This window comes from Amblyraja radiata, chromosome 17, assembly GCF_010909765.2.
Source record: "Amblyraja radiata isolate CabotCenter1 chromosome 17, sAmbRad1.1.pri, whole genome shotgun sequence".
NCBI classification, from domain to species: Eukaryota; Metazoa; Chordata; class Chondrichthyes; order Rajiformes; family Rajidae; genus Amblyraja; species Amblyraja radiata.
In genome coordinates, this window is record NC_045972.1 from 50,028,426 (window position 1) to 50,172,604 (window position 144,179).

General features: G+C 45.7%; 4 protein-coding genes across 5 annotated transcripts; 2 read left to right on the forward strand and 2 right to left on the reverse strand.

Moving 5' to 3' along the window:
* Nucleotides 1–38,697: 38,697 nt before the first annotated feature.
* Nucleotides 38,698–76,103, reverse strand: uri1 (URI1 prefoldin like chaperone). Its single transcript, XM_033036457.1, has 11 exons — nt 75,722–76,103; nt 65,281–65,315; nt 62,137–62,215; nt 60,396–60,531; nt 51,479–51,567; nt 47,833–47,908; nt 46,679–46,886; nt 43,238–43,511; nt 40,914–41,056; nt 40,179–40,425; nt 38,698–39,390 (listed from the first exon to the last, which is right to left on the reverse strand). Exons 1-11 carry the CDS (start codon nt 75,824–75,826, stop codon nt 39,196–39,198), a joined length of 1,587 nt encoding a protein of 528 aa, XP_032892348.1. The 5' UTR covers nt 75,827–76,103; the 3' UTR covers nt 38,698–39,195.
* Nucleotides 76,104–85,695: 9,592 nt separating this feature from the next.
* Nucleotides 85,696–94,380, reverse strand: ccne1 (cyclin E1). The gene is made up of 12 exons (XM_033036458.1): nt 94,336–94,380; nt 93,585–93,629; nt 93,413–93,497; nt 93,267–93,326; nt 91,665–91,822; nt 91,426–91,561; nt 89,635–89,781; nt 89,457–89,552; nt 88,624–88,758; nt 87,628–87,739; nt 87,349–87,506; nt 85,696–86,189 (listed from the first exon to the last, which is right to left on the reverse strand). Exons 2-12 carry the CDS (start codon nt 93,596–93,598, stop codon nt 86,073–86,075), a joined length of 1,218 nt encoding a protein of 405 aa, XP_032892349.1. The 5' UTR covers nt 93,599–93,629; nt 94,336–94,380; the 3' UTR covers nt 85,696–86,072.
* Nucleotides 94,381–94,649: 269 nt separating this feature from the next.
* Nucleotides 94,650–109,876, forward strand: LOC116982904 (uncharacterized protein F13E9.13, mitochondrial-like). Its single transcript, XM_033036459.1, has 6 exons — nt 94,650–94,823; nt 95,495–95,577; nt 101,046–101,226; nt 102,754–102,904; nt 107,431–107,558; nt 109,419–109,876. Exons 1-6 carry the CDS (start codon nt 94,751–94,753, stop codon nt 109,607–109,609), a joined length of 807 nt encoding a protein of 268 aa, XP_032892350.1. The 5' UTR covers nt 94,650–94,750; the 3' UTR covers nt 109,610–109,876.
* A 3,141-nt stretch (nt 109,877–113,017) lies between these two features.
* On the forward strand, nt 113,018–120,497 carry LOC116982905 (protein C19orf12 homolog). 2 transcript variants are annotated; one of them, XM_033036461.1, is made up of 3 exons: nt 113,018–113,196; nt 117,196–117,364; nt 119,215–120,497. In XM_033036461.1, exons 2-3 carry the CDS (start codon nt 117,205–117,207, stop codon nt 119,478–119,480), a joined length of 426 nt encoding a protein of 141 aa, XP_032892352.1. In that variant the 5' UTR covers nt 113,018–113,196; nt 117,196–117,204; the 3' UTR covers nt 119,481–120,497. The 2 variants fall into 2 exon arrangements, with proteins under 2 accessions (XP_032892352.1, XP_032892351.1); XM_033036460.1 differs by lacking the exon at nt 113,018–113,196 and adding an exon at nt 113,372–113,509.
* Nucleotides 120,498–144,179: the final 23,682 nt, after the last annotated feature.

Below are 144,179 nucleotides of genomic sequence, written 5' to 3' on the forward strand. Positions count from 1 at the left end.
CAAAACCCATTTTGGAGAGCACGTCCCTCATGTACGTGTGCGATATCCTGTCGAAGGCCTTCTCCTGGTCCAAGCTGACTAGGCAGGCATCCACCCGTCTGTCCTGCACGTAGGCGATGGTATCTCTCAGCAGCGCTAGGCTGTCTGAGATTTTCCTGCCAGGTACAGCACAGGTTTGGTCCGGGTGGATCACCCGTCCCAGAGCAGACTTGAACCGATGGTGATGGCCTTAGACAGGATCTTGTAATCTACATTCAACAATGTTATGGGTCTCCAATTCTTTATATCCTTCATCTCCCCCTTCTGCTTGTAGATTAGGGTGATGCTGCCCTTCCTCATGGAGTCTGACATGCTGCCGGCTAGAAGCATGTCGTTGTACACTTCCAGCAGGTCCGGGCCCACCCAGTCCCACAGAGCCGAATACAACTCGGCCAGTAAGCCATCGCTTCCGGGAGTTTTACTCGAGTCAAAGGAGCGGATGGAGCCAGTCAGCTCCTCTAGGGTCAGTGGTTGGTCCAGACTCTCCCTGCTTGCTGTCCTCCAAGACCTCCGTGATAGAGGACAGGAAGTTCTGGGAGGCGGTGCTGTCTGTGGCCTTTTGGTCATACAATTCCGTGTAAAAGGATTTGCAGACCCTCATCATGTCTGTCTGCGAGGATGCTACCGAGCCGTCCTCCTCCCTAAGGCTGTTGATCACAGAGCTCCCCCTGTGAACCTTATGGAAGAAGAAACGTGAGCACGTCTCATCCTGCTCCACATGGCGGACCCTGGATCGGAAGATGATCTTGGAGGATTCAGAGGTAAAGAGCCGAGCTTGCCGGTCCTTCACCTCTCTAAGTTCCTCCCTCACATCCACCCCCCTCGACTGCAGAAGGAGCAGTTGTTGCAATTCTGTCTGGAGTTGGCACAATTCCCTCTGACTCTGTCTTGCTCTCTGAACCCCTTTGGCTATGAAGAACCTCTTAATGTTCTCCTTGGTTGCTTCCCACCAGAGTGTCGGGGAGTCAAAGAGGGGCCTCACCGTTCTCCAACGTGCGTAGTCCCTCTTTAGCTCCTCAACGTTCTCTGGGGTCAACAGCTTCACATTTAACTTCCACGTCCCTCTGCCTGCCTTCCGGTCCTCCTGTAGGTGACAGGAAGCCTGAAGGAGGCAGTGGTCAGAGAAGAACACCGGCGTGAGGTCGGTGTGTCTCACCGTGACGGCCTTCGTGGTGAAGACGAAGTCTATCCGGGATCGGGCTCAAACCGTCCGATCTCGACCAGGTGAACCGCGGCTGGGACCCGCCTGCAGGGTCGCTGAAGGCGTCGTGCAGCTTTGCGTCTTTTACCGTTTCCATCAGGAACTTGGACGTGCTGTCCAGTCTGTTGTCGGCACTGCCGGATCGTCCAGCCGCATCAATGATGCAGTTGAAGTCACCGGCCAGAACGAGCTGCCGGGACGTGGCCAACAGCACTGGGAGCTGCTGGAGAACGGCCTGCCGCTCGCTCCGCACGGGTGGGGCATACACATTAATCAGCCGGAGCGGAGAACCACGGTACATTACATCCACCACGAGGAGACACCCCGCAACCACCTCCCTGACCTCAGTGATAGCGAAGTTCCCTCCCCGCAGCAAGATCCACAGGCCGGAAGCACGACAGTCATTGCCCCCCGACCACACCGACAGTCCGTGGGGCCACCATCGCGACCATCTCCGATAGCAGCGGAGGTGTGGCAACCCGCACTCCTGGAGAAAAGTCACATCTGCCTTGACCTTGGCCAGGTACTGTAAGGCATTAACACATCGCGCAGTGCTCTTCACACTGCGCACGTTTAAAGATGCCAGTTTGAGCTCCATTGTCTTTAGAGTCACTGGCCATTTTCCTGTTCCCTCATGCCCACCGCTTCGGTGAATTGCCTCACCTTTCCTGGGCTCAGGTACCCGGCATCCTCAATGGGGTGGGTTTCCTGTGGCGTAACCCAAGGTGTCGTTGTGGGGGGGGCTGCTCGTTCCACCCCCTTCTGGGCGTGCCGCTTCCCCCGTCTCTCGTGGCTGGGGTACGGTGACAGATTCACTGCTCCCGGTTGCCCGGAGCTGGGGCCCAACGGCTGCTGCGATGAACCCGGCATCCAAGGGCTGGAGCCCCTCGACCGCTGCTGTACTGCTCCTGATGTCCTGGGGCTGGAGCCCCTCGACCGCTGCTCTGCTCCCGATGTCCTGGGGCCGGAGCCCCTCGATCGCTGCTCTGCTCTCGGTCTCCTGGTGCTGGTGGACAATCGGTGTGGACCTTCCCCTTTCCTCTCCGGTTTTCCTCCTGTGCCTCCGTCGATGGGATATCCCGTTCGCCTCATCCTCCGACGAGGAGAGGTTGCTGCCTTTGTCAGGGAGAGAGAACTTTTTTTGGGGGTTTATTTTGGGCTTGCCAACCCCTTACGGCCTCTGCTCCTTGTGCTGAACCCTCTGGTGTTTTCCATACGTCACCATCGTCCAATTCTGCTCTCCCCCCTACTCCATCGACTCTCCCTCCTGGGCTTGATGCTGGAGGTCTCCTGGCACTTGGGGGCTCGAGGTGGTTGAGGTGGTTGGGCTGTCCTCATCCCTGTTCCCTCTTTCTGCTGGGGACTTGGCAGTGGTAGTAGGTGTCTCACCTACCCTAGGGGTGCTGGAAGCCGCCCCTCTTGTCGCCTGTGCATAAGTGCAGGCTCTTTTTGGGCAGGCCCTGTAAAGGTGGCCTCCCTCCCCACACAGGTTGCAGTTCTTGCTGGCCTGACAGTCCTTTGTCTCATGGCCCTATGTCTTGCAGTTTTTACAGACCACTGCAGTGCATTGGGCCACCACATGCCCAGGCTTGTTACATCTCCTGCACAGTCTGGGCTGCCCCGCGTAACTCAAGTATCCATGGTTTCCTCCAATCGCGAACACCGAGGGAGGGTGGAGGAATGCTCCGTCCTTGTCCACCCTCAGCTTTACCTTGACTTGCCACTTGCTCGTCCAAATCCCATGCTGGTCCTTCACGTCCACGCAGTTCCCTGCTTCTTCGACGTAGCGAGCAAGGAAGGTGAGGACATCCACTAGGGACACATGTGGATTGCACCGTGCAGCACAACAGAATATGTAAACATAGTACTCAACGGGAGAAGAAAAAGTTCAGTGTGAATATATCCACACACACACATACTCAAATAACAGATATAGTGCAATAATAATTAGTTGTAGCTCAGAGATAGATAGATAGATATAATTTATTGCCACACAACCAGGGTTGGTGGAAATTTGGGTTGTCAGCAGCAGTACAATAATAAAGAACACACAATAAAACTGTAACACAAACATCCACCACAGCATTCATCACTGTGGTGGAAGGCACAAAAATTTGGCCAGTCCTCCTCCATTTCCCCCCCGTGTACAGGACCAGAGTCCAGTCAGTCCAGGATCGGCTCTTCCTCACCGGAGACCGCGGCTTTAGATTGTTGTAGGCCGCAAGAGCTTATTTGCTGTTGTGTTTAATAGTCTGATGGCTGTAGGGAAGAAGCTGTTCCTGAACCTGGATGTTACAGTTTTCAGGTTCCTGTACTTTCTTCCCAGTGGCAATGGTGAGATGAGTGTGTGGCCAGGATGGTGTGGGTCTTTAATGATGTTGGCAGCCTTTTTGAGGCAGCGACTTCGAAAGATGCCTTTGTTGTGGGGAGGTCAGAACTGGTGATGGACTGGGCAGTGGTCACAACTTTTTGCTGTCTTTTCTGCTCCTGGACGTTCAATTTGCTGAACCAAGCCAGTGGGCATTCATAATCCATGCGCCCACATTATGATGTCAGTGTCCAGCGCTTTGGTAAACAGCCACAGGGTCCAATTTCACCGCTAGCTTAGTTTAGTTTAGAGATACAGCGCGGAAACAGGCCCATTGGCCCACCAAGTCCGCTACGACCAGCGATCACCCCGCACACTAGCACTATGCTACGCACACTAGGGGGAAATTATGATTTTTTACCAAAGCCCAATTAACCTACAAACTTGTACGTTTTTGGAGTGTGGGAGGAAACCGGAGTACCCAGAGAAAATCCACACAGGTCACAGGCAGAACATACCAACTCCATAGAGACAGCACCTGCAGTCAGGATCAAACCCGGGTCTCTGCAAGGCTGCGCCACCGCAACATGTATATTGACGTTAAACCAAGGCAGACCTTACAGAGGCAGTGGTGGGGCCCTTGGGGGTGTGGTAGAACCCAGCAGGGGCCTAGTCCCCCAAACTGGCTAGATAGATAGATAGATAGATAGATAGATAGATAGATAGATAGATAGATAGATAGATAGATAGATAGATAGATAGATAGATAGATAGATAGATAGATAGATAGATAGAGAGATAGAGAGATAGAGAGATGAAGGCAGTATTTGACACACTTGCCTTCATAAGGTCATAAGGAATAGTAGTAGAATTAGGCCATTCAGCCCATCAAGTCTACTCCGCCATTCAATCATGGCCTATCCATCTCTCCCTCCTAACCCCATTCTCCTGCCTTTTCCCCATAACCCCTGACACCCGCATTAATCAAGAATCTATCGATCTCTGCCTTAAAAATATCCACTGACTTGACCTCCACAGCCTTTGTGATAAAGAATTCCACAGATTCACCTCCCTCTGACTCAAGACATTCCTCCTCATCTCCTTCCTAAAGGAACGTCCTTTAATTCTGATTCATTGGTCAGAGCATGAGTACAGGAGTTGGGATGTCACATAACAGCTGTACAAGTCATTAATGAGACCACACAGAGTGGTGTGTGCAGTTCTGGTCATCCATTTACAGGAAGGATGTCCAGACAAAGGACAGAATGCTGGTTTACATAAAGGACATAAAGTGCTGGAGTAAAGGGCCTGTCCCACTTAGGCGACTATTTAGGCGACTGCAGGAGACTATGCAGTCGCTACATGTCCGCGGGTGGTTGCCGGGGAGTCGCCTTCATGGTCGTGAGGAGTTCCCGCATTCTGGGAACTAGTCGCGGCCTCATTATGGCCGCCGTGAATGTTTCAACATGTTGAAGAATTAGCGGCGACTAGAATGAAGTCGCCATGGAGAGTAGCGAGAATTCTCGTGCCGTGAGCGGGTCGCCAGGAGGTCGAAGGTTCTCGTAGGATGTAGTCGGTGCTGATCAGTGAAGTTCATTGGCTCGTTGGGAAAAAAACGTAAGCAGTAGTTTTCAGAACCAAGGATAACCGACCGGTAATGTTAAATGTCCGCCGAGCTTCACAGCCGTGTATCTCTGGCGTCTTAAAACTTGTCTCCACTCCTTCTCCCCCCTTCTCCCCCCTTCTCCCTCCTTCTCCCCCCTCTTTTAAAGGACTTACCATACAACGTGCTTTAGCCGTCTTAATTACAGCGCCAACCTTCCTGTTCATCGCGGTGTCACCTTGGCTTTGCACTGTGTCAATTTCACTCAGACAGCGCTCCCCTTGACCGTCGCCTGAAAAATCGCCTAAGTGGGACAAGACCATTACTCAGCAGACCTGGCAGCATCTCTGGAGTTTAGAGTTCACAGCGCGGAAACAGGCCCTTTGGTCCACCGAGTCCGCGCCGACCAGCGATCCACGCACACTTACATACACGAGGGACAATTTAAAATGATACCAAGCCAATTAACCTACAAAGCTGTACATCTTGGGAGTGTGGGAGGAAACCGGAGATCCTGGAGAAAACCCACACGGTCACGGGGAGAACATACAAACTCTGTACAGACAGCGCCCGTGGTCAGGTTTGAACCCAGGTCTCTGGCGCTGTGATGCAGCAACTCTACCGCTGCGCCACCGTGCCGCTCACATAGACACAGACATGTGATGTTTTACTGTTGGGGCTCTTTGACCCAAAATGTCACCAGTCCATTACTTCCAGAGATGCTGCCTGACCCATTGAGATACCCCAGCACGATGGTGTAGCGGTAGAGTTGCTGCCTCACAGCGCCAGAGACCTGGGTTCGATCCTGACTACATCTGCTGTCTGTACAGTGTTTGTACGTTCTCCCCGCATGGGTTTTCTCCGGGTGCTCCGGTTTCCTCCCACTCTCCAAAGACGTACAGGTTTGTAGGTTACTTGGCTTTTAATAAATGTCAATTATCCCGTGTGTGTGGGATAGAACTAGTGTACGAGGATCGCTGGTCAGGGTGGACTCGGTGGGCCGAAGGGCCTGTTTCCGCGCCGTTTTTCTAACTTAAACAAAACACTTCTTGTTTTACTCAAAGTGGTAATCTCCAATCAGTACCCCGTTCCTGCTTTCTCCCCATGTCCCTTGATTCTGTTAGCCCGAAGAACTAAATCTAATTCTCTCTTGAAAACATCCAGTGAATTGGCCTCCACTGCCTTCTATGGCGGAGAATTCCACAGATTCACAACTCTCTGGGTGAAAAGGTTTTTCCTCATCTCAGTCCTAAATGGCCGACCCCTTATTCTTAAACTGTGACCCCCCAACGTGGGGAACATGTTTCCTGCACATAGCCTGTCCAATCCCTTAATTATTTTATATGTTTCTATAAGATATCCTCTCATCCTTCTAAATTCCAGTGAATACAAGTCCAGTCGACCCATTCTTTCATCATATGTCAGTCCCACCATCCCGGGAATTAACCTGGTGAACCTACGCTGCACTCCTTCAACAACAATAACATCCTTCCTCAAATTAGGAGACCAAAATTGCACACAATACTCCAGGTGTGGTCTCACGAGGACCCTGTACAACTGATCTAACTTGTTTCATCGCCAACCTTTTTTTGCCCTTCGTTAATATCCTTCCTGATTTTATTCTTACAAACTGTGGAAGTTAGTGTCAGGTGTTATGGGGAGAAGGCAGGAGAAGGGGGTTAGGAGGGAGAGATAGATCAGCCATGATTGAATGGCGGATGGGCCTAAAGGGCTAATTCTGCACCTATCACTTATGACCTTAATTGCACTTTAAGGTTTGTTGTCACGGGACTGAGGTCAGTGACAGCATCATAAGGTTGTGCAGTACGGAAACAGGCCCTTCGGCCCAACTTGCCCATGCTGACCAAGGTGCCCAATCTATACTAGTCCCACCTGCCTACATTTGGCCCATATCCCTCTAAACCTTTCCTTTCCATGTACCTGTCCAAGTGTATTTTTACATGTTGTTATAGTGCCTGCCTCAACTACCTCCTCTGACAGCTCATTCCATACACCCACCACCTTACATATTTCCCCTCTCACCTTAAACTTATGTTCTCTGGTTCTTGATTCCCCTACTCTGGGTAAAATACTCTTTGCATCTGCACTATCTATTCCCCTCATGGTCCTAAACAAGTCGATAAGGTCACCCCTCGGCCTCCTGCATTCCAAGGAATACATTCCTCGCCTGTCCAACCTCTCACTATAGCTCAGGCCTACAGATTCTGACAACATCCTCGTAAATTTTTGTTGCACCCTTTCAAGCTAGATTCTGGAAATGGATCAGACTATAACATAAACTAAATGCATATCAGTTCAGTTCAGTTAAGTTTAGTTTATTGTCACGTGTTCCAAGTGAAAAGCTTCTGTTGGGTGCTAACCAGTCAGCGGAAAGACAATACATGATTACAATCGAGGCCATTTAGTGCAAGGTAAAACCAGTAAAGTCCGATCAAAGATAGTCCGAGGATCACCAATGAGGTAGATAGTAGTTCAGTAATTGGCAGTCACGGTGGTGCAGCAGTAGAGTTGCTGCCTTACAGCGAATGCAGCACCAGGGACCCGGGTTCGATCCCGACTACGGGTGCTGTCTGTACGGAGTTTGTACGTTCTCCCCGTGACCTGCGTGGGTTTTCTCCGAGATCTTCAGTTTCCTCCCACACTCCAAAGACGTGCGGGTTTGTAGGTTAATTGGCTCGGTAAATGTAAAAATTGTCCAACTTCCAGTCTAGTCCCTGGTGGAGGTGATGACCACATGGTACAAGGTACAAGGATTGCTCTATTGACACTAATATCAATGTTCTTACTTCACACTTTTGAACCAAAAAGTCAAGGAATAAGTATTTTAGCAATATTTTCACATTGTTGAAATGGAGCCTAGAGCGTGACTGAGTGCATTATGATAGTCAGCTGTGGGCAGTGAGTTCAATCACCAGCAACCATGGTTTTGCTTGTACATTTTCGACTCATTTCCTCATTTGTAATTTTGTGTTTTCAAAGTGTTATAAGTGGCCTTGACGTAGTTCTGGTCTGAAGGATTACACACAAATGTTCCAGAGATTTTTGAAAATCAACGATAAAATTGAACCTTCTTGCAAGAAGGCTGCTCTCACAGTCACTGGTCTAAATTATTGCTGAAATCTGCACACTTGATTTTGCTTTAATGTTTATGAAGTCCGTAACCACGTGAGTTCAATACTATTAAGCAGAATAATGACCCGTTCAAGATGGACACATTCTGACCAGCACCAATTTAAAGATAAACTATTTGATGCAGGTTGATTATGGATGGGGCAAAGATGCTGCATTTTTTTTAAAACACACTCAAGTAATTCCAGATTAGTTACAGACATGTATACGTGGTGGACAATGATACATATATACGTGCCTGGTGGACAATGATACATGTATATGTGCCTGGTGGACAATGATACATATATACGTGCCTGGTGGACAATAATACATGTATACGTGGTGGACAATGATACATGTATACGTGCCTGGTGGACAATGATGCATGTATACGTGGTGGACAATGATACATGTATATGTGCCTGGTGGACAATGATGCATGTATACGTGGTGGACAATGATACATGTATACCTGCCTGGTGGACAATGATACATGTATACGTGCCCCGTGGACAATGATACATGTATATGTGCCTGGTGGACAATGATACATGTATACGTGCCTGGTGGACAATAATACATGTATACGTGGTGGACAATGATACATGTATACGTGCCTGGTGGACAATAATACATGTATACGTGGTGGACAATAATACATGTATATGTGCCCCGTGGACAATAATACATGTATACCTGGTGGACAATAATACATGTATACGTGGTGGACAATGATACATGTATACGTGCCTGGTGGACAATAATACATGTATATGTGCCTGGTGAACAATAATACATGTATACGTGCCTGGTGGACAATAATACATGTATACGTGGTGGGCAATAATACATGTATACGTGGTGGGCAATAATACATGTATACGTGCCTGGTGGACAATAATACATGTATACGTGCCTGGTGAACAATGATACATGTATATGTGCCTGGTGGACAATAATACATGTATATGTGCCTGGTGGACAATAATACATGTATATGTGCCTGGTGGACAATAATACATGTATACGTGGTGGACAATAATACATGTATACGTGCCTGGTGAACAATGATACATGTATATGTGCCTGGTGGACAATAATACATGTATATGTGCCTGGTGGACAATAATACATGTATACGTGCCTGGTGAACAATGATACATTTAAGACAATACAAACCACATCTGATTCACTATGTTTTCAAATCCTACTTTGGAGTGTGGGAGGAAACCGGAGCACCCAGAGAAAACCCACGCGGTCACAGGGAGAACATACAAACTCCGTACAGACAACACCCGTATCGGGATGGAACCCGGGTCTCTGGCGCTGTGAGGCAGCAACTCTATCGCTGCGCCACCGTGCCACCCATGATACTTTTAACATTCTGTGGGGCGCAAGGCAGCCAAAAACTCTGAAGTTGATTTTTAGATATAAAATGAAACTCTTCCAATTAATTTAAATGGGAATTAAAACAAGGATGATTTTAATGTTCTGTTTTCTATCCCTATCAGAAATGTGAATATCTTCTTCACTGTAGGGAAACTAGCTCTTTCTTTGATGGTGAGGCAGAATGCAGAGACCTTTTAATTTGTGTACGGTTCCTAATGGCTTGTGTTTGATGGTGAAAGTAATGGATGACAACAGGGGATAGATTCCATTTCCAGCATGACTTGCCTTCCCAACATAAACACAATCTCCAAACAAAAAACAGCACATGAAAGGCAGATCATTACAAGATTATTTTGACAATTGGTAACCTGGCTTTTCATTAGCTCACACATAAATTTGCAATATTCACACTTCATTGCTTTTAATGGCAGGATGTTATGTCTAGTTTCATTTTAATCTTTTATAATGGTAATTTTAAATATACTGCAAATACATGAAATATTGTTAATGTATTGCATTTATTAAATATTTTGGTCGAGATTGTTAACCCAAATTTACATTGTAAAAGTGAGCGTGATTGCATAAATGGGAAATTTAAAATTGCTCTCAGCTGTTGTCTTTGATGCATTGAGAAAGATTCCTCAGCCTGACATCAGAAAATAAATCTATGATATTGAAACAAGAAGCTAAAAATAACAAAATTAAAACTGCATTATATCTCGTGACATTCAAAGTCATTCTTTGCCTTTTTACATTTGTCTTTAAATATTCTCATTTTAAATTAAATTAATCCATTAACAATATCCATTCTCATCATCCATAAACACAAAAGCTATCTACACCAACATATGTTTCACAATTGAAGTTCTGCCAATGTAAAATGAAATTGTTTCAGATGAGGGAGGGTTATGGAGGGTTTGGAGAAGGTGCAGAAGAGGTTTGACCAGGATCCTGCAGGGATTTAGAGGTGTACTAGCTACAGGGACAGGGTGGACAGACATGGATTGTTTTCCTTGGAGCGTCGGTGATTGAGGGGAAACTTGAAGGTTCATAATGAGAGGTTTAGATGGGGTAGACAGTCAGAACCTTTCTCCCTGGCTAGTAACTCGATAGAACAGAGGGCATAACTTTAGGGTGAGAGGGACAAAGTTTAATGGAGATGTGCGGGGCAAGTTATTTTAACACAGTGGGTGCCTGGAATGTGTTGCCAGGGGTGGTGGTGGAGGCAGATACGATTGTGATCTTTAAGCTGCTTTTGGGTAAGCACGTGGATAGGCAGGGATGGCAGGAATATGGATCACGTGCATCATAAGCTTGGTTTAATGTGGCATCATAGAAACATAGACAATAGGTGCAGGAGTAGGCCATTCGGCCCTTCGAGCCAGCACCGCCATTCAATATGATCATGTCTGATCAGCCCCAATCAGTAACCCATTCCTGCTTTCTCCCCATATCCCTTGATTCCGTTAGCCCTAATGGGCCTGTCCCACTTACTCGACGTTTTTGGCGACTATCGCACCCGTCATAGGTCGTTGCAGGTCGGCGAAAATGTTCAACATGTTGTAAATCCAGCGGCGACCAGAAAGACGCTACGATTCTTTGGGTGACTGAGGAGACGACTCACAACCATACAGGCGACATGTCGCGGGGTGAAGCCTGTATGGTCGTGAGTAGTCTCCTCAGTCGCCCAAAGAGTCGTACCTTGTTCTGGTCACCGCTGGATTTTCAACATGTTGAACATTTTTGCCGACCTGCAACGACCTATGACGGATGCCGGCAGTCGCCGAAAAAGTTGCGTAAGTGGGACAGGCCCATTAGGGCTAAATCTAACTTTCTCATGTTCAGCACAAACATTGTGTTACACCGGTCAATGTTCTATCCTGTGCTGTCCTGTTCAATGTTCTATGAAAATAATGAACCTTATAATTGGTAAATGAGGCTGGTAACAAATCAGATTCAGATACAGATTCAGATTCAACTTTAATTGTCATTGTCAGTGTACATTACAGAGACAACAAAATGCAGTTAGCATCTCCCTGGAAGAGCGACATAGAATGATTTCAATAAATCTGTTTACATGTATACAGTCATGGTGTTTCTCCTGTGGGAGGAGTGTCGGGGGGGGGGGGTGGATTGGCAGTCACCGAGGTACGTTGTTGAGTAGTGTGACAGCCGCAGGGAAGAAACTGTTCCTGGACCTGCTGGTCCGGCAACGGAGAGACCTGTAGCGCCTCCCGGATGGTAGGAGGGTAAACAGTCCATGGTTGGGGTGAGAGCAGTCCTTGGCGATGCTGAGCGCCCTCCGCAGACAACGCTTGCTTTGGACAGACTCAATGGAGGGGAGCGAGGAACCGGTGATGCGTTGGGCAATTTTCACCACCCTCTGCAGTGCTTTCCGGTCGGAGACAGAGCAGTTGCCATACCATACTGTGATACAGTTGGTAAGGATGCTCTCGATGGTGCAGCGGTAGAAGTTCACCAGAATCTGAGGAGACAGATGGACCTTCTTCAGTCTCCTCAGGAACAAGAGACGCTGGTGAGCCTTCTTGACCAGAGTTGAGATGTGATTACCTGATTGAATCCAAGGTCCATCAGCAGTTTCTGTCTTTGACAGCGTGTCAGGAATATGATTGTAAGATTCAAAATCACAAACCTAGAAATGGGATTTTAAAAAGAAGAGCAAGTTGATGGGGCTTATGTTTTTAAAACTTCACTGCATTTCATTTTATTACCAGCATGTTCTTTCTTCAGATAAATGTTGCCGAATGAATAATGTGAAGACTCAACAGCAATGATTCTTCCCAGGGTGGGGATGTGGAGACTGTGTACGGACAAACTACCCTTTAGAAGATATTTTATTTTCCCTGTAATTTCTTTTTCCAAGTGAACAATAGACAATCCTTCTGAACCTTCTGAATGTTGTAGTGGGCAGGGCAGTACTCTGCACATCGCCAATTAATCTACAAACTTGCACGTCTTTGGAGTGTGGGAGGAAACCGGAGCACCCGGAGAAAACCCACGCAGATCACGGGGAGAACATACAAACTCCATACAGACAGCACCCGTAGTCGGGATCGAACCCGGGTCTCTGGCGCTGCATTTTGATGTAAGGCAGCAACTCTACCGCTGTGCCACCGTGACTGCCTGGAGGTGCAGGAGTAGGCCATTCGGCCCTTCGAGCCAGCACCGCCATTCAATGTGATCATGGCTGATCATCCCCAATCAGTACCCCGTTCCTGCCTTCTCCCCATATCCCCTGACTCCGCTATCTTTAAGAGCCCTATCTAGCTCTCTCTTTTAGAAAACTCTTTTGACTGCAGTTTCTCGGATGACCTTGAACTTTTGAAACAGCATGAAACCACATTCACTTATCTTCTCCAGAGTGGAGAAAACTACTTACAATATCAAAGGTATGAAGTGAAAAGAAATACTGAAATACAGAGCAGTGCATTAGTCATGCATAGCCTATTTCAACCTATCAGAGAACACAATACTGCTATTATACAGCGGCCCTATCTTCTCAGTGACTACGTTTAAAACGGGCTTTAGTCTATTTTTTTACATTACAATTTCAGAAAGATAATTCCTAATTTTAATGTATTTCTACTATCTCCTGTGTTAGACTAAAAAGGGTTTTTTTTCTTTGATTTCATTCAAACAAAGTGTTTAACATCTTTCATTGGCTCTCAATTGCACAAGACAGAATGAGTTTCCTCACAGTTATAATGGGTCATGTTCTATAATTTACGCAGCATTTGTGATGATCAAGCTGCATCTGGAAATCGGAACCACCAGCAGAATCTGTCTCATCTTGTTATAGAAACATATAAAATTCTATTAGGGGATTGGGCAGGGTAGATGCAGGAAAAATGTTCCCCATGTTGGGGGAGTCCAGAACCAGGGATCACAGTTTAAGAATAAGGGGTCGGCGATTTAGGACTGAGATGAGGAAAAACCTTTTCACCCAGAGAGTTGTGAATCTGTGGAATTCTCTGCCACAGAAGGCATTGGAGGCCAATTCTCTGGATGTTTTCAAGAGAGAGTTGGATATACCTCTTAGGGCTAACGGAATCAGGGGATATGGGGAAAAAGCAGGAACGGGGGACTGATCTAAGATGATCAGCCATGATCATATTGAATGGTGGTGTCGGCTGGAAGGGCCGAATGGCCTACTCCTGCACCTATGTTTCTACATAAAGGCATTTGATCACACCTCAAGTCTAGATATGCCATTAGCACTTGCTCACTGCTGCCACCTGGCGGCAAAATGCATCACCTGCAGCATTCCTCAGTAGTTCTTATTATCGAGTCCACATCACAAGATTAGAAATTGCTCAGCCAGGGCCGCACACACTTCTCGGCATCTGCGTACAATGGTGCTTCTTGTGCTTCTTGTGAGTGGAAAGATAGGTGGAAACAGGGCTGTGACGTGACCCCCTTCAGTAGCTAATTATAATAGAAGTTTCAGTTTATTATGTGGAACAGGTCAAGTCAACTTTATTTGTCACATACACATACAAGATGTACAGTGAAATGAAAGTGGCAATGCCTGCGGGATTGTGCAAAACAACAAAACAGAACCAGTATTTACATTTAAAAAAAGACACAACAGTAATCACTCCCTGGTGAGATCAGAGTTTACAGTCCTGACGGCCTGTGAGAAGAAACTCCGTCTCATCCTCTCTGTTTTCACAGCATGACAACGGAGGCGCTTGCCTGACCGTAGCAGCTGGAACAGTCCATTGCTGGGATGGTAGGGGTCCTTCATGAGCGTGTACCGAGGTACAATGAAAAGCTTTTGTTGCGTGCTAACCAGTCAGCGGAAAGACAATACATGATTACAATCGAGCCGTTTACAGTGTACAGATACAGGATGAAAGGAATAATGTCAATAACGTTTAGCGCAAGATAAAGCCAGTAAAGTCTGATCACAGATAATCCGAGGGTCACCAATGAGGTCATTCAAGACTGTTCTCTAGTCATTGGTGTTCCCCTTCAAGTTGAAGTGTTCCCTTTCAGTAGGCCACAATGAGAAGTAAATGACAAAATACCACCTCATGGAGCTAATTTAAAGAATGCTATTGATTAAATATTCCTATAATGCAAAATATGTAATCAATGATCAAGCTTGTTTCTTCCCACATATATATTAACGTTTTTTAACCGCGGGACCCAATACTGTTGTATAATACATATACATACATCGTCAAGTAAACCAAACTACTGACATTAAATGTCTTGTTAAAAAATAAGCTGCCATTTGATTTATTCATGTTCAGGATGAATGGAATGAGCTGCCAGAGGAAGGTATAGAAGCCAATGCAATTACGATTTTTAAAAGACATTTGAGCAAATATGTGGGTTGGAAAAGTTTAGAGACCAAGGAAGGGTCTAGTAGAACCCGTGTGTATGGGTGATCGATGGTCAACGTAGACACACAGACTATTGTCACGTGTACCAAGGTACAGTGAAAAGTTTTTGTTGCGTGCTAACCAGTCAGCGGAAAGACAATACGTGATTACAATCGAGCCGGATACAGTGTACAGATTCATGATAAGGGGAAAAACTTTTAACGCAAGGTAAAGCCAGCAAAGTCTGATCAGGGATAGTCCGAGGGTCACCAATCAGAATCAGAACAGAATCAGATTTTATTTGCCAAGTATGTTTTGCAACATGTGAGGAATTTCACTGGCCAGGTCAGTCATATAATTAAAAGCAACAGATTCAAAAACACATTTTAACATGAACATCCACCACAGTGACCACTACACATTCCTCACTGTGATGGAAGGCAAAATCAAGTTCAAATCTCTTCCTTTGTTCTTCCTCGGTCGGGGGCCTCGAGCCTCCGTTGACGGAACGGTCTTAACTCCCGTAGCCGGCGCCGTTTGGTCCCTCTGCGTCGAGGCGTTCAGCTCCCGCATCGGGGGAGTTGTCAGGTCCCCGCGCCGGGCGATCGAACCTCGCGTCGGGGCTGGTCGAACCTTCTGCGGCGTTGGAGCTCCCGACTCAGCCTCTCCCGAGACGGCAAGCCCTTGTGGCAAGTCCACGGTGGTCGCGGTGGGAGCGATCCCAGGCAAAGGATCCGCTCCGATGTTAAGTCCGCGCCCCGCGGTGGGGCTCACGACAGCCCGAGGCGGCTCCCAGCTCCAGCAATGGTGGGCAGCAGAGCCCAGAGAATGTGATCCGAAACTTGATCACATCTCCGGGAAGGTAAGAACCTGAAGAAAAAAGTTTCCCCCGATCCCCCCACATTAAACAAACCAAAGAACATAAAAACAAACTTTAATCAGACGCTAAAAATAACAAAATGTTGAAAAAAAGTACAGACTGCCGGCAGGGCTGCCATCTCCCCGGCGCCCCTGGTGGTCAAATAGTAGTGGTGGTCAATGAGGTAGTTAGTAGTTCCACACTGCACTCCGGTTGTGTTAGGATATTTCAGTTGCTTGATAACAGCCGGGAAGAAACTGTCCCTGAAAATTTGCCGATGACACCACGGTGGTAGGACTGATCAGGGACAACAATGAATCAGCCTATAGGGAGGAGGTCCAGAACCTGGCAGCCTGGTGTACCAATAATAACCTCGTCCTCAACTCAAATAAGACGAAGGAAATCATCGTTGACTTCAGGAAGACCAGAGGTGGCAGACATACCCCCATCCACATAAACGGGACTGAGGTGGAGCGCGTCACCAACTACAAATTCCTCGGGGTACACATCTCGGAGATCCTGGTCCCTCAATACCACCAAACTGATCAAAAAGGCGCAGCAGTGCCTTTACTTCCTGAGGAGGCTGAAGAAAGCTCACCTGTCCCCCCAGATCCTGTCCAACTTCTACCGCTGTACCATCGAAAGCATCCTGACCACCTGCTTCACGGTATGGTACAGCAGCTGCACCACAGCTGACAGGAAGGCACTGCAACGGGTGGTGAAAACTGCTCAGCACATCATCGGTGCCCCGCTCCCTGCCATGGATGCCCTCCACCGAAAACGGTGTCTGAGAAGGGCCGGGAAAATCATCAAGGACCCCTCTCACCCTAACCATGGACTATTTGCCCTCCTCCCATCAGGGAGATGGTACAGGAGCCTCAGGTCTCGCACAAGCAGGCTGAGGAACAGCTTTTTCAATAACACCATTACACTGCTGAACTCACAGTCCCGTCGCTAGCTATCTTTTATACTCTCCCATTTGTATACATTTATTTGCCTATGTACCAGTTTAATTCATCCACAGTGCACACATTGTTTAACCAGTATTTTTATTTCCACTATCTTGCACTATGACCAGACGCTAAACTGCATTTCGTAGTAACTGTACTTGTATTTGTGCAATAAAAATAAAGTTGAATTGAATTGAATTGAATTGAAACTGGAGGAAGTCTTCCCTCTGTTCCATGTGGCGCTCTGAGGCAGTGTTGAGGATGATGGCTACTGCTGAGAGACCTGTTATCATCACAGGCAGCAGCAATGAAGTGGCAACTGTGTTCTCTGTAGTCCACAACCAACAATACCGACACAGCTCCCAGTTCAAAGCAGCAATCAGGACAAAGACCTCACTGACAATATTTAAAAAGAGAACTTCTCCCAAATCTAAAATTAGTGGAGAATGCCCCTGTTAGTTTTGAGTGCCAAGTGCAACATTTGCTTTAACATAGAACAGTACAGTACAGGAGAAGGCCCTTCAGCCCACAATGTCCATGCTAAACATGAGGCCAAGATAAACTAATCTCCTCTGCCTGTACATGATGAATACCCCTCCTTTCCCTACATCTCCTTATGCCAATCTAAAAGCCTCTGAACTGCCCCAAATTGGAGCATTTTGCACCAAATATCAATACATTCCAACTTCCCAAACTTTGCAAGGTGGATCAATAACTGATTTTGTACGTTGTTGTACTTGGACTATGAACAAACTCCAATCATCATCTCCCAACCATAATGGTAAGATACAGCTCTTTCCTACCTTCTCCGTGAAGAGAGCTCCACGATTAAATGATCGTGGCTACATTTCAATTCATGATTTAGTATTCCTGCTGTCAACTGCCCGCAAAAGCCTATTGGCTCATCTCTGTTTCTGATCATTTAATATCGTTAAGATTCTCCGACCAAACACAGCACTCAAATCCTCAACTGTGAGAATAAGGAACTCAGGACGGGCGAAAGTGCAAGGACTCTGTGGTCCAATTACTCTCCTACAAATGATAACGGGCTATTATGAGTCAAGGAGCAGACCAGATCAGAACATTTTAATTGTTCAAATTGCATGATTCTCTTTAGATCAGTATGTAATTGGGGAAATGGCAAATTAAATTTAACATTGAGATATGTTTGCCTAGGTAAAATACACCGCGCTTCAAAAGTAATTAGTGTGTGGAAAGTAATTCTTTTTGTGTAAAATACCTTGAGATATTTAATTGAAAAGGTAAAGAGCGTATGAACATAAGAGGTTGGAGCAGGATTAATTGGAGCGTCCTCAGCTGTAGAATAGTATCATGACTGACCTTCCTTCTCTGTCACAGATGCTGCCTGTCCCGCTGAGTTACTCCAGCACTCTGTGAAACATCACCTATCCATGTTCTCCACAGATGCTGCCTGACCCGCTGAGTTACTCCAGCACTCTGTGAAACGTCATCTATCCATGTTCTCCACAGATGCTGCCTGACCCGCTGAGTTACTCCAGCACTCTGTGAAACGTCACCTATCCATGTTCTCCACAGATGCTGCCTGACCCGCTGAGTTACTCCAGCACTCTGTGAAACGTCACCTATCCATGTTCTCCACAGATGCTGCCTGACCCGCTGAGTTACTCCAGCACTCTGTGAAACGTCATCTATCCATGTTCTCCACAGATGCTGCCTGACCCGCTGAGTTACTCCAGCACTCTGTGAAACGTCACCTATCCATGTTCTCCACAGACGCTGCCTGACCCGCTGAGTTTATTTTACCTTAAAGTTGCAGCGTGGAAACAGGCCCTTCGGCCCACTGAGTGCATGTCGACCATCAATCACCCGTGCACACTGGCTCCATGTTATCCCACTTTCTCATCCACCATCGGGGATCAAGACAGAAGCCTCCTGGTGGCGATCCCTGGAAGCGACGACGCGATGCACTCTGTGACGGGTCGGGTGACAATTCTGTCAACATGTTGGACGATGACAGAAGCCAACAGCGAGCTGCATCGTCTGGCACCATCCACTCCCTGCACAATAGGAGCAATTTTGCAGAGCCTAATTAACCTACAAACCCGCACGTCTTTGGGATGTGGGAGGAAACCAGAGCACCCGGAGGAAACCTATGCGGTTACGTGCAAACTTCATAAAGACAGCACCCCAACGAGGTCAGGATCAAACCCAGACTGGAGAAGGCTGAAGAAGGGTCCCGACCCGAAACTTTACCGAACCTTTCTCTCCAGAGAATGCGGCTGAGTTACTCCAGCATTTTGTGTCTATCTTTGGTATAAACCAGCATCTGCATTCTTTGTTTCCACAATGTACATGAAGGCTATCAAGCCATGCACACTGCACAGACAAACAGCACATTTAGTGCAAAGATATAACATTGCAACTAGATAGATTTCACAGCAAAGAAACATATTCTCCAGCCCAGCCAATGTATGCGTCAATGATCCGTTTAATAGTAAGATTAAACGAGAACTTACCAGTTCGAAGTTTGATCTGTATTTTATGAGGAGTTACGATGAGGGATTACGTGAAGAATCCGTCCAGCATGCATGCGCGACATACTTCAAAGCAGTGGTGTGGAATCACAGAAATAGTAATTGAAATAAACATAGTAAAGAAAAGGAGAACTAAAATACCAGTTTGATCTCTATAATTGAGGGTGGGAGCGGAGGGCACGTAATCCCTCATCGTAACTCCTCATAAAATACAGAACTGGCAAGTTCTCGTTTAATCTTACTATTTTACTTCGGAGTCACGTGAGTGACTACGTGAAGATTTTAAAGCTCTGTGATTTCAAACCGTGTAACAGTTCATACTTCACTCGCTGCCGAAGACATTCGAGGGAGGAAATATGTTATCATAATCAACCATGAATCTGTTTGTAAAACAATAATGGTATTTATTAAACAATAACAAAAATAAAAATGCTCCCCCGGGCTTAAATTATATATTTGCAGATTCTAAAACTCTTTCTGCAAACAATACAGGTTCTGCCAGCGGCTTATTATAGAACGTTTGGAACGTTTTCTCCATAGACCACCCCGCTGTAGCCAGGATGTGGTCCATTGGCACGTCCATCCTCTTAGCCGCCGATGTGGATGCTGCCCTGGTGGAGTGAGATGTATATAGGTCAGTATTTACTCCAGCAGTTCCCAGTACCTGCTTGAGCCATCTTGAGATAGTTTGGCTCGTCACCCGACCATGAGGTTTCTTGTGGCTGACCCATAAGGCTTTTTCTCTCCCTCGGGGATCTCTTGTTGTGTTGATGTAATTTAATAAGTGGGTCATGACACATAACCGTGGTTCAGGTGGGTATGCCCGGAAATCCATAACTAGGCCTGATGTTCCTGGCCTGCTCTGTTTGACCAGCTCCTGAATGGTGAATGAAACACGGTCTGGTGTTATAACCATGTTGTCCAGTCGCAGTAAATGGAGGGACTGGACTCTTTGTGCTGAGACAAGTGCCATCAGCATGACCGTCTTCATGGTTAGCTGTTACAGGGTGAGAGACCTGGCTGGTGACCATCCCCTTAGTGGATGTGGTGTATCTGGACTTCCAGAAGGCTTTCGACAAGGTCCCACATAAGAGATTAGTTTACAAACTTATAGCACACGACATTGGGGGTTCAGTATTGATGTGGATAGAGAACTGGCTGGCAAACAGGAAGCAAAGAGTAGGAGTAAACGGGTCCTTTTCACAATGGCAGGCAGTGACTAGTGGGGTACCGCAAGGCTCAGTGCTGGGACCCCAGCTATTTACAATATATATTAATGATCTGGATGAGGGAATTGAAGGCAATATCTCCAAGTTTGCGGATGACACTAAGCTGGGGGGCAGTGTTAGCTGTGAGGAGGATGCTAGGAGACTGCAAGGTGACTTGGATAGGCTGGGTGAGTGGGCAAAAGTTTGGCAGATGCAGTATAATGTGGATAAATGTGAGGTTATCCATTTTGGTGGCAAAAACAGGAAAGCAGACTATTATCTAAATGGTGGCCGACTAGGAAAAGGGGAGATGCAGCGAGACCTGGGTGTCATGGTACACCAGTCATTGAAAGTGAGCATGCAGGTGCAGCAGGCAGTGAAGAATGCGAATGGTATGTTAGCTTTCATAGCAAAAGGATTTGAGTATAGGAGCAGGGAGGTTCTACTGCAGTTGTACAGGGTCTTGGTGAGACCACACCTGGAGTATTGCGTACAGTTTTGGTCTCCAAATCTGAGGAAGGACATTATTGCCATAGAGGGAGTGCAGAGAAGGTTCACCAGACTGATTCCTGGGATGTCAGGACTGTCTTATGAAGAAAGACTGGATAGACTTGGTTTATACTCTCTAGAATTTAGGAGATTGAGAGGGGATCTTATAGAAACTTACAAAATTCTTAAGGGGTTGGACAGGCTAGATGCAGGAAGATTGCTCCCGATGTTGGGGAAGTCCAGGACAAGGGGTCACAGCTTAAGGATAAGGGGGAAATCCTTTAAAACCGAGATGAGAAGAACTTTTTTCACACAGAGAGTGGTGAAACTCTGGAACTCCCTTACGTCAGGACCACACTGACATCCCAGATTTGGGTGTACCTAGGTCTAGGGGGATTGGAGTTGAATATACCTCTCATGAGTTTGATCACCAGCGGGTGAGACCCTATGGCCTGTTGTCCTGGTGCCTGTATTAGGTAGGCTGACAGTACTTCTGGCAGTATTGATGGCGGTGTAGCTTAGTCCTTCATTGTGGTGAAGGCCTGCCAGGAACTCCAGTACATTGGTTATGGTTGTAGATGAGTATGTATTTCCTGTATTCGAGCAGTATCTTTCCCACTTCCTGATGCTCGATAGGTATTGTTTTCTTGTGAACATACGGTGGGACGCTGTCATCGTGTTGATGGTCCTGTCAGAGAGTCCTAGGCCCAGTAGTGGTCTTTTCATAATCTGCAACCCAGTAGTTTAATTTTATCATGGCATGGGTGGCTTATGCCTGATACCAGGTGAGTCAATAGGTCTGGGCTACTGGGAAAGGTCATTGGGGTTTCGATGACCATGTCGAGGACCACTGGGAACCATTGCTGTGTAGGCCAGTCGGGTACTATCAAAATACCTGAAGCAGAGTCCATCTGTATTTTGCGTAGTACCCGACTGATGCGGCAGAAGGGGGGAAAAGCATAAAATAAATTTTTTCCCCAGTCCAGCGCGAAGGCATCTATCGCTGCTGCCTCAGGGTCTGGTTCCCAAGCGACATACATTGGAACCTGGTGATTTAGTCTGGATGCAAACAGATCGATATCTGGCGTGCCATATTGCTTTGTAATTTTAGCAAATGCTTTGGGATTTAACATCCATTCGGTGTTATCATTAAATTTGCGTGACCTGGTGTCTGCCACTGTATTTAGCTTACCTGGCAGGTAAGTTGCTGATAGCCAAATATGTCTATCAACACACCATTGCCAGATTGTATTGACCAAATTGTCACATGATATCGATTTTATTCCGCCCATGTGGTTAATATAGGCCACCACCGTGGTATTATCAATCTGTAAACGAACATGCAAGTGGTGCATATTCGTAGAATATGCTTTTAAACCATAAAACGCACCCAACATTTCCAAATAATTTATGCCCAGTGTCTGTAGTAAAGATGATTCTAGGTTAGTCCATCTACCACCTGTGCTGGATATGGTGTTAGTTGCTCCCCAGCCTTGAACACTGGCATCTGTTTGTATAGTTAACGTTGGGTTATTGATGATGATAGGGCTGGAACTATGCCAAATGTTCTCTATCCACCATTGTAGCTCTGATATTGCTTCAATGGGGAAATTCATGGTTCGGTCAAATTGACCTGTATGTCGTTTTAACGCCTGCACTTTTGCCCTTTGTAGGTTTTGATAGTACAGAGGTCCAAATTGTGTAGCTGGAAATGCTGCTACTATTTTGCCAATTACTCTTGCCACTTGTCAGATGGTTGGTCGATCGTTGACCATTAAATTGTTACACATCTGTGCCAATTCTGCTGCTTTATCTTTTGGCAATGTTACAGACATGTGGACTGAGTTAATTGTGAATCCCAGATAGTCCATAGTTGTGGATGAAGTCAACTTAGATTTATCTGGATGTAAGACAAATCCCAGGGTTTCAAACAATTGTTTGGCAGCTGACATAGCTGATTTATTCAGTTCCATGGTTTTGCCTACTATTAGAATATCATCAAGATACGCCATGACAATATGTCTCTGTTTTCTTAATGTTGCCAAGGCTGGTTTTAATATCTTGGTAAATAGTCTTGGGGCTGATGTTAACTCATTAGGCAATGCTTTAAACTGCCATTGTTGCCCCATCCAGGTAAATTTCAGGTATCTGCGATGATCCTTTTGAATGGGTACTGAATAGTAGGCATCTTTTAAATCGATGCTTGCCATAAAGTATCCTTTGGAAATCAGTTGTTTGGCAGTTACAAATGTTTCCATTTTGAAATGTATATACTTAACAAAGGTATTTAGTGAGGTTAAGTCAATGATGATGCGACATCCACCATCTTTTTTGTTTTTGGTAAATATATTTGAGACAAATTCCAAACGTTCATGTTTGGATTTCACAATGATACCTTTTGTGAGTAACCTCACCAGTTCTGCTTGACCCTCTAGTTTTTCTTTAACTGAGAGGGTAAAGACCTTTTGGGGTGCATGCTGAACTGGTGGCATGTTTTCTTGGATGAATTCTATTTTATATCCACAAATACAGTTAAGTATATAACTATCATTAGTGATAGACCTCCATGCTTCCATGAACAGGTGTAATCTCCCCCTGTTAGTACAGTTCCCCCACTTTTCATATGCTGATAGGAACCAGACCCACCTACCTCCATAGTTATGGGTGTGTGCCTTTCCTCGGTTTCTTCATCCAACATTGTGTTGTTGGATGTACTGCTGGTTGGGGGTGGCGCATTTTCCATGGGGTCCGCTCTGGGCCCTGGCCTAAAAAAGGCTTTCGGCGATGGTATGCGGACCTCGAGCTTTCACCAGTCCCATGGATTTGATGTCGACTGGTGGACGCGGTGGGGTACTGCCGTCTGGGTTGTGTGGGTCTGCTCGTTCCGGGGCCTGCCCTCATGAGGCCGAATGCTTTGGACTCTTCCTCGAGGTCTTTTACTTGTTTCGACAAGTCTTTGCCAAACAGCAGGATCTGTGGCTCTGAGGCCGGTATTTTGCACAGTCCTGCAAATTTGGGGTTGAGGGCAGGTCTTATTATCTCCTTACGGAGGTTGTTTATCTCGTATTGGGTGTTGCACAGCAGAGCTAGTGTGTCTTGCTGGTTTGTGGTCATTTCCACCCCATCCACGGAACGAGCATAAGATGTAATAGCTGACGTCAAGAGCTTGAGGATACGCTGCAATTTCAGCTCCTGGTTACGGATGCTCTGCCCAACGTACCCCCAGATTTGGCTGTTGACGGCCGGTACGTTGAGCGAAATGCAGTTCTCTGGAGGCGAATCTAGTGCCTCATTGACTACCTGTTCTTGTAGGGGTTTAAAGGACAGGTAGTCAATGCTGGCCGCCAGTTTTGGCTGCAACGGCCGCCCTGCACGTGGTGTAGCCACGTAGCAATTCACCACACCCAGCAGCTCTTCCTGGTCCTGTACCCCGGGCGTACCCCCGACATCTTCGGCCAGTGACCCCTGTTCCTGACCAGCCCAGTCCTGGTCGCCAACGCTGCCCTCGGCTGAGGGAGAAGCGATGGCCAGTGCATTGTAAGGCACTGTAGCGGGAGTGCCTGAGCTCCCTTTGCGAGACTGCTCCAGCTTCCGAATCAAGTCTCGCTGGAGCATTTGCTCCATGAGCCTTTACATGCGGCTCAGGCGGCTGCCTCTGCTGCTCTCGGGTGGAGAGTCTTCCTGGTCAGAGTCATCAGTGATTACCGGCTGGTTGGTTTTCTGTTTTGATTTGCCTCCAGTCCGCTGCTGTTGGTCAGGCTGAGCTAGCGGTACTGGGCTCGGCTCGGTATCACTGATTGTGGACCGCAGCGTGTGCGGTCCAGGTGCCGCCTCTCGCCCCCCACTGATGGAACGCTTCTGTTCTGTTGGAGTCGAACGGGGGGCGGTCTTTTTCCCTTGTCATGCCTTGCTCATTTTCTCCATTTTTTTCTCAGTCTGGAGAACACAAAGCAAAACAAAGTTTTCTAATAACGGCCTCAGAGTAATACTTACCTGACGGTCTGTCTTTTAAAGCTTGTAGCGGGAGGGCCTGTGCTCCCGTTCGTCGCTGTTGCACTGCGTGAACGCTCATGTCGCGCATGCGTGCTGGACGGGTTCTTCACGTAGTCACTCACGTGACTCCGAAGTAAAATCTCCCTCAAAATATAATTCCATCAGCATAACTTTCAATAAACTTGTTACACACGCCACTATTTGCCGCAGCTGCACTCTGTGTAGCAATTTTTGCATTCTCACAAAAACTGGGCGAATAATTTTCCTCTGAATTCCCTACTTCATTTCTTGCTAATTATCTTAAATTAGTGGCCTTTAGTTTTACGTACAATGTTTACATATTCACATATTCTGTTGTGCTGCAGCAAGTAAGGATTTCATTGTCCTATCCGGGACATACGACAATAAAACACTCTTGACTCGACTCTTTTAATCTCCCCCTCGACCAGAAACCCATTCTCTGTTGTCTTAAGTTACGAAAAGTTTTGATTTACAAAGACCTCTTTGATCATCCCGACGAGAGGACCTGTACATCGGGCCGCCCGTAGCGGCGACTACGGAGGGTTTACGGCCCCGACCACAGGTGAACAAAGGAGGACTGACTGAACTTTGTTGCCTTCCACCAAGGTGAAGAATGCTGTGGTGGATGCGTATGTTAAATCGTATTGTGTATTGTGTGTTCTTTTTCAGTGTATCGCTGCTGGCAAATTCACTTCACTGCACCTTCGGGTGCATGTGACGAATAAAATTGAGTTTGACTTTCTTTTAGTCTTTTCTTCACGAGTCTGAAAAGCACTTTGATCTTTTACCATCATGCCTTTATCTTCCGTCTTAATGATATTTTGTGGTCTAAAATGGACATTCCTAGAATTCTTGTGTATTAGTTTACTTTCCCAAGCAAAGAATCATTCAAGTACAGGTTTTGATCACAATTATAATTTAATCTATAGTTATCCCCATGGTATATCTAACATCTTTATATCAACACAACCAACTCAAAGAAGGCATTTGTCAAGAATAATGCTTCATCCTTCTTTAATACAGCTTCATGAGGAAATCTTGCCAGTGAATTTTTATTTTACACTGTTTTAAGTTTATCTTTCCTTAAAAAGGGGAAAAAATTGTACACCAAATGTGACGGTCCCAGGCTTACAGCCAGCGAGGAGACGAAGCACTAACTCCAGCTCAACTCTGCTCCAACTCTTGAGGAACCCGTTCCCCGACGGTCCGGGGACCGTCAGCTGCGCCTCTCGCCTTATCCAGTGGCTGTCGGTCAACCCTCTCGGAGAGAGAGTGTCCTCCAGCTCTGCTTGAAGAGGTTCTGCGGAATTCCAGAGGGTGGGTTTGTGAAGTGAGATAGAAATAAGATCAAATTAATGTTCATAAAAGAAAAATCGAACAAAGTGCTGGCTGGCTAAATTGTGTATAAATTGTTAAGTATTCTACCTGAATTAATCTAGAATTCTGTCAATTCAATAGCGGACAAGCGACGCTATTCGCTTCATTCGCTTGTTCTTTATCACGAATGACCTTTGACAAATCCCATGATTCCTTGTGTTTTTCGGAATACCGAACTCGCTTATTCTCTGCCACAGAAGGCGGTGGAGGCAGGGCTGTCTTAACAGCATTACAGGCCTCCAGGCAAAGCAATGCACTGGGGCCTCTACCTACACAACCACTCACAGGAATAAAAATGTAAATGGTCGATAAAATAAAACATATATTTATTGGTACTTCCAACAAAATCAGTGTTTAAACATTAAAAAACATGCTGTACAGCAAATATTTATCAACACAATGGTTTGAACAACGGGTAATCGCCATCATGTTCGTCCATTACACTTGTTTTTGGTTTTAGTATGTCTAAAAGTGTGTTTAAGTGTGTTTTGGTGTGGGGGGGGAATTGGGGGAAAGTGTTTCTTAGTCACTTACCTCGGTGGAATGCGACTTTTCTCCTAGTTGCATTTCGCCCTCCCTCGTGGCCTAACAGCTTGGATTGGTGCGGCCTTTCCCGGAGTCGGGTCCAGAGCTTCAGCAGCGGACGCAGCGCGGACTTTCCATCGCGGAGCCGGGCGATCCCTTGCCGAGGGCCGCTAGAAGAAGTGCTCCGACCGCCGGCCTGCGGCCTAAAACATACTGAAGTCGCGGTCTGCGGAGATATGATTCTAGATTCTACAGAGTTTATTGTCATGTGTCCCAGATAGGACAATGAAATTCTTGCTTTGCTTCAGCACAACAGAATATAGTAGGCATGAATAGAGAACAGATCAGTGTGTCCATATACCATTATATAAATATATACACACATGAATAAATAAACAGATAACGTGCAAATAAACAGATAAGGGTCTATTAATGTTCAGAGTTTTGTTTGAGTTGAGTTTAATAGCCTGATGACTGTGGGGAAGAATCCATTCCTGAACCTGGACGTTGCAGTCTTCAGGCTCCTGTACCTTCTACCTGAAGGTAGCGGGGAGATGAGTGTGTGGCCAGGATGGTGTGGGGCCCCTGGCAACTGCCGAGCGTGCCCATGCGTTAAAATGGCCCTGACTGGAGGCCAATTCACTGGATGCTTTCAAGAGTTAGATTTGATCACTTAGGGCAAAAGGAATCAATGGATATGGGGAAAAAGCAGGAACGGGGTACTGATTTTAGATGATCAGCCATGATCATATTGAATGGCGGTGCTAGCTCGAAGGGCCAAATGGCCTACTCCTGCACCTATTTTCTATGTTTAAGCTTTACAGAATTCCCGCAAAATCTCCTTGCATTTTTACCCGACCCTTTCAATAAAGATTAATGTACCATGTGCCCAGGCAGGTGCGGTGAGCATTTACTCAAGGTAGGCAGTCAGTCGGTTTTTAAAAAAAAATTAACCCCGCATGCGCAGATTGTTCTCTCCGAAAAAAATAAAAAATAAATAAAAACAGTAACAATTCAATTTGCCCAAGGCTTCCAAGTCTCCTTTATTCTGAATGACTGAATGGGTGGGGGGTGAAGGGTGATGGCAGGTGGAGAGATGGTGGGAAAAACGGGAGCACACCGGGACAAGTTGAATCAGTTGTCATCTAATTGAATTACAACACTTGTTCAAGTTTAAGTTCAAGTTCAAGTTTATTGTCATGTGTCCCCGATAGGACAATGAATTTCTTGCTTTGCTTCAGCACACAGAACATAATAGGCATTGACTACAAAACACATTGAATAAATAAACTGATAAAGTGCAAATAACAAATAATGGGTTATTAATGTTCAGAGTTTTGGCCGAGCCAGGTTTAATAGCCTGATGGCTGTGGGGAAGTAGCTATTCCTGAACCTGGTCGTTGCAGTCTTCAGGCTCCTGTACCTTCTACCTGAAGGTAGCAGGGAGATGAGTGTGTAGCCAGGATGGTGTGGGTCTTTGATGATACTGCCAGCCTTTTTGAGGCAGCGACTTCGATAAATCCCGTCGATGGAAGGAAGGTCAGGGCCAATGATGGACTGGGCAATGTTTACTACTTTTTGTAGTCTATTCCTCTCCAGGGCGCTCAAATTGCCGAACCAAGCCACGATGCAACCGGTCAGCATGCTCTCTACTGTGCACCTGTAGAAGTTAGAGAGAGTCCTCTTTGACAAACCGACTCTCCGTAATCTTCTCAGGAAGTAGAGGCGCTGATGTGCTTTCTTGATAATTGCATCAGTGTTCTCGAACCAGGAAAGATCTTCAGAGATGTGCACGCCCAGGAATTTGAAGCTCTTGACCCTTTCAACCATTGACCCGTTGATATAAGCGGGACTGTGGGTCCCCATCCTACTCCTTCCAAAGTCCACAATCAGTTCCTTGGTTTTGCTGGTGTTGAGGGCCAGGTTATTGTGCTGGCACCATATGGACAGTTGCTCAATCTCTCTTCTATACTCGGACTCATCCCCATCAGTGATACGTCCAACAACAGTGGTGTCGTCAGCGAACTTGATGATGGAGTTCGCACTATGACCGGCTACGCAGTCATGATTATAGAGTGAGTACAGCAGGGGGCTGAGCACGCAGACTTGAGGTGCTCCCGTGCTGATTGCTATCGAGTCTGACACATTTCCACCAAAACGAACAGACTGTGGTCTGTGGATGAGGAAGTCGAGGATGCAATTGCAGAGGGATGCGCAGAGACCCAGTTCTGCGAGTTTGGTAACCAGCTTGGAGGGGATGATAGTATTAAATGCCGAGCTGTAATCAATGAATAACAGCCTGACATATGAGTTTTTGTTGTACAAGTGGTCCAGAGTGGAGTGGAGGGCCAGCGAGATCGCATCCACCGTTGATCTGTTGTGGCGGTAAGCGAACTGCAGTGGGTCCAGGTTTTTGTCGAGGTAGGAGTTGATTTTCGCGATGATCAACCTCTCAAGCACTTCATCACCACAGGCGTTAGTGCCATTGGTCGGTAGTCATTGAGGCACGTCACCTTACTCTTCAAGGGACCAATTGGGGGGAAGAGTTCCTTTCACAGCGTGTGGAGAGTCTGTGCCAGGGGTAAAGTTGCGGGGAAGATAACCCATTCCTTTGCCTCTTGTATAAAATTACATAATTTCTGGAGAGGAATTTTTGAAAATTTTTCTAAAACACTAAAAATAAAATTGGAGCCCTACACGGAACTGATCACTCTAGGTACTTCAGAAGCCTGTTCTGAGCTATCACTATTTCAAAGACGTTTCCTTAATTATGGCCTGATAACGGCGAAAAAACTAATACTTAAATTTTGGAAAAAGGCCCTACTCTTAAGATGTGGATTACAAACATGTCCGAGACACTACATCTTGAAAATATTAGACTTGTCTTGGCAGAAAAACCAGATCATTTTTCCAAGACATGGCACCCTTTACCGATTTCTTACAGGGATAGTATGGCACAGCACAACTTTGGATTTAAATCCAACTATTGGTTGGGTGAGGTGGGTGGGGAGGGACGAGAGACAGGTATATCACCACTTTTCTCTCTCTTTTTCTTTTTGTTCTTTTTTTCTATTTCTCTCTTTCTTTTACCCACTTTGGCGACACTACTTTGGTCGTCTAGGAGTTCTATCTGGCGACACTACTTTGGTCGTCTAGGGGTTCTACCTGGCGACACTACTTTGGTCGTCTAGGAGTTCTATCTTTGCACTTCTCACTTTTTCTCTTTCTTGTTCTTTCTCTTTTCTTTTCTTCTAATTCAAAGCTAAAGAGTCAAAATTGAAGCTGTACAATAACTATAATGTCATATGCCGTTTGTTCTACTCTTGTACATTTGCTTCTAATAAATAAAAAAAATAATTTTAAATTAATAATTTTAAAAAAGTTGCGGGGAGTGCAGGAGTGTTAAGAGGGGGTCGGGGATAATGCCAGTAACTTACTCACTCACCGCTGCTGCGGCACTCCAGACGCGGAGCCACCGCATTGTAACCGGGGATAGAAGCAGCTCGGGTGGCTGCGAGCGGCCGCAGGGTCCCGACAGCAGAACTGGCCGCCACTTCAGCGCCTTCTGCCGGCCCGCTCACCTCTGGCCATGCTCGCTGTCTGAACACCTCTCACCTGCCGCTCGCTGACTTAGCTCATGTCAGACGCTTCCCGCAAATCTTTAAATTCCCACAGCCGAGTAACCTCAATCGCGCTGTCGGAATTTAAGGATTTGCGGGAAGCGGCTGACATGAGTGAGGCTGGCGAGCGGCAGGAGAGAGGTTTTTAGACGGAGAGCTGCCAGAGGTGAGCGGGGACCGACAGAAGGCACTGAGGTGGCGGCCGGTTCCGCTGTCCGGCCCGGCGGCCGCTCACAGCCACACGAGCTACTTCTCCCTCCCCCGCATCAATGCGGTGGCTCCGTGCAAGGAGCGTCGCAAGTGGCATGATCCAGATCCCCTCCTCCACAACGCTCCTGCTCTCCCCGCAACTTTACCCCTGGCCAGACTCCCCAAACGCTGTGAAAGGAACTCTCCCCCCACACCTCGTAAAATACGGTATTTAAAACCATAAAGCACCGTACTTACCACATTATCGGTAAACAAACTCCATTCTTCTCTCTTTGTTTCCTAAGATACTTAAAATAATGACAATCCATATTTGAAAACCCCGCCAAGAAACTAGCGCTGCGCATGCGCAGTAGGCTGCTGGGCCTGCGCAGTGCTGCAAAGGCTGAATTTCTGCTGCCTTCAGCCCCGCTTGAATTGACGGCACGTGGGCTGCACAGACCTTCAAGGGTTACAAGTGCTGCAGTTGAAAGACATGGAGAATTATGCCGACCTAAGAGATCGATTTCTTAGATAGGCATAATTCTCCCATACCTTTATTATTTATATTTAGTAATTACCATTTTATAATTTTTAGTCAGGGTAGGCAGTGCCTACCTTGCCCACCCTGACAGCATGTGCCTGCATGTACCTTAATAGTTTGGGTGTATACCGACATGTTGCGTGAATCATCGACAAGGGATGATACACTACCGTCCAATAATTCTGCTACAATTGACACTCCCAAATCTCTTTCACAGTTGTTCCGTTTATTGTCACGTGTACCGAGGTACAATGAAAAGCTTTTGTTGCGTGCTATCCAAATCGGAGAGACAATACATGATTACAACCGAGCCATTTACATGTACAGATGCATGATAAGGGAATAACATTTAGTGCAAGGTAAAGCCAGCAAAGTCCAATCAACGGTAGTCTGAGGGTCACCAATGAGGTAGATGGTAGTTCAGTGCTGCTCTCTGGTTGTGGTAGGGTGGTTCAGTTGCCTGATAACAGCTGGGAATAAACTACCCCTGAATCTGGAGGTGTGTTGTTTCACATCTGTACCTTTTGCCTGATGGGAGGGGTAGAGGGTGGAAGGTGCATGGAATGAACTGCCAGAGGAGGTAGTCAAGGCAGAAACTATAACAACATTTAGAACATTTAGACCAAAGGTGGACAGGTGGGACAAATGCAGATGGGGCATCTTGGCCGGCGTGGGCAAGCTGGGTATGTATTCATGCTGTACAACTCTGACTATCAGCATTTTCTATTCTCTTGCATCAGACACAATTTAACATTTTAAGAACATTCCGTTGTCCCATTCTTCCAACCAAAGTGAATAATTTCCCATTTCCTGGCATTAAATCCTATTTAGTGCCTTCTTTTCCGTTCTTTAAACTAGAACGGTTGGGGGGGAGGGACTCAAATAGAGAAAGCTAGTAGACATGTGTGAGGCAGGAGGCAGAGGGGGTGGAAGCAATAGGTAGCAAGGTGAAAAGTAAAAGTGGCAGGTAGACAAATCCAGGACAAAAATCAAAAAGGTCCACTTTTCAACATAATTGTAAAAGGGGTAAGAGCGTTGTAAAAACAATCCTGAAGGCCTTGTGTCTCAATGCAAGGAGCATTCGTAATAAGGTGGATGAGTTGAATGTGCAGATAGCTATTAATGACTATGATATAGTTGGGATCAAGGAGACATGGCTCCAGGGTGACCAAGGCTGGGAGCTGAACATCCAGGGATATTGAATATTCAGGAGGGATAGAGAGAAAGGAAAAGGAGGTGGGGTAGCGTTGCTGGTTAGAGAGGAGATTAACGCAATGGAAAGGAAGGACATTAGCTTGGAGGATGTGGAATCGGTATGGGTAGAGCTGCGAAACACTAAGGGGCAGAAAACGCTAGTGGGTGTTGTGTACAGGCCACTGAACAGTAGTAGTGAAGTTGGGGATGGCATCAAACAGGAAATTAGAAATGCGTGCAACAAAGGTAAAACAGTTATAAGGGGTGACTTCAATCTACATATAGCTTGGGTGAATCAAATTGGCAGGGGTGCTGAGGAAGAGGATTTCTTGGAATGTATGCGGGATAGTTTTCTAAACCAACATGTAGAGGAACCAACGAGAGAGCAGGCTATTCTAGACTGGGTATTGAGTAATGAGCAAGGGTTAGTTAGCAGTCTTGTTGTGCGTGCCCCTTGGGCAAGAGTGACCATAATATGGTTGAGTTCTTCATTAGGATGGAGAGTGACATTGTTAATTCAGAAACAATGGTTCTGAACTTAAAGAAAGGTAACTTTGAGGGTATGAGACGTGAATTGGCCAAGATTGACTGGCAATTAATTCTAAAAGGTTGACGGTGGATATGCAATGGAAGGCATTTAAAGACTGCATGGATGAACTACAAAAATTGTTCATCCCAGTTTGGCAAAAGAATAAATCAGGGAAGGTAGTGCATCCGTGGATAACAAGGGAAATCAGGGATAGTATCAAATCAAAAGATGAAGCGTACAAATTAGCCAGAAAAAGCAGCATACCAGAGGACTGGGAGAAATTCAGAGACCAGCAGAGGAGGACAAAGGGCTTAATTAGGAAAGGGAAATAGATTATGAAAGAAAACTGGCAGGGAAGATAAAAACTGACTGCAAAAGTTTTTATAGATATGTGAAGAGAAATAGATTAGTTAAAACAAATGTAGGTCCCTTGCAGTCAGAAACAGGTGAATTGATCATGGAGAACAAGGATATGGAGGACCAATTGAATAACTACTTTGGTTCTGTCTTCACGAAGGAAGACATAAATAATATGCCGGAAATAACAGGGGACCGCGGGTCAAAGGAGATGGAGGAACTGAGTGAAATCCAGGTTAGTCGGGAAGTGGTGTTGGGTAAATTGAATGGATTAAAGGCCGATAAATCCCCAGGGCCAGATAGGCTGCATCCCAGAGTACTTAAAGAAGTAGCTCCAGAAATAGTGGATGCATTAGTGATAATTTTTCAAAACTCTTTAGATTCTGGAGTAGTTCCTGAGGATTGGAGGGTAGCTAACATAACCCCACTTTTTAAGAAGGGAGGGAGAGAGAAAACGGGGAATTACAGACCAGTTAGTCTAACATCGGTAGTGGGGAAACTGCTAGAGTCAGTTATTAAAGATGCGATAGCAGCACATTTGGAAAGTGGTGAAATAATTGGACAAAGTCAGCATGGATTTACGCAAGGTAAATCATATCTGACGAATCTTATAGAATTTTTCGAGGATGTAACTAGTAGAGTGGATAAGGGAGAACCAGTGGATATGTTATATCTGGACTTTCAGAAGGCTTTCGACAAGGTCCCACGTAAGAGAATAGTATACAAACTTAAAGCACACGGCATTGGGGGTTCAGTATTGATGTGGATAGAGAACTGGCTGGCAGACAGGAAGCAAAGAGTAGGAGTAAACGGGTCCTTTTCAGAATGGCAGGCAGGGACTAGTGGGGTACCGCAAGGCTCAGTGCTGGGACCCCAGCTATTTACAATATATATTAATGATCTGGACGAGGGAATTGAAGGCAACATCTCCAAGTTTGCGGATGACACTAAGCTAGGGGGCAGTGTTAGCTGTGAGGAGGATGCTAGGAGACTGCAAGGTGACTTGGATAGGCTGGGTGAGTGGGCAAATGTTTGGCAGATGCAGTATAATGTGGATAAATGTGAGGTTATCCACTTTGGTGGCAAAAACAGGAAAGCAGACCATTATCTAAATGGTGGCCGATTAGGAAAAGGGGAGATGCAACGAGACCTGGGTGTCATGGTACACCAGTCATTGAAAGTAGGCATGCAGGTGCAGCAGGCAGTGAAGAAAGCGAATGGTATGTTAGCTTTCATAGCAAAAGGATTTGAGTATAGGAGCAGGGAGGTTCTACTGCAGTTGTACAGGGTCTTGGTGAGACCACACCTGGAGTATTGCATACAGTTTTGGTCTCCAAATCTGAGGAAGGACATTATTGCCATAGAAGGAGTGCAGAGAAGGTTCACCAGACTGATTCCTGGGATGTCAGGACTTTCATATGAAGAAAGACTGGATAGACTCGGCTTATACGCGCTAGAATTTAGGAGATTGAGGGGGGATCTTATAGAAACTTACAAAATTCTTAAGGGGTTGGACAGGCTAGATGCAGGAAGATTGTTCCCGATGTTGGGGAAGTCCAGGACAAGGGGTCACAGCTTAAGGATAAGGGGGAAATCCTTTAAGACCGAGATGAGAAGAACATTTTTCACACAGAGAGTGGTGAATCTCTGGAGCTCTCTGCCAAAGAGGGTAGTTGAGGCCAGTTCATTGGCTATATTTAAGAGGGAGTTGGATGTGGCCCTTGTGGCTAGGGGGATCAGGGGGTATGGAGAGAAGGCAGGTACGGGATACTGGGTTGGATGATCAGCCATGATCATATTGAATGGCGGTGCAGGCTCGAAGGGCCGAATGGCCTACTCCTGCACCTATTTTCTATGTTTCTATGTTTATCCGACAGATAACAAATCCAAAGATAGACACAAAAATCTGGAGTAACTCAGCCGGTCAGTCAGCATCGTTGGAGAAAAGGAATGGGTGATGCTTCGGGTAGAAACCCTTGGATTTCAACCTGAAACGTCACCCATGGCTTCTCTCCAGAGATGCTGCCTATCCCGCTGTTACTCCAGATTTTTGTGTCTATCTTCTGTTTAAACCAGCATCTGCAGATCCTTCCTACAGATAGAAAAACCAAACCACCTTCTCATAAAAGAGGGGGGAGATAGAAAAGCTAGTAATGGTTGACTATTTGGCCTGATATCAAGAGCAGGGAAATTGGTAGAATTTATTTAGGAACCTGATAAAGAGGCCCACGGTAGAAACATTAGGTCTGAATCTGCCTGTACAAATCCTTCATCGTTTTTAAGATGTTTGCAACAATACTCTTCCCCAAGTTTACAAAGATGTTGCAAGGTCTCGTGACCCTAACCTAGGGGGAAGGTTAGATGATTATGAATTTGTTCCTTGGAGCACAGGAATCTATGGTGTGATCTTATAGAGGTGTATAAAAGCACGAGGGGAGTAGATAGGGTGAACACAGTGTATTTTATCCAGTGTGGGGGAAACAAAAAACGGAGGACGGTGAGAGGGGCAAGGATTAATAGGATTCTGATTGGCAACTTTATCACTCAAGAGTGGTGGGTATATGGAACGAGCTGCCGGAGGAGGTAGTTGAGGCACGTACAATCACATTGAAGTCACTTGGACAGGAAAGATTTAGAGGGATGTGGGTCAAATGCTGCCAATTGGGACTAGCATAGATGGGGCATGTTGGTCGGCGAGGAGCAGTTGAGCCTATAGGCCTGTTTCCATGCTGCACATCCAACTATTTTGAGAGGCTTTACGATTAAGACTAAATTCCAGCAGACTACATAACAAATGATTTCGAAAATTGTAATAATTCTCATTCCACCGTAGAAACAACATGTAATGGACAATGCTGAGGGATCAAAGTTCTGGTCAGAAGGTCGTACAGCACAGAAAGAGGCCCTACCCCGAGGTTTCCATGTAAGGTGGTGGACTATTGAACAATGGACAGAATCTCTGATGTCCATGTAAAGAGTGATTATTTCAAAAGAAGATGCCATCTATCAAAAATACTATTATACTTTAAAATAATAAAATATTTCTGGTGATGGTAATTTCAAAACAAGTGAAACAGTTCTGGTTGCACCATTGCAGGGAGGATGCAGAGGCTTTGGAATAGAATAGAATAGAATGTATTTTATTGTCATTCAAACAGCTTGGTTTGAACGAAATTGCATTTCCAAGTCTTAACAATTACAAAAAAAACAAGACTCACACTTAACACAAACATCCGTCACAGTGAATCTCCAACATCTCCTCACTGTGATGGAAGGCAAAAGTCTTATCTCTTCCCTTGTTCTTCTACCGCGGTCCAGCAGTCCAACTGTAACACCGAGGCGAACTGGGGCTCCCGATGTTAAACCCCCTGGCGGGCCATGATAAGTCCCGCGGTCGTTAAGCCGCGCCGGGCGATGTTAGGCCCCGCTCCAAGTCATTTCACCCCGCGATTCCGGCGGGAGAAGTTGCCCTTGCGGGAGCTCCGAGGAGCGGTCTCCCACCAGGGACCTGCGAGCTTCCGATGTTACCGTCCACAGGGCATGCGGCCGGTGCCTCCGAAGTTGGGTCGCAGTTGTGCGCCACCACAGCTCCTCCCGCTCCCAAGTCGGCCAGCTCCGCGATGGCAGGTCCCCACCCCTCACATAAATACAGCTACAAAAATAATAAAACTAGAATCAAAACATACATTTAACGAGACAAAAATAAAAAAGAGACGGACTGCAGTGGAGCCGCTGCCGTCAGATGCCGCCACACCAACGGATGAAGAGGTTTACCACATTGGTGCCTGGACTAGGAGGGGAGGGGTAGAGAGACTTGTATTGTTTTCTCAGGAATGGCAGAGGTTGAGGGGAGACCTCATAGAAGTGTATAAAATAATGAGGTGTAGATATGGTAGACTGTCAGGATCTTTTAAACACAAGGCAGAAATGTTAGAGTAGTCCGCGTGGCTTTAAAGTGAGAGCGGCAAGGTTTAAAGCAGATGTGTGGGACAACTTTTTTTGTTGAGAACACAGGATGGTGAGTGGCTGTAACACTGTGCCAGGGGGAGGCAGCTACGATAGTGGCATGTAAGAGGCATGGAATGGAGGGACAGGGAGCAGTGCAGGCAGGTTAAATCAGTCATCATGTTTGGCATAGACAATGTGGGCTGAAGGATCTGTTCTGTGCTGTACTGTGTTCCAACACTAAATAAATACAGTAGGCATTATGTACGACTGATACAAATTATTTTTGGGATTACTATAAATTTATCAAGGCTGATCCGCAGTCAATCATTTGATTCTGCGTTGTTCACTGATGTTCCAAGGAGGCCACAACGGAATATTTGGTGGAATTTATCAATTCAGTACACCATAGTAAAATCACATTTGCCCTTAATGTGAGATCAGGGTTTAAAACCTAACTTTGCACAAGCCACAGAAAGGAAGAAACTTTTAAAAATACATAAGAGGGAAGTGGATGGTTTGATCGTAATTAGGTAGTCTTTTAGCTGATTAAATAGCACACAAGCTATTCACTGTACCTCAGTACACGTGACAATAGTAAACTAGCCCAAACTACAAAAAACAACAAGGTGCAGTTCAATCTGAGGAAGGGTTTCGGCCCAAAACGTTGCCTATTTCCTTCACTCCATAGATGCTGCCACACCCGCTGAGTTTCTCCAGCACTTTTGTCTACCTTAGGGCAATGGTAGCCAGCTCGGAAAGAGCTGATCGAGAAGCAGAACCGATTTTGTGGAGGCCAAGTCATAAGGGATAGTAGAATTAGACCATTCGGCCCATCAAGACTACTCGGGGGTTATGGGGAGAAGGCAGGAGAGGGAAAGATAGATCAGCCGGTTTTGAATGGCAGAGTAGACTTGATGGGCCGAATGGCCTAATTCTTCCCCTATCACATATGAGCACAGATTTTGCTCTGGGAAATGTGGCCATCAATTGCCTATATCAAAGCATAGCATGCTGGAAGAACTCAGCAGGTCAGGAAGCATCTGTGGAAGGAACAGACAGATTACACTTTGTGTCCGGACCTTTCTTCCGGCACTTTGTGTGTTTTCATCACGATTCCAGCATCTGCAGTTCTTGTGCCACCATCAATTGCCTGTATATGCCCCCAATAGAAGACCGCTGTAAATGTGAAGCACTCCATGTCCCAATTAGTTCAACATGTTGGTTTTAAAAACAACACTCAACCTAGAATGGGAAGAGGTACAGACATGTATTTTAAATAGTAACATCTCTACAATATGTTCAATAATTTCAACGTTTCTTATTAAAATAACGCAGTTGAAAGAGAATGTACAAAGGTCTATCATGTCGTGCAAAATTTATTAAATTCAGACTAATGCACAACACAAATTTACAAATGAAAGCTTGTAAAATCTTCAATGAACACATTTACAAAGGTCATTTAAGAATTCTACACAAAATAGGATCTTTACAGCTTGAAAAAAGACAGTTGCGGTACTTCTTAAATCTATTCCAGTATGCTAAAATAAACAGTTAAGTGTTGCAGGTTAAATATATGAAGAAACCTGACTAACTTGTTCTACTGCCCAACAAGTGAACAACTGAATGTTCGCAAAATGTGGCATCGTGGAAATTTTATAAAATCAGTTTCACATTCAAATTTATTTCTTAGAAACAAACATTCAAATTATTAAAGTACTGAAATCACAGTTTGAAAAGATTTTTTTTTTGTTAAACAAGCAAACAAGACTCTGTGCAAACGTGGACTGTGCAAGGATCCTGTTTATCAACGTTTTTATTCAGCCACATAATATGAAACAGATGGTACTGAAGGAAGTTCATTTCTTCTGCTGCATCCGAGCCGCTTTAAACTTTGACACCCGCCTCTGAGGCTCCGGTGAAGTTTGGAGTAAAATTTCTTCTTCAGACACTTTCTTCTCAGGAATAGTTGGTAGGATAGGATGGGCAATAGTTGGATGTGGAATTAACGTGGATGAGATGGGTTCTTTTTCCACGACCATGCCAGAAAATGCCTAACAAAAATAACATTGATTGGCCCGTCAGCACTTTGGAAAACAGTTTTAATCAAATTTAATAGGAATCATAAAAAGTTAAACTGGTATTTATGTTCTGAAACGTTCATTTAGGTTTATAATTGTCACGTGTACCGAGGTACAGTGAAAATAGCTTTGTTTTGCATGCTATCTAATCAAATCAGCTAATACTATACATAAATATGATCTAGTCAAACTCAACTACAATAGGTAGAGCAAAGGGGAAGATACAGAGTGCAGGATATAGTTCTCAACGTTGTAGATCATCAGTTCCAGACAACATCTGATTTCTGCAATGGAGTAGAGGTGAATGAGGCAGTACCTGCGTTTATGGAAGGATCATCCAGAAGACTGATAACAGAGGGGAAGAAGCTCTTCCTGAATTTAGTGTGTGCATTTTAAAGCTTCTGTACCTTTTACCCACCAGGAGCTGGGAGAAGGAATGATCCGAGTGGGACAAGACTTTGATTACGATGGCTGTTGTCCCGAGGCAGCGTGAAGGGTAGATGGAGTCAATGATGGAGAGTGTGGTCTGTGTGATGGACTGGGCTACATCTACAATGGTGGGGAGTGTGGTCTGTGTGATGGACTGGGCTACATCTACAATGGTGGAGAGTGCGGTGTGTGTGTGTGTGGGTGTGGGCGCGTGCGTGTGTGTGTGCGCACGCGCGGTGTGCCGTTGCAAACGATCAGCTCCTGCAAACATGCACCCGAGAAAACAGAATGAAAAGTAAGCGCTCCTCTCTCTCTGTCTGTCTGTCTCTTACCTCAAATGTACTTGGCCAAGGGAGAGGTTTGCTAGAACTGATTTCATCCTCTTCCAAGATGCTGCATTCACTGGCATCACTATGTATTGTTTCTTCGTAGCTTAGAGAGCGCAGGGTACATCGTCGGTCTTCAAATTCTGTCGTGCTGCTCTCACTGGTGTCACTACATATACTGTTCTCCCGACTCCGCGACTTCAGAATGGATTTACGTGGTATATATTCTCCATTTACAACATCAACAAATAGTCTGCAAGGAACGTGGCAAATAAACTTGTAATACCGCCGCCCAACAGGTTAGGTTGGGGGGGGGGGGGGGGGGGGGGAAAGAGAAGGGACCACAATGGGATAATACCAGCGGTATGGTAAACAAATGGGGAAACTAGGGCAGCATGGTGGCGCAGCGGTAGAGTAGCTAGCTGCCTTATAGTGCTTGCAGCACCAGAGACCCACCCGGGTTCCATCCCGACTATGGGCGTTTGTCTGTGTGGAGTTTGTACGTTCTCCCCGTGACCTGCATGGGTTTTCCCTGAGATCTTCGGTTTCCTCCCACACTCCAAAGACGTACAGGTGTGTAAATTAACTGGCTTGGTAAATGTTAAAACAAAAATTGTCCCCAGTGTGTGTAGGATAGTGTGAATGTGCGGGGATCGCTGGTCGGTGCGGACCCGGTGGGCCAAAGGACCTGTTTCCACACTAACTAAACTCCAATGTTAAAATTCAGCAAATTTAAAATACCTGTAAATATCTGCAGGCGTTTTAATATTTGGCAGCTCACTAGAGCAGTTTCCATTGCCAGTGCTATTTTTCCTTTTCCTCTTGGCCTCTTCCTTCTTCTCACTGAATTTTAAAGTTGTGTTTTTTCCAGTGTTTATTCTTACCTGGAAATGTACAATTTCAAAAGCAAAACGCTGAGTAAGAATTCAAAACATAACAGAATCTTTCCATTTCTATTTAATTTCCTGAACAGTAAATCTGTAAATTGCGATAGTAAACATTTGATAATGGGCCTGTCCCACTTTCCCGAGTTATTCACGAATTCTCCTGAGTTTTCAAACTCGCAGAATGTTCGTAACGAGTCCGTAGGAGGCTGTAGGAGCCCGTGGATATATCTTAGCGGCTCGTTATGCCAGCCGTAGGTACTTGGGGCTATTTTTTTTAACTCATGGACATTTTTCATCATGCTGAAAAAACGTCCTGACTTACCTGATGCCCCGAGTACCTACGGCTTCCTACGGACTTGTTACAAAGCAGTACAGGCCCTTAAGAGTGATAAGAATCCTCAAGGTATGACAACACCTGAAACGTGATTAAGAAAGAACTGCAGAGGCTGGAGAAATCGAAGGTAGACAAAAATGCTGGAGAAACTCAGCGGGTGAGGCAGCATCTATGGAGCGAAGGAATAGGTGACGTTTCGCGTCACCCATCCCTTCGCTCCATAGATGCTGCCTCACCCGCTGAGTTTCTCCAGCATTTTTGTCTATATCTGAAACGTGTGCTCAGCATTGTTATTTTCAAAGCTTCTGGTATTTCTTTTCTGGTCTACCAGCTACAGGCACATAACAGTAACTCAACAGGAAAACAAAAGCATGGAAGATATAGACTGTTAATTTAGTAGTAAAACAAAACAAATTTAATTTAATTGAGGTAACAGCAGAAACATTACTGGGTTAAAATCTTGTTTGCAAAAATGTTTTGTGATGCAAACTTTTGCTTCCGGAGGAATAGTGTCACAAAAGCAACTAACAACTAATTTCATGATGAAAAGAGTTAAACACAAAGTAAAACACTGAGAATACATGAGAATTCCACACAGACAGCACCCGAGGTCAGGATTGAACCTGGGTCTCTGATGCTGGGAGGTGGCATGCTCCACCAGCTGTACCACCGTGTTATGTCTCGGCTGCCTGGGCTGACGGTGCCAAATTACTCTCTCCGCACCAACACACTGTGTTTAGGTCGCCTGCTCTGTCCGTAAAGGAGGAAGAGCTCAGTGGAAGAGGAAGAGTCAATGGCACAAATAGGGAACGTGTGGAGGGAGCAACCTGGGGGGGAATAGTGGGTGTGATGGACTAACTGCAGGGGTCTGGGGGTCGGTCAGCACTCTGCTGGCCGCAAGTCTGATGGGACCTGCTCCTGATGTGAGACTGGGTCAACCTGCTCCTGGTGTTAGACTGGGTCAACTATAGGACGTGTTCCAGAGTGGGTCATTATGGGACTGTTTCTGGTGTTAGACTGGGTCAATAATTTTTGATAACGAATAATGAAGAATATTCGTCATAATAACGAAGAAAGCAAAGCAGCATATTTTCTCTTGTCCCCCCCCCCCCCCCCCCCCCAGTGCAGAGTGTTTCTCCGTACACAATCCAGTCCTCCAATGGATTGCTGGTAGTTGATGTACGATGACCAGTGGAACAGCTTCATTGAAGACAGCAAGAAATTGCAAAGAATTGTGGGCAAAGCACAGACCATCACACAAACAAACCAACCTCCATTGACTCCATCTACACTTCACGCTGCCTCGGCAAGGTCAGCAGCATAATCCAAGGACCAGCCTCTGCTCTCATCTCCCATCAGGGAAGAGAGATCTACAGAGGTTTGAAAACAAATACCTCCAGATTCATGAACAGTTCCTTTCCAGCTGCTATCAGGCAACTCATCAGCCAGAGTGCTGTCCTTTGAACTATCTGGAATTGGACTTTATCAGGCTTCAATGTTATATCTCGCACTAAATGTTGTACCCTCTATCTTTTCTTTGACTAGAGGGCATATAAACAAGTTTTTCACTGTACCTCAATGCACATGACCATAATAAACCAAGTCTCAGATCAAGTGTTATTAGCAGCAAATAAATGACTTATAAAGGTACAAAAGTACTTTGCAGTTTCAGCAAACTTTTCTTCCCCCAAGAAAACATTCCTACTAATGCTCACAAACAAGATGATGTGAAGAAGGTTAAAATCTATATCCCACAGTTCATAATTGAAGCACAATTTAAGTTTGTGCCTTATGACTGCAGGCGTAGAACTGATTAATATTCGAGTCTAAATATTTGTAGCTACCCTTTTTGGTTCCACGGTGTGCATGAAGTGAATAGTGGGGACACTGTCGTCTTCCTCCTCGTACTCCGCTTTGAGTCTCTGGCCGTATTCCACGTTGTTGGTGTGGGGGGCAGTCACGTGCAGCTCTACACCGTGCTCATCAGCGCCTCCCTCACGTACCGCTGGCAGGCGCATCCAGTCCGGCCTCTCGTCCGAGTTCGCCTTGACGCTTTTGTCCTTCTCTTCTTCAGAGGAGCTGCTCTCTTCACTGTTTCCATTCAACGCGTGTGCCAACCTGAATTAAAAATCATGGATTACTACAACAGCGGCAACCGATTTGTTCTGCGGTCACGGAGACATCAGGGACTGCAGACGCTGGTTTACAAAATAGAAGACACAAAGTGCTGGAGCAACTCAGTGGGTCAAGCAGCATCTCAAGAGAATACATTTCAAGTCAGGATCCTTCTTCAAGCTGATAGGAGTGGTGGGGGAGGGGAGGGGGAGAGGTGGTGGTGGGACAAAGGCTAGAGAGTGATAGGTGGATATAGGTGAGGGGCGGTTTGATTGGCAAATGGTTGCACAAATACCAGAGATGAATCTTACTTTTTTTTTGTCTTTTCATTTCCAGCCTTTGTCCGCCCATCTGCCAATCATAAGTCCCCTCCCTGTACCCACCTATCACTTGACCCATGTCTGAAGGGGCCTGATCCTAAACCCCATCTTATCCATGTTCTCCAGGGATGCTGCCTAACCCACCGAGCTATTGCAGTATTTCTTGCCTAATCCACATCCTATTCCTCACATTCCTAAACAATCTTCACGATCTAACTATTCAAGGTATCAAGCTCAAGGGGCTCACCAATTACTCAATAATACATGGAATTATATTTTGACCGTGGCCTATGAAATTTACTCTTAACAATTACACGCCTTTTACAAGACGGACTTTGCTTTAATAAAAACAATATGTAAATATGACAAAAAAAAAATCAATGACTGGTCCTATAACATGGTGAAATGTTGTCTAATTCTTGGAGGGAACAAGAAAATGTACTTTTGAATGGTTAGGAACCAGGGCAACTGAGCGTAACAGAAACTTGATGAAAGATACATTACATTAAAATAGGCCACAAATAGTAAACAATGCAAACTGATCATCTGTGCAATTTGAATGCCAGTATTTCACGTTAAATATCTTCAATAGCTCTGACATTCTGATGATAAAGTAAGAGTCAATTAAATGCCTGTCTATTTTGACCATCAATCATATATCATATTAAGACTGAAGCTTGACCTCACTATCTCCATCGCAGGTGATAGACTTCTGACCGACATCCACTATAAACCCACTGACTCCCATGGCTATCTGGACTACACTGCTTCCCACCCTGCTTCCTGTAAGGACTCCATTCCCCACTCCCAATTCCTCCGCCTACGCCGCATCTGCTCCCAGGATGAGGCGTTCCACACCAGGGCATCAGAAATGTCCTCATTCTTCAGGGAACTGGGGTTCCCCTCCTTCACCATAGATGAGGCTCGCACCAGGGTCTCCTCAATACCCCGCAACACTGCTCTCTCCCCATCCCCCCACTCGGAACAAGGGCCGAGTCCCCCTTGTCCTCACCTTCCACCCCACTAGTCGTCACATACAACATATAGTCCCCCGTCATTTCGCCACCTCCAACATGACCCCACCACTCGCCACATTTTCCCATCTCCCCCCCGTCTGCTTTCCGCAAAAACCGCTCCCTCCGTAACTCCCTAGTCAATTCTTCCCTTCCCACCCGTACCACCACCTCCCCGGACACTTTCCTTTGCAACAGCAAGAGATGCTACACGTGTCGCTTTACCTCCCCCCTCGACTCCATTCAAGGACCCAAGCAGTCGTTCCAGGTGCGGCAGATGTTCACCTGCACCTCCTCCAACCTCATCTATTGCATCCGCTGCTCTAGATGTCAGATGATCTACATCGGTGAGACAAAGCGTAGGCTTGGCGATCGTTTCGCCGAACTCCTCCGCTCGGTCCACATTAACCAACCTGATCTTCCTGTGGCTCAGCACTTCAACTCCCCCTCCCATTCAGAATCTGACCTTTCTGTCCTGGGCCTCCTCCATGGCCAGAGTGAGCACCACCGTAAATTGGAGGAGCAGCACCTCATATTCTGCTTGGGCAGTCTGCATCCCGGTGGTCTGAACATTGACTTCTCCAATTTCCGGTAGCCCTTGCTGTCTCCTCCCCTTCTCAGCTCTCCCTTAGCCCTCTGGCTCCTCCTCTTCCTTTCTTATTCCCGTCACCCCCACCCTGCATCAGTCTGAAGAAGGGTTTTGGCCCAAAAATTCTTCTATTCCTTCGCTCCATAGATGCTGCCGCACCCGCTGAGTTTCTCCAGCATTTTTGTCTACCTCAGTTTAAAGCTTAAGGCAAATGATTCGGTCCATATCTCTCTAAACCTTTATTATCCGCGTGCTTATCCAAATGTCTTTTAAATGTTATAGTACCTGCCTCAACTACCTCTTCTGGCAGCTCGTTCCATACACCCACCACACTCTGAGTGCACAAGTTGCCCCTCAGATTCCTATTCAATCTTGCCCATCTCATGATGAACTTATGTCCTCTGGTTCTAGATTCCCCTACCCTGGGTATGAGACATTATGTGCATTCACCCTATCTATTCCCCTCATGATTTTACTGAAGTAAATTGATACGAGTTAAGTTTGAAAATAAAAAAACTCAAAATATTCTATGATGAAATATTGCTTCTTCACAGAGAACCTTTTGCGGGCTGCATGATATAAATATCCTTCCATCAACAGCAAATCGCTATTCCGATGAACATTACGAGAAGATTAAGCAAGACTGAAATTAAATGCTTCTTTCAGTATCTTCTCCCCCATTATCGTCAGGTATTCTTTGATAATGAACACTAGCATACAAATGTGTAAAACACAAAGTGCTGTAGGAACACAGCAGGTCAGGCAGCACCGTCTAGCTTGCAAATCAAGCAGATCAAATAGTTGTGCTGAAAGAGTAGGATGTGGCGTCAGCTGAAAGTCAGACCACTTGTGGTCGAACCCTCGTCAGTGATTACGAGGGCTGTCACGTGATGTCATGGGGTTAAGGGGAGTATCCTGCCACATAAGCAGATCTCACCTTGAGATCACCCCAGTCAACAGGTAGATGAGCTCGAGACAACACCCTCGCTCAGCTGCAGCAGCAATGATATTATGTTAGAGGATCAAACGTGGAGGTATTTCGAACCTATTATCTCACTGAATAAAGCAACTCATTATTCACCACGTTTGGTGCCGCAACAAGGAAATGTTTAATAACACAAATATTAATTGTAATAAGACCTCACTTGGTTAACAAATGAAATGGATTAAAATGCTTAAACATATTTTATGACGACTTCAATAACAATGACGTTCCAGTCGTGGCTATTTAAGCTATGAACGGATTACCTATCGATTTCATCCTGCACCTCTTCCTGTTTCTCCAGCTCATCCAGCCTGCCCCACAATTCCTTCTGGGATAACAGTTCAGACTTGCAGTCTCCGCCACCATCACCAACCTCCAAATCAGCCACAAAAATCTCTTTGGGCTTGCAGTTTTCCTTTGGCGTGTGTGCTCTCCTGTGTTTCCCTGCCACACCGGCATGTTTTAAACAACCTGATCAAAATTAGAATTTTCAAATGTCAGGCATCTACTTTGAAATAATGTAACTGCACCATTACTAGCAGAAGAGACTAATTAGGCAGCATAAGTGCTGCAATGATTTAAGGCTTTGACATTTTTCAGTTATCATCGTACAAGGACAACACTAACACACACGAAAAGAAAGTGGCCAATTTCACGTTCATTTCTAAGTTTAAAGGTTTTAGGTCATTTGGCAATAATTAATTTATGAATAAGGATAATATATTGCCAGGCAAAAGTATTTCAGAAATTATTCAAAGCTATTTAAAAAAATATATTATAAATATGTTCTATATTCTAATGTGCAAAAACTTCTCTGTCATTTAAAAAAGTTAAAAGTCTAACTTTTAATCAGGTATTTGTGATAAAACCTTAACTCCCTTGTCTCAAATACTTCCATTAATCAATTTCAATGGGGAATTTGCAAAGTGGGAATTTGTTAATGCCATCACTGAAATTTTCATGTCTTTTATCACAATGGCTTTAGTGCAGACTATTCCTGTCTGCAGCTACGAAGGAAGTGTCTGAAAAGGTTAGCAACTCACAGATTATGTTACACGTGTACACTATTGAAGATTGCTTTCCAATTGTAATTTTACTTTGTGACTTTGAGTTGCAGAGTAAGATTCTGAGTGCATTTCTTCTCATTTGCAGCAATTCTACAGCGGTTAACCTTTTTGTTGAGTCGGGTGGGGCAAAGTACAGAAGAGGAAACAACATTTAGACTTGTAACATTACTGGTTCAGCCTTTGCACATGGCTATGATTGCTATCAATGTGTGCAAGTTAATTTGGTTGAAAAATAAACACAAGATCCTTATCCCTCCCCACAAGAATGTTTTATACTCCCGAGTCCCAGTTATAAACTTCAAATTAAAATTCTTACAGGAAATAAACAGTAGAAACAAAATGTTAAATACCGTCAGAAATTAAATCTTTAGTTTCTACATCTTCATTCTCAATTTCTTCGTGTATTTCTATGATATCTTCCTTTTCCTAATCAAAGAAGATTATGCAATAAAAATTCAGTTGTATTTATATGACTCGTTTTATCTGAAAATATTGAAATATTAATTTGCAAAAGCAGAAATACATTTGTTTTTCGCCTGTCTCCATCCATGGTTGCTAATCAGTCATCTTTCAATGGACAATAGACAATTGACAATGTACAGGAGTAGGCCATTCGGCCTTTCGAGCCAGCATCACCATTCACTGTGATCATGGCTGATCATCCACAATCAGTACCCCGTTCCTGCCTTCTCCCTATATCCCTGGACTCCACTATCTTTAAGAGCCCTATCTAACTCTCTCTTGAAAGCATCCAGAGAATCAGCCTCCACCGCCCTCTGAGGCAGACAATTCCACAGATTCACAACTCTCTGGGTGAAAATGTTTTTCCTCATCTCCGTTCTAAATGGCCTACCCATTCTTAAACTGTGGCCCCTGGTTCTGGGCTCTTCTAACATTGGGAACATGTTTCCTGCCTCTAGTGTGTCCAATCCCTTAATAATCTTATATGTTTCAATAAGATCCCATCCTTCTAAATTCCAGTGTATACAAGTCCAGTCGCCCCATCCTTTCAACATATGACAGTCCCACCATCCCAGGAATTAACCTCGTGAATCAATAGCAAGAATGTCCTTCCTCAAATTTGGAGATCAAACCTGCACGCATTACTCCGGGTGTGGTCTCACCAGGGCCCTGTACAACTGCAGAAGGACCTCTTTGCTCCTATACTCAACTCCTCTTGTTATGAAGGCCAACATGCCATTAGCTTTCTTCACTGCCTGCTGTACCTGCATGCTTACTCTCAGTGACTAATGTCCAAGGACACCCAGATCTCATTGTACTTCCTCTTTTCCTAACTTGACACCATTCAGATAATAATCTGCCTTCCTGTTTTTGCCACCAAAGTGGATAACCTCACATTTATCCACATTAAACTGCATTTGCCATGCATCTGCCCACTCACCCAACCTGTACAAGTCACCCAGCGTCCTCATAGCATCCTCCTCACAGTTCACACTGCCACCCAGCTTTGGGTCATCTGCAAATTTGCTAATGTTACTTTTAATCCCTTCATGTAAATCATTGATGTATATTGTAAATAGCTGTGGTCCCAGCACCGAGCCTTGTGGTACCCCACTAGTCGCTGTCTGCCATTCTGAAAGTAACTCGTTAATCCCTACTCTTTGTTTCCTGTCTGCCAACCAATTTTCTATCCATGTCAGTACCCTACCTCCAATACCATGTGCTCTAATTTTGCCCACTAATCTCCTACGTATGTGGGACTTTATCAAATGCTTTCTGAAAGTCCAGGAACACTACATCCACTTGATCTCCCTTGTCCGTCCGAGTTACATCCTCAAAAAATTGCAGAAGATTAGTCAAGCATGATATCCCCTTCGTGAATCCATGCTGACTCGGACTAATCCTGCTACTGCTATTCAAATGTGCTGCTATTTCATCTTTTATAATTGACTCCAGCATCTTCCCCACCACCATGTCAGGCTAACTGGTCTATAATTCTGTTTTCTTTCTCCCTCCTTTCTTAAAAAGTGGGATAACATTACCTGCCCTCCAATCCACAGGAACTGATCTTGAATCTATATAACATTCTAGAGCCACTTCCTTAAGTACCCTGTGATACAGACCATCAGGCCCTGGAGATTTATCAGCCTTCAGTCCCATCAGTCTACTAAACACAATTTCCTGCCTAAAGCGGAATTTTCCTTCAGTTCCTACGTCACCCTGGGTCCTCTGGCCACTAGTACATCTGGGAGATTGTTTGTGTCTTTCTTAGTGAAGACAGATCCAAAGTACCTGTTCAACTCGTCTGACATTTCTTTGTTCCCCATAATAATTTCACCTGTTTCTGTCTTCAAAGGACTCACATTTGTCTTAACTAATTTTTTCCTCTTTACATACCTAAAGAAGCTTTTACTAGTCTCTTTTATATTCTTGTCTAGCATGTTGAAATCTCCCATAACCACCGTAGCATTACCTTTACTACATGCCAATTTTAACTCTTGATTCAGCTTGCACCCTGTATCCAGGCTATTGCTTGGGGGTCTGTAGATCTCCCATTAGGGTCCTTTTACCCTTACAATTCCTCAGTTCTATCCATACTGACTCTACACCTCCTGGTTCTATGTCACCCCTCTTAAGGGACTAAATTTCATTCCTTACCAACAGAGTTTCAGCAATAGCAACGCTTTTTGAGAACAGGTGCGTATTCTGTGACATTAAATAATGTGGCTCAGTGATCAGATTAGTGAGAGAACCTTTAATACTGAGCTGAGGGAAATGTTAAATGTTAATTGTGGATGATCAGCCATGGATGCACGGTAATTCATTTCACTGTACCTTCATTGGTGCATGTGACAAAGAAATTTGAACCTTGATCACAGTGAATGGCGGTGCTGGCTCGAAGGGCCGAATGGCCTACTCCTGCGCCTATTGTCTATTGTGTAATATACTCAGTGGCTGAGAACCGAACTAAAGCCAAAGACAACATGAGATAACAAAATTAAAGCTTTTGACAACCTCAGAACATGAAAGCTCCAGATATAATTTCTGTAATTTGTCCCATTATCTTCAAAGGAGATAAATAATGCCATCTTAACTGTTCTACAGCTTGTCAAATATTCACGTTTTTTTTCAGGTTTATTTTTCACATTTCAGGTTTATTTTTTTAAATTATGGAATCAAAACAGGTACTGGATGTTTCGACAGAGTTGTATTTTATAAATTTTACAATTTCTCTCATAGTTGGAGGATGGGATAAAACAAAGAATCTGGAGCTGTGCACCATTTAATTTCACTTTTAGTTCTAGCCAGCTCAGGCCTTGTCTTCAGATCTGTAAGCCAGACTTCTTAGTTCTTAGTTCTTAAATTACCTACAAATATTGTTTTTTTTAATCCAGACAATACTAGTATTCCGTAAACTGATAGCTTCAGGACATAATAATGATTAGGAGTTGAGATCTCTTCAACATAATCTGCACCATGCAAGGCAGTGATGCAAGGAACAGCAGATGCTGGAATCTGGCACAAAACACCACAAACATTACTATAGACTTTAGAGATACAGTGTGGAAACAGGCCATTCAGCCCACCGAGTCCGTTATGAGCAGTGTAGCACTATCCTCACATCAGGGACAATTTACAATAGCCAATTACCTCCAAACCGGCACATCTTTGGAATGTAGGAGGAAACCAGAGAACACAGAGAAAACCCACGCAATCACAGGGAGAACGCACAAAAGTCCAGTTCTTTCTTTGCACTAATGTTAGGTTTCCTTTTTAATTTATTGACCACAAACTACTTGTTCGTTCATCAAGCCTCATCATTTAGCCTGGTCACATTTAGCAATGCTGCTTCACCTTCTCTACACTATTAGAAGTCATTTACTTCCACGTTTCAGAGACAGCCATTGAACACCATGTTTACATACAACATAGGCATGTTGTGCTCTCCTAAAGTGAAGGAAATATTCATGTGAATAAGTATAACAACATTTCTTGTTAAATAAGCCAAAGAAAAAACGCAGAAATATCACTTACATTAACCCGTTTCTCCCAATCAGTGAAGCGAATCCTAGATTCAAAGTTGTTCATAACTTTGTGAAGATCGTCCAGTGCTTCTTGGACATCTGAAAAAGCAGACAATTAAACTGTAAACATTACAAACTTGAAGAAAAGCAGCTATTTATTGAAACTAAAAAAAGTAGCTGAAGTAGCTCAACGGGTCAGGCAGCATTTCTGGAGAACAAGCGTGTAGGAAGAAACTGCAGGTGCTGGTTTAAACCGAAGATAGACACAAAAAGCTGGAGTAACTCAGTGGGGTCAGGCAGCATCTCTGGAGAGAAGGAATGGGTCTGAGGAAGGACCTCGACCCAAAACGTCACCTGTTCTTTCTCTCCAGAGATAGAAACATAGAAACATAGAAAATATGTGCAGGAGTAGGCCATTCGGCCCTTCGAGCCTGCACCGCCATTCAATATGATCATGGCTGATCATCCAACCCAGTATCCTGTACCTGCCTTCTCTCCATACCCCCTGATCCCTTTAGCCACGGGCCACATCAATATAGCCAAACTCACGGGCCTCAACTACCTTCTGTGGCAGAGAATTCCACAGATTCACCACTCTCTGTGTGAAAAATGTTTTTCTCATCTCGGTCCTAAAAGATTTCCCCCTTATCCTTAAACTGTGACCCCTTGTTCTGGACTTCCCCAACATCGGGAACAATCTTCCTGCATCTAGCCTGTCCAACCCCTTAAGAATTTTGTACGTTTCTATAAGATCCCCCCTCAATCTTCTAAATTCTAGCGAGTACAAGCCGAGTCTATCCAGTCTTTCTTCATATGAAAGTCCTGACATCCCAGGAATCAGTCTGGTGAACCTTCTCTGTACTCCCTCTATGGTAGAATGTCTTTCCTCAGATTAGGAGACCAAAACTGTACGCAATACTCCAGGTGTGGTTTCACCAAGACCCTGTACAACTGCAGTAGAACCTCCCTGCTCCTATACTCAAATCCTTTTGCTATGAATGCTAACATACCATTCGCTTTCTTCACTGCCTGCTGCACCTGCATGCCTACTTTCAATGACTGGTGTACCATGACACCCAGGTCTCGTTGCATCTCCCCTTTTCCTAATCGGCCACCATTCAGATAATAGTCTACTTTCCTGTTTTTGCCACCAAAGTGGATAACCTCACATTTATCCACATTATACTGCATCTGCCATGCATTTGCCCACTCACCCAGCCTATCCAAGTCACCTTGCAGCCTCCTAGCATCCTCCTCACAGCTAACACTGCCCCCCAGCTTCGTGTCATCCGCAAACTTGGAGATGTTGCATTCAATTCCCTTGTCCAAATCATTAATATATATTGTAAATAGCTGGGGTCCCAGCACTGAGCCTTGCGGTACCCCACTAGTCACTGCCTGCCATTCTGAAAAGGACCCGTTTACTCCTACTCTTTGCTTCCTGTCTGCCAGCCAGTTCTCTATCCACATCAATACTGAACCCCCAATACAAGGGGGTTTCCAGAACAAGGGGTCACAGTTTAAGGATAAGGGGGAAATCTTTTAGGAACGAGATGAGGAAAACTTTTTTCACACAGAGAGTGGTGAATCTCTGGAATTCTCTGCCGCAGAAGGTAGTTGAGGCCAGTTCATTGGCTATATTTAAGAGGGAGTTAGATGTGGCCCTTGTGGCTAAAGGGATCAGGGGGTATGGCGAGAAGGCAGGTACAGGATACTGAGTTGGATGATCAGCCATGATCATATTGAATGGCGGTGCAGGCTCGAAGGGCCGAATGGCCTACTTCTGCACCTATTTTCTATGTTTCTAATACCGTGTGCTTTAAGTTTGTATACTAATCTCTTATGTGGGACATTGTCGAATGCCTTCTGAAAGTCCAGATATAACATATCCACTGGTTCTCCCTTATCCACTCTGCTAGTTACATCCTCGAAAAATTCTATAAGATTCGTCAGACATGATTTACCTTTCATAAATCCATGCTGACTTTGTCCAATGATTTCACCACTTTCCAAATGTGCTGCTATACCATCTTTAATAACTGACTCTAGCAGTTTCCCCACTACCGATGTTAGACTAACTGGTCTGTAATTCCCCGTTTTCTCTCTCCCTCCCTTTTTAAAAAGCGGTCGAGGAAGAACCGGAGGGCTTTGAGACCATCCTGGTGGGGGATGGAGGTGTAGAGTGACTGGACGTCCATGGTGAAGATGAGGGGGTGAGGGCCTAGAGAATGGAATGCGTGGAGACGACGGAGAATGTCTGAGGTGTCTTGAACATAGGTAGGGAGGGATTTAACCAAGAGGGATAGGATGGAGTCAAGATATGTGGAAATGAGTTAGGCACAAACAGGCAGAGACAATGGGTCTACCGGGACAGTCAGGTTTGTGGATTTTGGGGAGAAGGTAAAATCGGGCCGTGCGGGGCTGGGGAACGATGTGGTTGGAGGCTCAGTCGGGCAGGGCGTGGGAGTTGATGAAGTCGGTGATGGTGCTAGAGATGGTGGCCTGGTGCTCATCAGTGGGGTCATGGTCCAGGGGTAAGTAGGAGGAGATGTCCGAGAGTTGGCACGTGGCCTCAGCTTTGTAGAGATCGACGCACCAGACTACCACGGCACCTCCCTGTCGGCTGGTTTGATAACCCAATCAGGTCAGGGGGTGGGGGGATGAGAGGGCTGTGGTGTGAGTGGGGAAGAGCATGGGTCACATAGTTAGAGGGGGATGGGGAAGACTCAGTGGAACTGCCACTGAGGTTAACAAGGCTGGGCAGACTGGCGCTAGGACCCAGTGGAGTCAAACCCGGGAGAGTGGGAGTTAGCAGCGTGGAGGCTTCAGGCCCAGTGCAGAGTCCAGTTTGCAGGTAAGGCGATGGCTGTGGGCTGCTGGAGGGAGGTGGAGTGGTGAGGGTCGGCGGACCCGATGGTGGGAGTGCAGTGGCGAGTGTCGGTGGACCCGATGGTAGGAGCCCGTGGGTGGTGGAGTCGGGGTACGCGGGCGATGCGTGGTAGGTCCCGGTGGGCGGATGGTCGGTGGGGCGGTGGGCCAGCCCTGTAAGGCGACAAGATGAGTCGGGTGCGGTGCGGCGGCCATGTTCGGGGAGCCCCGCTCCGGCGCTGCTGTTAGATGGGCCGGGTGCGGTGGCGATATTAGGCGGGCCCAGTGCGACGGCGATGTTCAGTGGGCCTTTCCCCTGCCTACAATCTCTCCGGTTGAATAGGCTGGTCTCTATTCCATGGAGCATAGGAGAATGAGGGGAGATCTTATAGAGGTGTATAAAATCATGAGAGGAATAGATCGGGTAGATGCACAGAGTCTTTTACCCAGAGTAGGGGAATAGAGAACCAGAGGACATGGGTTCAAGGTGAAGGGGAAAACATTTAATAGGAATCCGAGGAGTAACTTTTTCACACAGAATGTGGTGGGTGTATGGAACAAGCTGCCAGAGGAGGTAGTTGAGGCTGGGACTATCCCATCGTTTAAGAAATAGTTGGACAGATACATGGATAGGACAGGTTTGGAGGGTTATGGACCAAGCGCAAGCAAGTGAAACTAGGGCAGCTGGAACATTGTTGGCTGGTGTGGGCGAGTTGGGCCAAAGGGCCTGTTCCACACTGCCTTACACTATGACTGGTGTGATAGGCAAACACGACATATAATACATACATATTAGGCACAAAATGGAACAGCTAAGGACCTTGCTGCCTGACCTGCCGAGTTACTCTAGCTAGACACAAAAAGCTGCAGTAACTCAGCAGGCCAGGCAGCATCTCTGGAGAGAAGGAATGGGTGACGTTTCGATTCGAGTCCCTTCTTCAGACTGGTCAGAGAAAAGGTAAATGAGAGATATAGACAATGATGTAGAGAGATAAAGAACTGTGTTTTGCTCAAGATGCTGGCATCTGTGGTTCCTTGTGTCACTGCTAAATAACTCTGTAGTGAGTAGAACTGCGGTCTAACAGCTCCAGAGACCAGAGTTCAATCCTGACCTCAGGTGCTCCTCTGTGGAGTTTTGTACTCTCTCCTTCTGATCCTGTGTTTTTCCTCCAGGTGCTTTAGTTTCCTCTCACATCTCAAAGAAATGAGGCCGATAGGTTAACTGACCACTGTAAATCACCTCTAGTAGGTAGATTGGTGATAGAATCCACAGAGAGTTGATAGAAATGTGGGGAGAATTAAAACAATGGATAAATGTAGGATTAGTGTAAATGGGTGCTTGCTTGATGGTCAGAAAGATGTATTTCCATGCAGTATGTCTCTAGCTCTATTTGTTTACAGTGTAACAGATATAATAAAGGTAATGTTGAAAAAGGATTTCATAAATCTATATCTAATGCTTTGTAAAGGAACACCCAATGTTATAAAAATAAAATGGCATCTGAAATCAGGAAGTCAAAGTGTAACACTAGTGGGACTGCACTGCTGAAGTTTGCTCCAAGTCATTAAAGTTCGGCGACAATTAGGCCTTTTTACACTGCAGCTGATTAGTGTTGTTGCCAGATCAACTAAACCTTGAAGTAATTTAATCTTAGCATCTGCAAAGGTCAAACTTGGACGATTCAATAACTCAAGAACTATTTGACAGGTTTCAACCAAGCATATCCAAAAATCAATACTCTAAAACCATGCCCATGATTGTTAAACCCTGGATTCAGAGAAAAGGTTGTGGCTCTGGAATATACTGTTTAATTGCAAAAGTAGTATAACTATACAGGGATCTAAAAACAGCTTTTGGTGGGAAGCTAAAATTATCCATGTCTCGCAAGTGTTAGAATGACAGACAAATCACTGAAAAACAAACAAGTAAGATCTTGCTGGAGAAACCAGCAGTTCATGGTGAACATGCAACATTAGCTCACATAGATGTCAGGAAGCTTAGTACAACTGCACTAGCATACCTGAAGGTGGAACGTGCAATACACAAGAGTCCAGCAGCAGAACTACAGATTTACTGAGTCACTAGGACATTGACTGAGAAATCTGCTGAAGTATGCTGCACTTAGTTCAGGATATGCAAGCCCATTTGAATGAATTTTATGTGGTTGAGTAAGAAGACCAACTTATTTGCATTTTTTTGTTTCAGGATTTTAATAACTCTAGCATTTTTAATGAATTCTGATGACACAAAGCTGGGTGGCAGTGTGAGCGGTGAAGAGGATGTCAGGAGGTTGCAGGGTGACCTGGACAGGTTGAGTGAGTGGGCAGATGCATGGCAGACGCAGTAAAATATAGATAAATGTGAGGTTATCCACTTTGGCAGCAAAAACAAGGGGGCAGATTATTATCTCAACGGGGTTAGGTTAGGTAAGGGGGAGGTGCAGCGAGACCTGGGCATCCTTGTACACCGGTCACTGAAAGTTGGCGTGCAGGTACAGCAGGCAGTGAAGAAAGCTAATGGAATGTTGGCCTTCATAACAAGAGGATTTCAGTATAGGAGTAGAGGTTCTTCTGCAGTTGTATAAGGCTCTGGTGAGACCACATCTGGAGTATAGTGTACAGTTTTGGTCTCCTAATTTGAGGAAGGACATCCTTGTGATTGAGGCAGTGCAGCGTAGGTTCACGAGATTGATCCCTGGGATGGCGGGACTGTCATATGAGGAAAGATTGAAAAGACTAGGCTTGTATTCACTGGAGTTTAGAAGGATGAGGGGTTTTCTTATAGAAATATATAAAATTATAAAAGGACTGGACAAGCTAGATGCAGGAAAATGTTTCCCAATGTTGGGCGAGTCCAGAACCAGGGCCACAGTCTTAAAATAAAGGGGAGGTCATTTAAGACTGAGGTGAGAAAAAACTTCTTCACCCAGAGATTTGTGAATTTATGGAACTCCCTGCCACAGAGGGCAGTGGAGGCCAAGTCACTGGATGGATTTAAGAGAGAGTTAGATAGAGCTCTAGGGGCTAGTGGAGTCAAGGGATATGGGGAGAAGGCAGGCACGGGTTATTGATAGGGGACGTTCAGCAATGATCACAATGAATGGCGGTGCTGGCTCGAAGGGCCGCATGGCCTCCTCCTGCACCTATTTTCTATGTTTCTATGAAACAGGCCCATCGGCCCAGCGAGTGTACACTGACAACTGATTACCCGTTCACACTAGAGCTACGCGATCCCAAGATCTCATCCACTACCCGCATACCGGGAAAATTTTAAAGACGCCAATTAACCTACAAACCCGCACATCTGTGGGATGCGAGGGGATGCGAGGGGAAACAAGAGCACCCGGAGGAAACCCACACGGTCACAGGTGTAAACTCCATACAGACAGCACGCAAGGTCAGGATCGAACCGGGGTCTCTGGTGCTGTGAAGCTCTACCAGTAACGCCACTGTGTCACTATGGTTATATTAAAATAATAGTGTCTGACTGAGCAACAGCTAGTTCTTCTCAACAGGAGCACAAGCAGCTGATCATAAACACAGTTGCATACAATGGGGAAGAAGAACTCCAACTAGTAGAGCGTTAACGTAGAGAATATTGTATTCTGGGCCTGTTCACAGACGCAGTAAATTACCCATCTTGAATCAGGTATATTACAGGGAATAAAAGATAGAATTCAAGTATTCAGCTTCCCCATGTTATTTAGACACTTTAAATCACATTCCTATACAAGTCAAATTTTCCAGTGAAAAATGCTATTTTGAATCAATCACCTTATAGGCTCAATATGGACATTCACTTTGCCATATCCAAACATAGAAAAATAGGTGGAGGTGTAGGCCATTTGGCCCTTCGAGCCAGCACCCCCATTCAATATGATCATGGCTGATCTAAAATCAGTACCCCGTTCCTGCTTTCTCCCCATATCCCTTGATTCCGTTAGCCATAAGAGCTGAATTTAACTCTTGAAAACATCCAGTAAATTGGCCTCCACTGCCTTCTGTGGCAGAGAATTCCACAGATTCACAACTCTCTGGGTGAAAACGTTTTACCTCATCTCAGTCCACTAGGGGCGCCGCATTAATGATAGCCTCTGCCTACAGTCTGTCTGTTTTTCTATCTTTTTTTAATTTTTAGTTTGTTTAAAAAGTACGTGTTGGAGGATTTTTTTAGTATTTCTATGTGGGGGATGGGGGTAGGGTAAGGGGGAAATCGTTTCTCAGTCACTTCCTAGCAAGGATGTGACTATTCTCCGAGTCGCATCTTCTTCCCCCCCGCGGCCTACCAACTGGATTGGCCTGGCCTTTCCTGCCAGGAACCGGACCAAAGCTTCAGCAGCGGTGCAGCACTGAATTCACGGCGGAGCAGGCGATCCTTTACCTGGATCGCCGTTTGAAGCTCTGGAATGTTGGGCCTGCTGCTTCAACATCGCAGAGCGGTGGTTTGCAGAGCTTCCAGCGCGGGCAGCGCTGACTTCAACATCGCGGAGTCCTGGGACCCCTTTGCCGAGGGCCGCCAGCGTGAATCTCCGACCGCAGCCTGTGGACTTCGGGAGCCGCGGTCTCCGGTAGGAAGTGCCCGATTCGGAAGTCCAAGCCGCTGAGAATGTTCTCCCTTTCTGACGTCGGAGTTCCATCATCCGGCGAGAGGGCCTGAACATCGGGCCGCCAGTACCAGCGACAGCAAGGGGTTTGGGAGGCCCCCGACCACGGGTGAACAACAGAGGAGGATGACTGAACTTTGGTGCCTTCCCTCACAGTGGGAAACTTTGATTCAGCTGTGTGGGGATGTCTAGGTTAAAGACTATCGTGTTCTGTGCTCTTTTTTATTCGTATGGCTGTATGGTGACCACACATTTCACTGTACCAATTGGTACATGTGACAAATAAATGTCTCTTGTCTCTTGTCTCTTGTCTCAGTCTTAAATGGCCTCTCCCTTATTCATAAACGGTGATCCCTGGTTCTGGACTCCCCCAACACCGGGAACATTTTTCCTGCATCTAGCCTGTCCAATCCCTTAAGAATTTTATACGTTTCTATAAGATCCCCTCTCATCTTTCTAAATTCCAATGAATACAAGCCCAGTCGAGCCATTCTTTCTTACTCTATGTCAGTCCCGCCATCCCGGGAATTAACCTGGTGAACCTACGCTGCACTCTCTCAATAGCAATAATGTCCTTCCTCAAATTAGGAGACCAGAATTGCACACAATACTCCAGGTGCAGTTTATACTATCATTAAAGGACACAAAGTGCTGAAGTAACTCAGCAGGTTAAGCAGCATCTCTGGAGAATATTTTGAGTCGAAGCACTACTTGAAGAAGGGTCTGGAGCCGAACGTTACCCGTCCATGTTCTCCAGACATGCTGCCCGACTTGCTGAGTTTTACCAGCATCTTGCGTTTTCCTTAAAATTCCAGCACCTGCAGTTCCTTGTTTCTTTGTTACTGTTTGTTTTTCTCCCACACTGGAGTCGCGTGGTTAAAACTGCAAAACAGCTGAAGCATGTCATATGGTCATTAGGGGTAGGAGTATAATTAGGCCATTCAGCCCATCAAGTCTACTTTGCCATTCAATCATGGCTGATCTATCTCTCCCTCCTAACCTCATTCTCCTGCCTTCTCCCCATAACCTCTGACACCCGTACTAATCAAGAATCTATCTATCTCCGCCTTAAAAATATCCACTGACTTGGCCTCCACAGCCTTCTGTGGCAATGAATTCCACAGATTCACCACCCTCTAACGAAAGGGATTCCTCCTCATTTCCTTCCTAAAAGAATGTCCTTTAATTCTGAGGCTGTGACCTCTGGTCCTAGACTCTCCCACTAGTGGAAACATCCTCTCCACATCCATGTACTTACAAAGCTGCAAAAATTGCGACATTCAAGGTTTATAACCGAGGTTGGGGGTGGGAGATTGCAATCTTCACGTGGTCCACCGTTACGATGAATGCAATCAACCTGGCGTGCACAAACAGAAGATCAAACAGAACAAGTTGTCTTACAACTTTAGGCTGTGCACGCCATACGCAGGAAGAAGAAGACCGAGGGTGACTCACGTTTTTTCCTGTGGTCCACCAAGCGAGCAGCTTCCTTTGCAGAGCACTTTGCAAACCAATTGTCACCTAGTAAAACAGTGACTTCATTTGTGTGGATTAACTGTCCAGGCATCAATGCAAGTGGGCCAAGTGGTACCTGTCAGAACAACATTTAGTAAACAGAATGGTTTATGCCAGCAAGTATATCTTGTCATGGGCCAAACGTGTAGTTTAAAGATACAGCATGGAAATAAGCCCTTCGGCCCACCGAATCCACGCTGACCATCAATCATCCATTCATGCTAGTTCTATGCTATCGAACATTCTAATTTTACAGAAACCCATTAACCTGCAAAGCGGCACATCTTTGGGATTTGGGACAAAAGCAGAGCACGTGGTCACACGGCAAACGAGTAAACAAAACAATATATATATATTTTTATAAAAATCAACTAAAATTCTATAAAGGTTTTCTGCTAGAAAAATAATAATTTTGAATAATCTCACTGTACCCAATGCGCCCAACTGACAGAAAAAAGCATGGTTGTTTTAACAGAGCTGAAAATTGAAAACATCCAATTTCCCAAAGATGTTCTCATGCCTATCAAATTTAAGTTGCTGCAAACCATGCAAAATATCAAACTTTGGTTGATTATTAAGGGCCTTTCCCACTTATGCGATTTTTACGGCGACTGCCGGCACCCGTCATAGTCGTAACAGGTCGCCGAAAATTGTCAACAAGTTGAAAATCCAGCGGTGACCAGAAAAAGGTACGACTCTTTGGGCGACTACTCACGACCACACAGGCGTCACCCCGCATTCATAGGTTAATTGGCCTCTAAATTGTCCCTGGTGTGTAGGGAGTGGAATGCAACATGGGATAACTAGTGTGAACGGGTGATCAATGGCTGGCGTGGACTTGGTGAGGTAAAGGGCCTGTTTCCATGCTGTATCTCTAATCTCTAAACTAAACTAAAATTTCAATTCCTTTCAATCCCCCAAAACCACAAAGTGCTGGAGTAGCTCAGCAGGTCAGATATCTCCTCTGAAGAACATGGAACAGCGATGTTTCTTCAGACTGATTATGGTAGGGTAGAGAAGAAACCAATCCTGGTTGGTAGCAAACTAATGTCGATATTAATTACCATTGAGCAGCCCCGCCTGAGCCCGAGTTAAACAAGATTATGCTCAACTGCAACACTTATTGCATACGAGTAGACTGAAGTAGCTCATAAACTGCACTCATGCATGAAAACTCGCCGGGTGGCCACTGTAAATCTAACTCAGAGAGTCAGCTTCTTATGGAGCAGAGAAAATTAACCAAAGATCAGTAATTGCCCATTTTTAGTGCGTCTCAAAATACCGTAAATGACGCCAATATTAAATTATGGCTTAAACCTATTCTAAAAAGATAAAATAATAATGGGTAGATATTTTTGTGGATTGTGCAAACAGCTATTTTGTATTTTATAAGAACCAATCAAATTGTTATCTTAGGGTGGAAATCTCAAAGCAAATTGTTTTCTTCCTCGGAGACCTGCATCTTTGTTCGTTTCCACAGCGCTCAAATTTCTTTGTCTCCTCCCTCCCCCACTAAGAATAGCATAACTTGGTATATGACAAACAGTCTCGACAGGGAAACCTGGAGTAGATTGATACTGCTCCAGATTTAAACTGTCCTAAAGTCAATAGCAGCTGTCATGAGGAAGAAACAGAACACAATTTCCCTCGGTAGGAAAGCCTTTCAGGATTTCATACTCACCATTACATCATAACACAGCTTATCAGGTAGAGTCTTGAGCCTTTCTTGAAGTGCTTCATAGTCATTTTGTACTTTAACCCTAAATATTAAAACAGTCACATTAAAAAATGTTAAATTGCACTCAAATCTGAATAATAGAAGTACAATGTAAATTATAAATCCATGTGACTTGACTTGTTTTTATGACAGAAATTATACATTAGTGATCACACCAATTTTGAAATTGATTGAAGCTTGATTGGCAACAGATCCTCGTGGGATTTGTATAAAATTCGTGAATTTTGTTCAAATATAAGAAGAACATTGTGAAAAATGTTCTTAAATGATAATATGCTGATAAACAAAATAATTAATCAGCAGCCATTCAAATTGTGTTGTTGAAGTTTAAGGATTGGCCAGGACATTGCACAATAACTGAGCTCTCTGGACATGACATAGATGAATATATCAAATTCTATCAATGTAAAATGGGTCAATGGTAAATTGAAACCCCATTGGGCTACTGATACTCCATCAGGTGGTTTTGATCAAAAGCTTACAGCTTAAGCAGGTAGCGACACCTGTTTAACGGCTCAGTAGAAGATGGGTCTTGAAAGGTGCACCTCCCTTATTCCACTGAAATGTCAGCCTTAATCATCTTTAGAAACTTAATGGTGCTTGAAAATAAAAAGTTGGTAACTTAAGAGCTAAGGCTTCTACTGCCAAGCTACTAAGCAGGGAAAGAAGATTGCTCCAATAACTAAATATGTTTCTTAAATCTTCTTGCAACAAAAGAATGAAACAAATAGTAATGATTGGCAACAATATGAGGAGACACTGTCCACGGCAAATGGGACCAGGAATCCCAAATGCCTTCTCGGCTATCCTGTGCTTGCATTAAAGATATCGTCAATAGTGATTATTTGTCATATGCACAGGATATGCACTGGAACTAAAAAACATTATGAAACACCAGTTATTCTAACTAAACCAAACCAAGATAGTGCAAAAATAAAAGTACATCGAGCAACTCGAGCAGTGCCTCATGATCGTTATAGAAAGAGTATAAAATGGAAGATAGACACAAAAAACTGGAGTAACTCAGCAGGACAGGCAACATCTCTGGAGAAAAGGGATGGGTGAAGATTCAGGTCGAGACCCTTCTTCAGACAAAATGGAAATTGCACTAACATGGAAATGAACAACGATGATTAAACTGGAAATAAACATCTGAAGGCATTCAAGGTATACAGTGAGAATATCAATGGTTAACTTTATCTACAATAATACCAGAAATATCCACGTAACTACCTGAGCCAAGTGCATTTTGTGAGTTGAAGAGTTTCGTGAGAGACAAAGGTTCTGATTCATGAATTACAGTCATTAATACTTTGCAAAATAATTAATTGATGGTTACTTGAAGATGCAAGGATAGTACAATGTTAGAAGTCTTGTAATGTTGCCAGAATGTAGATTGGAAACTTTAGATAACACAAGATAACACAAGGAACAACCAAAAAAGTTGATGGAAAGAGAAAATAGATTGAAAAGAAACTGGCAAGAATACAAATAGGAACTTCAAATATTTAAAAAGTAGCAAGTGTGGTCATATGACCATTAGAAGCAGAGAGAATACATTATAATGGAAATAAAATGGAGTACTGACAAATATTTTATGCCTTCTCAATAAAAGATACTAGTCATAGCAGAAGGAACCAAGGAGCTAATAATAGAGGAAATTAAATAATTAACACAAGCTTGGAGAAAATAATGAGACTGAATGCTATCAGATCTCTCAGACGTGTTCTGAAACGGGCAGTTGCACTGAGAATGGAAGCATTTATTGCATTCATTCAAAATTCCCTAGGTTCTGGAACAGCCCCAATGGTTTGGAAGGTACCACTGTTCAAACAGGAGGGTGCGGGAAAATGGAGGGATACAGAGCAAAGGAGATTAGTTAATCTTGGCATCATTTTCGACACAGACATTGTACACAAAAAGGCCTGTTCCTGTGTTGTACTTTTCTATGTTCGATGTTATCCTGGTATCAGTTCACAAGGAAATGCTGGAATCTGTTGGAAAATGATTATTAATAAGCCATCTATAAGACCATTATTAAGCAGCGAAAAGGTGATTTCATAAAAGGTGAATGTTTTTGACAAATAAAAAAATTAGAATAATGGAAGCTGTGGGATATTTAAGATATTTAATAAAGTCTCACATCAAAGACTGTTACACAAAATAGGGGTCCATGGCTTTGAGGTAATATATTAACATGCTTAGAGGAATGATCACAGAAAAGGGAAAACGTAAATGAGGATATTTTGCAGGATATCAGTAGAATCAGGACAGGGGACTCAGCTATATGTAATGACATTGATGAAAGGAAAGGGCCATGAGTAATGTTTCCAGGTTTGGATTATCTACAGCTCCTCAGCTGCAATATTGTTCAATAAAGACATTTTGACAACCTCACAGGTGCTGGCACAGTAGCGTTAAGTAAGGCTGTATCTTTCAGAGAATCCAATTGTTTAAGAAAGCGAGTGTCATTCGGATAAAGTTGCTTCAAAAGGTCAGGATAAAAAGCAATTGTAAATGGAGCGCGCCAGGCAAATGAGACCAGTTAGTCTTGCAATTATCTGTCAGGTAGGTCACTACTGCAATGTAATATCACATAGAACAGCTCGACCATGCAGGACTAATACAAGATCTCAAAGGCACCTGCAGAAAACCACACACCTCTGCTTTCCATTATTAAGATCAATTGCTTGGGTGCAATTACTTCTATTTGAATTGTGTGTGCTTATTTCTAGTATTCAAACCAGTCATTTTACTTTGGAATTTGTAAGTAATTTGCATAGAGCACAACATTCATTAACTATTCGACAAGAAATACTGAGCCAAGTTATTCTGACTTATTTGATCTTCTGTGGTAATATCGGGAGTACTGTAAAGCACAGGAGAGATGCTGCCTGTCCCACTGAGTTACTCCAGCATTTTGTGTCTATCTACAGGAAGGATATTATTGCCTTTAAAATACATACAATACTTAATCTATATGAAATGTACAATCATTTTACATTTACTCAAACACAATGCTTTTATTGACAGGATTTATACCTGACAAGCAAAATCAATTAATATATTAAGAAATGTTGGGCTTACCAGTGTTGGATTTTTTCTTTACAGCTTGAGACCACCTGTTATTGAAATAAACAACTGCTCATGAAAAGCAATATTAAGAATTCGGAAACTGTCCATACTATACTCACAAAAAGGTGCGATTTAACTTAATCCAAAATCATATTAATATTCAAGATGATCTTAATTAAATAATCCAAGTGATTCTACATTAATCCTCATTAATTGAATAATTTAACAGGCCGGAGCAAAACTAGCTCAGCAATGTACACCTAGCAATTTTACTGAGGCCTTGAAATGTTGTTTTGAAGTAACATCTTTTCCCCACTTCCCCTTCATTTGGCAATGGGTTCATTGTTAGAGTGACACCACTTCATTCAAGTGAGATTTTAGGCAAAGCAGTTTGGTCGCTGTTGATTGGAGCAATATGCTCAACCTGTAGGTACAGACATGGCCATATAAAAACACATACAGGGTGTAATTTGATTTAGCACTTCTGACAATTAAAATTCTACAGCATTTTTGGTGTTTGCATAGTTTATAGAAAACACAGACACAAAGGAAATTACTGAATAGGTCTCAACTAAGCATGGAGATATAATCACAGACATATCTGACAAAGATTACATTAGCAACATATTTTGACATAAACTAAAATGGTTCCAAAGTGATATTAGAACATAAATTCTCTATAAATCATGGCAGTTTGGCACGTGCCTCTTTGGGCAATTTATATTAATTATATATTCTGTACAGAAAGGAATCAGAGAATGAATATGAAATTGCTGCGGAAAAAACAAACCAAATAGGCTCTGCATGGCTTAAGAGGGTTCTTTTGAAATTAATGTCACAGAAGAAAGAAGCAAGTCCTCTAACAAAACCAAACAACCTGTATATACTCTAAATTATTTCATGACATCACCTCCATAAAGTCCTTCAGCCACACGATTTGAGTGCTGTCAAAAGCTTTTCTGCGGTAATAATGTACACTGCATATCATGCTATTTTATAAACCATATTCTATCCTTTCTAAAATGCTGAGATAAATAACATCTTGATCAATTTCCGAGTTGTTCTGACATTATTGAACTTGCAGCAGGAAATAACTATAACTAGCCTCAACTTTTGGTAAATGAGAGAGAAAAATTAAATCCAGTATGAATCAACATCCAACAAATCTTACTGCAGATATGGACATCGTGTTATGACAGGATTGGTTCAGCTGCAATACCTTCTGTGATTAAATAGCCTACATCACTGTCTGGACTTGTGTGAAGATTTGTCACTTGAATATGGCACCAAACATTGCGCTGTAGAGAGCAGTATCTGTGGTACCACGAGAAAACTCGCAGGAGGAATAAAAACGATGGATGATGTGAACACATATTGGTGTATTCATCTTATCCAGAGCTTCCCAGAAAGGAAGAGAATAATTAACTTCCAAATATGTAGCTGGGTTGTACAGATTTATGCACTTCCACTAAACAGCCCCGAGCCACCTCACCCCATTTTACCGGTTTCTTTCCTCTCATCTGTCAAAAGAATGAACTCTTTACTGGCCACCAATCTAATTAGTGCAGTGCTTCTCAGGATTCCTATGTGGGAGCACGATAGTTGCAGTAATGTCCTTGATAACTCCGCTAATCTGTATAACACTCCTGAGATGTATTCATTTGCAGAAACACAATAGTTACTACAATGTTCCAGAGAACCCCTCTCTAATTCAGCTGTGCTCAATTTTCCATCTTTAGTCGAAAACACCAATACATAAGCAGGAGTAGTCCTGCAAAGTATTAAAAAGCTAAGCATACACTCAATCCCCGTAAGCAATTGATTTGTTATCCATAGATCCACATACTTAAGCAGTCAACCCTGGTCCCATTTTAAATATTTTCCAGAGGCATTATAGTTAATATAGGAACCAGCCAACGATCCACCTACAATGAATGCATTGAGGTTTAAGGTACCTGGCACCAGAGTGAATAGAGATGTTACATCTGAGGCTCGACTCCAAGCAACTCTTCAAATAACAGAGCATTTGAATGGTTAAACATTTTAACGATAAATGTTAATCTTTTTAAAACATTATGGGGCATTTTTACCTTCATTTGGGGACATCGGAACATAGAAGGGGGTCATACTGTCACCTGCATTTTCATTTATCCAGGGGTAAGTGCGTGCCTTTATCCTACACTGATAACAGGGGCTGGGTGAATACTTCAAAAACTTAATGCCAGTGAAAGAGTTTGGGGAATAATCCTGAGGTTGTGAAAAACAGGACATCTCGGTTGTGGAATTTCAATTACTGTGGAATCTGAGGTAAAGCAATGCTATCATAAGCATGAAGTGGGGTTAGGAACGAAATTTATCAGTATTTCTAATACTACACAAGTTAACTAGAACTATTCTCCCATTCACATTCGACTTAGCTTCAATATAGTATTTATTTACAGCATTGCATTAATGGTATAAATTTTGAATTTCCTTTCCATTTCTGAGTATTAAATATTCTATCTTCCACCTTAAAGCACCAATGAAAAATATTTAAAATATTATTTACCAATACAGTTTCTGGTTGCTGAAAACTTTCTTAAAGGAAGAAATTTAAATGCAGGCAAGAAGATTGAGATGCACGAGATAGTGACATGATCATTTGCATTCAGACCTGGCTTAACTGTAGAATTGTAGAAGACAGGAGGTAGATTGGAAGGCTGTTATTCAGAGTGGAGATCAGTGAGCAGTACAGTTCCACAGGGATCTGTGCCATGTCCACTCTTGTTTGAGTGTCCACACAAGTTTGCAGACAACACAAAAAGTGAATATGTGGACAACGAGGAAGGCTGTCAAAGGATAGAGCGGGATTTAGATGAGTTACGGTTGGCACATGGAGTTTAATCTGGGCAAGTTTGAGGTGTGGCACTTTGTGAGGTCAAATGTAAGGAGAAAGTATAGTTATACAGAAAGTATACAGACCACTAGGGGCGCTGCATTGAAGGCGCCTCTGCCTACCGTCTGCTAGTTTTTTTCCTATCTTTTTTTAATTTTAGTTTATCTAAACTGTTTGTTTTGGGGATTCTTTACTTTTTCTATGTGGGGAGGGGGGTAGGGTAGGGGGGAAACCGTTCCCCTGTCACTTCCTGGCGAGGATGCAACTATTTGTTTTTTTGTCTCTTCCTTCGGGGGAATGCGACTTTCTTGTCGTATCCCCCTTCTCTGCCTCCGTCTGCGCTGAGGCCTAATGGCGGAGCTGGCGGTCTCCAACCTGCGACCGACCTCGAGGCTCCGGAGGCAGAGCCAGCCAGGACCTACAACGCTAGACTGGCCGACTTCGGGGCTGAGGCAGCGGTGGCCCGACTCGCTGATGCGGCGTTCCAGCTTTCGGCAGCGGCCCGGAGCTGAGGCTGCGGGACTCGGAGCTGAGGCAGCGGGACTCGGAGCTGAGGCAGCGGGACTCGGAGCTGAGGCAGCGGGACTCGGAGCTGAGGCAGCGGGACTCGGAGCTGAGGCAGCGGGACTCGGAGCTGAGGCAGCGGGACTCGGAGCTGATGCAGCGGGACTCGGAGCCGATGCAGCGGTGGCCCGACTCGGTGAGGCAGCGGGACTCGGAGCTGATGAAGCGGTGGCCCGACTCGCTGAGGCAGCGGGACTCGGAGCTGAGGCAGCGGTGGCCCGACTCGCTGAGGCGGCGTTCCAGCTTTTGGCAGCGGCCCGACTCGGAGCTGAGGCTGTGGCGTTCCGGCTTTCGGCAGTGGCGACATCACCACGGAGGTCCGCTGGACTGGAGGGCGGCATCTTCGGCCTGGATCGCCTTAGCGCAGAGGGAAAACAAGGAGGGAAGAGACAAAGACTAAGACTTTTGCCTCCATCACAGTGAGGAGGTGCTTGGTGAACTCACTGTGGTGGATGTTAATTTGTGTGACCGAAAGGTCTGAATGAAAAAAAAGGAATCAAATTTTTAAAAAAATCAAATTTCTCCGAGTCATGTCCTCGCCCCCCCTCTTCGCGGCCTACCACTGGATCGGAACGGCCTTTCCTACCCGAGACCGGGGACCGGACCAGAACTTCGGCAGCGGCGGCGTGGCGCTGGATTCACGGCGGATACCTACCTGGATCGCCGTTTGGTGCTTCTGAGTGTTGGGCCGCTGCTCCAACATCGCGGTGCTGTGGTTCGTGGAGCTCCCAGCGCGGGCGGAGCTGACTGACATCGCGGAGTCCCTGGAGCCCTTTGCCGAGGGCCGCCAGCGTGAATCCCCGCCCGGCGCAGCCTGGAGACGTCGGGAGCCACGGGCTCTGATAGGAAGTGGCCAATTTGGAGGTGCAAGCCGCTGAGGTTGGCCTCCCGTTCCGACGTCGAAGTTCCAACATCCCTGCGAGCGGGCCTGAGCGGCGGGCTGCCCGTAGCGGCGACTGCGGAGGGCTCCGGAGGCCCCGACCACGGGTGAACATCAGAGGAAGAGACCGACTTTGGTGCCTTCCCTCACAGTGGGAAACTTTTGATTCTGCTGTGGGGGGATGTTTTATGTTGAACTCTATTGTGTGTTGTGTTCTTTATTTTATTGTATGGCTGTATGGTGACCACATTTCACTGTGCCAACTGGCACATGTGACAAATAAATGTATCTTGTATCTTGTATTAATGTCAAGACCCTTAACAGCATTGATGTAGAGAGGGATCTTGGGGTCCAAGTCCAAAACTCCCCGAAAGTGGCAACACAAGTAGATTGAGTGGAAAAGAAGATGCATGGTATGTTTGCCTTCATCGGTCGGGCTTTGCATATAAAAGTCAGGAAGTCAGCAAGCTGTTTTATAACCTTTATAAAATACTGGTTAGGACACATTCTGGCCGCCCCATTACAGGAAGGATGTGGAGGTAGTGAAGAGGGTGCAGAGGCAGTTCATCAGAGTGATGTTCGCATTAGGGGGTATTAGTTATATGGTGAGATTGGACAAACTTTGATGCATATTATAATAATGATGTTTAAGTGGCTTTTAGATGGGCACATGGATACGCAGGGAATGGAGGTATATAGATCACATACAGGCAGAGGAACTTAGTTTAGCATCTTATTCTACAAATATATTAATGGCCGAAGGGCCTGACCCTGAAGAGCTGTACTGCTGTATATACTGTTTTTATAAAGCATTCATTATATGTGTAATTGATAACATTCACCCCTTACGTATCAAGTAGTAACATTACTTTCAGAATGTACTTTATAAATATATGCTGTAAAATGTCTTTAAACCCTTTGGCATATCAACATTTATAAAGGTATTTTGCTACCAGTGACAGCTTACTGAACAATGAAAATGAGGGAAAAATTGGGGAAGCTATCATCCTAGCTTTCCTGCATAATCAAGGTTAATTTACATAACATGTGGCCAGTTCTGATCATATGGAACATTTACATATCTTCTGAAATGCTTGCATCAAACTCTCCTTCAGAAAAAGAAGTGTGGAGAACTAATGGAAAGTACAACAATGGCAGGAAAACCTGAACACAAAGTCAATCTGATGACAATGTTTGGATATACATGAGAAACCAGGTAAAGTATTTTATCCACTACAGCTCAGTTAACTGAGGCACAAAAGATTGCAGATGATGGAATCTTGAGCAAAGAGAAAACCACTGGAGCAGACACAAGGTGCTGATTAAAAAAAAAGATAAAGTGCATAGTAACTCAGCGGGTCAGGCAGCATCAATGGAGAACATGGATAGGTGATGTTTCAGATCACCAAAGTATCAGAAGTTAACATTCACAATGAATGTTTTTTAAGAGCACACCTATGATCAATTTACTGTATCTGGACCTTGAAAGCAGTGATTGTTTACGAGCATATACTTCACTGGATAATGATCAACCTCAGCATCATACCTTGATAACCAATCACTTCATCTGATGTACTTCCAAACAGGTTACTGAATAATGATGAATGTGCATCTCAACTTATATTTCCCAATTTATCCAGCTGATCAGGTAAGGAAAATGCAGCAACATTAATAACACCTTTCTTAAAACGGACCGAGGATTAACACAGGGTCTTGCGTTGCCACGACTTATCAGTAATGCTCACTGAGCTCTTCAAGGGCACAACAATACTACAGCTCAATAAAACTGGCTTGCCTCAATTAGCACAGAGAGTTAGATGTATCAAAGCATCAATGAAACCAATCTCCAAGCTAACACCCTACTCAATAAACAAGCTGCCAGAGAACTCAGGGGTCAGGCATCATCTGTGGAGAGAAATGGACAGATGATGTTTGGGTTGGGACCGTTCTTGACGCTCAAGACTTCAACACCTGCAGTCTGTTGTGTCTCCTGACATCCTATACATTCAGGTCAAGAAAATGCACTGAAGGCGGTCAGTCAGTTATAAGAACACTCCAAGATAAAGCATGTAAATCCTAAAAATGCAACAGCCAAAAAAATAACAAACAACAAAGCTGCAGAGTATATTCAAATTAAAATTATACTTTCAACATGAAAAAACATCATTATATTGTAACATTAACAGCCAAATGTGCATGATGCTCCTTGAACAATCCCAAATGCCGAGATATTATGTATTTAGTTAATACCATAAATAAGTCACATTTACATTTCAAACAATAGTGACAAACAAGAACTTTTAGCAAAAGCAATTTTTAAATGCAATCATTAATGAGACCACAACTTTGTGATGCTGGTACAACGATAATGCAGAATGCCACAAGATAGGTACACATTTATTTGGTTAAACCAATGTGGTTGAAGTTCAATGTACCAAAACAATTACAAGACCATCCATAATCCCATAAATACTACATTATTAAACATACAAATGGATTTCTCACATTAAAAATACATGTCGATCATTTAAAAACAACTGGAAACTGTTGAGTAACAAGTCTGTATATAATTAATCTACATGTAAATAAAGGAAGGAGCTGTTAGATTATGACTGGGGAACTTGAGTAAGCCATGAAGAGTGTGAGATCCTTCTTGAATTCAGATGCTAAATTTAACTTGGGTCACATATAAATATGTATCAGATCCGAATAGTCAAAAAACGTAGATGCATAACATCGGGAAGTAAAACTGTTGTGAACTGAAATGTTATATGCCATTATGTCGGTAACTTTGCATGTTTGAAAATAGAATATTCGGTATTTAGTGGAACCAATCATCAGGGCAGGCAGGGGCATGTGAGAACAGTAAAAGAGTTAACATTTCAGGTCAAGGTCCCTTCAACAGACTGGGTAAAGTGAGAAGAGTGGTGTATTTTAAGCTGCAGACAGGGAGGAGGGAGGAGAAAACTAAACTAATTTGGTCTGCACACTATCGCAAACATTCTCTCCTGTCCTTCCCATCTACAACTTAAGACTTGCTTGTCTTTTCACTTTGAGATGAAGGCTCCTTCACTTAAAATGTCGACCAACTGATCATCCTGCTCATTGCTTCCACCATTTTGTTATTTTCAGCTCTCCAACAACTACAAATGTGGCTCCATTGATTTATTTATTGCTGTTCTGCTTTCTGCATACTGTCCATTGTTCACTTATCACATTTTTACTTTTACATAGTTACATAGTTTACTAAACCTGATGCAACATATTCCATTTTACAACCACCTAGGAACATAATTGACAGAGTGAAACAACTTCATTTATGCAGATTAATTGCTATTCATTTGCTTCAATCCAGAAAAATGGCAAGTTATGAATATACAATGCATGATCTAAAATTAAAGCTCAAATGAACAAAATCACAGAATTGTTTTAACAATCAGCGACAAGTATTTCAGTTATCACATCATCTTTGATGCATCAACATATCAGGGCTTCGAAACATATCAGTAATTTCTCCAAATCACTTTAGCCTTTCTCCACGCTCTCTCCCGGCACTCAACAAGCCGACTTATTTAACTTTGATGGTGTACAAATATAATCCATTCAGTTTCAGTTTATTGTCACGCTAAGGGTCAGCATTAACATATTTTAAAATGCACAGATTAATCAAGGACAGTTAGCACAGATTTACTAATGGGAATGCAGTACCTGACTGTGTAAGAAAGAACTGCAGTTGCTGGTTTAAATCTTCGCTCCAGAGATGCTGCCTGACTCGCTGAGTTACTCCAGCATTTTGTATCTACCTTGTAGTACCTGATTAATGTGTTTGAATTTATTCGAGGAGGTAATAAGGAGGATGGGGTGTTTGATGTAGTTAACACAGGTTTCAGCAAGGGCTTTTTGCCAAGGTTTCACAAGGCAGACTGGTCAGATAGAGAGTGGGATTTAAAAGAGAGTGGCACATTGGATCTAAAATGAGTCAGTGTCAGAAGCACCAACTGATGGGTATTTTGTGATGGGTATGTGGTGGATGACTGTCGTGGGTGGCCCTACAAAGGGCTCAGTACTCAATCCCTTACTTTAAAAAGGTATAGCAATAAATTAGACCTAAATGGAGATTTAAAAACGTTACAGAAATACAAAGTTTCATTGTACCATTGCATCACCCTTTTAAAAAATCAGTGTTGATTTCAAACATGGTAATTATTTACAAATATTTCTGGTTAGCTTACTTAATTACATAATTGTTACTGGGCACCAGTAGCCAGAATAAAAATTGTATAGGTCACTATATCTTCATCATTAAAGTACAATCCTTCTTTTCCATATCCAACTCCACATGGATCGGAAAGCTTAGAGAGATATGGGTCAAACATAGAAACATGGAAAATAGGTGCAGGAGTAGGCCATTCGGCCCTTCGAGCCATTAAATATGATCATGGCTGATCATCCATATCAGCACCCTGTACCTGCTTTCTCCCCATGTCCCTTGATTCCTTTGCGAACCTAAGCAAATGGAAGGTAGACAAAAATGCTGGAGAAAGTCAGCAGGTGAGGCAGCATCTATGGAGCGAAGGAATGGGTGACGTTTCGGGTCGAGACCCTGAAGGGTCTCGACTCGAAACATCACCCATTCCTTCCCTCCATAGATGCTGCCTCATCTGCTGAGTTTCTCCACCAATTTTATCTACCTTCGATTGTTCCAGCATCTGCAGTTCCTTCTTAAACATAAGCAAATGGAACTGGTTTACATGGGCACTTGGCCAGCATGGACTAGGTGGGCCGAAGGAGCTGTCCCCATTTGACTCTTATGAACTGGACATTTCCTGGTTCGGTCCTGCACTGACTTTAATCTGATAGGTTCAGGGGAGACAGTTAGTCGTTCTGATGAGTCACAGATCCCAGACGCCCAGCAGAAGGCGCTGCTCTGTCTAACTGGCAGCAAGAACCTCCACACAACAGCCATGACGAACGCGCCTCAATAAAAACACTCAGCATTGGCTTCAAACAATACGGAATAAGAAAACATTTACTAAGTGAGCTGGAGAAAACCAAGTATTGAAGAAACGTCTGATACCTACGCAAAAGTCACTAATATATAAAACAGAAATCATGATCTTCATTAAAACGACTCAACTACACGACCAGAAGCAAGCATAACATAAAATTATTTCCATTTGCTAACAATGGGAATCTCCGATTTACTTATGATTGAAAGCAATCCGGAAAGCAAGACGGAAATAGGATGAAACCTACAATCACTACTATTGTCCATTTATATATACTGATTTTTGTTTACTGTGAGTTTTACTAAGTAATGTTTGTTGTGCTGCTGCAAGTAAGATTCTCATTTGTTCCGTTTGGGGACACATGGATATAAAAACACTCGATTTTTGAAATTGAAGAAATGTGCAGTGTTGAAGTGCAGTGGTGTTGGTGCCGACTGTTTACAGCTGCGATTGAGTTATATCACGTTTCAGTGTTGTTTAAAAAGGGGGCGGGGGCGAGGGGGAATGTAAATTATAACATGGACGTTTTTCTTTAAAAAAGAAAACATTGATCGAACATTTCTAACTAAGTAGAAGAACGGTTTAAAGTGAAAGTATGAAGGTGTGTGTGTGGGAAAGAACTGCAGACGCTAGTTTAAAATCTACGGTAGACATTGAATACTGGAGGAACTGAGGGGGACAGGCAGCATCTCTGGACAGAAGGAATGGATCGGGACGGTTCGGGTCGAGACCCTTCAGTGCAAAGATCCTATAGCTCGCTAGAGGTTCTTTGCTTCAGTGTGTGTGTTTACAGCCAGCTGCCAGCGGGTCCCACCACACGTTGTGGCCGCTTTGGTGGTGGTGGGGGTGGGGGGGGGATGTTTAAGAGAGAGTTCGATTTAGTTCTTAGGGCTAACGGAGTCAAGGGATATGGGGAGAAGGCAGGAACGGGTAGTGATTATGGATGATCAGCCATTGGTGAGGGCCGAGTGGCCTCCCCTTGCACCTATGGTCTGTTTCTAACTTGTGTACAACCTCCAGCGCCTTCCCTTCAACAGCCCAGGGGAACATTCACATTGGCAGCCGCAGCGGGAGAGCCGGGACCGGGGCAGGCAGGCAGCGTTGCTGCGGCCCGAGGCCCTTTACCTTGGCGTGCTCGGCCCGGAGCCGGGAGCGGGCGTGTGGGCCAGGTGCTGGTGCTGGTGCGGGCGGCGGTGGAGGCGGCGGCGGCGGCGGCGGCGGAGCGGCCATGTCCCGCGGCCTCAACAACAGGCAGTCCTAAAGAAGTGTTTGTGCGTGTGGCCGCGGAGCCGCGCTCTCCTCGCACACACGACGGCAACAACGGCGGCGGCGCTTCTCATCCGCGACTCCTCCCCGGCGGCGGCGGCGGCAGCAGCAACGGCGGACATCTCACACTCGCATCGCCCTCCTGCCGGCTCCGTCTCTCTCAGTCTCTCCCGCCCGTCCTCAGCACCTCACTACCACCGCCATCTTGCCCTGCGCCCGCATGCGCACTGTCTACTGCCGCACGTGGTCACAGTGGGGGTGGGGGGTGGGGCACGTGGTGGGAAGTGCGTGCGGTGGAGGGGGGCACGCGGTCTGAGGGGCAACACGTGGTGTCTACGATGCTGAGGCCAGGCTGCAGCTCTCGGCCACCTGCCTCAAGTCAAGTTTATTCGTCACATACACATAAGAAATGTGCAGTGAAATGAAAAGTGGCAATGCTTGCGGATTGTGCAAAAAAAACTACAAACAGAATGGAACAGAAACACATATTACATATTTGTGGGAGGAAAAAAAGAAAAAAAACAGCAATTTAAAAAAGACACCACACAACAGTAAAATGGTGCAGTATAGTTAGTCCCTGGTGAGATAGGAGTTTATAGTCCTAATGGCCTCTGGGAAGAAACTCCTTCTCATCCTCTCCGTTCTCACAGCATGGCAACGGAGGCGTTTGCCTGACCTTACATAGGAAGTAGGTGCGAGAGTAGACCACCAGGTCCGTCGAGCCCGCACCGCCATTCGCTCATGGCTGAACACTAAACAGACACACTTACCCACAAACAGTAGACACAAGACACAGAACACAAGACACTACCCTCCCCTTTATACCGCTATCACCCCTCTCCACCCCAAGAACCTCGTGATCTCCTGGGGGAGGCAAAAAAACGGATAAAAACCCAGGTCCAATTCGGGAAAAAAATCCGGGAAATTCCTCTCCGACCCCAATCCAGGCGATCGACACTTGTCCAGGAGATCACTCAGGTCTTACTATACTAACCATACCTAGGTCCATATCCCTGCCCTCTCCCCGTAGCCCCTTATCCCCTTGGCAGCTAAAAAACCATCTATTTTAGTCTTAAATATATTTAAAGTTTCTGCTTCCACTGCTCCCTGGGGCAGTGAATTCCATAAATTAACCACCCTCTGGGTGAAGAAGTTCTTCCTCATCTCAGTTTTAAAAGAGCCCCCCCTTATTCTGCAACTATGTCCTCTAGTTCTAGTTTCCCCGATCATTGGGAACATCCTCGGTGCATCCACCCGATCAAGGCCCCTCACGATCTTATATGTTTCAATGAGATCGCCTCTCATTCTTCTAAACTCCAAAGAGTAGAGTTCCAGCCTACTTAACCTTTCCTCATATGTCAATCCCCTCATTGCAGGAATTAATCTTGTAAACCTTCGCTGCACTGCCTCCAGGGCTAGTACATCCTTTCTTAAGTATGGACCCCAGAACTGTACACAGTATTCCAAATGTGGTCTCACTAATACTGTGTACAGCTGCAGCAAGACCTCCGTGTTTTTATACTCAATCCCCCTAGCAATAAAGGCCAAAACTCCATTGGCCTTCCTGATTGCTTGCTGCACCTGCATACTAACTTTTAGTGATTCATGTACTAATACCCCTAGATCCCTTTGCGTTGCATTACAACGCAGCTCCTCCTCATTTAGAAAATAACTTGCCCTATCATTTTTTTTCCCAAAGTGAATGACTTCACATTTATTAGTATTAAATTTCATCTGCCAAGTTGTTGCCCACTCACCTAGCTTATCTATATCCTTTTGCAGACTCTTCCTATCCTCCTCATCCCCTACTTTTCCTCCCATTTTTGTATCGTCCGCAAATTTTGATATATTACACTTGGTTCCCTCCTCCAAATCATTTATATAAATTGTGAACAACTGAGGTCCCAGCACCGACCCTTGTGGAACCCCGCTAGTTACCGGTTGCCATCCCGAGTATGAACCATTTATCCCCACTCTCTGCTTCCTATTTGTTAGCCAATCCTCTACCCATGCTAATATATTACCCCCAATCCCATAATTTTTTATTTTTAGCAATAGTCTCTTATGTGGCACCTTGTCAAAAGCCTTTTGGAAGTCCAAGTATACCACATCCACCGGTTCCCCTTTATCCACCCGGGTTGTTACTTCCTCAAAGAATTCGAGCAGATTCGTTAAACAGGACTTCCCCTTCACAAAACCATGCTGGTTCTGTCCGATGAAGTCATGTTTATCCAAGTGCCCCGTTAGTGTTTCTTTAATAATTGTCTCTAACATTTTACCCACCACCGATGTTAGACTAACCGGTCTATAGTTACCCGCCTTCTGTTACATTGGCCATTTTCCAATCCACTGGGACCGTTCCTGCCTCCAGGGAGTTTTGGAAAATTATCACCAATGCATCCACAATCCCCACCGCTATCTCCCTCAAGACCCTTGGATGTAATCCATCAGGCCCAGGGGATTTATCCTCCTTCAGTCTCATTAATTTCCCTAATACCACCTCCTTGGTGATCTTAATAGTATTTAGCTCCTCCATTCCTACCGCCCCCTGTTTATCCAGCGTTGGAATATTTTTTGTGTCTTCTATGGTGAAGACTGATACAAAATACTCGTTTAATGCCTTTGCCATTTCCATGTTCCCCACCAACAACTCTCCAGTCTCACCTTCCAATGGACCAACGTTCACCTTAGCCACCCTTTTTCTTTTTATATAGCTATAAAAACTCTTACTATTAGTTTTTATGTTGTTCGCTAAATTCCTTTCATAGTCTATTTTCCCCGTCTTAATTAATCTCTTAGTTATTTTTTGCTGACCTTTAAATGCTTCCCAATCCTCTACCCTCCCACTATCTCTGGCTACCTTATATGCCCTTGCCTTCAGCCGAATACTATCCTTTATAGTTTTACTGAGCCATGGCTGACTGTTCTTACCCTTACCCCTTTTTTTCTTCATAGGAATAAATTTTTCTTGAAGGTTATACAGTAGACCCTTAAACGTACACCACTGCTCATGTACCGTCTTATTCTTGAGTCTGCTATCCCAGTCAACTTTGATCAGCTCAGTCCTCATACCTTCATAATCCCCCTTATTTAGACTAAGCACCCTAGCCTGAGTTTCAACCTGCTCCCCTTCTATTTGAATATGGAATTCGACCATATTGTGGTCACTTGTTCCCAACGAGTCCCTAACTATGACATTTTTAATTAATCCTGCTTCATTACACAGCACCAGATCCAAGATTGCCTCCCCCCTTGTTGGTTCTGTGACATACTGTTCTAGGAACCCGTCTCTAATACATTCTATAAACTCTTCCTCTAGTCTACCCTGCCCAATTTGGTTTGCCCAATTAATATGAAAATTGAAGTCCCCCATGATTACAGCAGTTCCCTTTTTACATGCGTCAACTATTTGCAGATTTATGTTCTGACTAACAGCGTCACAGCTGTTTGGAGGTCTATAAATTACACCCACTAGTGTTTTTTTCCCCTTGTTATTCTCTATCTGTACCCAAGCTGTTTCACTATCCTGATCCTTCAACGCAATATCCTTCCTCTCTATTGCCGTTATTCCCTCCCTTATTAAAAGGGCCACCCCTCCTCCCTTTCTTTCCTGTCTATCTTTCCTAATTGTCGAGTACCCCTCTATATTTAACTCCCAGTCCTGATCCCCTTGCAGCCATGTCTCCGTAATGGCCACGATATCATAACTATATATACTTAATTGCACCGTTAATTAATTTATCTTATTACGAATACTCCGTGCATTTAGATAAAGCACTTTCAGATGATTTTTACTACCCTTCCTTTCCGTTTTTGCCCCTTTTACATCTAGAGCTTTATCTTCACACATTCTGTCTCCTGTCACATTTTGACTTTCCGCTTCCCCATTGATACCCTGCTCTATTTCCTCTACCCCTGCCGTTATTACCCCCCTTGATACCTCCCCCCCGCTACTTAGTTTAAAGACCTCTCTACTGCCCTAGTTATATGATTTGCCAGGACCCCAGTCCCAGCACCGTTCAGGTGAAGTCCGTCCTTACAGAACAGATCCCCCCTGTCCCAGTACTGGTGCCAGTGGCCCAAGAAACCAAACCCATTATTCCCACACCAGTCTTTGAGCCACGCATTCAGCTTTTTAATTTTACGTACCCTCGCCGATTTGGCCCGTGGCTCAGGTAGCAATCCGGAGATCAGTACCCTCGAGGTTCTGCTTTTTAATTTATTCCCTAACTGCTCAAACTCCTTCAGCAGATCCTCCTTCCTCGTCCTTCCTATGTCATTGGTCCCCACATGGACCACGACCACTGGATCCTCCCCCTCCCTCTGCAAATTTCTCTCCAGCATCGCAGAGATATCCTTAACCCTAGCACCGGGTAGGCAACACAGCCTTCGGGACATGTTCTGCTGGCCGCAGAGAACCTTATCTACCCCCCGAATAATACTATCCCCTATCACTACGGCCTTTCTTCTAACTCCCCCCTCTTGAATGGCCTCCTGATCCACAGTGCTGCAGCCAGGTTGCTCATCCCTCCCACAGCCCCTGATCCCGTCCTTACATTGAGTAAGAGCCTCGGTCATGCTCATCAGGGACAAGGGCTGTGGCTCCTGCCGCATCTCCTCCTGGTTCCCCCTACCTGCCTCGCTTATGGCCACACCTTCCTTTCCTTGCTCACTGCCTACTGAATTAGTTAAACTGGTCGGTGTGACCATCCCCTGGCACAAAACATCCAGGTAATACTCCCCCTCCCTGATGTACCGCAGCGTATGAAGTTGGGTCTCCAGCTCATCAATGCGGAGCTGGAGTTCCTCTAGCCTCAAACACTTACTGCAGCTGTAGGGATCTTCTACATCAATGGTGTCGACAAATTCCCACATCTCGCAGTATTGGCACATCTCCTGACCGCCCATCTTATATAAGTAATTAACTGGTCCTATTTAAGAATCCCCTACTGTATTGATACACCCCTTATTTATATAATCCTACCTCCTATAAATGGGAAAGTACTCACCCCAGCCATAAATTACCTACTGGTTTGGCTGTCTAGTGGTAATTTCGTCCGCTCTTCCTGTCTGGTCCACTGCTCCCTTGCAGTGCGTGGCAAACCTCTTTACCTCTGTTAGTCTCTGTTAGTCTCTCGAGCCGCGGCTCCGTCCGTCCTCCCTCGGCGACAGCACCTGTGGCACCTTAGCAGCTGGAACAGTCCGTTGCTGGGGTGGAAGGGGTCTCCCATGATCTTGTTGGCTCTGGAGTTACACGTTCTGATGTATAGTTCCTGCAGGAGAGCGAGTGTAATTCCCATAGTGTGTTCGGTCGAACGCACTACTCTCTGCAGAGCCTTCTTATCCTGGGCAGAGCAGTTCCCAAACCAAATCGTGACATTTCCTGACAAGATACTTTCCACAGCCACCGAGTAGAAGCATTGGAGGAACCTCAGAGACACTCTGAATTTCCTCAATTGCCTGAGTTGGTAAAGGCGCTGCCTTGCCTTACTCACCAGTGCTGCAGCGTGTGATGTCCATGTCAGATCCTCTGTCCACTCACCCTATCCACAGTATCCCCATTTATCTTCAATGGTGTGTACGTCCTCGGATGATGTGCCCTCCTAAAGTCCACGATGAGCTCCTTGTTTTTTTTGATATTCATGAGGCTATTGTCCTGACACCAGAGTGCCAGATCAGCCACCTCCTCCCGGTAGGCCTTCTCATCGTTATCGGAGATCAGGCCCACCACCACAGTGTCATCAGCAAACATGATTATAGAGTTGGAGCTGAACCTAGCCACACAGTCATGTGTGTACAGGGAGTACAGTAGGGGGCTGAGGACGCAACCCTGGGGGGATCCTGTGCTCAGGGTGAGGGTCTTCGATATATTTCCCCCCATATTGACTACCTGGGGCCTGGCGGTGAGAAAGTGCAGGACCCAGGCACACAGGAGGGGGGAGGGGGGAGGGGGGGGGGGGTTGAGCCCCAATTCCAGCAGCTTCTCAGCAAGTCTGGTGGAGACTATTGTGTTGAAGGCTGAACTGAAGTTCATGAACAGCATCCTCACATAGCCAGCCCCCCCCCCCCCCCCCTCTAGCTGTCAAGATGAGAGAGAGTGGTGTGCAGAACCTGGGAGACCACATCGTCCATGGATCTGTTCGGACGGTATGCGAATTGTAGCGGGTCCATGTTGCGAGGGAGGAAGACGCAGATGTGTTTATTGACCAGCCTCTCAAAGCATTTCATGACTACCGAGGTGAGAGCCACCAGATGGTAGTCATTCAGACAAGCTGGGGAGGCATTTTTAGGTACAGGTACAATGACGGATCTTTTGAAGCAGGCAGGAACCACGGACTTAGCCAGGGAGAGGTTGAATATTGTAGTGAGCACCGGAGCTGGCTGCGTAGCACAAGGCTTAAGTACTCGCACCACGATGCCATCTGGGCCTACAGCTTTCCTCGTGTTCACCCGTGTCAGAGCCCACCTCACGCCGTGCTCGGACAACGAGAATGTGTGCACATCCCCAGCGATGGACCTCCGTTCAGCTTCGATAGCCAGCACGCTGGAAGTGTTGTCGTTAGTCGGCAGTCCTGGGGTGATGTTGCCCGTCTCGAAACGAGCGTAGGAGTTCAGGTCATCAACTAGGGAGGTGCCGGCACTTCCAGTTGAGGGGGGCTGCTCCGGTAGTTGGTTACAGTCCGTAGCCCCTGCCACAGGCGTCTGGTGTCCTGCTGCTCCATCTGTGACTCTCATATTGTCTCTGTACCTCCTTTTTGCGTCCTTCACCACCCTTCGCAGTCGGTAGGGCTCCATCTTGTAGACGGCCATATTTCCGGATGCCAGGCCCGGGTTGTAGGCCGCGGTGCGAGCATTCAAGGCAACACGAACGGACCTGTTCACCCAGAGTTTTGATTCGGAAAGGTGCTAACCCTTACCGTGGGGATGATGTTGTCGGCTATTGTTGTGATGAAGTCCGTGACTGCTTCCGCGAACTCGCTGACGTCAAGAGCGGAACTCGCTATCAAAACATGGAGGGGACGGGGGACACAATTTTTTGGCGCACTCACACACACACACACACACACACACACACGTGCGAGGCTTCGGAGGTTCAATCCAGCGATAAAAGAAACTGAAGTCTGCCTGTCTCACCGGGTTAACTACAGCCCTGTCTGGACTGACGGGACACCAGTGCTGCTTCTCCGCGCTGTCCATATTTCCCGCAAGTCCAGGCAGGTTCACCTGGCGGGTCAGGCAGAGTGAGCTGGGTTTAGCGCTGGCTGTGGGCCTGGGGATGCCGCGCCCGTCTGACTGCCGACCTCTCTGGCCACCCGTGTGGGGGGGGGGGTGGCACTCGGGACAGTGCCGGAGACCCGGCCGGGATGGATCCTGGCTGCGGATGAGGCGCAGGTCTGTGCCACGTCTCCCTCCTCCAATCACCACACTCTATCCTCAGTCCCACCCCCACTCCTCCCTCCTCCAATCATCGCGCTGAATCGTCATGTCCCGCCTGACCGACGTCTCTCGTCCAATCGGCGCTCTCGATCAGCAGTCCCACCCCACTGTCTCGCAGAGAGCAGAGATTTTAAAATACGGATCACAAAAACTTGGGGGGGATGTCCCCCACCTCTCCAAACATGGGGGGGACGTGTCCCCTCTGCCCCCCCCCCCCCGGGTTTTCCGCCCCTGGCTAACGTCACTGGAACTTGCTTGGAACATATTCCAGTCGACATCTGTCAGTGCATCTTGTAGCACGGCCTCTGACTGGTCTGACCACCGCTTTATGTCCCTCGTCACTACCGCTTCCCGAACTATCTTCTGTTTATACTCCGGCAGCAGGAAAATGGCAGCGTGGTCAAATTTTCCTAAGGGAGGGAGTGAAACGGCCTTGGAGCCCTTCCGGAACGGCGTGAAGCAGTGGTCCAATGTTCTCTGGTGGCACACATGATGTGTTGGTAGAAGTTCGGCATGACCTTATTGATTTATTAAAATCTCCAGCCACCACCATAGCCGCATCTGGGTTCTTGTTTTGATGTCGACATAGCACATCGTGTAGGGTCGATAGTGCCGCGTCGGTGTCCGCATGCGGTGGAATGTAGACGGCTGTGACGATCACTGAACCGAACTCCCGGGGAAGGTAGAATGGGCGGCATGAGATCGTCAGGTGTTCCAGGTCTGGGGATGAAAGCATCTTAATATTTCCAGGGTTGCACCAGTTATTATTGGTTATGAAGCAGACTCCTCCACCCTTGGATTTCCCAGATGCTTCTGTTCTGTCAGCACGATGGACAGTGAAGGACTCGGTTGGGCAGATTACCTGATCCAGAATCAGCGAGGTCAGCCATGTTTCGGTCAGGCAGAGGATGTTGTAGACCCTTATATCCAGCATGTTTTCCAGGGAGTGGACGTTCGCCAGAAGAATGCAGGGCAGAGGAGGACGAAAGGCTTGGGCTCTCAGCCTATTCCGAATCCCCCCCCCCCCCCCCCGCTTACCCCGATGTTTTCTCCGGGTTTTCCTTGGAGCCACGCTCCCATTGTTGCTGCAGCAGCTTCTGTTGATCTCTGCTGGCCATGCTGGATCAGTAAGTACAGAGTTTAAAAAGTCTCCATTTGCCCTGGAGTTTAGATTTAAGAGGGTTTCCCTGCCATACTTTGTTAGTACTAGGGAGTTAGAACTTAGAAATAAGTTAAAAAGGAACATGAAAGTTAAAAACACGCACAATTTTCGCGGAGCTGCCACAACGGCGACTAGACAGGGCCGCGCCATTTTTTTTCTAGTCTATATTTATAAAATATATAGTCCATATCTATAAAAGATACAGTCTATATCTATAAAAGAAGACTTTCTAATAACTTGCTGATGTACCAAAAAATGTCCTATCTATCTATCTATTATATAAAAGTCTGTGGATGCCGCCTGGCGTCCGGCTGCCTTTCTGCCTTTTGATTCGTTCCATCGTGTGATGTCACAATGCCCAATGCTCACATATGTCCAATCGGAATGGATCCATTTACATATGCCTTTGCACCAGCCCCAGCCAGATTCCCACCCCGCAACCGTGCTTTGGAGGAACAACCCAATAGACCCAGGTGGTTAGTGTGACGCCTCACCCTCCCCCCCCCCCCCCACCCCCGCAAACGCGCGTTGGGTAAACAGACCCAACGGGTCTGCACTTGGTCTAGTTATTATATAAAAGTTGGATCGGTGAGTACAGCCTTTAAAAAGTCTCCGTTTACACTAGAGTTTGGATTTAAGAGAGTTTCCCTACTTATCCTTGGACCATGACCCCCAGAGATGAGCACCAGGCCCGAGTTACTCCAGCAGATTGTGTCTACCTTTGGTATAAACCAGCATCTGCAGCTCCTTCCTACACATGTGGTGTGGAGGGGTGGGTACAGACCGCACATGGTGACCAGCTCCCAGAGATAAAGCAGAGAGTGGGGGTGGCAGGGTGTCCAGGAGGAGTGGAGAATGGGGCATGGAGGAGGGTGGGGAGGGTAGAGCATGGGATATAATCAGGCGTGAAACGCAGAGTGTGGGATATAACCAGCGTGGGAGGTGCATGGAGTGTGGGGAGGGGGCGATGCATGGCTGGTACCTGGGGTGGCAGGGGTTATGGGGAGAAGGCGGGAGAATAGGGTTGAGTGGGAAAGATAAATCATGATTGAATGGCGGAGTAGACGATAGGCCAAATGGCCTAATTCTAATCCTATCATGAGCACAGGTGGCGCTAAAAAGCCCATACGCTGCTGCCACTTGACCACTCGTTATTTGGGTAGAACTTAGACTTGCATCCCTTTGTCTGTGCAGCCAGCTGCCTTTTCAATCGATAGAAATGAAACAAAGGGCGAAGAGTGTAGATGTACCTTTATTTGAAATAAACATAGCAGCTTAAAGTTCATAAACAATTTTATAAATCAATATTATAACCTTACTGATCATTTATCAGAGCCACCCTCCATAGCAGCTTAAAGGATTACTCAAAAGTACTCCTTATTTGGTTGGAGTTTTTGGCGACAAGGTCAATATTAAAAACAAATAATTTATCTTTAACATCCAGAATTACGTGACACAGCCACTGGAAGAATGCAAGTCCAATTCCTGGCCGCGTTCAGCTTTCAATATCACACAAATCAAGTCCCACCTGGTCTTGCATTACAGCATATTCGCATTTGGATTCCTAAGCATGAAACATTCACCCACTCCATGTCATTGTTGAATTCGGTTTCACAAGGAGCCACACCCGTAGTTCTGCTTCTTGCCGCTTTGTGGTGGGGTTAAAAGACCTGGCAATGCAGGTGAACTTTGCTCCAGTAGCAGCACCTGCTTCGAATGAGCTTTGTCCTTTAGAAATAATGCAAAGTATTAGCTAATTAGGTTAACTGGAAACAATTATTTTATTTCCCCCAGTGGAAAAGTCTAGGACCCGAGGGGCACAGACTCAGAATAAAAGGATGTACCTTGAGAATAGAGAGGAGGAGGAATTTCTTTGGGCAGAAGGTGGTGAATGTGAAATTCATTGCCACTGCTGATGGTGGAGACCAAGTCATTGGGTATTTGTTAAGCAGTGATTGATAGGTTTTTGATTAGTAAGGGACCAAAGGTTACAGGGAGAAGGAAGGAGAATGGGGTTAAGAGGGAAAAATAGATGAGCAGAGCAGGCTCGATGGGCTGAGTGGCCTAATTCTGCTCTTTGTCTTATGATGTGAAAGATCTAAGATTTGCTGTATTTCAATTCAACAAGAGGGAATACCTTTAACAGTTTGCAGATGTTACCTTGATGGTGCTTGCTTTTTATAATTTCAATACTTTAATGAAATACTTGAGTTTAATCATTATTGTAAAACAAAGGAATACAGCCAAATTACAGAGGCAAGATCCAGCAGAAGCCTGCAGGTGATATTTCCAGTGATGCCAATGATAAATATTGTTCAGGTCTATGACACAGCATGCCTGCTCTTCAATCACGTGGTGAGTAGCCAAACTGTGACATGCCTCTTTAGTGACATTTCAGTGTCTGACCATGTTATCATCATTAGCACAGGATAAATGCACCAAGTGTCACCCAAATAATTAATCCAACCACTTGAATATTTACAGGATTGATCAGAAATAGACTAAAGATTAAAAGTCTGAAGAAGGGTTTCGGCCCGAAATGTTGCCTATTTCCTTTGCTCCATAGATGCTGCTGCACCCGCTGAGTTTCTCCAGCATTTTTGTGTACCTTAGACTAAAGACCTAACTGTTTAAGAAAGAACTGCAGATGCTGGAAAAATCAAAGGTAGACAAAAATGCTGGAGAAACTCAGTGGGTGAGGCAGCATCTATGGAGAGAAGGAATAGGCGACGTTTTGGGTCGATTCCCTTCTTCAGACTGATCAGTATCTATGATCTCCATAGATGTCGCATGTTCCATTCACCCCCCCCTCCCCCCTTCATTTTGTACCAATAGGTGCAAGTTAACAGTTATAACATGTCTAGTCCTGTGTGCATGCAAAACCTACCAATAATATCAAATAGTTGTAGTGCGGCTGTATATTGTGCATATCCTCAGGGTAGATGCCTTTCCAATTCCTCTGTTTTATGCTTCCTGCTTCCCTTAAGGTCATGGCAAAAGGAATCATCCATTTTACACATCCTTCTATTTCACTCCATTCAAAACCTAAACATTAATTAGATTGTTAATTGAAATAAATGTACATTATACAGTTTAGTTTAAGTTTATTGTCACATGTACCTAGGTGCAGTGAAAAGAGTTTGTTGCATGCTAGTAAGAATCCTACCTGATACTTTGTGAACCAAGTCACAGGAAGAAAAGAAATACAAAGCTGAAGCTGCCACAACTCCATAAAGGAACTTCAAACACTTGAGGTCTAAGACACAGAGATCCAACAGCTATGGAGAGAACAAAGAGGTTTGGCTGTTATTAATGCAACACCTTCAAAAGCAGAAGAGACTGGGTATTTAAGAAGGAAGACAAAAAAGCTCAGCTGGTGAGGCAGCATCTATGGAGCGAAAGAATAGGCAACGTTTTGGGTCGAGGATAAGAATATTCCTTGCACCACCTCCACAACCCCTACAAACACCAGTCCGTTGAAGTGGTTAAGCCAATTCCATTCTGTGCATGTACAGGGATCTATGGAAACCTAGCCTAGTATTTCCTGCAGTCAGGTGAAAGTCCATGCAATACTGCACATCTCCCAGATTCTTCACAATTGGGGGCAAAGTTATTTGAATGCATTCTTTAAAAATATACATTTAAAATTCCAACGTCATTCAGGATGAAACTTGTTTCTAGTTTAGTTTATTGTCACGTGTACAAAGGTAGAGCGAGATGCTTTTTCCAATAGTATGTAACCTCTGCATTCTTGATAATGGTTTTGACTCAGACAGTCCTGCAGTAATTTTGTTCTACTTGCTTCTTCAGAAAACCATGAAAAATGTTGATTTTTACTGTAATTTGTTGTTTGAGCCACAGATGCCAAATTGAGATATTACTGACCCGGGATTTGTCAACAATAGACAATAGGTGCAGGAGTAGGCCATACAGCCCTACAAGCCAGCACCGCCATTCAATGTGATCATGGCTGATCATCCACAATCAGTATCCCGTTGCTGCCTTCTTCCCATATCTCCTGACTCCACTATCTTCAAGAGCCCTATCTAACTCTCTTGAAACTTTCCAGAGAACCGGCCTCCGCTGCCTTCTGAGGCAAAGAATTTCAGTGGGTTATCAACTTAAAACAGTAGCCAAAACAAATAACTCAAGATGCTTTTACCTCCATTACTTTAATAAATATTTCCTGGGGGTACTGTGGTACCAATACTTCATACATTTCCTTCAAATAAGCAACTTGCATGTAGATGTTAAGCCAAGACACAACTGTGACAGGACACAAACTCCATTTGAGAGCCTAGAATAATGAGAAAACATTGGATAAACTGTTGTATACAATTCAGCTCAACTGGCAGCATTTGTAAATACTTTGGAAGGTAGGCAAAAATGCTGGAGAAACTCAGCGGGTGAGGCAGCATTTATGGAGAGAAGGAATAGGTGACGTTTCGGGTCGAGACCCTTCTTCAGACTGATGTCGGGGGGGGGGGGGGGGGGTCTTTACCCGAAACGTTGCCGATTCCTTCCCTCCATAGATGCTGCCTCACCCGCTGAGTTTCTCCAGCATTTTTTGTCTACCTTCGATTTTTCCAGCTTCTGCATTTCTTTCTTAAACCCTTGGAATCAATGGAGATCATTTTTAAAGGTAGACAAAAGTGCTGGAGAAACTCAGCGGGTGAGGCAGCATCTATGGAGAGAAGGAATAGGCAACGTTTCGGGTCAAGACCCCCCCCCCCCCCCCCCGACATCAGTCTGAAGAAGGGTCGAGACCCGAAACATCACCATTTCCTTCGCACCATAGCTGCTGCCGCACCCGCTGAGTTTCTCCCTTTTGTCTACCTTCGATTTTCCAGCATCTGCAGTTCCTTCTTGAACAGAGATCATTTTTAATGTCTTTCCATTCAAGGTGGTACAAAACCGTGTATTCTATTTCTTCAGCCAATTTGTATATTAGTCATTATTTGAAATACTTTAATTTTATAATACTTTTAATTTTACCTTCAAAATAACAAGTTCCATGTCAAGAATTTCTTCTTCGGTGCAAGCCCCGTCAGTTACAGATGCAAACTGGTGCAACTTGGGTGGGTAGATTTCCTGCAAAAGTGGTAGAATTAAGTGTTCTGTTGTTACTTGGAAATAGATACTACACTTCACTTGCTTGTAAATGTTTCCGTACCTCCAGCTTTGCAGCAATAAATAAAGTTGAGATTCCAATAAGCTGTAATCGGGTCTTCACAACGTTGTTCTGTGTTGCCATAAACCTATCGAAGTAGTCTTGTGCTAAATAAAACGTCTCTCTTTGTAGCTTGTAGACATCACAAACCTTTCCAATAGTTTAAAAAAAAATCGAAGTTAACATGTTTCCATTACAACTGCTTCTAGTTATTTCTTAAATTTGTAAAAGCATTCCTGCAAACCAATAATGAAAGGCCGTGTACAATTCCCCTCTCAGTATGTGGAGAGCATACAGTGGAGAGCATACTGACTGGTTGCATCGTGGCCCGTTTCGGAAACTTGAACGTCCAGGAGCGGAAAAGACTGCAAAAAGTTGTGACCACTGCCCAGGCCATGACCTCCCCACCATTGAAGGGATATATCGAAGTCGCTGCCTCAAAAAGGCTGCCAACGTCATCAAAGACCCACACCATCCTGGCCACATTTCACCGTTGCCATTGGGAAGAACGGTGCCTGAAAACTGTAATGTCCAGGTTCAGGAACAGCTTCTTTCCTACAGCCATCAGGCTATTAAACACAACATCAAAAAAAGCTCTGAAATACAACAGACTATTATTATTATTGCACTATATTTATTGAGTATGTGTGCGTGGATATACACACACACTAAACTTTTTTTCTCCCGTTATGTACTATGTTTACATATTCTGTTGTGCTGCAGCAAGCAAGAATTCCATTGTTCTATCTGGGACACATGACAATAAAACACTCTTGGCTCTTCTCTCTGGACAATTATACCATTCACTCTTTCCGGTTTTCAGTGGGTTATCAACTCTCCACGGACAGCTGGATGACAACTTATTTTTCCAATATTTAGCCTTTCCCAAATTTCTCACCTCCTGCTTGGAGGACTCAAGTCTACTTTTATATTGCAACTATCATTCTTGAATTATTCACACAACCATCCTAACATGGACTTTATTCGCGTAGATCAAAACCCTAATGTTCCAACAAGGACTAGAGCAACTGCTTGCTGACCCAACTTTAACCTGTTTACATGCCATGTTTTTCCCCCCACTATTGGAGAAGGTTCACCAGACTGATTCCTGGGATGTCAGGACTGTCTTATGAAGAAAGACTGGATAGACTTGGTTTATACTCTCTAGAATTTAGGAGATTGAGAGGGGATCTTATAGAAACTTACAAAATTCTTAAGGGGTTGGACAGGCTAGATGCAGGAAGATTGCTCCCGATGTTGGGGAAGTCCAGGACAAGGGGTCACAGCTTAAGGATAAGGGGGAAATCCTTTAAAACCGAGATGAGAAGAATTTTTTCACACAGAGAGTGGTGAATCTCTGGAACTCCCTGCCACAGAGGGTAGTCGAGGCCAGTTCATTGGCTATATTTAAGAGGGAGTTAGATGTGGCCCTTGTGGCTAAGGGGATCAGAGGGTATGGAGAGAAGGCAGGTACGGGATACTGAGTTGGATGATCAGCCATGATCATATTGAATGGCGGTGCAGGCTCGAAGGGCCGAATGGCCTACTCCTGCACCTAATTTCTATGTTTCTATGTTTCTATGTATTGGCCATGACTAGAGTATACTCAGGGATGGCACTGAACAGGTTAAAGGACAACTAGAAACAAGCAATGAGCTTTGCCAACATCCACAAATAACACAACAATGGCTTTAGAATTTGACTGAAAACATCTTTCCCAAGACAGATTGACGTGTTTGTTGAAATGAAAATCAAACCATGATAACAAATTCTCCACGTGGAGGGAGCCCTTACCTCCATTAGCCAGTCCAAAAGAATTGTCCTCATCTTTGGTTGCAAGAGTGGGTGTTTTTGGAAAAAATCTTTGTCTCTCAGATACATCTGTTCCTTTTTCAGAAGAACATTCCATACATCATCTCCATTGGCCCAGCTGTTTATATTTCAAAAATACAATGATAGTGTATTATCTGGTAACATGGATAATAGATAACTTGGAATATGCACAATTGTACAGTGCAAGTAAATAAACTCACCACAAGGCTGGTAATGGTGAAGCTCTAGCTGGGGTGACCAATACACTTTTGAATTTGCAATTACTTGTCGAGTACGCTGTAATGTTGCCATCTGGATTTTTCCGCGATGAAATGAATCTGTACGGACTCACGCAGTTGGTGTTAATTTTCCAACAATCCTGCAATTAAAGTCAATTTTGCAAATGCATAATATAGATACTTTATTGTCACATGTGCCATGACGGTACAGTGAAATTCTTTGTTTTTGCGTACACATCGGTTTTTGTTCCTGGGAGTAGGTACAAAAACATTTTATGATGGAAAAGTCAAGATCCTGCTTTGCCGTGTCCCCCAAAACATCACCTTTCACTGTCACAGGGGTGAAATGGTACAGCAGTATTATTGTGTAAGAAGGAACTGCAGATGCTGGTTTCAACCGAAGGTAGACACAAAAAGCTGGAGTAACTCAGCTGGACAGGCAGCATCTCTGGAGAGACGGAATGGGTGACGTTTCGGGTCGAATCTGAAGCAGGGTCTCGACCCAACACATCACCCATTCCTTCCCTCCAGAGAAGCTGCCTGTCCCGCTGAGTTACTCCAGCTTTTTTTGTCTGTCTTTAGCAGTATTACTGATTTTATAACTGCCTTAAGAAAGTCTCAACTCTGACCGGTGAATTGCTGACAGTCATTTCAACCGTTGTAGTGACAAAATGCTCCCGATTGCCTGCAAGCTAAAACGTGATTACGTTACTCAGAAGCCACGCAAACATCTGATGAGAGTTCCATTTCAACCAGCTGAAGAATCGCAAGTATTCTAGATTTAATCAAAGAGCCAACAGGAGGGGACAATAGAAGGGACAATGAAACTGGTGATTGCTATTCGAGCAACTGCTGTGTGAACTGATGACATTTGGGGAAGGCACATTGCTGTCTAAACTATCCATGTCATTCCATGATGAGGCTACGCAAGTGTTGGGAATGTGGAACTTGTGAAAGCCTGCAACAGTGAACAATAATTATCCTGAAGGTAGAAATAAAATGCTGGAGAAACTCAGCGGGTGAGGCAGCATCTATGGAGAGAAGGAATAGGCGATGCAAATAGGAAATAATAATTCAGGATTGGTGGAAAGGAATGAATTGCCTAGGAAATTTAGCTTCATTAATTTCTATTAATTAGATTAGGAACAATGCTCAAGGTCTTCATCTCCAGTTCCTAACCATTGTTCCTAGATTAGAAACCCAAATAGATCCAAGATTAGGAACTGCAGATGCTGGGATTTTGAGCAAAAATAATGTTGGAGAAACTCAGCAAGTTGGGCAACTATAAGAACTTAACCCTCAAGGTCCCAGAAGATCTAGGCTGATGTATACAGGCAAAATAAAATTAAATGCCACAATAAAATCCAGTTTATGCAAAATGGTGAAAGGACAGTGTCCTGCCTTTATAGGAGCAGATTGTTCAGTATTTGCAGCTAGAGAAATTAGTAGGATAGACACAAAATGCTGGTGCAACACAGCAGATCAGGCAGCATTTCTGAAAAAAAAAGTAGGTGATGTTTCAGATCAGAACCCTTCTTCAGAAATTGGCATTTCGATATCAAACATGAACCCAACATGGCATACCTTATGTTCAAATGGTTTCACTGCCCATTCTTCATTAATTTTATCCAAATCTTGCACACACTACGATCAAAGGATACAGATTACCAAAGTCAGAGTTTTATGTCACACACTACTGGGCTATGTCACACTGGTGTGCAGGTACTCACAATTGCAGCGGATGTCTTTCGCTTTCTGGGTCGCAGTACCTCGTCAGGTTTGGCTGGCTTTGTTGAATGTTCTTCTGTTCTTGCACTGAAAGTTGAATTAAAAATAAAAGGCTTTAAACCCATGGCAATTCACAGCACAGACTGGGGCACGGTTACATGGGCATTCACGCACCTTTTCCTGGGCATCCTCCAAGCAGCTGTGTGGGTGAAAGGCGTCCTGTGAGTGAGAGGGACAGGGTGAGAGCCAGTCAAATCCCCTCGCTGACATTGAAACATAGAAAGTAGGTGCTGGAGTAGGCCATTCTGCCCTTCAAGCCAGAACCGCCATTCAATATATCATGGCTGATCATCTAAAATCAGTACCCCATTCCTGCTTGCTCCCCATAGCCCTTGATTCCTTTAGCTGCAAGAGCTAAATCTAACTCTCTCTTGAAAACATCCAGTGAATTGGTCTCCACTGTCTTCTGTGGCACAGATTCACAACTCTGGGTGAAAAGGTTTTTCCTCATCAAGCCTTCACATCCCCCACTCTTCTCCGCCACCATTTGGTTTCTCCTTTCTCCACAACCATTCAGCCTCTCATCCCACCCCTATCATCCACCACCACCATTCAGTTCCTCACCACCACCATCCAGTTCCTCACCACGATGCCACCATCCGTCCTTCTCCCCCTCTGCAGCCATTCAGCCCCTCTTCAGCTGCTATCCCATACCACCGCCATTCATCCCCCTCTCCCTCCGCACAACCATTCAGCCCCTCATTCCTCTCCTAACTCACCCCGCCAGTCATCCTATGACCCTCATCATCCCTTGTCCCGCTACCCTCCTCTCCCCTGTCAGCTGCCATTCGGCCCCTCACAGCCCTTCTCTTCCTCTTCCTCTTCCTCTTCCCTCCATCATTTGGTCTCTCGTTCCCGCGCTCACCCGCAGCCGCCAGCACTCTCTCCGCAGCGCGCCTGCGCCGGCCTCTTTAAATCCGTGGCGGGAGTCGAGCGCGGCAGGCCCCGCCCCCATCGACAAGCCCCACCCCCATCGCCCGGCCCCGCCCCCATCGACAAGCCCCACCCCCATCGACAAGGCCCGCCCCCATCGCCCGGCCCCACCCCCATCGCCCGGTCCCGCCCCTATCGACAAGCCCCGCCCCCACCCCCGGTCCCGCCCCCATCGACAAGCCCCGCCCCCATCGCCCGGCCCCACCCCCACACTTCGGCCCCACCCCCATCGACAAGCCCCTCCCCACGGTCGCTCGGGCCTGTTGTGGCCAAAGATTATAGAGGAGCTCCTCTAGTACATTTGGTTGTGGCCCAGGTCGGGGGCCCGGGGCCCGGGGGCCGCCGCTATGCGGCTACAGCGGTTGTGGGCTTCGGTGCGCTGCGCCGTGCTGGGGATGGTGCACCTGCGGGCGCTGCCAGGTGAGGCCCGGACCCCCCGCCCGCTCCCAGCGCCGCCTCCCCCCCCCTTCCCTCTCACCCTCACCCTCACCCTCACCCTCACCCTCACCCTCACCCTCATCCTCACCCTCACCCTCACCCTCATCCTCATCCTCATCCTCACCCTCACCCTCACCCTCATCCTCACCCTCACCCTCATCCTCATCCTCATCCTCATCCTCACCCTCATCCTCATCCTCATCCTCATCCTCATCCTCACCCTCACCCTCACCCTCATCCTCACCCTCACCCTCACCCTCACCCTCATCCTCACCGTCATCCTCACCCTCATCCTCATCCTCATCCTCATCCTCACCCTCATCCTCACCCTCACCCTCATCCTCACCGTCATCCTCACCCTCATCCTCACCCTCATCCTCACCCTCACCCTCATCCTCATCCTCACCCTCATCCTCACCCTCACCCTCACCCTCACCCTCACCTTCACCCTCATCCTCACCCTCATCCTCACCGTCATCCTCACCCTCATCCTCATCCTCACCCTCATCCTCACCCTCACCCTCACCCTCATCCTCACCCTCACCCTCACCCTCATCCTCATCCTCATCCTCACCCTCACCCTCACCCTCACCCTCACCCTCATCCTCATCCTCACCCTCATCCTCACCCTCACCCTCTCCTCTCCCCCCCAGGGGCGCCGCGGCACAGCCTCTCCGTGCCCCAGATAGTGGAGAAGGCGTGCGAGGAGGCAGCCGTGTACATGGAGGCCGACATCGTGAGTAGCGGGGCCGCCATGGGGGGGGGGGGGGGGGGTGACAGATTATATCACAAAGATCGACACAAAATGCTGGAGTGACTCAGCGGGACAGGCAGCATCTGTGGAGAGAAGGAATGGGTGACCCTTCGTCAGAGTAGGGCGAGGGGTGACAGAATGTGTCAGTACAGGGGTTGGTGGCAGAAGGTGTCAATACAGAGCGGGGTGACAGATTATATCAGTGCAGGAAGGTGGGGTGGTAGAATATTTCAGTGTATGGTGGCAACTAAGACCTCAACGGTGGAACATAGAAAATGGGTGCAGGAGTAGGCCATTCGGCCCTTCGAGCCTGCACCGCCATTCAATATGATCATGAGTGATCATCCAACTCAGTATCCTGTACCTGCCTTCTCTCCATACCCTCTGATCCCTTTAGCCACAAGGGCCACATCTAACTCCCTCCCAGGGTCTGAAGAAGGGTTTCTGCCCGAAACGTTGCCTATTTCTTTCGCTCCATAGATGCTGCTGCACCCGCTGAGTTTCTCCAGCATTTTTGTGTACCTTTGATTTTCCAGCATCTGCAGTTCCTTCTTAAACATCCCTCTTAAATATAGCCAATTAACTTGCCTCAACTACCTTCTGTGGCAGAGAATTCCACAGATTCACCGCTCTCAGTGTGAAAAATGTTTTTCTCATCTCGGTCCTAAAAGACTTCCCCCTTATCCTTAAACTGTGACCCCTTGTTCTGGGTTTCCCCAACATCGGGAACAATCTTCCTGCATCTAGCCTGTCCAACCCCTTAAGAATTTTGTACGTTTCTATAAGATCCCCCCTCAATTTTCTAAATTCTAGCGAGTACAAGCTGAGTCTATCCAGTCTTTCTTCATATGAAAGTCCTGCCATCCCAGGAATCAGGCGGAGGACGATGGCTGACCTTAGTCACAATGGCTAGGAAGGTGGATGAAGGCTGCAGCAGAAAAGGGTCTCCGGTCGTCTTGGACTCCATGTCACTGGATCCTGACCCAGATCTGTCAACGACTGTGGGGTGGCTGTCTGTGCACCAGTCTCCCCACGTTAAACAAAGTCACGCACTGGCGTCCTCCATATAGGGAATAGCACCCTGGAGACACTCATGGTTAGCCACGACCGAAGGGGGTCTAAGAAGGTGGCAGATTGTTTTAGCGCAGGGGGGTGATGACAGAATGTATCAGTGCAGAGATAGGTGGTGACACTGACCACAGAGATAGGAACAATGAACTGCAAATGCTGGAGCTGGAGAAATCCAGCGGGTCAGGTAGCATCACTGGAGAACATGGATAGGTGACATTTCGTGCCGACACCCTTCATCAGACTGAAGAAGGGTCTCGACCTGAAATGTCACCCATTCCTTCTCCATAGAGATTGCTACCTGTCCCGCTGAGCTACTCTAGCATTTACAATTATACAATATACAATTTATTTATTGTCATTTGAACCTCTGCCACAGAAGGTAGTTGAGGCGAGTTCATTGGCTATATTTAAGAGGGAGTTAGATGTGGCCCTTGTGGCTAAAGGGATCAGGGGGTATGGAGAGTAGGGAGGTACGGGATTTGATTTGATTCAATTTATTGTCATTGCACTTTTCAGTGCAACGAAATGGTTTAGCCTGCAGTCATAACATAGAATAAATAACAAACACTCAACACAGTTTAAGTCCCAAAGTCATTGTCTCTTCCCTCCTTGCTCTCCCTCTGCGCGGAGGCAATCCAAGCCTCCGATGTTGTGACCCCGCTGGGTGATGGTGGGTAAGTCCCGCGGCTGAATCCGTGCTCCGCAAACGGGCCGGGGCGGTCGAAGCTGCCGAAGCTGCCGTCCTCCAGTCCAGCGGACGCAGCTGTAGTTGCGGGAGCTCCGGAAAACAGAACTCGAGCTCCCGAGGATGTCGTCCACTGGCCCACTGGCCGAGCCTCCGAGGCTCCAAAGTCGGGTCGGAAGTTGGGTCGCACCGCAACCACAGCCCCGAAGTCGGCCAGCCTCGTTGGTAAGTCCTGGCTCTGACTCCACAGCCTCGAGGTCGGTCGCAGTTGGAGGCCCCCAGCTTCGCGATAGGCCTCAGCGCAGACGGACACGGAGACGGGGGATACGGCAGGAAAGGTCGCATCCCCCCCGAAGGAAGTAAAAAAACATGTTACCCCCCCACACATACACAACTAAATAAACCGAAATAAACTGTAAAAACGGGACAAGAGAAAACAAAAAACAGAAAAGACAAACGGACTGCAGGCGAGCCGCAGCTGCAAGGCAGCGCCGCCACTTCCGGATGGATACAGAGTTGGATGATCAGCCATGATCATATCGAATGGCGGTGCAAGCTCGAAGGGCCGAATGGCCTACTCCTGCACCTAATTTCTATGTATCAAATGAAGTTCAAACGAAATTTGGTTTCTACAGTCGTACAACAAGAAAAGCACCAAGACACAAACCAACACAATTTACACAAACATCCATCACAGTGAATCTCCTCCTCACTGTGATGGAAGGGAAAGTCTTGTCTCTCCCCTTCTTCTCTTCCCCCGGCGGGCGATGGCAAGTCCGCGGCCGTTTAAGGCCGCGCCTGGGCGATGTAAGGCCCCACTCCGGGTCTTAATGTTGGAGCCCCCGGTGGGCAATGGCAAGTCCCGCAGCCATTAAAGCCGCGCCGGGCGATGTAAGGCCCCGCTCTGAGTCATTTTCAACCCCGCAACTCGGGCGGGAGAAGCTGCCGTTGCGGGAGCTCCGAAAAGCGGTCTCCCACCAGGGACCAGCGAACTCCCGATGTCACCGTCCACCGGACCTGCGACTGGAGCCTCCGAGCTCCGGAGTCGGGTCGCAGCCGTGCGTCACCACAGCTCTCCACGCTCCAAAGCCGGCCAGCCCCACGATGGTAAGTCCGCATGCTCTGCGACTGGAGCCGCCAGGTCCTTCCGGTTGGAGGCCGCTTCACGGTGCTAGGCACCAACGACAACGAAGACCCGACAGGGAAAAGGTCGGGTCACCCGTATAGGGAAGCGATTTAAAAGTTTCCCTCGCCCCCCCACATATACACAGCTAAAAACAATATTAAAACAACAAACTATACATTGAACAGGATGTATATTTTGTGTCTACCCTGACATAAGTTGTTTGGAGCTTTCCCGTCTAAAACCATTCAGTGAGACCATGGCTTATTTTTACCTTGTACTATCCCCATATAACCCTCAATTCTCTTCAGAGTTCAGAAATCTATTGATAAATTTTCAATTAACTCAACAGTTGAGAATTAACAGCCCACTTCATCTCAAGCCGACCACTTATTCTGAGTTTGTGACCACTGATTGTACACTCCAATGTTCAATGATACTCTATTGTCACATGTACCTAGGTACCCCTCTTGCATACTGTTCAGTAAAAAACTTACTACACATATACGTAATCATATTTAAGTATAAGAGTGTAGGAACTGTAGATTACACTGAGACAGTACACAAGATTCACCATGTTTTTGTCGCCATTTTACATGATTTAAGTAGAAAGTTGTTTAAAAAAAGCAGAATCTCATCTTTGCCATATAGGCCCGTTGTCCTGGCAGCGGCACTGTGTCAGTTCCAGTGATCGGCCTGGCCAGGCCATGTTGACAATGTCCTTCTCTGCAGAGATGCAGCCTGTCCCGCTGAGTTACTCCAGCATTTTATGTCTATCTTTGGTGTAAACCAGCATCTGCAGTTCCTTCCTACACAATTTATCTGCATCTACCCCAACTAACACTGCAAGAATCATTTGACTCATTTTGTGGTCGGTTTGCCTATCCACCCTGAAATCGAATAGACAATCCCATAAAGACCAAGATTAAATTAAAAATATTCATGCATATTATTTGTGAATCAGAATCAGGTTGCTGACCTGACAGCAAGGTGGTATTCTGTGCCCAGAGTAAATACCAGGCAACTGAATCATTCTGTCAACACCTAGCGAGCAGTCATGAACTACTGTCTCCCTCATTGGAGACCCTTGAATGGACATTACTAGCTTTACCTTGCACTAAACGTTATTCCCATTATCCTGTATCTGTACACAGTGAATGGCTCGATTGTAATCATGTTTTATCTTTCCACTGACTGGTTAGCACAGAACAAAAGCTTGACAATAAACTCAACTAACCTAAAATGAGAAACAGAATTAGGATTTGAAATTTTAAAAACTATTGATTCATAACTTCAGTGTTATTCTGCACTTAGAATAATCTCAGTGATTTAAGTAAACAATTGGTTAATTTAATAATTATATGATCAATATTATTTTCTGAAAAACCTTTAGGTTTAGGTTTGCCATTGTCACTTGTAACGAGGTACAGTGAAAAGATCAGATCAGATAATACTAAAGGTAAATACAATACAATACAATTCTGTCTATTGTCCTTAAATGAAGTTCAAACAAAATTTGTTTTCTGCAGTCATACAACAAGAAAAGAAACCAAGACACAACTAACACAATTTACACAAACATCCATCACAGTGAATCTCCCCCTCACTGTGATGGAAGGCAAAGTCTTGCCTCTACCCTGTTTTCAATTCTTTTCCCGATGTTAAAGCCCCCGGCGGGCGATGGCAAGTCCCGCGGCTGTTAAAGCCGCACCGGGCGATGTAAGGCCCCGCTCCGGGTCGTTTTCAACCCCGCAACTCGGGCGGGAGAAGTTGCCGTTGCGAGGGCTCCAAAAAGCCATCTCCCACCAGGGACCCGTGAGCTCCCGATGTCATCGTCCACCGGGCCTGCGGCTGGAGCCTGCAAAGTTCCGAAGTCGGGTCGCAGCCGTGCGCCACCACACCTCTCCACGCTCCGAAGCCGTCCAGCTCCACGATGGTGAGTCTGCAGGCTCCACGACTGGAGCCCCCAGGTCGTTCCGGTTGCAGGCCACTCCACGGTGTTAGGCCCCAATGACAACGGAGACCCGACAGAGAAAGGGTCGGGCCCCCGTACAGGTAAGAGATTTAAAAGTTTCCACCCCACACCCCGCCCCCTCACATATACACAGCTAAAAACAATATATAAACTACAACCAAACTATACACTCAACAATGTTTTTAAAGACAGACAGATTGCAGAGGCCGCTGCCGCGAGGCCCCGCCATCTCTAGACAATCAATTCAAACTCAGTATAATGGATAGAGCAATGTGCAAGATACAGAATATAGTCCTGAGCTTTCTTGGAGACAAAGGCCAATGTCCAAAATGGGATAGAAAGAAAAGCAATGTCATTACTTTTACAATTTTATGGACTAAGTCTGTACATTTTGCTAATTGAGGGATTGTGCTTGGGAATGGCAATACTCTGTTTAGTGGACAGCTTGTAAGAGAGGAATTCCCCTCTGCATTTGCATGTGTGACCATAAAGCACCATTATGTTCTAGAGATTGGAATTGGTTGATATGGTAAAGATGATCATGTTCAAATATATTTATTGATATATATTTCCTGGATCTGTCTGGTGTTCCAAAGGATGGATTGATTGTGGAGAACATGCACGACATTCCCTACAGTCCAAGAGTGGGTCCGGAGGTGACAGCGATCATGACCGCCATTTGTGTTGCAGTCAGACAGTCTTACCCCAGCCTTCCTCTCGGTGTCCAGATGCTCTCTGCAGCCAATCAACAAGCCATGGCCGTCGCACTGGCCACAGGTCTGTATATATGTGAACAATTCCATTCCCGAGCCCAGATCACCTGTTAAATGGAGCGCGTGCGTTTAGAAGTTAGAACAACCTCTGTTATCACAGGCACACAAGGGTCTTGAACATAAAACAAAATGCTGGAGTAACTCAGTGGGTCAGGCAGCATCTCTAGAGAACATTGGATAGGTGATGTTTCAGGTTGGGCCCCTTCAGTGGTCTGAAGAGGGATCCTGAGCCGAAACATTACCTATCCATGTTCTTCACAGATGCTGCCTGACCCGCTGAGTTATTCCAGCACACTGTGAAACGTCACCTATCCATGTTCTCCACAGATACTGCCTGACCTCCTGAGTTACTCCAGCACTCTGAAACGTCACCTATCCATGTTCTCCACAGATGCTGCCTGATCCAATGAGTTACTCCAGCACTCTGTGAAACATCACCAATCTCTGTTCTCCACAGATGCTGCCTGACCCGCTGAGTTACTCCAGCACTCTGTGTCTTTATTTGTGGTAGCAAATTATTTAAGTTTCAATGAAATCTCCTCTCATTCTTTGGTTGGTTTGTTTATCCACCCTGAAACCTAATAGAAATCTTATACCAGTGGCCCAGCGGTAGAGTTGCTGCCTTACAGCGAATGCAGCGCGGGAGACCCGGGTTCGATCCCGACCACGGGTGCTGTCTGTAGGGAGTTTGTACGTTCTCCCCGTGACCTGCTTGGGTTTTACCCGAGATATTCGGTTCCTCCCACACTCCAAAGACGTACAGGTTTGTAGGTTAATTGGCTTGGTAAATGTAAAACATGTTCCTAGTAGGTGTAGGATAGTTCCAGTACAGTCCGTGGTCTCTTCGGGAGTGATGGCCACAAGACAAGACTACACAAAAACAACAATTATATTAAAAATCTGCATGCGTAAGATTCATAAATCAAAAGCATCTTTTAAACATGGCAATTTTAACAAGCTGTAGTAATATCTTCCATTTTACTTGTCCAACCATGAAGTGACTTCTCTGTTCTCTAACAGCCACATATTTTCCTTGACTCACCAATCTGACATTAAAGTGTCTCTGGCAATGAGCCTGTCCAACTCCTTGAGTCCTACAACAGCTTAAATTCAGAAGAGAATTAACTAATGTGAAAGGGACAGTACCAGAGCACAGTGGCGCAGCAATAGAGTTACTGCCTTATAACACCAGAGACCTGGGTTCAAACTTGACTACAGCTGCTGCCTGTACAGAGTTTGTACGTTCTCCCTGTGACCACGTGGGATTTCTCAGGGTGCCCACATCCTCCCACATCGCAAAGACGTATAGGTTTGTAGGTTAAGTGTGTAGGGTAGAACTAGTGTACAGTGATCGATGGTCGCTGTGGACTCAATGAGCTGAAGGACCTGCTTCCATGCTGTATCCCTAAACTAAACTACACTAGACTCACCTGTACATCCAGCTATTTTTTCCTCCTATATAATTTCTCGTTTAGAGTATGTCTACTCTCAGGAATAAACAAATTGAACGTTCCATCTATTTCTTTCCTAGACGCTGATTTTATTCGGGCTGAAGGGTTTGTGTTCTCACAAATTTCAGATGAAGGGTTTCTAGATGCATGTGCTAGCGACCTGCTTAGATACCGCAAGCAAATAGGAGCTGAGAACATTCAAATCTTTGCTGACATTAAGAAAAAGCACAGGTACTGTTGATATCAGTCATTATTTCTACCCAGTAATTAGCATATTCAAAGCATTCAACAAGCTGCAGAAGTATTCTCCTTTGTTCCGATAAAGAGTGCTTGGCCTGAGAGAAGGCAGATACAGGATACCGAGTTGGATGATCAGCCATGATCATATTGAATGGCGGTGCAGGTTCAAAGCTCCGAATGGCCTACTCCTGCACCTATTTTCTATGTTTCTATTCTGAGGGGTAACATTTTCACACAAAGGGTGGTGGGTGTATGCATCGAGCTGCCAGAGGAGGTAGTTGAGGCTGGGACTATCCCAACCTTTAAGAAACAGTTAGACAGGTACATGGAGAGGACAGGTTTGGAGGGATATGGACCAAACGCAGCAGGTGGCTCAGGTGTAGCTAGGACGTGAGGGAATGTGGGGCCGAAGGGCCTGTTTCCACACTGTATCACTGACTCTATGACGTGCAATGTTTAGACAGCATCTGATTCCACAGATGATGCCTGATCTGTTGAGTGTTGCCAACATTTGCTGTTCTTTTGCATTTGTAGTAACTGGAGCCTGCCTGCGGCGACTTTTGCAGAGCTCCGGAACATAAAAGGCTCAACTACAACTTCCAACAACTTACCTGGATCAGAAAAACGGCAGAAATCGGTGCCGTTTCGGACAAGCTGCTTGAGCACCTCAAGGCTCTCGCAATTTCGCGATCTCCCGCAGCTGCGGGAGCCCCAGACTTTAAATTTTCCCACGCTGGCTGTGAAACTCCCGACCCGACTGAGGATCCCAGGTACGGTACCTGGAGACCCCGGGATGACCCCCAGAGCCGACGGGCTGGATCTTCCAGGAACAACGGAGCTGGAGCTGCCGACTTTGAGGGAACCCCCGTTCGTTACGGAGCTGGAGCTGCCGTCTGTGAGGGAATCCCCGTTCCAGCGCAGGTCCGCAGAAACAGCAGGTACAGCAATTACAGTACCTGGAAACAAAGGGGAAGCCTCCATTGTGTCCGGAAACGTGACCGACGGGCAGGACTTCAGGTCAGAATGAAGCGCAGGGGACTTCGGCCCCCTCTCCCTACTATCCTACTGGCCAACGTAGAGTCCCTTGAAAACAAAGTGGAGGACTTAAGGGCAAGGCTGCTTTATCAAAGGGAGCTGAGGGAATGCTCTGTGTTCTGTTTCACAGAGACATGGCTCACCCCCAGCTCCCCAGACTCAGTGGTCCAGCCTGAAGGGTTCTCCATCCACCATATGGACCGTACCCTGGCATCTGGAAAAGGGAGAGGAGGGGGCGTCTGCCTCATGGTCAACTCTGCGTGGTGCTCAGACGTGGCAGTCCTGTCCAACTCCTGCTCTCCACACCTCGATCATTTGGCGGTGAAGTGCCGTTCCTTCTACCTCCCAAGGGAATTCACCTCCATTATCCTGACCGCGGTCTACATCCCACCCCAGGCAGACGTCCGTCTGGCACTGGAGGAGCTGCACGCCGTGGTCAACAAACACCAGACGTCTTACCCCGAGGCATTTACCACCATTGCTGGGGACTTCAATAAGGCAAACCTAAAGAAATCACTCCCTAACTTCCACCAACATGTCTCCTGCTGCACCAGAGGACCTAACACCCTCGACCACTGCTACACCACCATCAAGAATGCCTATCGTTCTATCCCTCGCCCTCATTTCGGTAAATCCGACCATACCGCGGTGCTGCTTCTTCCTGCCTACATGCAGCAATTGAAGAGCGCACCCCCAGAAGTGAGGACAGCACAGAGCTGGTCGGGGGGGGGGGGGGGGGGGGGGGGCAGAGGAACAACTCCAGGACTGTTTGGAGTCTGTAGACTGGGCAATGTTCAAGGACTCGGCAACGGACTTGAACGAATACGCCACAGTCGTTACAGACTTCATAAAGAAATGTGTGGAGGACTGCATCCCTACAAAAACCTTCCGAGTGTTTCCCAATCAGAAACCTTGGATGAACTTTGAGATTCGCACTCTTCTGAAGTCCAGACACAGGGCATTCACTTCCAATGATACAGTGGCCTACATGAAGTCCAGATACGACCTTGGTACGGTCATAAAAAAGGCCAAAAGGGACTTCTGCTCCAAACTGGAGGATGAGACAGATGTTCGGCAGCTGTTGGCGGGGCCTGAATGCAATCACCTCCTACAAGGTGAAACCAGGAGGCAGCTCGAATGTCGGCGAAACATCACTCCCTGATGAGCTCAATGCGTTTTACGCACGCTTTGACAGGGAGAATACTGATGTGCCTTCCCGAGCCCCCATTCGCTGTCATGGTATTTCAGTTTCAGTCACAGAGGCCGACGTCAGGGAATCCTTCAGAGGGGTGAACCCCCGAAAAGCACCTGGACCTGATGGTATACCCGGTCGTGTTCTAAAAACCTGTGCAGACCAACTGGCTGGAGTTTTTACAGACATTTTCAACCTCTCACTTCTGAGGTCTGAGGTCCCCACCTGCTTTAAAAGGGCATCAATTATACCAGTGCCCAAGAAGAGTAAGGTGACGTGCCTCAATGACTATCGACCAGTGGCACTAACGCCGGTGGTGATGAAGTGCTTTGAGAGGTTGATCATGGAGCAAATCAACTCCTACCTCGACAAAAACCTGGACCCACTGCAGTTCGCTTACCACCACAACAGATCAACGGTGGATGCGATCTCGCTGGCCTTCCACTCCGCTCTGGACCACTTGGACAACAAAAACTCATATGTCAGGCTGTTATTCATTGATTACAGCTCGGCATTTAATAAAATCATCCCCTCCAAGCTGGTTACCAAACTCGCAGAACTGGGTCTCTGTGCATCCCTCTGCAATTGGATCCTCGACTTCCTCATTCACAGACCACAGTCTGTCCGTATTGGTGGAAATGTGTCAGCCTCAATAACAATCAGTACGGGAGCACCTCAAGTCTGCATGCTCAGCCCCCTGCTGTACTCACTCTATACCCATGACTGCGTAGCCAATCACAGTGCGAACTCCATCATCAAGTTCGCTGACGACACCACTGTTGTGGGGCGTATCACTGATGGGGATGAGTCAGAGTATAGAAGAGAGATCGAGCAATTGTTCATATGGTGCCAGCGCAATAACCTGGCCCTCAACACCAGCAAAACCAAGGAACTGATTGTGGACTTTGGAAGGAGTAGGAGGGGGACCCACAGCCCCATTTATATCAACGGGTCGATGGTTGAAAGGGTCAAGAGCTTCAAATTCCTGGGCGTGCACATCTCTGAAGATCTTTCCTGGTCCGAGAACACTAATGCAATAATCAAGAAAGCTCATCAGCGCCTCTACTTCCTGAGAAGATTACGGAGAGTCGGTTTGTCAAGGAAGACTCTCTAACTTCTACAGGTGCACAGTAGAGCATGCTGACCGGTTGCATCGTGGCTTGGTTCGGCAACTTGAGCGCCCTGGAGAGGAATAGACTACAAAAAGTAGTAAACACTGCCCAGTCCATCATCGGCTCTGACCTTCCTTCCATCGAGGGGATTTATCGCAGTCGCTGCCTCAAAAAGGCTGGCAGTATCATCAAAGACCCACACCATCCTGGCCACACACTCATCTCCCTGCTACCTTCAGGTAGAAGGTACAGGAGCCTGAAGACTGCAACAACCAGGTTCAGGAATAGCTACTTCCCCACAGCCATCAGGCTATTAAACTTGGCTCGGACAAAACTCTGATTATTAATAACCCATTTTCTGTTATTTGCACTTTATCAGTTTATTTATTCATGTGTGTATATATTTATATTATGGTATATGGACACACTTATCTGTTCTGTAGTAAATGCCTACTATGTTCTGTGTGCTGAAGCAAAGCAAGAATTTCATTGTCCTATACAAGGACACATGACAATAAACTCACCTGAACTTGAACTTGAGATGTTGGATTTTCCATTTTCCTGAGCGTTGCTCAGTGGGAATCCATTCCCTGGAGACACAAGGAACTTCAAGTGCTGGATTCTAGATCAAAACACAAAGTGCTGGAGGAACTTAGCGGGTCAGGCAGCATCTGGGGAGGGAATAAACAGACAGCATTTTTCGGGTTGGGTCTGATGAAAGGTCCTGACTCAAAACACCATCTGTGTATGGGAAGGAACAGCATATGCTGGTTTAAACCGAAGAGAGACACAAAAAGCTGGAGTAACTCAGCGGGACAGGCAGCATCTCTGGAGAGAAGGAATGGATGACGTTTTTGGTCGAGAAATGTCATCTATCCATTCCCTCCACAGATGCTGCCCGAGCCGCTAATTTCCTCCTGCACTTTGTGTTTTATTCAAGAATGTTTCCATCTTTCATCCCCATCCACATGAAACCTATTTCCCTGCTGACCAGTCTCCCGTCTCTAGAGCTGCTGAAGGTCTGCCAATACACTCATGTCTCCACTTTAAAGTCCTCACTCTTGTCTTTAAATTGCTACCTGGTCTTGTTCCTCCATAACTGAAAAACACAAGCATGTCAGTGTTAAAACATGTCTGCTGCTGAAATCATGCATTTAGTTTGACTGGTTTGTTTCCAGCTCACACGCCCTGACTGCAGACGTTAGTATAGCAGAGACCGGTAGGGCTGCTGAATTCTTCCTGGCTGACGGAGTCATAGTGACCGGAATAGCCACGGGGCAGGAGACTGATCCTGCACAGCTGAAAGGTACGTGCATCCTTTAAACCGAAGATAGAAAACAAAAAGCTGGAGTAACTCAGCGGGACAGGCAGCAGTGTTCAAAAGGGAACTGCAGATGCTGGAATATCGAAGGTACACAAAATTGCTGGGGAAACTCAGCGGGTGCAGCAGCATCTATGGAGCGAAGGAAATAGGCGACGTTTCGGGCCGAAACCCTTCTTCAGACTGATAGGGGGCATCTCTGGATCGAGGGAATGGGTGACATTTCAGGTTGAGACCCTACTTTTGAAGAAGGGACTCAACCCGAAACGTCATCCATTCCTTCTCTCCAGAGATGCTGCCTGTCCCGCTGAGTTACTCCAGCTATTAGTGTCTATTTGCAGTTCCTTCCTACACTCTATGACTCCAAGTCTATCATTGTTTGTATATTCTTTGTATATTCTTATGCTGAGAGAATGGAGCGCCTGGCCTTGTATACTATGGAATTTAGGATGAGGGGGATCTTATTGAAACATATGAGATTATTAAGGGTTTAGACACGCTAGAGGCAGGAAACATGTTCCCGATGTTGGGGGAGTCCAGAACCAGGGGCTACAGTTTAAGAATAAGGGGTAAGCCATTTAGAACGGAGATGAGGAAACACTTTTTCACACAGAGAGTTGTGAGTTTGTGGAATTCTCTGCCTCAGAGGGCGGTGGAGGCCGGTTCTCTGGAAACTTTCAAGAGAGAGCTAGATAGGGCACTTAAAGATAGCGGAGTCGGGTTATGGGGAGAAGGCAGGAACGGGGTACTGATTGTGAATGATCTGCCATGATCACATTGGATGGCGGTGCTGGCTCGAAGGGCCGTATGGCCTACTCATGCACCTATTGTCTAGTGTCTATTAGTTTGGTTTAAACTAACATCTGCAGTTCCTCCCAACACATGGAACTGCAGATGCTGGTTTATACTGAAGGTAATCACAAAGTGCTGGAGTAACTTAGCAGGTCAGGCAACATCTCCGGAGAAATGTAATAGCTGATGTTTCGGGACAGAAGCCTTCTTCAGACCCAATCTTACAGTCTTACATAGAACCTGATAATGTGATTGTAGCTGGTTTCTTGGTTTAGTTTAGTTTAGAGATACATCGTAGAAACGGACCCATCGGCCCACTGAGTCTATACCAATCATTCATCACCTGTTCACTAGTTCTATGTTATCCCACTTCCGTATCCTACACACAAGGGGAAATTTCCACAGGGCCAATTAACCTACAATCCCGCACGTCTCTGGAATGTGGGAGGATACCGGAGCACCCAGAGGAAACCCACGCGGTCACAGAGAGAACGTGCAAACTCCATACAGACAGCACCCATGGTCAGGATCGAACCATGGTCTCCAGTGCTATGAGGCAATGTGAAGGGTAATCGTTAGTAGGTGTGGACACATTGCGCCGAAGGGCCTGTTTCCATGCTGTATCTCTAAACTAAATGATTTGGCTGTATTATGCTATTTCTTTCGTTTAGTTTGGCCCACCGAGTCCGTGTGAACTAGTGATCCCCGCACATTAGCACTATCCTACACACACTCAGAACAATTTACATTTATACCAACCCAATTAACCTATAAACCTGGTCTTTGGAGTGTGGGGGGAAACCGAAGATCTCGGAGAAACCCCCACGGTCATGGGGAGAACGTGCAAACTCCGTACAGACAGCACCCGTAGTCAGGATGGAACCAGGGTCTCTGGTGTTGTGAGGCAGCAACTCTACCGCTGCGCCACCGAGCCGCCACGTTAAAGTTGAAAAGTTTATTTTCAAGTTCTTAGTCCTCTCTAAAACGAGGCATTTGATATTGTAACATTTATTAGTGTTAATATTATACATGAGCATCCTCTATTCTGTGCAGAGGTTAAAGAAGCTTTGAAGATTCCCGTGTTGGTTGGCTCAGGTGTGAGCTATGAAAACATGGAGCAGTACATGGCTGCAGACGGCTTCATCATTGGTTCACATTTTAAGAAAGCAGGATATTGGGCCAATGAACTGGACACTGAACGAATAAAGAAATTCATGTCCAAAATACACCAACTGAGGAAATGAAAAGCAAATCTCCTCCGACAGCCCGACAGCAGTTTGTTGAAGCAACATCGAGATTGCTCCTGTACCTCGACTAAACTAACTTCATTTTAATGCTGCCACAATCAGTATTCATCCTTCACTGTGTTCTCATCGTCTGTATTAATTTCAATGAGTTTGACTTGAATGCATGAAGATTTAAATCACTTGTATATTTTCCTTTGATTCTAAAATGGGATTTACTTGAACTCTGAAATAAATAAAAACTATTGAAATAAATATGTCACTGAATATTCAGAACAAAGCATGGTATATTAGTGCGGCTCGGTGGCGCAGCGGTAGAGTTGCTGCCTCACAGCGCCAGAGACCCGGGTTCCATCCTGACTACGGGTGCTGTCTGTACGGATTTTGTACGTTCTCCCCGTGGGTTTTCTCCGGGTGCTCCGGTTTCCTCCCACATTCCAAAGACATGCAGGTTTATGACAATAGGTGCAGGAGTAGGCCATTCGGCCCTTCGTGCCAGCACCGCCATTCAATGTGATCATGGCTGATCATCCCCAATCAGTACCCCGTTCCTGCCTTCTCCCCATATCCCCTGACTCCGCTATTTTCAAGAGCTCTCTCTTGAAAGTTTGTAGGTGAATTGGCTCTGTTGTAAATGTACATTGTCCCTGTGTGTACGATAGTGTTAGTGTGCGGGGATCGCAGGGGGAAAGACACAGAATTTGGGCAGACTGGCATTGAACAGCCAGAATACATTCTCCAGTTGCAGCGTCCGATCCCTGCAAAAAAAAAGACCAACCAGATATACAGGGTAGACAAAAATCCTGGAGAAACTCAGCGGGTGAGGCAGCATCTATGGGGAGAAGGAATAGGCGACGTTTCGGGTTGAGACCCTTCTTCAGACTGATCAGTTTCTCCAGCATTTTTGTCCAACTTTGATTTTTCCAGCATCTGCAGTTCTTTTTTAACCAAATATACAGAGACTGATTTCTTATTGTGACAAACATTGGAGAAATGCGTGGACGAGGATGTTTATAGCGTTGGGACGTTCTCCTTATAGAATCTGAAGAAGGGTCTCGACCCGAAATGTCACCCATTCCTTCTCTCCTGAGATGCTGCCTGTCCCACTGAGTTACTCCAGCTTTTTGTGTCTATCTTTGGTTTAAACTAGCATCTGCAGTTCCTTTCTCCACCATTCCTGACATTCCCTACCATTCAAGTGTGCAGGGATCGCTGGTCAGTGCGGACACGGTGGGCCGAAAGGCCTGTTTCTGCACTGTATCTGTAAACTAAACTAAACCAAACCAAACCAAAATAGACACTAAAAGCTGGGGTAACTCAGCGGGACAGGCAGAATCTCTGAACAGAAGGAATCGTTGACGTTTTGAGTCGAGACTCTAAAGTAGGGTCTCAACTCGAAACGCCACCCATTCCTTCTCTCCAGAGATGCTGCCTGTCCCGCTGGGTCACTCCAGCTTTTTGTGTGTATCGTCGGTTTAAACTGGCATCTGCAGTTCCTTCTTACACAAAAGTAAACTAAAGCGCAGATGCTGGTTTACACCGAAGAAAGACACAAAATGCTGGTGTAACACTGCAGGACAGGCAGCATTTCTGGAGAGAAGGAATGACTAACTGAGTGACATACTCCTCCGCTGCCTATTAGACAGGCGTGTATCACCTTCTGTATGAATCCCACATGGACATTTGCAGTGAAGGCAGTGGGTGATGTCGCACAGATCACATTCTAACTGGATCATCACATTCTCAAATGACCTTTACAAACAGCTGTGTGGAACGACACTGCACATGTTAACAGCATTATCCAACACACATTCAATGTGCAGAGGAAGTACAATTCTAAGAAGGAATGTAACATCTAGTCGTGATAAAATATTTTAGGTCCAAACAGATGGATTTTTGACCTCACAAACAAAATAAATATGGCAACAAATGAAATTGGACAAAATAAATATTTCAACATTGTTTTTCTTCTCAGAGTGTACCTGGATATATATATATATATCTCTATCTATCTGTCTCTCTGTCTCTCTGTGTTAGTGGGTGTATGTCAGATTCGGCCTTTGATTCCTTGGTCCGCCAAAACCACACGCTGAAACTCCGTGATTTCTTCCATTTCGCTAGCTAATTCACTTTTACATTCACTCATGCACTCCTCAAAACATTTGGACATTTTTATGTACACATTTTTTTAAATAAAATCCTCCATCCCTCCCCCCCCCCCCCCCAACTAACTAATTTTGTCACCCAACATAACTCAGTACTCGGGGTCTGAAGTGCTCTGCTCGAAAAACGCCGAGATTTTCCCCTACCGCTGGTGCCCGGCCCGGCTCTGTCACGCTGCCTCAAACCAAACATCGTATGTTCAACCGCTGCTTTTCGCCCGAGGGTTGTGCAGCGGGGGAACAGCCAGCATGACGGAGCCGGCGTGTCAGAAGCGCCGAGGATGCGAGGCCTCACAGTCTCTGATGGGGCTGCGTTCACAGACTTTACCGTCAGCGGCACGGACACCTTCGGATCCAGCAGCAGAGTGGCCCCGTTAATGCATTCATTCCACAGTGAGTTCAGTTCGGTAACAACTGATAAAGCTGATCTGGCTCAGTACGTTCAAGTGGACTTGCGGTCTCACAGACATCTGTTGACTACGGACAAAACACACTTTTAATCAGCCAACCTGAACAGGAAGACAATATTTGAGCCAATTAACAGTAAGATAATGAGGGAGGTTTGTACACCGCCCCCCCCCCCCACCTTCTGTGTCAAATGCTTGCCCCGCAACTCTCCTTTCAACTTTGTCCCTCTCACCTTAAAGCTGTGCCCTCTGGTCTTTGACATTTCTATCCTGGTAAAAAGGTTCTGACTGTCTACCCTATCTATGCCTCTCATCGTGTGTGGGGTAATGTGCTGTCAGGGGTGGTAGTGGAGGCAGATACGATAGTGGTGTTTAAGAGGCTTTTGGCTAGGCACATGGATACGTGGAGAATGGAGGGATATGGATCACGTGCAGGCAGAGGAGATTAGTTTAACTTGGCGTCATGTTCAGCACGGACTTTGTGGGCCGAAGTTGTCTCACCTCAACCCCTGACCAGAAACGTGGACTGGTTTCTCTTTCCACCGATGCTGCCTGACCGACTGAGTTCTTCCAGTACTTCTGACTTAGTTTCAGACGCGAGCAGTTTAATTTTCTCCCTGACCTCTTTAACTCTCTCCTTTAAGATTAAAGTCTCAATTTAAAGACAAGCCATCAAAAGCATAACGGGAATACAAGGAACTGCAGATGAAATGTAAGAAGGAACTGCAGATGCTGGTTTACACTGACGATTAACACAAAATGCTGGAGTAACTCAGCGGGACAGGCAGCATCTCTGGAGAGAAGGAATGGGTGACATTTCTGGTCGAAACTTGTCCAGCTGACGTGACTCCAGGCTGCAACGTGGGACAGGGTGATTTTCCAGACCAGAGCTGTGAACAATAACTAGATTATCTCTGGGGATTAGCCTCGCGACTCTGATTCACATGATCTTTGTCGTCGCTCACTGGGGCCCGGGCGGGAACCAGGAGGTCATTGTAATCACAAGGCTGGAGACTGGGTGAGTCTAGAGTGCAGGGCGCTTCTACAGTGGCTAGTGTCATGTGTGTGTGTGTGTGTGGGGGAGAGAGAGAGTGGAGCGAGCAAAGTTCATATCTTTGGGAGAGAGAGGGAAGGGGCGGGATAGAGAGAAGGAAGGGGAGGAGTATAGTGCGTATCAAAGATCTTATAGGATCTCTGGTGCGTATGTACAGAGAGCGCAGACCAAAGATCCTATAGCAGAGCTCCGCTATAGGATCTTTGGCGCAGACGGCGGAACCCCGGCCTGTGAATGTGAGGGAGAGAGAGACTGCCGGTGTTTGTGTCAGTTTAAGGTACAGAGTGTCTGGTGCGGTGTGTGGGTTCCAGTGTGTGTGGGTGGGTCCCAGTGTGGTGCGGGGGTCCCAGTGTGTGTGTGGGGGTCCCAGTGTGTGGGGGTCCCAGTGTGTGTGTGGGGGTTCCAGTTTGTGTGGGTCCCAGTGTGTGTGTGTGGGGGTCCCAGTGTGTGTGTAGGGGTCCCAGTGTGTGTGTGGGGGTCCCAGTGTGTGTGTGGGGGTCCCAGTGTGTGTGTGGGGGTCCCAGTGTGTGTGTGGGGGTCCCAGTGTGTGTGTGGGTGTCCCAGTGTGTGTGTGGGGGGTCCCAGTGTGTGTGTGTGGGTCCCAGTGTGTGTGTGTGGGTCCCAGTGTGTGTGTGGGGGTCCCAGTGTGTGTGTGGGGGTCCCAGTGTGTGTGGGGGGGGGGGTCCCAGTGTGGTGCGGGGGTCCCAGTGTGTGTGTGGGGGTCCCAGTGTGTGTGTGGGGGTTCCAGTTTGTGTGGGTCCCAGTGTGTGTGGGTCCCAGTGTGTGTGTGTGGGGGTCCCAGTGTGTGTGTGGGGGTCCCAGTGTGTGTGTGTGGGGGTCCCAGTGTGTGTGTGTGGGGGTCCCAGTGTGTGTGTGGGGGTCCCTGTGTGTGTGTGGGGGTCCCAGTGTGTGTGTGGGGGTCCCAGTGTGTGTGTGGGGGTCCCAGTGTGTGTGTGGGGGTCCCAGTGTGTGGTGGGGGGTGGTCCCAGTGTGTGGGGGGTCTCCAGGTCGGGCCCGCACCTGAACATTACCTGGTGCGACCCAGAACCGCGGGTAATGTTCCCGCCGCGGTGCTCACTCACCCCCTGATCATAGACAATAGGTGCAGGAGTAGAGCACCGCCATCCAATATGATCATGGCTGATCATCCAGAATCAGTTCCCCGTTCCTGCTTTCTCCCCATATCCCTTGAGTCCAGGACAAGGGGTCACAGCTTAAGGATAAGGGGGAAATCCTTTAAAACCGAGATGAGAAGAACTTTTTTCACACAGAGAGTGGTGAATCTCTGGAACTCTCTGCCACAGAGGGTAGTCGAGGCCAGTTCATTGGCTATATTTAAGAGGGAGTTAGATGTGGCCCTTGTGGCTAAGGGGATCAGAGGGTACGGAGAGAAGGCAGGTACGGGATACTGAGTTGGATGATCAGCCATGATCATATTGAATGGCGGTGCAGGCTCGAAGGGCCGAATGGCCTACTCCTGCACCTAATTTCTATGTTTCTATGATTCCTTTAGCCCCAAGAGCTAAATCTAACTCTCTCTTGAAAACATCCAGTGAATTGGCCTCCACTGCCTTCTGTGGCAGAGAATTCCACAGATTCACAACTTTCTGGGTGAAAATGTTTTTCCTCTTCTCAGTCCTAAATGGCCTATCGCTTTTTTTTTAAACTGTGACCCCTGGTTCTGGACTCCCCCAACATGGGGAACATGTGCAAGGCGCCTGATTATGAATGGGTGTAACCACATTCTGGGAAATAGATAATGGGAATGAAATTTATGTCAATAAAAGTTAACTCTTCCCCCTGTGAACATCAACCGTCTCAACTTTTCCCACTCCCCTTACCTACTCTAATCTCCCCCCCTCCGAAACTCCTTCTCTCCAGAGATGCTGCCTGGCCTGTTGAGTTACTCCAGCATTTTGTGTCTAAAAGCCTGGTCATTGTCAGTAATATCGAGGGCAAAGTGCATGTTTAAGGGCCTGTCCCACTTTCACCACCTAATTCACGACATCTGCCGAGTTTGCCCTTGACTCATACTTGCAGCATGGTCGTCATGAGGTCGTGGGTAGGTCGTAGCAGGCCATGATGCTCGTCGTGGGTACTCGTGGCATCATGAATGTCGCGACCTGATGATAAACGTCCACGAGTGAAAAAGGTCGTGAAAGTGGAGCAGCTAGGCTTGTACACTCTGGAGTTTAGAAGGATGAGAGGATATCTCATTGAAACATATAAGATTGTTAAGGGTTTGCACACGCTAGAGGCAGGAAACATGTTCCCGATGTTGGGGGAGTCCAGAACCAGGGGCCACAGTTTAAGAATAAGGAGTAAGCCATTTAGAACGGAGACAAGGAAACACTTTTTCTCACAGAGAGTTGTGAGTCTGTGGAATTCTCTGCCTCAGAGGGCGGTGGAGGCAGGTTCTCTGGATGCTTTCAAGAGAGAGCTAGATAGGGCTCCTAGAAATAGCGGAGTCAGGGGATATGGGGAGAAGGCAGGAACAGGGTACTGATTGGGGATGATCAGCCATGATCACATTGAATGGCGGTGCTGGCTCGAAGGGTTAAATGGCCTACTCCTGCACCTATTTTCTATTGACAGCCCTTTATTGTTCTAATAACATTTCCATTTTAAAGGTACACTACAGTCAGAACAATTAAAAACATGACATATATAGTAAAAACATGACATACATGGTAAGTACCAGACTGATTCCTGGGATGGCAGGACTTTCATATGAAGAAAGACTGGATAGACTCGGCTTGTACACGCTAGAATTCAGAAGATTGAGGGGGGATCTTATGGAAACTTACAAAATTCTTAAGGTGTTGGACAGGCTAGATGCAGGAAGATTATTCCCGATGTTGGGGAAGTCTAGAACTAGGGGTCACAGTTTAAGGATAAGAGGGAAGTCTTTTAGGACCGAGATGAGAAAATCATTTTTTACACAGATAGTGGTGAATCTGTGGAATTCTCTGCCACAGAAGGTAGTTGAGGCCAGTTCATTGGCTATATTTAAGAGGGAGTTAGATGTGGCCCTTATGGCTAAAGGGATCAGGGGGTATGGAGAGAAGGCAGGTACAGGATACTGAGTTGGATGATCAGCCATGATCATATCGAATGGCGGTGCAGGCTCGAAGGGCCGAATGGTCCACTCCTGCACCTATTTTCTATGTTTCTATGTAAAAACACGAAACATTGTAGACAATTAAAAATAAAACATTATAATTTAAACATGTGAAAATCAAACACCAGAATAAAAAGAAGGAAAGGAGAGATTTGAAAGGGTACATAGAACAACTGAAAGAAAGATTTGAGATGTGTGGAGCAAGCTTATTTACAGAGTGGTGGATACCGGGAATGCCCTGCCAGGGACCTCTGTACCGCTAATATCCTCTAACTCTTTAATATAAACTCTGCTTGGTAGCAATTTGAATCTAAAACATCTAGTTCTATTCTTCTTCTTGCGTATGGCGTGCACAGCCTAAAGTTGTAGGTCAACTTGTTCTACTTGATAGACAATAGGTGCACGAGTAGGCCACTCGGCCTTTCGAGCCAGCACCGCCATTCAATGTGATCATGGCTGATCATCCACAATCAGTACCCCGTTCCTGCCTTCTCTCCATATCCCTTGACTCCGCTATCTTTAAGAGCCCTATCTAGCTCTCTCTTGAAGTATCCAGAGAACCGGCCTCCACCGCCCTCTGAGGCAGAGAATTCCATCTTTTGTTTGTGCACGTCGGGTTGATTGCATTAGTCGAAACAGGGTGAAGGTTGTATTCTCCCACCCCATCTACCGGTAGTTCTATTGAAAATAATTCATTGTCACAAAATATTCACCACTAGCCTCGGTGGTAGGATTGGAGGTTGGAGCGGTCTATAAATGATTTGCCATTCCAAGGCATTGTTGGTGTTGTGATGAGCAGTTGCAGCGGGTGAACAGTAATGTTGGGTTTGTCAACCCTGCAGTTGGGCGAGATGCCGGTGGACATTCAGGGGATGATGCACTTGGTGCAGCACATCTCTGAGGTGGAGAAGATGCACGTAGCCATTAAGAACTCTGCCAGAGGAGCGCTGTTAGCCGGAGTCGTCGCCTTTGCCGGTGGCCTGGTGGGAGGCCCGCCCGGGATCGCAGTCGGTAAGTTTAGTCTGGAGATACAGCATGGAAACGGGCCATTCGGCCCAGCGAGTCCATGCCGACCAACAATCGCCCGTTCACACTGGTTCTATGTTATCTCACTCCTCACACAAACGTCACCTCTCCACGTCCTCCACAGGTTCTGGTCTGGTTTCACTCTCGTCCTGCTGAATTTCACAGTCTGCATAACTCGTTATCACCTTCCACACAGCCAACAATGAACCATTGTGGGCTCCACCTACATCTCCTTGACCTTCCTTGCTGCCTTTGATTTGACCTTTTGCATATCTTTCATTCATTCGTTTCATGTACCTTTTCATATCTCTCGTTTCCCTCTCCCTTGACTCACACTTTGAAGAAGGGTCTCGACTCAAAACGTCACCTATTCTATTTCTCCAGAGACGCTGCCTGACCCGCTGAGTTACTCCAGATTTTGTTCTATGCTCTATAATTACACACTATCCTTATTGGTACGAGTACTATTGATCCTCCGTCGTCAATGGATTTAAATCCTAGAACTCCAGAGTATGGACCCAAAACATTGACCATGCCTTTCGCTCCACAGATGCTGCCTGACCCACTGAGTTTCACCAGCTGTTTAAAAAGGAACTGCAGAGGCTGGAAAATCGAAGGTAGACAAAAATGCTGGAGAAACTCAGCAGGTGAGGCAGCATCTATGGAGCGAAGGAAATAGGCAAAGTTTCGGGTCGAGACCCTTCTTCAGACTGAAGAAGCGTCTCAACTCGAAACGTTGCCTATTTTCTTCGCTCCACAGATGCTGAGTTACACCAGCGGCTTGTTTTTGCTCCAGATTCCAGATGTATTTTGTGTCACCACAGTAGTTGGGCAGCTTGTTGAAAGAGACATTGCTGGGCCCATTCACCTCCTCCTGTTAACGACCTAATTGTGTTAGTAAGTTCTCGTGTGTACACCAGCGGCTTGTTTTTGCTCCAGATTCCAGATGTATTTTGTGTCACCACAGTAGTTGGGCAGCTTGTGGAAAGAGACATTACTGGGTCCATTCACCTCCTCCTGTTAACGACTGTGTTAGTAAGTTCTCGTGTGTACATCAGCTAATCATGAGATACCTGCTATGTCACTTCCCTGGCTCTTTGGATCTTTAGTCAAGGGACCTTGGACTGCTGGAACAGAGTCATAGAGTTATCCAGCACGGAAACAGGCCCTTCTGCCCAACTCATCCACACTGACCAAGATGCCCCATCTACGCTAGTCCCATCTACCCGCTTTTGGCCCATATCCCTCTAAACCTTTCCTAACCATGTAGCTGTCCAAGTGTCTTATACATGTTGTTCTAGTCCCTGCCCCAACTACCTCCCCTGGCAGCTCGTTCCATACACCCACCGCCCTTTGTGAGGAAACATTTGCTGCTTCAGGTTCATATTAAATCTTCCACCTCTCATCTTAAACCGATCCCCTCTGGTTCATGCTTCCCCAACTCTGGGTAAAAGACTGGAGAATGTAGAAGACCGTAGACAAATGTCAAACAGTCCCTTCGGCCCACCGAGTCCGTGCCGACCAGCGATCCCCGCACACTAACACTATCCTACACACACTGGGGACAATTTACAATGACACCAAGCCGATTAACCTACAAGCCTGCACATCTTTGGAGTGTGGGAAGAAACCGGAGCACCCAGAGAAAACCCACGCAGGTCACGGGGAGAACGTACAAACTCCGTACAGACAGCACCCGGAGTCAGGATGAAACCCAGATCCCTGGTGCTGTGAGGCAGCAACTCTACCGCTGCGCCACCCTGCTTCCCTGCCTCCAAATTATGCATTGTAAAGATAGAAACTAAATGCTCTTCCCTCTCCTTTGCTTTCCCCAGGGGGTGCGTTCGGTGGTCTGTTGGGGGCGTGGATGACCAGCGGACAATTTAAACCAGTGCCGCAGATCCTGATGGAGCTGCCACCAAACCAACAGCTGATGCTTTCTAATGACGTGAACAACATTATCCAGAACCTGGACTGGACCGATGTTGTCCAGCTGACATCGTTAGTGATGGGAAACGCTGTCCTGAAGCAGCAGGTCGTGGCAGCAATCTGTAGTTTCTTCATGAATCAACTCAATGCAGAGGTACAATATCAGGACTGAGACCAACTTGTACTTCAAATATGGATTGCATTGCGTGGATAGGTCCATGGTGTGTTGCCGACTGAATCAAGGATCTGTAGAGAATGCTAGCTCGATTATTCTGCTGCAATTTTGAGCACTTCTGCTGTTTTCAATATTGGGGTCATTTGGTGGCGTGTGTGGCTCCAAGTCCAATATTCAGCACCGTTGATTTAAATGGAACTGAACAATAAGTTAAGTATTGAACTGGTGGCCAATGCAATATTGTCCATCATAGCCACATCCAGGATCAATAACCACCCCAATATATCAGCTTCTGGATTCATTGTATTTATTTTAATTGGTCAGTTGCCTTCTCTTGCCTTTTGATTTGTTGATCGTTAATGAATTGGAAATGGACTGGGTTCACAAGAAGGGAACGATCTGCTGAAGCGTTCAGGAAACTCAAGGAGAACTGGTTCTATTTTTAAAAGGCTTGTTAATAATCTTTTAATTAATGTGGCGAAACTTGATAAAGATGGTACTTGGAGTGATAATTTAAAACTATGCTTTGTAGTTACTGGGAATGTAATACCTCACCAACCAGACATCTCACTGAAGCTGGTGGAAGGAGACGGTACACTAGATTCTGAAGATAGATCAAAATGCTGGAGTAACTCAGGGGGACAGGCAGCATCTCCGGAGATATATATCTTCTTCTTGTGTATGGCATGCATAGCCTAAAGTTGTAAGCCAACTTGTTCTATTTGATCTTGTTTGTGCACATTGGTATATATATATATATATATATATAGTACTCTGGATAACCTAACATAAATTACAAAAACATAGACAATAACATTGCAAAGTCAAAAGTAATGCCATGCCCGCAAGTGAATATAGTTTGGAGCCTATTTGGAGGTGATGTTGTATTGGGATGAACATTGCAAGTGGTAGATGATGAGCTGCTGATATAACGAGTGGTTTTTTAGAGTTGCGATCAACTGTTGAAGATTTCATCACAGCCTCAACTTCTGCTTTATCGATGGTGGGAAGGAGGTGAGGAGTCAGGAGATGACCAGTTTCAAGAATACTTGACTCGGCTCTTGTGACCACAGTTTCTTTGTGACTGATCCAGTTAGATAGTTTCTGAGTGTTCTGTTCCGATGTAGGAAGTGTTGGCAGTGATGATGCCACTAATGTTTAGACAAGGTGGTCATCTCGGACACACTGGGACATGGGCATTGCCTGGAATATTTGATTGTTTGAAAGGTAGTAATTGTAGTAGTAGTAGTAGTAGTAAGAGTAGTGGAAGTAGTAGTACTAGTACTAGTAATAGTAGTAGTAGTAGTAATAGTATTAGCAGTAATAGTAGTAGTAGTAGTAGTATATATTTTATTTTGCACATGTAAAACACAAAGTTAAAAACAAAGCAAAAAATCAATGAAATGAACAATAAATCTAGACACAACTCATTATATAACTTCTCATAAACATCACAAATTAAATCTTATGTTTGAAAAGGAGTAGGAGGAAGTATACTTATTTATTCCAACTGCTTCTCCGCTACTCCTCAATTAATTCACAAACTTTATCTCATCTACATATATATATATAAATACACAAATATATACATACATGTATCCATACATAAGCCACATACATACACATATACACGCACCCATACATACATGCGTACAGTTAATAAACAATTATCTAAATTCTATGTACAAGGCGAATATCCCACTGTGTCAATAAACTAAACTTATCCGTCATCACGGCCCCTTCCTCATTCTTAAACCTCTGGAAAATATTTTTTTTGCACTTCTTCTTAAACTGAGTAATGTCTGTGCTTTGCTTGAGTTCCACATCCAACTCATTCCACAACTCTACCCCACAGCTTGAAACACACAAACATTTCATAGTTGTGCAAACACAAAGTTTCTTTAAATTAAACTTTCTTCTCAAATTATAACCACCCTCCCTGGTAAAGAACATTGAATGTATATTACCTGGTCGTAAATTATTTCTTGCTTTATACATTATTTGTGCTATACATTCAATTCTAGTAGATCCATAAACTTCAAGGCGTTTGACTTTAAAATCGGAGAGTTGGTGAGCTCATGAAAGCCTACATTATTAACTATCCTAGGTGGACAAAAATGCTGGAGAATCTCAGCAGGTGAGGCAGCATCTATGGAGCGAAGGAATAGGTGATGTTTCGGATCTCGACCCGAAACGTCACCTATTCCTTCATCAGTCTGAAGAAGGGTTTCCACCCGAAACATCACCTATTCCTTCGTTCCATAGATGCTGCCTCGCCCTCTGAGTTTCTCCAGCATTTTTGTCTACCTTCGATTTTTCCAGCATCTGCAGTTCCTTCTTAAACATTATTAACTATCCTTATGGCCCATTGTGGCAGTCTGCATAATAGGGTGCTTGTGTAAGTGTTACCCCTATACTCCACACAGCAATTTGGAAATGGCAGTACAAGCGAACATTGCTTTGTGATTCAGAATGTTCCTTGTTGTTCCCAAGACTGCAATACTCCTTGACAGCTTTGCTCGCATATTTTATATGAGATTTCCAGCAGATTTTGTGGTTTAATATCACACCTAGAAATATATTTTCATATATAGTCTTTCTATATCAACACCATCTGCCCTCACTTGGACCTGGGTGTTTATTTTACAATATCCAAACAACACAATCTTTGTTTAGTTCAAATTTAATGATAATTTGCTTATGTCAAACCACCTTTTTAATTTTCTAATTTCTGATGTGATCTCCTCCAAAAGCTGCTGTAAATTCTCCCCAGCTCAAAAGATATTAGTATCGTTCGCAAATGAAACAAATTTAAATATTTTTGATACTCTACATATATCATTTATATACAGAATGGACAATTTTGGTCGTAATACTGACCACTGAGGTTCTCCGCAAGGAATATCCAAGCATGTTGATTTATGCTCGCCTATCTTCACACAGTTTACATAAACATCCATCACAGTGAGTCTCCAACATCTCCTCACTGTGATGGAAGGCAAAGTCTTTATCTCTTCCCTTTGTTCCTTCTCCCGTGGTCCAGCAGTCCAACTGCAGTGTCGAGGCGAACTGGGGCTCCGATGTTAAAGCCCCCGGCGGGCGATGGTAAGTCCTGAGGCCGTTTAAGCCACGCCGGGCGATGTTAGGCCCCGGCTCCATGTCCTTAAACCCGCGATTCCAGCGGGAGAAGTCGCCGTTGCGGAGCTCGGAAAAGCGGTCTCCCACCAGGGACCTGCGAGCTCCCGATGTTCCCGTCCACCGGGTCTGCGGCCGGTGCCTCCGAACTCCAATAGTCGGGTCTCAGCCACACGCCACCACAGCTCTTCCCGCTCCGAAGTTGGCCAGCTCCGCGATGTCAGCTCCGCAGGCTCTGCAACTGGAGCCCTCAGGTTAGTCCCGGCCGGAGGTCGCCGTTGGCTCCACGATGTTAGGCCCAACGACATCCGAGACCCGACAGGGAAGAGTCGGGTCCCCGCACAGGGAAGAGATTTAAAACGGTTTCCCCCACAGCCCCCCCCACCACCCCCCACATATACACAGCTAAAATAAATAATAAAAAATAACTCAAGACATACATTTAACAAGACAAAAATAAAAAAAGACAGACGACTGTAGTCGAGCCGCTGCCGTTAGGCGCCGCCACTAACCAACAATATTGGAATTGGTGGAGTATTGCGTTGGGGGACCAGCCCTCCCGTGTGATGCTGGGACCCACCGGGCCCCACTTAGTCTAGTAGAATATATATACACACATAAATAAACAGATAAAGTTCATTAGGCTGTTATAATTCAGGTTTGTTTGAAGTTGTGTTTAATAGCCTGATGGCTGTGGGGAAGTAGCTGTTCCTGAACCTGGATGTTGCAGATTTCAGGCTCCTGTACATTCTACCTGATGGCAGCGGAGAGATGAGTGTGTGGCCAGGATGGTGTGGGTCCTTGATGATGCTGGCAGCCTATTTGAGGCAGCGACAGTGATAGATCCCCTCAATGGTAGGGAGGTCAGAGCCGTACCAAGCCATGATGCATCCGGTCAGAATGCTCTCTCTACTGTAGAGGTTTGAGAGAGTCCTCCTTGACATACTGACTCTCCGTAATCTTCTCAGGAAGTAGAGGCACTGATGTGCTTTCTTTATAATTGCATCAGTGTTCTAATCTGAATCCATACTGACAGTCAGCAATTTGTGCTTCTCAATGAATTTGTCCATTCTTTCAGTAAAGATTTTTTCCAGTATCTTGGAGAAACAGGCCCTTCAGCCCAGCAAGTACACGTCGACCAACATCAACCCATTCACAATAGTTCTGTGTTATCCCACTTTCACAGTTGCATGAACATCATTTGACATGTATAAACTAAACATTGAACAATAGACAATACACAATGGGTACAGGAGTAGGCCATTCGGCCCTTCGAGCCAGCACCGCCATTCAATGTAATCATGGCTGATCATCCACAATCAGTACCCCGTTCCTGCCTTCTCTCCATATCCCCTGACTCCGCTATCTTTAAGAGCCCTATCTAGCTCTCTCTTGAAAGTATCCAGAGCCTCCACCGCCCTCTGAGGCAGAGAATTCCACAGACTCACAACTCTGTGAGAAAAAGTATTTCCTCATCTCTGTTCTAAATGGCTTACCCCTTATTCTTCAAGTGCTGGGGTATGCCTAATTAATGGTGTGGTAAGGTAGGATTGGATAGGAGGGAAAGCATATCATGTTCGTGCAGGTATTTGTTGAGGACACTCCCAAGTGTCTCAGCCTGCAAGGCAAGGCAGAGTCATTCCACCACATGGATTATTTTATAGTTCAGTTTAGAGATACAGCACGGAAACAGGCCTTTCGGCCCACCGAGCCCGCGCCGACTAGCACTATCCTACACACAAGTACACAAACCCAAGCCAATTAACCTACAAACCTGGACGCCTTTGGTGAGTGGGAGGAAACCGGAGATCCCGGAGAAAGCCCACGTAGTCACAGGGAGAATGTACAAATTCCATAAAGGCATGCACCTGTAGTCAGGATTGAACCGGGGTCCGTGGTGCTGTAAGGCAGCAACTCTGCCGCTGAGGAACAGGTTAATTGAGCCGTGGAGCTGCAGTTTTTGCTTCGGTTCTCATGGCTGGATCATTCTACACGCTGTTGGCCTTTTATATTTAATCTCAAATATTTCCCAAAGCCCACGTTCTAAGTCTGGAATCTAAATTAGTCTGGCTGAGTTCTATACTTATCATAAATTGTTTTTTCTCAGTCAAAACACCCTTTAATCTACATGCTATTGTCGAGATATAGAAACTTACAAAACTCTTAAGGGGTTGGATGGGCTAGATGCAGGAAGATTGTTCCCGATGTTGGGGAAGTCCAGAACAAGGGGTCACAGTTTAAGGATAAGGGGGAAGTCTTTTAGGACCGAGATGAGAAAAACATTTTTCACACAGAGAGTGGTGAATCTGTGGAATTCTCTGCCACGGAATGTAGTTGAGGCCAGTTCATTGGCTATATTTAAGAGGGAGTTAGATGTGGCCCTTGTGGCTAAAGGGATCAGGGGGTATGGAGAGAAGGCAGGTACAGGATACTAAGTTGGATGATCAGCCATGATCATATTGAATGGCGGTGCAGGCTCGAAGGGCCGAATGGCCTACTCCTGCACCTATGTTCTATGTTTCTATAAGAAACAGCAGATGCTGGAACCTTGAACAAAACGCAAAGAACTGGAGTTACCCAGCGTCTGTAAAGTGGACGAAAAGGTGCTGTTTAGGTTCGAGACCCTTCTTCCCCCCACAGATGCTGCCTGACCTGCTGGGTAACTCCAGCACTCTGTGAAACGTCACCTATCCATGTTCTCCACAGATGCTGCCTGACCTGCTGGGTAACTCCAGCACTCTGTGAAACGTCACCTATCCATGTTCTCCACAGATGCTGCCTGACCCGCTGGGTAACTCCAGCACTCTGTGAAACGTCACCTATCCATGTTCTCCACAGATGCTGCCTGACCCGCTGAGGTTATCCACTTTAGTGGCAAGAACAGGAAGGCAGGTTATTATCTGAATAGTGTCAGGTTAGGAAAAGGTGAGGTGCAATGAGACCTGGGTGTGCTTGTACATCAGTCACTGAAAGTAAGCATGCAGGTAAAGCAAGCAGTGAAGAAAGCTAATGGCGTGTTGGCCTTCATGGTGAGAGGATTTGAGTTTAGGAGCAAGGAAGTCCTACTGCAGTTGTACAGGGCCCTGGTGAGACCGCATCTGGAGTATTGTGTGCAATTTTGGTCTCCTAATTTGAGGAAGGACATTCTTGCTATTGAAGGAGTGCAACAAAGGTTCACCAGGTTAATTCCCGGGATGGTGGAACTGACATATGATGAAAGAATGGGCTTGTATTCACTGGAATTTAGGATGAGAGGGGATCTTATAGAACCATATCAAATTCTTAAAGGACTGGACAGGCTAGATGCAGGAAAAATGTTCCCGATATTGAGAGGGGTCCAGAACCAGTGGCCACAGTTTAAGAATAAGGGGTCGGCCATTTAGGACCGAGATGATGAAAAACGTCTTCACCCAGAGAGTTGTGAATCTGTGGAATTCTCTGCCACAGAGGGCAGTGGAGGTCAATTCATTGGATGTTTTCAAGAGAAAGTTAGATTTAGCTCTTAGGTCCAAAGGAATCCAGGGATATGGGGAAAAAGCAGGAACGGGGTACTGATTTTAGATGATCAGCCATGATCATATTGAATGGCGGTGCTGGCTGGAAGGGCCGAATGACTGAAGGGCCGAATGGCCTACTCCTGCACCTATTGTCTATGTTTCTGTGGGTTTCGTCCAGGTTCCCTGGTTTCTTCCCACACCCTGAAGACATGCCGACTTACAGGAGATATTCCGCTTAGTGCAGGTGGGTGTCAGGACAACCAAGGTGGAGCTGGTGTGAGCGAGAATGTGTTTTAATACACCAACTGGGGGATGGGACACGACAGAGACAGTCTCCCCCCCCCCCCCCCCAGTCCTTATCTTCCACCCCATCAGCCGTTGCATACATCACATAATCATCCAAAATTTCTGCCACCTCCAACGGGATCGCACCACTAGCCACGTTTTCCCATCTCCGCCCCTTTCCGCCCTCCGCAGAGACCGTTCCCTCTGCAACTCCCTGGTGAACTCATCCCTTCCCATGTCGCTATACCCAATGGTCACTCGTTCTAACACTAACCTATGCAAGCCATTTTGTCCCATTTTAACAAGGAAATTATTTTGATAAAGGGAAAATGTGGTGAAAATTAAAATTAATGGGAATTATTTTAAGATTAATGTGAGAATTTTATTTTATCAGCTAAATTTGAACAAATGATTTTTCTACAATAGGGTTAGGTGTAAAACAGTGGTAATTAACTAAAGTTTCTAAATCAGTAAATTATTTCCCAGGCTGTGTGTACTATGTATGTAGTTATTTAATTAAACAAAGATCAAAATGTTAGAATAATTCAGGTGCGGTACATTGTGTAAAATGTAACTGGATTAAAAAACTGTTTTTAAAACCTTAAAGTTTGCTTGGCCAGTTTATATTATAGAAGATATAATGTAAGGCATAGTGGTAGAGCTACTGCCTTACAGCGCCAGAGACCCGGGTGCTGTCTATATGGAGTTTATACGTTCTCCCAATGACCTGCGCAGGTTTTCTCCGAGAACGTTGGTTTCCTCCCACACTCCAAAGAGGTACAGGTTTGTAGGTTAATTGGCTTGCTATAAAAAGTAAAGTTGTCCCCAGTGTGCGTAGGATAGTGCTGATGTGCGGGAATCGCTGATCGGCGCGGACTCGGTGGGCCAAAGGGCCTGTTTAAACTTAGCTACATAAATTTGATGAAGCAAATTAACTTGTTAAAGACTCCTTCGTGCACTGTCCAAATCTCGTTTCTCGATTGACATAGATATTTATTAACTTGTTGCCATTTCGTGGCCGAATCTAGAATGACAAATAAGACACAGGAAATTATTATCCAGGCAGGAGCAGAGAAATCTCATTGCATAACAACATTTTTGTGATCTATATGACGCCAGATTCAGGAACAGCTACATTCCTGCTACTGAGAGGAATAGAGAATGCAGAGTATTTTCCTCACAGTAGGGAATCAAGAACCAGAGGACATAAGTTTAAGGTGAGAGGGGAAAGTTCAAGTCAAGTTCAAGTGAATTTATTGTCATGTGTCCCTGTATAGGACAATGAAATTCTTGCTTTGCTTCAGCACACAGAACATAGTAGGCATTTACTACAAAACAGATAAGTGTGTCCATATACCATAATATAAATATATACACACATGAATAAATAAACTGATAGTGCAAATAACAGAAAATGGGTTATTAATAATCAGAGTTTTGTCCGAGCCAGGTTTAATAGCCTGATGGCTGTGGGAAAGTAGCTATTCCTGAACCTGGTTGTTGCAGTCTTCAGGCTCCTGTACCTTCTACCTGAAGGTAGCAGGGAGATGAGTGTGTGGCCAGGATGGTGTGGGTCTTTGATGATACTGGCAGCCTTTTTGAGGCAGCGACTGCGATAAATCCCCTCGATGGAAGGAAGGTCAGAGCCGATGATGGACTGGGCAGTGTTTACTACTTTTTGTAGTCTTTTCCTCTCCAGGGCGCTCAAATTGCCAAACCAAGCCACGATGCAACCGGTCAGCATGCTCTCTACTGTGCACCTGTAGAAGTTAGAGAGAGTCTTCCTTGACAAACCGACTCTCCGTAATCTTCTCAGGAAGTAGAGGCGCTGATGAGCTTTCTTGATAATTGCATTAGTGTTCTCGGACCAGGAAAGATCTTCAGAGATGTGCACGCCCAGGAATTTGAAGCTCTTGACCCTTTCAACCATCGACCTGTTGATATAAATGGGGCTGTGGGTCCCCCTTCTACTCCTTCCAAAGTCCACTATCAGTTCCTTGGTTTTGCTGGAGTTGAGGACCAGGTTATTGCGCTGGCACCATATGGACAGTTGCTCGATCTCTCTTCGATACTCTGACTCATCCTCATCAGTGATACGTCCCACAACAGTGGTGTCGTCAGCGAACTTGATGATGCAGTTCGCACTGTGACTGACTACGCAGTCATGAGTATAGAGTGAGTACAGCAGGGGACTGAGCACACAGCCTTGAGGTGCTCCCGTGCTGATTGTTATCGAGGCTGACACATTTCCACCAATACGAACAGACTGGTCTGTGAATGAGGAAGTCGAGGATCCAATTGCAGAGGGATGCGCAGAGACCCAGTTCTGCGCGTTTGGTAATCAGCTTGGAGGGGATGATTGTGTTAAATGCCGAGCTGTAATTGATGAATAACAGCCTGACATATGAGTTTTTGTTGTCCAAGTGGTCCAGAGTGGAGTGGAGGGCCAGCGAGATCGCATCCACCGTTGATCTGTTGTGGCGGTAAGCGAACTGCAGTGGGTCCAGGTTTTTGACGAGGTAGGAGTTGATTTGCTCCTTTTAATTGGAACCTGAGGGGTGACATTTCACACTCAATGGGTGGTGGGTGATTGAAACAAGCTGCCAGAAGAGGTAATTGAGGCACGTAGAGAGTCCAAACATTATGTACAAACTTTGTTTTTAGTAAGCCATTGCAGATTAGGCATACATGCGAGTTTAGTACACTCTAACATAAAGTCATTGTTGCTGCTGTTGAGCGGGGTTGTTGACTCGAGCTCTCGAGCTAAGTTTCTGTTGTTGTTGTAGGACACACCCCTTAACTGATGACGCTCTCATCCCTCCAAACGCAGTCACGTGACCCTACCAATTCTGGTGACGAGGGTTCGATCAATAAGTGGCTTGACCACCAGGTGGCGCCACAGGCAGGTATGATGACAACATTTTAAAGGTGTGGAGGGATATGGACAAACGCAGGTAGGTGGGACTAGCACCCTGGTCGGCATGGGCAAGTTGGGCCGAAGGGTCTGTTTCTGTGCTGTATCACCCTATGACTCTCTGACCAAGTTCTTGAACCAACACTGATCCTACATTGGCAATGGAACAAACACTATGACTTTTTACACTACCATCAACCTGTTTTTTTTTTACTAATGCAAAACTATTATTGACTATTATTTTGCAAAGTCTTTTAGAAATGTGATGTATAACATTTCTCAGTGTGTTGTCTGAGTCTGTGATGCTGCTGCAAGCAAGGTTTCATTAAACTTGTATCTCACTGCACTTGTGTCAATTACATTGAACTCCAGACACAAGGAACTGCAGCTGCTGGAATTTTGAGTAAAAAACACAAAGTGCTGGAGTAACATTGATTTAACATTGAAAAAATGATTTTTCTACAAACAGATCAGGTGTAAAACAGTGGTAATTTGAAGAAGAAAATATCAAAATTGCTGGATGTGGTTACAAAATCATCTATAATTATTGAACAAAATATTGCTGTTGATTTTGTTTGGTTTAGGAACTAATGTAAATTACGACAGATAATCAAATAAAGTTTCTAAATTATGTATCAGTTCCTAGGCTGTGTATATTATGTATGTAGTATTTTAATTAAACAAAGATCTAAATGTTGGGATCATTCAGGTACGTTGTGTAAAATGAAACTTAATAATAAGACTGTATAAGTCTTCGTGTGTTGTTTGAGTCGATGGCCATCTCTGGAGAACATGGTACAAGGAGCTGCTGGTGCTGGAATCTTGATTGTGAAGAAGGGTCCCAAACCAAAACATCACCTATCCATGTTCTCCACAGATGCTGCCTGACCCACTGAGTTACTCCAGCACTCTGTGAAATGTCACCTATCCATGTTCTCCAGAGAGAGAGACAGAGAGAGAGAGAGAGAGAGAGAGAGAGAGAGACAGAGAGAGAGAGACAGAGAGAGAGAGACAGAGAGAGAGAGACAGAGAGAGAGAGACAGAGAGAGAGAGACAGAGAGAGAGAGACAGAGAGAGACAGAGAGAGACAGAGAGAGACAGAGAGAGACAGAGAGAGACAGAGAGAGACAGAGAGCGACAGAGAGCGACAGAGAGCGACAGAGAGCGACAGAGAGAGACAGAGAGAGACAGAGAGAGACAGAGACAGACAGAGAGACAGAGACAGACAGAGAGACAGAGACAGACAGAGAGACAGACAGAGAGAGAGACAGAGAGAGAGACAGAGAGAGAGACAGAGAGAGAGACAGAGAGAGAGAGAGAATAAGAATAGGTGCAGGAGTAGGCGCAGGAGTAGGCAGCTCTCTTGAAAGCATTGAGAGAACCTGCCTCCACCACCCTCTGAGGCAGAGAATTCCACACACTCACCGCTCTCTGTGAGAAAAAGTGTTTCCTCGTCTCCGTTCTAAATGACTTACCCCTTATTCTTAAACTGGGTGGCAGTGTGAACTGTGAGGAGGATGATATGAGAATGCAGGGTGACTTGGACAGATTGGGGGAGTGGGCAGATGCGTGGCAGATGAAGTTTAATGTGGAAAAATAGACAATAGTCAATAGGTGCAGGAGTAGGCCATTTGGCCCTTCGAGCCAGCACCACCATTCAATGTGATCATGGCTGATCATCCCCAATCAGTACCCCGTTCCTGCCTACTCCCCATATCCCCTGACTCCGCTATTTTTAAGAGCCCTATCTAGCTCTCTCTTGAAAGCATCCAGAGAACCTGCATCTGAGGCAGAGAATTCCACAGACTCACCACTCTCTGAGAGATAAAGTGTTTCCTCGTCTCCGTTCTAAATGGTTTACTCATTCTTAAACTGTGGCCCCTGGTTCTGGACTCCCCCAACATCGGTAACATGTTTCCTGCCTCTAGCGTGTCCAAGCCATTAACAATCTTATATGTTTCAAATAGATACCCTCTCATCCTTCTAAACTCCAGAGTGTACAAGCCCAGCTGCTCCATTCTCTCAGCATATGACAGCACCGCCATCCTGGGAATTAACCTTGTAAACCTACGCTGCACTCCCTCAATAGCAAGAAAGTCCTTCCTCAAATTAGGGGACCAAAACTGCATACAATACTCCAGATGTGGTCTCACTAGGGCTCTGTACAACTGCAGAAGGACCTCTTTGCTCCTATATTCGATTCCTCGTGTTATAAAGGTCAACATGCCAACACTTTCTTCACTGCCTGCTGTACCTGCATGCTTACTTTCATAGACTGATGTACAAGGATCCCCAGATCCTGTTGTACTTCCCCTTTTCCCAACTTGACGCCATTTAGATAGTAATCTGCCTTCCTGTTTTAGCTACCAAAGTGACATCTCTCATTGACCAGGTGCTGAAGAGGCTCGTGGTATTCGGCAATGTAAAATTAGACGTATTACTCCTTGTCTGGATGGTAATTGCAAACATGAAATAGTAGGAGGAGATAAGGAATGTTTGTTTTTCCTTTGTGAGAGTTACAGTAGAGCACCTGCGCCCCCTACCGCTAGTGGATTAGATATGTTACTGTAAATTGGGGGCTTATGATTGGCTCGGACTGCCTAATAGGTGATATAGAATAATTTCAAGATGCCCTTGTATTGTGTTTGACTCGGATTAACCATTAGTAGTTGAAAAGATTAACATATATAGTATGTTACAATTTATGTATGTTATAGAAACATACAAATGTTACAACATTTTGAGATTTAAAAAGTCAAGTTTGCAATTTATCCCATCATAAAGCTTATAAAGAAGTTTAATTTGACACCTAATTCACTTTCATATCTTTAGTTTTAAAAACGTTATGGCCATTTTCATACTCGGAAATTAGCATCTTGTTCCCTATTGCTTTTGCATTGACTTAACACAAAAGCTGTGATTGAGGACAGTCAAATGCCCATAACTTTCTTAAACATTAAGAAAACTGAATGAAAATTTCAATTATTATAGATTGAAGCATTCTGAAACAAATATAAAACATCTTACTTGGATGACCTGAAATTAAAGCATATAATTAGTTAATTACCTAATTAGTAGTTAATTACAAAATTGACTGTTGTGACGGAAATAGTAATAAACATCCGGACTGCCTTGAAAATTCAAAAATGTGATATTCTCAAGATCAGAACTTTAATATTATTGTATTATATGCTGTAAGTCCATAACAGATAGATAAATAAATTACAATTTCTAACCATAGACTAAATCTTTATGGAGAAGATCAGTTGCTAGCTGGTACATTGGCATATTCAGTAGCATCATCATACTCCTCAGATTGTAACCAATAAGCAACTGTGCACCTTGTTTTTCCTCAACTTTTTAATTTTGGCATTGTAAACTACAAGTTTTTGCTCTTCAAACCACGCATGACATGCCTTTCTGCCCACTACTTTCCCATTAACAATGTCCTGTAGATTCCATTTCTTAATAATAATAATAATAATAATAATAATAATAATATCTTTTATTGTCATTGCACGTCAGTGCAACGAGATTTAGTATGCAGCTCCAACCGATGAAAAAGAAAAGTAAAATAAATAAATAAGCTGTGTGTCATGGCCATCCGAGGGAGACAGTCCAGGGGGGGTGGGGGGCACTCAGCAGGGCCGGTTCAGAGCCGCTATAGCTCTTGGAATAAAGCTGTTTCTGAGTCTGGAGGTTCGGGCGTAGAAGGCCTTGTAACGTCTGCCGGAGGGAAGTAGTTCGAACAGTCCGTTACAGGGGTGTGATGAGTCTTTATGGATGCTGACGGCCTTCCTGAGGCATCGTGTGTGGTAGATGCCCTCCAAGGCTGGTAGCTGTGTCCCAATAATCCTCTGCGCTCTGTGGACGACGCGCTGAAGAGCTCTCCTCTCCGCCTCCGTGCAGCTGAGATACCACACAGAGATGCCATACGTTAATATGCTCTCTGTGGTGCAGCGGTAGAACGTTGTCAACAGCTGTTGGGGCAGACCAGTCTTTTTTCATGTCCTCAGGAAGAACAGTCGTTGCTGTGCTTTCTTGACCAGCGCAGCGGTGTTGGTGGACCATGTGAGGTCCTCTGAAATGTGAGTGGCCAGAAACTTAAAGCTGGACACTCTCTCCACACTTTCCCCGTAGATGGAGATTGGGGCGTATTCTCCATTATGGGACCTCCTGAAGTCAATAATCAGCTCCTTGGTCTTGGAGGTGTTTAGTGACAAGTTGTTACGTGTGCACCAGTCCACCAGGTTCTGCACCTCCACTCTGTATTTTGTTTCATCACCGTTGGTGATCAGCCCAATCACTGTTGTGTCATCTGCAAACTTCACAATGGTGTTGGTGTCGAATGCAGGAACACAGTCGTGAGTGAAGAGGGAGTAGAGCATGGGGCTTAGTACACAGCCCTGTGGTGTGCCGGTGCTCAGGGTGATAGTGGAGGACAGGTGCGGGCCCAGTCTCACTGCCTGCGGTCGCTCCGTCAGAAAGTTCAGGATCCAATCGCATATCGGCGAGCTGAGGCCTAGCTGGTGGAGTTTGGTGTTGAGCTTGGTGGGGATGACCGCATTGAATGCAGAGCTATAGTCTATGAAGAGCATCCTCACGTACGTGCCCTGTCTGTCCAGGTGAGTCAGGACAGTGTGAAGAGCCTGAGAGATGGCATCCTCTTGATCTATTTGCCCTGTATGCAAATTGATGAGAGTCCAGTGAGGCAGGGATGCTGGATTTGGTATGGGAGAGGACCAGCCTTTCGAAGCACTTCATTGGTATTGGAGTTAGGGCAACCGGGCGGTAGTCGTTCAGGTTGGTGACTTTAGACATTTTCGGCACCGGCACTATGGTGGCTGTTTTCAGGCACTTGGGGATTGTTGCCAGAGATAGAGACAGATTGAAGATTCTCGTGAATACCTCTGCCAGCTGTACAACACAGTCCTTTAGTACCCTTCCCTGGACTCCATCCGGGCCTGCAGCCTTGCGTGGATTGATCCTACGCAGAGTGCACTGTACCTCCTGAGTGCTCAGTGTTAAGGCCTGTCCCTCCGCCATGGCCGGGGTTATTCCACACCTGGTGGTGTTGCCAGTTTCGAAGCGGGCAAAGAAGGTGTTCAGTTCGTTGGCCAGTGTGATATCACTGTGGGGGCAGGCGGGGCTGCTCTTGTAGTCAGTGATGTCCCTGACACCCTGCCACATGCTTCTGGTGTCCGTTGCATTGAAGTGTTCTTCTACCCTTTGCCTGTGGATGTCTTTGACCTTTTTTATGCCTTTGTTCAGGTTCGACCTGGCCGCACTGTAGGCAGAAGTGTCCCTGGATTTAAAGGCATTGTTGCGTGCCCCTAGCAGATCCTGAACCTCCTTGTTCATCCAGGGTTTCCGGTTTGGGAACATCTTTATTTGCTTGTCCACTGTGACAGTCTCCACACAGCAGTTGATGTAGGATAGCACAGTGGATGTGTACTCCTCCAAGTCTACCTCTGTACCACTGGTAGCCTGTTGTGCAAACAGGTCCCAGTCGGTGCGATCAAAGCAGTCCTGGAGTTGTAGAGTGGCGTCCTCGGGCCATATTTTGACCGTCCTTATTGCAGGTTTGGTCTTGCGGATGAGGGGTCTGTATGCAGGCAGTAGAAACAGTGAGAGGTAATCGGATTGTCCCAGGGATGGGCAGGGGAGAGCTCTGTAAGCGTCCTTGATGTTGGTGTACACTTTATCCAGTGTGTTTGAGCCCCTGGTAGGGCACTGCACATGCTGGTGGAATTAGCGGAGTGTGGCACGTAGGTCGACCTGGTTAAAGTCCCCTGCAACAATGAAGGCACCGTCAGGGTGAGCATCCTGCTGCTTACTGATGGCCGAGTGCAGCTGTGCTAGTGCTAGGTTAACATTAGCCTGTGGTGGGATGTATATGGCCATGATGATAACCACAGTAAACTCCCGAGGCAGGTAAAACGGCCTACATTTAAGCAGTAGGTATTCCAGGTCTGGGGAACAGTAGCTCTCTATTGCAGTGTGGTTGGTGCACCAGTCATTGTTGATGTAGATGCAGAGCCCGCCACCCTTGCTCTTACCGGAGTCCCTTGTTCTATCAGCACGATGCAGTGACAGGTTGGTTAGAGCCACAGCCCCATCGGGAACCAGCGCGCTGAGCCAGGTCTCTGTGAAGATCAGCACACAGCAGTCTTTCAGGGATCGCTGGGTGTTGATCCAGAGCCTTACCTCATCCAGCTTGTTGGTGAGTGACCGGACATTCGCGAGAAAGACGCTTGGGAGCGATGGTCTTTGTGGAGCCCTACGTAGCCTGTCCTTCACCCCCGCTCGCTTTCCACGCTTTTGCTTTCGCTCCCGACGCTTGCTCCGTCTCCTACCCTCCGGAGTGGTGATCCAGGGGGCTGTTCTGCCCAGCTCCATCGGGATTTTGGTGAGGGTGCTGTAGTACTCACACGCCAGTTTCTCGCAGCCACGTCCGATGTTGAGCAGTTCCGTGCGGCTCCATGTGCGACCCGTCGGGATTGCGATGCGGGTCCTGGATTTCCTCGTCCTGGAGGTGAGTTTCTTCCTATGGTTTCTGGGGTTTCTAAGGGTTCTAGGGGTTCTGAGGTCTTTAATTACCTCACTTTCACAGCCGCGTACGGTGCTGGGCTGCTCCGAGTTAACTCGGGCTTGGGAGCGCAAAGCCGCTGCGTTGACCAACAGGGGGCGCTGACCTGTGCGCGGCTGCCCAGCCAGCAGCTGTCTGTCTTTTCATCTTTTTATTTTTATTTTTAGTTAGTTAAAGTGTTTTGTTCTGGAGTTCTAGACTTTTTTATGTCGGGGGGGGAAACTACCTTTCAGGGTCCCTACCTGGTCGGAGAGGCAGCTTTTCTCTGGGCTGCAGTTTCGACCCGTCCTCGCGGCCTACCAGCGGGCCTGGAGCGGCGTTTCCTGTCGGGGACCGCCCAGAACCACGGCTTCGGCAGCGGCACAGCGCTGGAGCGCTATCGTGGAGCGGGCGATGCCTTGCCTGGGTCGCCGCGCTGGAGCTCCGGTGAGCTGAGACCGCCGGGAACAACATCGCGGAGCTGCGGGTTTGAGGAGCGGCCAGCTGCGGGCGACGGCGCCGAACTGTACACCGGGAGCCTGGGATCTCGCGACGAGATCGCCAGTAGTGGAGCTCCAACTGGCGTGGCTTTGGAAGCCGCGGCCTCCAGTACGGAAGCGGCCGTTCCAGGTGTCCCAAGCCGCTGTGAGGATTCTCCCGACGCCAGAGCACCATCACCCGGCGAGAACGGCTTGGAACATCGGGCCTCCGTAGAGGCAACTGTGGAGGCCTCAATTGGCTCGACTATGGGTGAACTGGGGTTGGGGACTGGACTTTGTGCCTTCCCTCATGGTGGGAGCCATTGTGGGGGGATGTTCTTTATGTTTAAATCTCTTATTAATGTTATGTCTGTATTCTTTCTTTATGTGCTGCATTGGCAAGAAGCATTTCACTTCACCTAGGTGTATGTGACCAATAAATAACCTTTGAACCTTTGAACCTTTGAACGCGCCGCCATATTTTCCAAGAAAAGGATATATTTTTTAAATAGCCTAAGTATCCAAATAACAAACTAAGCACATTCACACAAGAATTCACCATATAACATGATTTTTAAATCTCACTGTCATGAATTTATATGCCATATTTTCCCATAAATTAATCAAGAAACATCCACTCAATATAATCAAAATTATTATTTTTTTGCACAATATATGGGACTAAAATTGATATTTAGTATAAAAATATTGACAATGGAAAGACAACACAAAATATGGACGATTTAGATGATCTTATGAATTGATTGTCCAAAAAAAAGAGCATTTAAATCATCTTGCAAGTGGGTTTTTGTGGAACGCGATCGATTGGAACGTAAATTTGCAGTGAATTTGAAGCCCATATCGGCAGGAAAAACACTGCCGGTTGGTATGGGGCCCAAATCACATTTTCGCAACGTAAAATTAGATTAAAGCCATTCCAAGAAGCAAGTTTATTTGTAAAATAAATGAGTTACCCTTTGTTTTGTCCCGTTCTTGCGATCCGTCACGTTGTAGGCGTTGAGGTCGTTAGAAGTCGCTTTTTATTTTAATCTAATTATTAAATTGTCTCGTGAATAAAAAAAAATCAGGAATGAAAGTCCGATCTATTATTCTTCAGCAGCTAGCAGCCCGAGGAAATCCGCAGCCGATAGGCAGTAGAAAACAGGATTTTAATTCCGCCCCCCTCCCTCAAAGGCGCCAAAGTCGCGCACATAGCCAGTGGCAGAACTGCAGCGCCGCTGAAGGTAAGTTTTGTAACATCGCTACATATACAAAAAGAATGTTATGATTAATGAAATAATTGGTACCTACGTAGTTGATAGAATATTTTCGTAGATTTGTATCTAACAAAAAGACAAAAGTTGTTTTTGCAGTGTAACTGTCGGCTAATTCTGTTGTAAAGTTCGAGAACTGGAGAGCAATTTGCTGCCGCCATCTCTCCATGATATCGTGCAATAACGTATCTTGAAGCAAACCTGCGAAGTCCGTTGGAGGTTCCCGGAGGTTGCAGGTGGTTGCCGGTGGTTGCAGGTAGTGGAAGCAGGGAGGGAGACTGGCAAAAACCTCCGGGAACCTCCGGGAACCGCACAGAAACCTTGGGTGGGGCACAAAGTCTCCAGAGGTTTCCGTTCAGGTTTCCTAAGTGGGACAGGGGCATTAGGCATGATGAACTGGTTTAAAATTTATTGGATGCTATCCAATTGCCACAGCAAATTGCAGTTATTAAATGTGAGGCTCATACATCTTCGGATGATGATGTATGAAAGGGAAGCAGATCAGCTGATTATGTAGCCAGGCAAACCCCTCAATTACAAGCGGCTAAAATTAAGTCTGCAGCACAAAGAGAGCCCCCCGGTTAGCATTGAAGTTGCCCAAATACAGGATGCCCAAAGCCTAGCATCGCTCCAGGAAAGTAATTTCTGGAGCAAAGCAGGGTGTTATCAAGACCCAAATGTCTGGGTCCACCCTGATGGTTGGGTAGTTTGCCCCAGGAGCCTACTTTTGTCCTTGTCTCACATAGCCCATGGACAGGCTCACAAGGGAAAAGGGGGGATATCACACGCATTGTCCCAACAATGGTATGCACCAGGTATATCAATTGGAATTGATAAAGTTGCAAGAACATGTCCGGTGTGTCAACAAAATAATAGAGGGAAGACATCTTCAAAATTTGATCACCTACCACAACCTCAAATGTCTTTTGAGAATTTTCAGAATGATTTTGTACATAAGCCAGCAGCAAACGGTTTTAAGTACATTCTGGTTATAGTTGATATGTTCTCCAGATGGGTGGAAGCACATCCAACAAGGAGGGATGATGCAAGGACGGTAGTCAATATTTTAATGAAAGAAATAATACCTAGATTTGGGATACCCATGGAAATAAACAGTGACAGGGGAATTCATTTAGCCAGTAAATTAGTTCAGAACTTGTTGAAGAGAAATAAAAACTACTTTGGCCAAAGTATGCTAGGAAAATAGGTTGTTGTGGCCAGACGCCATGCCCATAGTGATGTATGCCCTGAGGAATCAGAAAAATAGAAACACGGGCCTAACACCTCACGAGATATTGATGGGGCGATCTAAAACAACAGGAACCCGAGCCCCGTTGACTCCTGAGAAGGTAGCCCTGATATGGAATGCTGAAAAATCCTTAGCATATGCTCCAACCATGTGTGAAAGAGTTGGTAAAATCTATGGGAAGGTTAAGCAGGCACAGGTCCCTCCAGCTGAAGGAAATATGCACCCGCTTAAAGCAGGTTTTTGTGCGAGCAACTCAACTAATAACTTTCAAACAGAAAATAGTGTCCTCGCAGCTGAAAGAAAAGCAGGCTTCCTTATCTGATTAGATTATTGGGTTTGTGCCCATATGTCCACGCAGGCTGAAGAAGGTATCCGTTTGCGAGCTCAAGGACTGGTTCCAACCAAATTATAATCAGACATGTATGCCTCTATTTTTGCAACTGATTAACGAGAGAAAATATTTAAATTATTTCTTACGGTAATATGTGTTGATCACAAAGAATAACAAAGAAGGAACTGTGGGAGAAAATATTAATATCATTCCTTAATTTTGATTGGAATTGAACAAGGTAACGAAAGGGTGTTTGGATGTGACAATTGGCATCTCTCGTTGACCAGGTGTAGAAGAGGTTTGTGGGAATTAGCAAAGTAAAATTAGACGTATTACTTATTGTCTAGGAATGTGTTGAAGGGTGGATGGTAAATGTAAACATGAAATAGTAGATGGAGATAAGGAAGCTTGTTTATCTCAGCAGTGTGTTACAGTAGACCACCCACGCCCCCTACCGCTTGTAGCATAGATACGTTGCAGTAAATGGGGGACTTATGATTGGGTCGGAGAGGGGATGGTGGCGCGGTCCGCCTAATTGGTGAGATAGAATAATGTCAATGTATTATGTTTGACTTGTATTAACCATCTGTTGTTGAATAAGATTGACATACAGTGCCCTTCTTAATGTTTGGGCAAAGACCCATCATTCATTTATTTGCTTCTGTACTCCTCAATTTGATATTTGTGATTGAAAAAAATCAGATGTGGTTAAAGTGCACATTGTCAGATTTTAATAAAGGCCATTTTTATACATTTTGGTTTCATCATGTAGAAATAACAGCAGTGTTTATGCATAGTCCCCCCATTTCAGGGCACCATAATATTTGGGACACAGCAATGTCATGTAAATTATAGTAGTCATGTTTAGTATTTTGTTGCAAATCCTTTGCATGCAATGACTGCGTGAAGTCTGTGATTCATGGACATCACCAGTTGCTGGGTGCCTTCTCTGGTGATGCTCTGCCAGGCCTGTATTGCAGCCATCTTTAGCTTATGCTTGTTTTGGGGGCTAGTGCCCTTCAGTTTTCTCTTCAGCATATAAAAGGCATGCTCAATTGGGTTCAGATCTGATGATTGACTTGGACACTCAAGAATTTACCCTTTTTTAGCTTTGAAAAACTCCTTTGTTGCTTTAGTCTTGTTGTAGAATGAACCGCCGGCCAATTATTTTTGAGGCATGTTTGAACTAGTGCAAATAGGATGTGTCTATACACTTCAGAATTCATTATACTACTTGTTGAGCCACCTGTACTGGCTCGGTCAGGTCCAGAGGGGCTGGCTTCAAACGAGCCACGGTCCAGTTTCCTGTCCAAGATGAATGTCGTGTACCCGTGCCGCAGCATGCGAAAGTGACCTTCATAAAGACCTTCATTCAAGGGTGCCGAAAGACTTACGTACAGTCCACCAGCAGCAGTGGCACATGGGATGGGGTCACCCCATGACGAGACGTCAGGACGGGAGCCGGGGCGCCAACCCTCTCCCGCAAGTCCACCAACACAGATGATGGCGGTTCCCGGGGTCCATAATCGGCCAGGACAAACTCCCTGGGGATGGTGAGCAGAGCGCCATACACCAGTTCTGCCGAGGACGCTGACTTATAACCATATAACAATTACAGCACGGAAACAGGCCATCTCGGCCCTACAAGTCCGTGCCGAACAACTTTTTACCCTTAGTCCCACCTGCCTGCACTCATACCATAACCCTCCATTCCCTTCTCATCCATATGCTTATCCAATTTATTTTTAAATGATACCAACGAACCTGCCTCCACCACTTCCACTGGAAGCTCATTCCACGCCGCTACCTCTCTCTGAGTAAAGAAGTTCCCCCTCATGTTACCCCTAAACTTCTGTCCCTTAATTCTGAAGTCATGTCCTCTTGTTTGAATCTTCCCTATTCTCAAAGGGAAAAGCTGGTCCACATCAACTCTGTCTATCCCTCTCATCATTTTAAAGACCTCTATCAAGTCCCCCCTTAACCTTCTGCGCTCCAGAGAATAAAGACCTAACTTATTCAACCTTTCTCTGTAACTTAGTTGTTGAAACCTAGGCAACATTCTAGTAAATCTCGAGAGTACAGAGGAGATTTACTCCTCAAGCACCTCATTTACCTCATGCTGCCTATAATTATTATAGATCTCCCTCTTTTTCCGAACAGGATGTCCAATTTCCCTTGAAAACCAGGGCTCTTTCCAGTTTTTACTGTTTCCTTTCAACCGAACAGGAACATAAAGATTCTGTACTCTTAAAATTTCCCCTTTAAATGTCCTCCATTTCTCTTCTACATCCTTCCCATAAAACAAAATGTCCCAGTTCACTCCTTTTAAATCATTTCGCATCTCATCAAAATTAGCCTTTCTCCAATCAAAAATCTCAACCCTAGGTCCGTTCTGACCCTCTCCATAATTATATTGAAACTAATGGTATTGTGATCACTGGACCCGAAGTGCTCCCCAACGCATACCTCCGTCACCTGTCCCGTCTCATTTCCTAACAGGAGGTCCAGCACTGCCCATCCTCTAGTAGGTACCTCTATGTATTGCTGCAAAAAACTATCCTGCACACATTTTACAAACTCCAAACCATCCGGCCCATTTACAGAATGTGTTTCCCAGTCTATGTGTGGAAAGTTGAAATCTCCCACAATCACTACCTTGTGCTTACTACTAATTTCTGCGATCTCCTTACATATTTGGTCTTCCAATTCTCAATCCCCATTTGGCGGTCTATAATACACCCCTATAAGTGTTGCTACACCTTTCCCACTTCTCAGTTCCACCCAAATAGCCTCCCTAAATGAGCCCTCCAATCTATCCTGCCAAAGCACTGCTGTAATATCTTCCCTGACTAGCAATGCAACACCTCCACCTCTTGCCCCTCCAATTCTATCACACCTGAAGCAACGAAATCCTGGAATATTTAGTTTCCAATCACAACCCTCCTGCAACCATGTTTCACTGATCGCCACATCATACTTCCAGATGTCTATCCAGACTCTAAGCTCATCCACCTTTCTTACAATGCTCCTAGCATTAAAATATGCACATTTAAGAAACCCCCCGCCTCTTATTCTCTGTTTATTTCCTTTTTTTTCTTTCTCCTCTTGTGTCCGAGTGCTTCCCTTTTCTGCTTCCTGCCTCCCATTTTGTCTACTAGCTTTCCCTATTTGAGTCCCTTGCCCCAACCATACTAGTTTAAAGTCTCCCCAGTAGCCTTTGCAAATTTCCCCACCAGGATATTGGTCCCCTTCGGGTTCAAGTGCAACCCATCCTTTCTGTACAGGTCCCACCTTCCCCATAAAGTGTACACCAACATCAAGGACGCCTACAGAGTTCTCCCCTGCCGATCCCTGGGACAATCCGATCACCTCTCACTGTTTCTACTGCCTGCATACAAACCTGCAATAAGGACGGTCAAAATATGGCCCGAAGACGCCACCCTACAACTCCAGGACTGCTTTGATCGCACCGACTGGGACCTGTTTGAACAACAGGCTACCAGTGGTACAGAGGTAGACTTGGAGGAGTACACATCCACTGTGCTCTCCTACATCAACTGCTGTGTGGAGACTGTCACAGTGGACAAGCAAATAAAGATGTTCCCAAACCGGAAACCCTGGATGAACAAGGAGGTTCAGGATCTGTTAAGGGCACGCAACAATGCCTTTAAATCCAGGGACACTTCTGCTTACAGTGCGACCAGGTCGAACCTGAACAAAGGCATAAAAAAGGCCAAAGAAATCCACAGGCAAAGGGTGGAAGACCACTTCAGTACCGCGGACACCAGAAGCATGTGGCAGGGTGTCAGGGACATCACTGACTACAAGAGCAGCCCAGCCTGCCCCCACGGTGATATCACACTGGCCAACGAACTAAACACTTTCTTTGCCCGCTTCGAAACTGGCAACACCACCAAGTGTGGAATAACCCTGGCCATGGCGGAGGGACAGGTCTTAACACTGAGCACTCAGGAGGTACAGTGCGCTCTGCGTAGGATCAATCCACGCAAGGCTGCAGGCCCGGATGGAGTCCAGGGAAGGGTACTAAAGGACTGTGCTGGACAGCTGGCGGAGGTATTCACGAGAATCTTCAATCTATCCCCATCTCTGGCAACGGTCCCTAAGTGCCTGAAAACAGCCACCATAGTGCCTGTGCCGAAAAAGTCCAAAGTCACCAACCTGAACGACTACCGGCCGGTTGCCCTAACTCCAATCCCAATGAAGTGCTTCGAAAGGCTGGTCCTCTCTCACATCAAATCCAGCATCCCTGCCTCACTGGACTCTCATCAATTTGCATACAGGGCAAATAGATCAACAGAGGAGGCCATCTCTCTGGCTCTTCACACTGTCCTGACTCACCTGGATAGTCAGGGCACGTACGTAAGGATGCTCTTCATTGACTATAGCTCTGTATTCAATATGGTCATCCCCACCAAGCTTACCACCAAACTCCACCAGCTAGGCCTCAGCTCGCCGATATGCGATAGGATCCTGAACTTTCTGACGGAGTGACCGCAGGCAGTGAGACTGGGCCCGCACCTGTCTTCCACTATCACCCTGAGCACCGGCACACCACAGGGCTGTGTACTAAGCCCCATGCTCTACTCCCTCTTCACTCACGACTGTGTTCCTGCATTCGACACCAACACCATCGTGAAGTTTGCAGACGACACAACAGTGATTGGGCTGATCACCAACGGTGATGAAACAAAATACAGAGCGGAGGTGCAGAACCTGGCGGACTGGTGCACATGTAACAACTTGTCACTAAACACCTCCATGACCAAGGAGCTGATTATTGACTTCAGGAGGTCACATAATGGAGAATACGCCCCAATCTCCATCTACGGGGAAAGTGTGGAGAGAGTGTCCAGCTTTAAGTTTCTGGGCACTCACATTTCTGAGGACCTCACATGGTCCACCAACACCGCCGCGCTGGTCAAGAAGGCACAGCAACGACTGTT

Bases quoted from the DNA above. Each gene is read 5' to 3' on its own strand.
- uri1 (XM_033036457.1), bottom strand. From the start codon at position 75,826: ATGGCCGCTCCGCCGCCGCCGCCGCCGCCGCCTCCACCGCCGCCCGCA. The intron at 43,512-46,678 runs GTAATCCGTTCA...TTTTTAATTCAG, and splicing joins GTGCAGGATGAAATCGATAG to GTTGGCACACGCGTTGAATG. The intron at 41,057-43,237 runs GTAGCTACAAAT...GTACATTTCCAG, and splicing joins ACACCGTGGAACCAAAAAGG to GTAAGAATAAACACTGGAAA.
- ccne1 (XM_033036458.1), bottom strand. The intron at 91,823-93,266 runs GTATGCCATGTT...CTTTAATTGCAG, and splicing joins TGAAACCATTTGAACATAAG to GATTGTTGGAAAATTAACAC. The intron at 87,507-87,627 runs GTAGGATTCTTA...ATTAATGTTTAG, and splicing joins CTTGGTTCACAAAGTATCAG to GTTTTGAATGGAGTGAAATA.
- LOC116982904 (XM_033036459.1), top strand. From the start codon at position 94,751: ATGCGGCTACAGCGGTTGTGGGCTTCGGTGCGCTGCGCCGTGCTGGGG. The intron at 94,824-95,494 runs GTGAGGCCCGGA...TCTCCCCCCCAG, and splicing joins GCACCTGCGGGCGCTGCCAG to GGGCGCCGCGGCACAGCCTC. The intron at 95,578-101,045 runs GTGAGTAGCGGG...GGTGTTCCAAAG, and splicing joins TGTACATGGAGGCCGACATC to GATGGATTGATTGTGGAGAA.
- LOC116982905 (XM_033036461.1), top strand. From the start codon at position 117,205: ATGCCGGTGGACATTCAGGGGATGATGCACTTGGTGCAGCACATCTCT. The intron at 117,365-119,214 runs GTAAGTTTAGTC...TGCTTTCCCCAG, and splicing joins CCCGCCCGGGATCGCAGTCG to GGGGTGCGTTCGGTGGTCTG.